The sequence below is a fragment of the Diabrotica virgifera genome, chromosome 3 (genome assembly GCF_917563875.1).
Source record: "Diabrotica virgifera virgifera chromosome 3, PGI_DIABVI_V3a".
Taxonomy (NCBI): Eukaryota; Metazoa; Arthropoda; class Insecta; order Coleoptera; family Chrysomelidae; genus Diabrotica; species Diabrotica virgifera.
This window is the reverse complement of record NC_065445.1, coordinates 49,451,921-49,596,099: the sequence shown is the minus strand read 5'-3', so window position 1 is coordinate 49,596,099 and position 144,179 is coordinate 49,451,921. Positions and strand designations below refer to the sequence as shown.

The 144,179-nt window shown below is 33.6% G+C and overlaps 1 protein-coding gene across 2 annotated transcripts; it reads right to left on the bottom strand.

The window, feature by feature from the left end:
• Window positions 1-54,456: 54,456 nt before the first annotated feature.
• On the bottom strand, window positions 54,457-141,182 carry LOC114342431 (uncharacterized). Of its 2 annotated transcripts, none has more exons than XM_028293245.2 (9): window positions 140,892-141,182; window positions 89,950-90,143; window positions 87,620-87,861; window positions 84,813-85,063; window positions 72,844-73,186; window positions 64,007-64,261; window positions 61,808-62,019; window positions 61,008-61,206; window positions 54,457-55,261 (listed from the first exon to the last, which is right to left on the bottom strand). In XM_028293245.2, the coding sequence occupies exons 1-9, from the start codon at window positions 141,019-141,021 to the stop codon at window positions 54,958-54,960; spliced, it is 2,130 nt and encodes a 709-aa protein (XP_028149046.1). In that variant the 5' UTR covers window positions 141,022-141,182; the 3' UTR covers window positions 54,457-54,957. The 2 variants fall into 2 exon arrangements, with proteins under 2 accessions (XP_028149046.1, XP_028149053.1); XM_028293252.2 differs by having other exon boundaries at window positions 55,125-55,261; window positions 61,004-61,206.
• Between the last annotated feature and the right edge of the window lie 2,997 nt (window positions 141,183-144,179).

Sequence of the window (144,179 nt, the reverse complement as noted above, 5' to 3'; positions counted from 1 at the left end):
AACGTCGAAAGACGTTCTAAAACCGATACATACATATAGGTACATACATACTTAAAATTCCAAACTTCTTCTTCTTCTTAAAGTTCCCTCTCCTATCGGAGGTTGGATATCATAATGGCTATGGTCACTTTGTTGGCTGCTGCTCTGAATAGTTGTAATGAACTACAGTTAAACCATTCTCTAAGGTTCCTCAGCCAGGAGATGCGTCTTCTTCCTATGCCTCTTCTTCCTTGGATCCTTCCTTGCATAATAATTCTCAGCAACTCATATTTTTCTCCTCTGGTAATGTGACCCAAATATTCCAGTTTTCTAGTTTTTATACTTTTCATAATTTCTAACTCCTTATTTAAACGTCGTAGCACTTCAACATTGGTAATCCTTTGAACCCACTGAATTTTCAATATTCTTCTGTAACACCACATTTCGAACGCTTCTATTCTTCTTATGTGTTGTCTCTTCAATGTCCAAGCTTCCATTCCGTATAGCAATATAGAAAATATGTAGCATCTTAGAGCCCTCAATCTGAGAGGCAACTGAAGGTCTTTGTTTGTAAGCAGTGTCTTCATTTTTATAAATGCTTGCCTTGCAGTTTCAATTCGGACTTTAATTTCTTTGCTTTGGTCATTTTTGTCATCAACCCAGCTTCCCAGATATTTGTATGTCTTAACTTTTTCTATTTGGGTTTGCTCTATCATTAACCTTTCATTTCCATGTTCTGTTTTTGAGACAATCATAAATTTAGTTTTTTTCTTGTTTATTTTTAGTCCGTATCGAATGCAATAATCGTTAATTCTATTTAGCAATTCTTGTAGTGATTCCAGGGTATCTGCCATTATAACGGTGTCATCAGCGAATCTTATGTTATTTACTATTGTTCCGTTTATAGAGATTCCATCACTTAGCTCCGCTATCGCTTCCTGAAATATGGCTTCACTGTACAGGTTAAACAGTAGCGGCGACAGAACACAACCCTGTCTTACTCCTCTCTTTATATCAATATTCTCGGACTCCTGTTCTTCTATCTTTATATTGGCCTTTTGATTCCAATACAGATTGATGATAATTCGTAAATCTCGTCTGTCTATATCTCTGTTTTTCAATAATTCTATTAGTTTTTCATGTCGGACCCTGTCGAACGCTTTTTCGAAGTCGATGAAACAGGAGTAAATATCCAGGTTCATATCTAAGCATCTTTGAGAGAGGACATTAAACGCAAACAATGCCTCTCTTGTTCCAACTCCTTTGCGGAACCCAAATTGGGTATCATCCATATCATATTCTAGCTTTCTGTATAATCTTCCATGAATCGATGAAAATTCCAAACGATGGATAAAATTTATAAAAATAAGACCCTTAAGCACTGCATTAACCCCCCCCCCCATCACGTGGGTTTCTATTTGTCCCTCTGCTAAACAGGTGGATTTGTTGGTATAGAGGAAACAACAGGAAAATTCTTTCCTTATGGATTTTGAAAAAGAAAAAAAGATTGGAGAGAAATGATAGAGTGATGTAAACGAAAGCAAATGAAGACAAACAAGTTAAATGAATGCATTTTTACAATATGTACTTATTTGACTCTACCTTGTATGGTTTGCATATAACCGCTCCGCTTGCTTTGCAACTTTCCTCCTTTGCATTTTTATTTTATCTCCCTCATTACAATTTGTTAATGTTTACGAAAATATACAAACTTTATAGTGCATAAGTGTCCGAAACAATCTAAACCAGTATTTTTTAACAAGGATAACTTAACTTCGGTATGTTAAGTAGACAATTTAAAATATGATTCAATCCCCAATATATGGCCTCTTCATAAACAAACCGTTCGCCTTAATACTAAAAGATAATATCTCCTATCTTATTCTATAATCGCGTAATCTCACTTGGAGTGCCAAAAAGGCCGAGAAGACTGTCAACAATCGCATCAGCTCCCTAGCTCAGTCAAAAGGGACGCTTTAACACTTGTATGTTAAATTTATTTGAACTGTGTCATTTTACCGACAATTCATCGGGAAAATATCCACGTTCCTCAGGACAATAAAAATAGTGTAGAGGCAATAAATTAGGGTTTGATATTAGCTTAAGGATCAAGTGCTGGAAGTCTAAATAAGATGCTGAGATCAAAGAAAATATCCAGAGGAACAAAAATAAGAACATATACTACGGTTCTCCGAACAGCGGTGCTATATGGAGGCGAGACCTGGATCTTAAGCTAAACCATAGAACTGAAAGTAGATAGATGGGAGCAGAAGATACTCAGAAGAATATATGGAGGTATAAAATATGGGCATACCTATCTGGAGAAAAAGAACAAATAATGAAATAATGCAAATGTAAGAATTAATAAATACTGAAGCTGGCACAAAAAAGAAAAGAGAACGACCACGGATAAAATGGATGGAATCGGTAAAAGAAGACTTGGGATTGTTAGAAGTACAAAACTGGAAATCCTAGCACAAGATAGAAAGAAATGGAAGAAAACAATTGAAGCCTTGGGCTGGGCCTATTTAAGCTGTGTATTAGCTTAACGATCATAAATAACAAATTTTGAAAGAAATTTCGCTATTTTACTTTGCGTTGAATCCGGTCGTCAATTCTGATCTTTTTTCTGTTACACTTTTCTATTTCACTCGTCCTGCCGTGTCAACTTTCCGTGTGATTTCTTTTTTACATCGCTAAGCTTGCATTGCAACGTTCCTCCTTTGCATTTTTATTTTATATGCTCCATTACAATTTGCTAATGTTACCGAAAATATACAAACTTTATAGTGTGTAAGTGTCCGAAACAATCTAAACCAAGATTTTTTAACACGGATAACTTAACATCGGTATGTTAAGTAGACATTTTACAACATGATTCAATCCCAATCCCGAATATATGGCCTCTTCCCAAACAAACCGTTCGCCTTTAATACTAACCGATAATATCTCCTATCTCATTCTATAATCGCGTAATCTCACTTGGAGTGCCACAAAGGCCGAGAAGACTGTCAACAAATTCGAGATTCGGTCGTAGGTTTCGCATTTTTGACTAAAATATTTCCCTGTTTTTGCATGAATTAAGAAATAAAATTCTTGTTTATATAAAGAGTTGGCATCTTTTATAAAAACTAGTACATATTATGAACATAACATAACACTTCCTACGCGGACACCAGTGATATGTTCGATAAAATATTTTTTTCTGCAGCTGTCCCGAAAATTAAACTTTTGGTATAATTTTTTAAATAGAGTCGAAAGCTCCACTTTTCACAAATCTTATCGAAAGCAAGTATTTTCGGGACGATTTTTTTCACTTTTGGAACGTTTTTTTTTTGTTTTGGAGCAATTTTCAGTATCTACGTAAGCGGCCTTAACAATAATAAATATCAACTTGTATTTTTTATTATGATAGAGCTTGTATAAGATTCGACAGTGTTTTCGCTTTTCCATTTCAAAAAATAGAAATCAGTAGTGACGCCGAATTGATTCCACATGAGATTAGTGAAGCTGCTAAAACGGCTTCTTATTAATTATTGCCGTTAAAGTCAAGAGAGAGGTATACCATTTTTGTATGTATATCAAAAACAAGAATAAAAAACCGCTAAACGCCGTAAAAATGACTAGCGCGTACAATATTCCAGCTACAAAAGAGCGGATATGAATATTATGTGGCGCGATCATGTATTTTCATTTTAATGGAAAATAAAATTCTAGTTTTATTTTCAAATAATTTTGTATACTATGTGCTAAATTTGAAGTAAAACGCGCCACAAAAAAGTAACTGATACAGTTTGCATTTTGAAGCTCTTTTGTGGGGCGTTCTACTTACAATTTAGCAAATATTATGGAAAAATCTTTTAAAATAAAACTAGAATTTTATTTTCCATCAAAATGAAAATACATTTTCGCGCCACGTAATATTCATATCAGCTCTTTTGTAGCTGAAATATTGTATGCGCCACTTATTTTTACGGTGTTTAGCGGTTTTTTATTCTTGTGTCAGAAGTTTTTTTATAAACTAAATGTATGAAGTTGAATGTAATGTTTAAACTTTCAGCGTTATAAATGGTCGCATTTGTCGCATTTTCTCCCAAATGATCTAGTGGTTATGACACTAAACTTTTGATAGGAAAATCAGAGTTCATATCGCAGCCGTCCTAATACTTTTTTTTTAAATAATTCTTTGTGTCCATCGAATGTACACTAGATTTTTTTCTATGCGAAATAGATTGAAAAAAATATTGGGATGGCCGGCAAATGACCTCGGATTGCTTAATCAAATTTAGCGCCATAACAACTACAACTACATAAACCATTTCGGCGATAATGGTTAAAGGGATTATAATTTAGGAGCTCGATTATTTCTAAACGGCTTAACCGATTTTGATTACTAAAGATGAGTTTGAAACGTATTAACAAGTAGTATCTGATGCTTTCAAGGTCAAGTATGATAACTGAAGGTATTACAGGAATTATTGAGCTTGAAAAGCCATTTTTTCCATAGAAAATAGATTTGATCATACTTATAAAGCCATAACTTGAAAATTCTAATTTTTCCAGATATGAGATATAACGCTCAGTTATTGGCGCAATTCGTACGTTGAAATTTTAAGTAATTGTCGAAAAACCAAAATTTTCTAAGTTTAGTTGTTCAGTTTTTCGGCTGTACTGAGCAGTGTTTACGTCTGATCCTGACCGCTTAGGCACCATTTGAAAGCTTAACTTAACGCTATTGATTTGGTGTATTTGCCGTTCTCCTGTCTCTTCTTAAACTTAAGATATATACCCCCAAAATATATGCCGTTTTGTACCTTTTGGTAATATCTCCCTTAAAATTGCTGAATTTCTTAAATTTTCCGCATCTCAAAGAATACACTAGGCACTGTTTGCGTGGGAGCTTAGCCACTTTATTAGCTGATGGTGGTAGTAATATAACTTGTTTGAGCTCGAAGCACTATACCCAGACGCCAACATCATAAAAGAAATAAAGTCCAGAAGACTTCAATGGGTAGGACACCTCAAAAGACATTCTGACCAAAGAACAGTAAGCTTGGTATGGGAGGAAGTCCCACAGAGTAAGATAAGTAAGTAAGTACTTGCAGCAAAGGGACAAGTAAAAAATTTTTTAAAATCAAAATTCACGTAGCTTCACAAATTGAAAGGGATCGTAACGAAATTGATATTCTCAAAACTGCTTAAAATACTCATACATCTAATAATACTAATTTCATACTGCCACTTCTGTTAATATACCTAATAATATTAATATAAGTAATTATTATAATTTTGTGTAATTAATATTCATAAGTAAAATTTATTCATAAGAGCAATTTGTTTTGTTACATTATGTAATTTATAATAAAAAGTTCATAAGTAATGTATTCTTTTAGTCAGATTATTTTAGATAATTTGTCATTCTTTTAAAACTCCTGCATTATTTTTTTATGTACTTGTAACACAAGAATTATTTTTTAGGACTCGCCTTCGACTCGTCCTGGAAACGTCCTACTCATACCGAAAATTCCTTACCCCAAAAAGAAACGCTTATTTCTCAAGATACTGACCACGGAGAGGTGAATGGCCAATTTTAGTCATACTGTATGTTTTTGATGGTGATGACAACGAAAATGAGGTTTAATTTGAATTTCATGTGGGGGAACATTGTCAAAATCGCAATTTTACCCCAACAATAAAAAAAATCACGTTTTTTTGCGTTTACCTCGCTACAATTCTGTTCCATTTTAATATTTTTTTCTGAAATTTTTACAGTATATAGCTCTAACATTTCTGAAGACAACGATACCTGTTTCAAGCTATTATTCTTATCCTGATAAAGGTTATGCATTTTTCAAAGGAAAAGGTGCGGATTTGTGCATTGTTTAATCGCAAAAATTGTGTGACCAAGTTTAAAATTTAGCTTCTTAATCACGTTTATGTTAAAATAGAGAGCACAAAGAAGATTTCTGGTAAGTTTTAGATCAAAATGTTTTATAGAAAAAAAAAAAAGAATGTGTGTGTAGTTTGTACGCACGTAAAAAGATATTCTTCCATTATATAGGTAATTTAAACGAAGTAAATATACTTAACAGGTTATTTGTATTTTATTTAAAAATTAAACTATCTTTATTATCTACCACTTTCAAAATTTTTTTATTAAAACAACCAAAAATAAAAAAAATATGAATCGCACAGGATTCGAACCCGCGTCCTTCCAATCTCGGAGCTAACGCCCTACCAACTACTCCAGCGAGGTCCTTGTAATTGACGTGTAAGTTTCGGATCAAATGGTAACACAACACGGCGACAAATAATGTAAAAATGTTATGCCTACATAATATTTTATTATTTTACTACAGAGGAACACAAATCCAAAAACACAAGAATTATAATAAATAATACATTTACTAAAAACACTAATATATTCTTTTAATGATTTATTTGCACGGTTACAGATACATACATACCTATCTTGAAAGATTAGCAATGAACTACATGCTGTCTGTATGCGCAGGCGCGCAGATTTATGTACAATTTTACCCTCAATCGAATCGCCGCTAAAGAAGAATATCTTCAAAAATAGTGCAACTTTTAATGTCGACCTTAGAAATCCCCAATATAACGCTTTTTTTTCGAGATACTGACCATGGGTGGTGAATGGCTAATTTTGGTCTTAGATTATGTTTTTGACCGTGATGAAAACAAATTCTAAATTTTAGGTGGGGGAATATTGTCAAAATTGCAATTGTACCCTAAAAATAGAAAAAAAAATTTCGTTTAGCGCGCTACAACTCTGGTCCGTTTTAATATTTTTAAGTTTTTGCTCTATATATCGCTCACTTTTTTGAAGAAAATGGTTTCTGCTTTAAGCTTTTAGTCTTATTCTAGTAAAAGTTATGAATCTTTTAAAACACAAGGTGCAGATTCGTGATTTGCAAAATTAATCGCAAAATTTGAGTGACAAAATTTGAAATATAGATTTTAAATCAAATTCAAAAATAAAACATGAGTACAAAGAAGCTTTCTGGAAAGTTTTGAATCAAAATGTTTTATAGAAAACAAATGGTGCAACTTTTAACATCTACGTTATAAATCTCCAAAATAACGCTAATTTTTCGAGATACTGATCATTGGTAGTGAATGGCTAATTTTGGTCTTACTTTATGTTTTTGATGGTGCTGAAAACGAAAATCAAGTTTATTTTGAATTTTAGGTGGGAAAACATTGTCAAAATCGCAATTTTCCCCTTAAAAGAAAAAAAAATTAAACCACGTTTTTCTTAAAATTAAAAGTTGCACCATATTTTTTTATAACACATCTAGACCTAAAACTCCCCACAAACCTTCTTTGAACTCTATCTACGGTTTAACATAAACGTAATCAAATAGGTAAATTTTAAATTTTGTCACTTAATTTTTGCGATTTAACTTTGCCATTCACGAATCTGCACCTTTGATTTTTTAAATTCATAACTTTTATGAAGAAAAGACTGAAAGTCTACAGTTGCTTTTATAGTCTTCACAAAGGTGAGAAATATGCGCTGTAGAAATTTTAGAAAAAAATATTAAAATGGAACAAAGTTGTAGCGAGTTAAACGTAAAAATTCGGGACTTCACTTTTTTTCATTTTTAGGTTAAAATTGCGATTTTGACAATGTTCCCTCACATAAAATTCAAAATAAACCTCTTTTTCATTGTCAGCACCATCGAAAACATAAAATAAGACCAAAATTACTTTACTTTAAAAACTTAAAAGGAACACCCAAATTTTTATTGCAGGTTTGGATTTTTTACGTAAAAATAAGCAACTTTCATTCGGGACATTTTTTCGAATTGTGAATAGATGGCGCTATAATCGGAAAATAATCGGAAAAAACGATTCTTGGACATGGAAAATTAAATTAAAAAATGGAACGTCCCCACTAATATGGAAAATTTTACTTAACTTTTTTTGGTTTTAGGACCTACTCTTCACAACCCAATAGGTCCCCATAACGCTCGAGTGACTGCAAATTTAGCATACTTTGCTCCCCTACCACCACAGCAGATCAAACACGGAAGCTGAACAGTGTTACGATCAAATAATGAATGTCCTGCAATCCATAAGATCTCAAGAAATCATACTAATGGGCGATTGGACACAATTGGCAATAACTGCCTAAAAATATCGTGGGTTTCACACACTTCCAATGAAGATGTTTTTCAAATTAATAATGATGAATTCATGACGTCTGCTCATAGACATCATAGAGAGGAGAAAAACAGAATAATTCGGCCATATAATTCGAGGACCTAAATACCATCTGCTTCGCTTTATAATACAAGGAAAAGTGGAGAGAAAGAAATGGATTGGGCGAAAGAAACTTTCATGGCTGCGTAATATTAAACAATGGTGTTGCTCCACAGAAGAAGAATTATTTCACGGAGCAGCCAATAGAGAAAGGTTTCGGGAAATTTTAAACGTGATGAAGGCCAACGTCTGAATACAGATACGGCACCTAAAGAAGAACAAGAAGGCAATAACTGAAGACAATAACGGATAACAAGAAATAAACAATGGGATACACGCCGGCAATAGATGTCTTTATGCCCTTTAAAACCTTATAAAATTGAAACATCTAACAAGACGTACAAAAATGTAACTACATAGGTATATAAAACAATCATACGACCCATAGTGATGTATGGAAGCGAAACGTGGACGATAACAAAGGCAAACGAAGAGAGACTACTTGTTTGGGAAAGGAGAATCCTAAAGAAAATCTTAGGGCATATGCTTGAGCTATGGTTGTACAGAAGGATCCTGAAGATACCATGGACAGACAAAGTCACCAATGAAGAAGTACTACGGAGGATGAACACAACCGCAGATTTAGTCAACATCGTGAAGGGCCGTAAGCTGCAGTACTTAGGCCATTAAATGAGAAATCAAGGCAGATACGAGCTACTCCAGTGCATTTTACAAGGAAAAATTGAAGGAAAAAGGGCCCCAGGACGAAGAAGAATATCCTGGCCTGCTAACCTGAGAGCATGGTATAGAAACACCTCAACACAACTATTCCGTATAGCAGCTAACAAAGTCATCATAGCCAGAATGATCGCCAACGTTCGGAACGGACAGGCACCCTGAGAAGAAGATATGCTTGATGAAGCAGCAGGACTAGGATAAAAACTAAAAAGAGCTCAAAGAACTATATACCCAGACACCAACATCATAAAAGAAATAAAGTCCAGATGACAGATAAAACAGTGTAAATATAAAAGAAACAATAAAGTGAGACAAATTCAGTAAACATATTATTTTATGTGAAATCAGACAAACAAAAGGAAAAGCAATAAAATAAGTAGCAAAATAAGTAGTGATATATAACTAATGGAAAAAATGGACATAAGAAATAAACAGACCATAAATATGTCTATTTAACTATTTTTAAAGTTAACAATTTTATATACCTAGCATGTTGGATAAGCGAGAAACTAAATCCTCCTGAAGAAATTAAAACTCGTATAGAAATAAAGAGGAGCATTTACGAAACTTAGATCTAGAAATCTGTGCAATTCTCAGCTGAACTTACAACTAAGAAACAAGTTCCCAAAATGTTTTGTGCATCCTGTATTACTATATGGATGTGAAACCTGGATCATGAAGAAAAATCCACCCACCTTCCTGTGACATCTTGTCATAGATTTCTGGCACCAATCTGTCTAGCAATTAGTTAGTCGTTAACCTCTCACTTGAACACAAGTACCTTGTGCAATTCTCGAGCAAGAATTAAGTACATCCACATCTTGTGAAGACATCGACTTAATGCCGACTACTTTTTAATATAATAATGTAACAATAATGTAGTTTAGAGGTTTTTACACTTACTGAAGTGGCTAGTTACAACTACTGTTACACTGGACGTAAGTAACCACATTTTCTATTTTTTCAACTGTCAAAATTTCACCCTTTTGCCTTTTACTTTAAGTGGTTCACTTATTTCCAGGTTTACACTGATGATGGTCAGTTTGACCGAAAACATTTTGTACTTCCACTCCCTGGTGGATAAATTTTAAGAATTTTAATAAATTCATATACCTCTATACAACAAGTGTTTACTTCACTCCACGTTGTTTTATCAAAGGTATACAGCCAACTACGGGGTTCACCCTTTTTAAAGTTTTAATAATAAATATGATACGCAAATTAGAAGCCTTCGAGATGTTAGTCCTGTCGCCAAAGGGGTACAACGGCCTCCTTAATTCAGATGGACTTACCCAAGTTTTTTTATATATTTTGACCCGCAGAATACGAATTTTTTGGGTAACAGTTGATCCGGATGTCGATAAGATTGTTATAGACAAAGAACTTGAGGAATTACATAACAGTGATTTATCGCAAAACAAAACATATTTTTGTATTTTTTGGGTAATTCTAGGCAAAAAATGCTCTGACAAGTTTTTTCGTAGGATGCATAGTTTTCGAGATAACCGCGGTTGAACTTTCAAAAAATCGAAAAATTGCAATTTTTGAACCCGAATAACTTTTGATTAAAAAATAAAGTAGCAATTTTGCTTACAGCATTTGAAAGTTTAAGTCAAATTATATCGGTTTTGATTATTTGCATTGCTAAAAATTTATTAATTTATTGTTAAACAAAGCTATAAACACCTAATGCGTGAGTGATGTTTTCAATGATTTCTCATTTAAAATCGAACGAGTAGGTAGAGTAGCTATAAGTGCAAGCGAGGCAATTTCTACGTAGCATGCGTTAAAACGCATGTATTAGGCACGGGAAACACTATGTGTTTATAGCTTTGTTTAATAATAAAAAAATTAATTTTTAGCAATGCAAATAATCAAAACCGATATAATTTGACTTAAACTTTCAAATGCGGTAAGCAGAATTGCTACTTTATTTTTTAATCAAAAGTTTTTCGTGTTCAAAAATTGTAATTTTTCGTTTTTTCAAAAGTTCAACTGCGGTTAAACCGCATATTTTTTGCTTAAAATGACCCAAAAAATACAAAAAGATGTTTTGTTTTGCGAGAAATCGCTGTTATGTAATTCCTCAAGTTCTTTGTCTATAACAATCTTATCGACATCCGGATCAACTGTTACCCAAAAAATTCGTATTCCGCTGGTCAAAATATATAAAAAAAACTTGGGTAAGTCCATCTGAATTAAGGAGGCCGTTGTACCCCCCTTGGCGACAGGACTATGTGATCATATCATTGGTTCAACGTATTTCACACATAGAAGTCTTAAACAGAATAGGTCAAGGTGAAGGTGGCTTAAAGAAGATGATAAAAAGAGAAAACTTAAATATCTGAGGCATATAATGAGAAGTAGCAGATGCTGGATACCGCAATTAAGACTCAACGGAAAGATCGAGGGAATAAGAGTAATTGATAGGAAGTAATATTTATGGCTCCAAAACCTTCGTCAATGGACTAGATTATCAGCAGATGAATTGTTACTTGCCTCGCAAAATCGAGAACAATATCGGCAAATTGCCATGCAAGCTGCTCACGTCTAAAGGCGGCTACACACATGCCTGTAAATTAGGAAAGTAGCTAGCATGCCAGCAGCTTGCATAACCCAGTGACTAGCATGCACAAAAGACATTTGCGAGTAATTAGCATGCCAGTAGCTCGCATGCTTTTACTGGCAAGGCGAAAAAGCAGGATAGATTTTTACACATGCCAGTGCTAGTAAACAATCGAGTGGTTTTCATGTGAAACTAAAGAAATTGTTTTGTAATTAAAAGTTTTTGAGTTTCCAACAAAAAAAGGCGATCCATGGAAGGTATTTGGAATGAATTAAACAAGCAAATTTTGCTTATGGCCCCGGATAGTTATTATTAGAAATTTAACAATGAATCCGACCCATTTCCTCTTGAATTTCGGTGTAATGTCACCGGCTATTTTATTTTTATACTAATTCAAAAGCCACTCTAATTTTCTATAAATAAAAATTAATTTGATAGTTTTTTCATCACCCCAACGAAATACTTTTTAAATTAACAAGTTTAAACATATCTGCTAGCTACTGGCGTGGTCGTAGCGATAGCCCGCGTTCACACATGCCAGTGACACTCCCGACGCATGCGTCATGCATCTCACAGCACGGTACACTCCGACAAGCGAGAACTGGCGACAGACCTTCTCGTATTGTGTATTTATCGCTGTGTATTTTCGTTCAAGATTACGCGCCAGCTCTGGCTTGTCGGATTGTACTAGCAAGAAAAATCAAATTCTTTGCGATTAGCTAGCATGCCAGTTAACGTAGACACATGTCAGTTTGAAGACATTAGCTGGTACTTCCTAGTTACTGGTATGCCGGTGTGCTAGTAACAGGCATGTGTATCTCCGGCTTATTATTTGGGCAGCGTAGTCAAAGAAGAAGATAATATGCACTGAGGGCACAATGATTTTGGAACAAAAGGGATTAAGTTTTGAATTATTATTTGAATTACCTACCTAGCTAAAATCTTTTGCAGGTCCAATCCTGTAAAAGTACCACTACGATATTATGTAAAAAGGCACATATTCAACAAAGGCCTGTTAAAAAAGGTGCATTTTCATTTTTAATATATGCAGACATGCAAGGAAGGACCCTTGTCGGCTTCCCAACGTTCTTCAACTTTTTATTCTTCACTTCGACCAACCCACGCACTTTTTCGTTCTTCGGTCCACCGCTCTTCACAGCTTTCCAACGCAAATTTAGCTTCTGCAATTCTCGCATTTACTTGTGCAAACTGAATTTGTAATAAGGACGTCGCATCGTAAAGTGCTTTACCGTTTTGATTGTTTTTACGTGCTGTTCACAGTATGATGTATTAGCATAGTAAGCAATTGTTAACATTTCTAGTATTAACATTTTCTTGTTTTTAAAATTAAATTTATACTTTTTCATTAGATTAAATGATACAACAGAGATTAATGCGATTGACACCACATTAAAGAATAACCTTATACAAGCAGGAATAAAGGTTGCTAAGAAAACAAAACAAAGAGACAACAAAATAAGCAGAGAAACGAGAAAACTTGTGGAAAAAAGACAACAACTTCTAGCAACAAACAGTAGATACAGCACAGAATATAAAGAATTAAACAAAACCATTAAAAAGAAGGTAACGGAAGACATCAGAAAATATAATGAAACAGAAGTAGAGAAAGTAATAGAAAGGTATCTCGGAGTAAAATGTCTAAACACATCACTAGGAAAAAACGTCATAATATCACTTAAAAACAAAAATGGACAGGAGCAAAGCGACTCAAGGAAAATAACAAATATAGTAGAATCCTTCTATAGCGAATTATATAACACAAAACAGGAGCCTGATAATAACTCAAAAGAGAATCTAAAAAGAAGAATTAAAAATGTCAACTCTGAAATTCTACCCGATATAGACGTCCATGAAATCGAAACCGCCCTATCTCAAACGAAAAATAACAAAGCTGCCGGTCCAGATGGTATCCTTGCCGAAATGCTTAAGGAAGGTAACCAAGCTATTATATAGGAGCTACACCTCCTATTTAATCTATATCTACACAAGGCAGAAATCACGACTGGAATGAGAGTATTACAATACTGCTATCCAAAAAAGGAGACAAAAGAGACTTAAAAAACTACAGAACTATCTCACTACTCTCACAAATGTACAAACTCTTTATTAGAAATATACCCAATAGACTAACACAAAATGGACAGATATCAGCCAGCTGAACAAGCAGGTTTCAGAAAAGGGTTTAGTGCCATAGATCATCTCCTCACTATGAAAATATTGATAGAGAAGGCAAACGAATACAACCTAGATTTATGTTTAGCCTTTGTAGACTATGAAAAAGCGTTCGATAGTGTCGAGATATGGGCGATAGAAAAAGCTATAAATAACAGCAGAATAGACTCCAGGTACAGGCAAATCTTACATAACATCTATAAAACAGCAGCTATGACAGTCGAACGGGAAAATAAGAGAAACAAAACTAATCCCATAGAAATATGTAGAATGTAGAGGCGTAAGACAAGGAGATGTAATATGTATCCCCAAAACTCTTCAACTTAGCTCTGGAAGACGTCTTTAAAGAACTGGAATGGGAAGACATGGGTATCAACATAAACGGGAAGAATCTCAATCACCTCAGATATTGCGATGATGTTGTCTTTATTACAACCAACCAAGAAGAACTAGTCACAATGCTGACTCAACTAGCACACGCATCGGAGAAGATAGGATTAAAAATGAACATAAGTAAAACCAAAATCATGACAAATACAAACGACAGAATAAATGTTAATATAAATAATGTCAATATTGAGGTTGTTGACGAATATACCTGGGTCATATAATATATGTATATACCTGGGTATATATAGTCATATATCATATGTATATACCTGGGTATATGTAGTCATATATCATATGTATATACCTGGGTCAAATAATCAAAGCTAATAAAAAGAACCAAACAATTGAAGTACAGAGAAGAATCCGATTGGCGTGAGCAGCATTTGGAAAGTTAAGATGGATTCTAAAAAAAACAAAGATACAACAGTACCTAAAAACCCGTATATTTGACCAGCGCATCCTTCCTGTTCTGACGTATGGCTCAGAAACATGGACATTAACAAAGGCCAACATAATCAAAATTGAAATAACTAATGGAAAGATCCATGTTGAGAATAAACCTACAAGACAAAAAATCAAACAAACTGATAAGAGAGAAAACAAAAGTAAAAAATGTAACTGAACATGCAACAGGTTTAAAATGGAGATTTGAGGGCCACAATACGAGACAGGAAGATAAAAGATGGAATGCTGAAATACAAAACTGGAGACCGTGGACAGGAAGAAGAGGAAGAGGAAGACCTCAGATGCGACGGATGGACGATACCACAGCCTCCTAAAGCTTACAAGCCGTGAAATGAGAAAATTGGCAACGTTGAAGCTAGTCCGATGGTAGTCCATATTTACTTTGTTTACATTGGGAGTTTATGCTAATTTTGTTAATTTTTAGTGTATTATTGGTGAATTATTTAATTAAAAAAGAAAAAGTATGTACCTCTTATGTATATTGTAATATTTGTGTGATTACTAATAATAAGATATAGTACAAACTGTTAAATTCACAACCACAACATCCCTTTAGTAACTACAAACCCCATCTCCATAAGTGTTAATTAATTCATTGGTACAGGTACAATTAATTCATTTTTCTTTTATATCCTTTATTATAACACATTAAATTAGAGATGTCCAGACACTGCAGTGTACCAAATGGCAAATCAAATTATGCAACTTTAAAATATGAACAGGCCCAAAGTACATTCTCTTTTCCCAAAAACGATCACCTTCGTAATCAGTGGATTAGATCTATTAACCGTGAAAATTTTACAGTAACTGCTAGTTCAGTGGTATGTAAAAAACATTTTGATTCGACCGACATATTGAAACTGACTTCTTTACCGAAATTTGACATACCCGAAGTTGAAAGAGAACGCAATCCCAAGCATTTTTGAAAATCAACCTTCATATTTATTTAACCCAAAACCACCAACAAGAAAAAATCCTGAAACTAGACGTGCTGAAATAAGTCTCTGGGAAGAAAATATTGTAAAGGAATTTGAAAACGAAGACCTTATCGTAGCTTTCAATCAACTTGTACAACATGTTAGTGAGAAGATTGAGTTAAAAAACTGACAGATAAAAGTTGTAGAAGAAAGGATTTGTAATACATTATTAAATATTGACAGTCACTGCAGTGATGAGTGCATATAAGTTATTTCAAACATTAATATTACGAATTCAAACGAAGGAATTACTTGTATCTGTATATATGAAGGACAGCCCACTGTAACCTCAGGATTTAAAATGGATTTTACCATTTGACTGTATATTATTGTGCTGGTCACAACTAGAAAATCTGCTATCCAGGTATTCTTTTTGTTTGAAAGCTTCAATGACAATAATTTTAAAATTACTAAAATATGTAGTGAAATTGACAGAGTGATAGAAAATACTGATATAGATAAAATAAAGGGAACTTTGGCTTTTGTGAAAAATCCGTTACTGTTACTAACAGAAAGTAGACAAATATTCTCTACCAACAGTTCTTTTTGCTCTTACCATATATAATCAGGCAAAGTCATGTTATATCATTCGTCAGTACTTTAATTTGCCCACTAAAAGATATTTACAAATGATTACATCATCTTTTCATATATCTCCTGATGATCAATTAGAAAATAATTATCTGTCATATGTAGCATCAAATTTAGCAACATCATAGTCAATTTACTTGTAGATGAAATATATCTAAATCCCGGAGTTCTTTATCATCATCATCCAGCCTCAAAAGTCCACTGCTGAACATAGGCCTCCTCCCCTCGTTTCCAACCCCATCTATCCTGCGCCGCCCTCATCCAGTTTTTATTTACCTTTCTTAAGTCGTCAGTCCATCTTGTAGGCGGTCGACCGACGCTTCTCTTGTCTTCTCTTGGCCTCCATTCCAATAACCTCTTCGTCCATCGCCCATCTGTCATTCTGGCTACGTGTCCTGCCCATCTCCACTTCAACCTGGCTATCCTCTCGATGACGTCAGTCACCTTTGTTCTTCTCCTGATTTCTTCGTTTCTGATTTTGTCTCGCAGAGTTATTCCTAACATTGACCGCTCCATTCTTCTCTGCGTGACTCTTAGTTTGGTAGCCGAGGCTTTAGTTAAGGTAAGTGTTTCTGATCCGTACGTCAAGACTGGGAGGACGCACTGATCGAATACCTTTCTCTTTAGACATGTGGATAACTCACTTTTAAGTTCTTTATCACTCACAGCAAATTACTGGAGTTGCTGCCAACAATGATAAACAATTAGCCAAAACTATTGTGACGTTAATGTCATGCTTCTGTCATAAATTATGTCGTATAACCCATATAAATATACGACACATGACGGAAGATCGAAACAAATGAGAATCGTTGAAAAGCTCTATTATCCTATTATTATTTTTGTCATTTAAAATGCCAATACAATGTACGTGTTTATAAATTTATTAACACACTGAGTCCAGTGTGCTAACACAGTCCATTAAAAAAAATTATCAACATTAACCTTATGGTGAACTATATTTTAAAACAAACACGCACACACACAGAATTTTGTTGTACTAGATTTGCTCCTGGTTGAAAATGTACTGTCACAGTTTGTTCTATATCAATAGCAATAGCATCTTCATTTGCTAGTATTTCAAGGTTTTCTCTATTAACTACTGCAACAGAAGAAGAGGTCCAGATGACCAAGACATGAAGACTCAGGGATCCACAACAGAAGCAGTTCAAAGGAGAGCGTGCAACAGTGGAACATCGGTGAAGAAATGAAATATATTAAGTGAATGTATTATAAATATTATTAGGGCAATAAATGTATTTATTTTTATAAAAATGTGTACCATTTTTATTCGGTTGCAATGCGAAGGCAAACCAATCTTACTTTTTAATTAGAATACGGAGTGCAGTCCAGTTCCTTTAACCGCGATTTTCTGCTCTTATTGGAGCTTCATCAGAAGAAACGTAGGCACTGTTCTCCATACTCCAACTAAACTGCATCGAGAGGTTCTCCCACACATCGCAACCAAAGTGATGATAATAGGTGGCAAGCGCCATCTGGCAATTGAAAGACGAAGCAAGTTTTCAATCCTAATAGTAAATTAATAATATTGAAAAATATTAAAAATCACTAAAAGATTTTTAAATTGAAAACTTATTGGTACATTTTCATGGTAACACCTCCAAGACTTCTATAATTTGCAAGTCATATGGATGCTGCAGTGAAGACGAAAGGGAAGGAATTCTACATCTTGCAATTCACATCCCCCGTCTGCAGCCGGCAAAGTTCCAACTGAAAGTAACCAGGTGCATTTTTCAGTTGGAACTTTGCCGGCTGCAGACGGGGGATGTGAATTGCAAGATGTAGAATTCCTTCCCTTTCGTCTTCACTGCAGCATCCATATGACTTGCAAATTATAGAAGTCTTGGAGGTGTTACCATGAAAATGTACCAATAAGTTTTCAATTTAAAAATCTTTTAGTGATTTTTAATATTTTTCAATATTATTAATTTACTATTAGGATTGAAAACTTGCTTCGTCTTCGTATTTATTTTTATTTTATTTTTTTATATTAACTACCTAGACTTTTATATATGAGCCATTCCACGAACATACTTCGACAACGAATGTTTTACTGTGCAACATAAGAAGTACAAAAGTAAATGGCGCTAATAATTGGCTCCAATAAACAACAATGTAATTTTCAATTTACTTTCGTTCTTCTTATTTTCCACAGTAAAATATTCGTTGTCGAAATAATCCAAAAGAGGCATATGTTCGTGGAATAGGCTATATTAACTTTCTGTCTAGTAAATCTGAACTAGCCTTTATTATTTTTTGAACAAAAGGTAACCTGCATCTGATTCCACATGTCAAAATAATAGAAAATATTCTTTCACTAACAATTCTTAAAGCAATTATTAATTATACAGCACTTCAACTGCTGGCTGAGGATTGTGTCATTGGGTAGTTGATGACTGGATATTCACTCCCCTAATAATACATTGTCCATAAATTCCTCATTTTATATACCCATACTATGCAAAAGTATTTAACAACTTCTAAAATAGCTATTTCTAATTGTACTGCAATCAAATACTATGGACTCTGCCATGTAATAAGATGATTATTAGGTTGTAAGATGATTGTCGTATTCTTCAAATCACAAAATAATTAAATTTAACGTGTTACTGCTTTCACTGATCTTATTTTAATTTTAACTTTAACTAGGATCTTATTTATCGGTCACAACTGGTCACTTGGTCAGAATCTTCTAGGTTATTTTTATATTATACATACTGTTGTGATCTTGATTATTGATATGAGATAATATTCTTATATGTCATTTAATTTAATCAATGCATTAATAATAATCTAATTACTTAACCAGATCACATATCAATATGTTCTCAATCTCAGGGCGAATTATAAAATTAATTACTTACTTAGGTGGCTTCTAAATATTTCTCAATGGTTCCTAATCGGGATAGGAAAGAAAAGAGTAAAATAATACACACATATGGGTTACAATTATATCAAAATATTGTTTATTTTATTTAAATGGCAATCACTGCTTAATATTTGCTAGATCTTATTATTCTTAAACATAACATTTACAAATGGGAATCTTATTTCCTTTTGGTTTCCAATTGAAAGTTTTTATTAACATTTAACTATTAGGATTTATTAGCAACAATTCTATTTAAGTTTGATGAAGCTTTTCTGATATTATTGATTATGTTCTTCAATTTTTAATGTGGTATTTAATACGAAAAACCCATACATTCATGTCCAAACAAATGAGACTGACCTTTTTCTGGTGAACTGAGAATGTCTTCACACAAGACCCGTTTCCTGCTATCCTTGGCTGCGATCAAAACCTCGTCCTGGCTTTCAGTAATGTTCTCCTTTGAAAACTAGCTCGTATATAGCTCTCGTTCCTGCTTCTGTCGTGATGCTGTATTCTACCTTTTTCGAAACTGCAATCAGCTACCGGGACACTCTTGGCTCAAGGAGGTTCTTTTACCCTCGACCTGGCCTACCTCTCGTTCCACGATAGATACTCCACACTCATGGAACTACACCGGCTTTTTTCACTCTCCGTACACTACCGTCCACTACTGGACCTCTCTTCTCGACAGCTCAAAACATTCTGATCTATCTTTTCATTCATTCCCCTACTTTCTAAAACTCCCTTCCAGATTCACAAATCAACCTTTCACCACCACCTCTCATTCGCAGTATTCCTCAAAACCAATTTTTAATCTTTGTAAATATGCTTAATGGATTTCAAAAAAAGATAGTTAATTCCCATTCTAAAATTACTTTCTACTATTTACAAAATTTAATGACCTATTATCTACTTCAACTGAGTCTTATTTAGCATAGGCTAATGATCGAACCTTCCGCGAACAACGATAATGATCTATTATCGATTTCACTTTTGAGTTTTATTTAGCATAGGCTAATGATCGAACCTTCCGCGAACAACGATAATGGTACGCGCCATTCACTTTGTTTATTCTAAGCGCATTGTCCCGAGTTTCGTTTAATCACTTCTTAAAATTAAATATAACAATTTGTTGTATACAGGTTGTTCTAAATTTATATGCCCGTGGTTGAGAAAATTGAAAATATTTTATATTAAATTTAATCCTTTTTATAATTATCAAAATTTAATTTTCATATCAAATAGAAATATAACAATACATATTCTTAATGTCCTTTGTCAAAATAAAAGTTAAAATACGTTTTCGATAATTCTCTTTTATTAGTCATGTTGTTTATTTTTATTTAAAGGATCTTTTAACTTTGTTTTCGCGATAAATAACTCTCATTCTCTCATTATTCTGCTGTGCTGAAATTGTAAACAATGGGACTATCGGACTACCTTAAACAGCTGTTGCGGTGTTGCCTTTCTTAGTTCACGGCTTGTAAGCTTTAGGAGGCTGTGACGATACTGTAAAAGCTGCAGGAACTAACTGGAAAAGCGCAGCCAAGGACAGACGGAAATGGAAAGATTTGGGGAAGGCCTATGTCCAAAGTTGGATAGAAATGGGCTAAAAGAAGAAAGAAGAAGAATGACAACCTGAATTTGCATCCAAATGGATTTAATACTGAAAATAGCTATATGAATAGGCGGTACCTATAAAAGAAAGATTTAATATGAATTAATTGATGGATTCGACCGTTACTTGATGGAAGTTCATTTTATCTAACAATAAAACACTGAAAACGTTTGTTTTCTATACTTGCACAAAATTTATTATAACTATGTGACTACAGCTGTTTCGGCAGAGTGTCGTTCTCAAGTGATTTAGTTTACTATGTGTTTGCCTTTTTAAAGTATTTAACTGAAGAGGTTGAGGAGTGGGGAGCTGCTTGTCTCGAGTTGGTCATTCAGAATTATATCTGTATGTAACAAAGATAGCTTAAGGCATTTATTTTGAATATGCAGAATTTGAAACTCTTCATTAAAAGAATGATTATGATCTAGAAGGTGAAGTGCGTATGTAGAAGTGTCTGTTTTTCTATTTTTGAAAGCCCTTTTGTGTTCTGCTATCCGTTTGTCAAAGGTTCTGCCAGTTTGGCCGATGTAAGTTTTCGGACAGTCACCACAAGTTAGTTTGTAAACACCACTCTGTAGTTGCTTTCTCTTTCGGCTCTTATTGTTCTTAATATTATATTCGTTTAAGTTGTTGTTAGTTCTGAAAGCTGGTGTTATTCTTTCTTTTTTAGGTATCTGGCTATTTTTGTTGTTACCTTGCCAGTATATGTGATAGAGCAGAAGGTACTGGGTTTTTTCTGTGGTGGTGAATAGACTAATTTCAGGGCTTTCTTATGGAGTTTTTGGTTTCAAATTTTTTTAATTGTTTGTTCGTGATAGCCATTGTTTACTTCTAGTTGCTTAATGATGTTCAGTTCTATCTTGAAGTACTTTTTTGACATGAGACCTCAACCTCAACCCCTTCAGTTAAAGACTTTAAAAAGACAAACACATATTAAACGAACATAGACAAGATAGGTAAAGATAGGTAAATAAAAAAAATAAAAGAAAAAATGGGGACCAACCAACACCAGGCAGAAAATCAAGTAAAAGCTGAAATATTTTATTACTAAAACCAATTTTTTAACTAAAATGTTTTATCCTGTTTAAATGAAAAGCAGAGAACCAAAAAAACAAATCAGAAACAAAAAAAAAGCAGGAATAATACTGTAACTAAACGATTGCACTTGGTGACATCCATTGTTTTCTTCGTTAAAAAGTGGACATTAGGCCACTAATTTTTTATTTTTATTAAAACAATTTGACTTTTGTTCTTTGTTTACATTAGTTCATATTATCAATAAATTTTTCTATCATTATGTCCATCTTTAATACCTCTCAACTCATTTTTTTTTGTCGTAAATAGTCATAACTTTAAAATTCGTTTTTCTTAAAATCATTTGTTGATGACATCCATGATTTTCTTCCGACACCCTTCAATTGAGGGAGATAGGAGAAAACAAACGAACGAAAAAATGTACCAACTGTATGCTAACCAGCTTATATCAAAAATAGTGAAAAAACGCAGACTAGAACAATTATTGCTCAGCCATCTAGAAAGAATGGAGGAAGGCAGACACGTCAATAATAATGGTTGGAGAGCACCTAAGGGCAAAAAGGAGAGTAAGATCAAGAGGGCAAAATGGAGAGATGCAGTAATGCAACATGTCAGTGAGTTGGGAATCAGAGATTTAAAGCTGACAGCTAAGAACAAAAAACGATGGAAATTCTCCATCCAGCAATGGGCCTAAGAGGCATGTAAACGCTATCCATACATACATACATGCATACATGACACATAACTTCTTCTTCAAGTGCCTTCTTCGTTCCGAAGATTGGGGATCATCAGGACTATACGTATTTTCGAAACTGCTGACCGAAACAATTCGTTGTTGCTACAGCTATACCATTCCCGTAGATTCTTTAACCAGGAGTTTCGTCTTCTTCCTATGGACCTTTTCCCTGCTATCTTCCCCTGCATAATTATTCGAAGCAGTTCATATCTTTCGCCTCTTGTAATGTGTCCCAAATATTGCAGTTTACGTTTTTTGATCGTAAATATGACTTCCTTTTCTTTATTCATTCTTCTCAAGACCTCGACGTTCTCTCTCCGTCCATGATATTCTCAAGATTCTGCGATACATCCACAGTTCAAATGCCTCTAATTTTTGGTATCAATCTTTTTCAGCGTCCATGACTCCATTCCGTAGAACAGCACAGAAAGTACGTAACACCTCATCAGGCGAAGTTTCATTTCAAGGCTCAAATCTCTTCCGCAGAACACTCTCTTCATTTTAGTGAATATGGATCTGGCTTTTTCTATTCTTATTTTTATTTCTGCTGAGCTATCGTTGTCTTCATTTATTAAAGTGCCTAAATATTTGTATTTGCTAACTCGATCGATAATTTCATTGTGTAAATATAAATTTTGGACATTTCGTGTTGATTTCGATATTACCATAAATTTAGTTTTTTTTTATGTTCAAAGATAGTCCATATTCTTCGCTGCAGTCTGCTATCTATTTCACCAATGTCTGTAGCTCTTCAAGTGTTTCTGCGATCAGAACGGTGTCGTCGGCAAATCTCAGATTGTTTAATCTAACACCATTTATTTTAATACCTATGGATTGCTCAGAGAGTGTTCTATTCATTACGTCTTCGGAATAGAGATTAAACAGGGTTGGTGACAATATACATCCTTGTCTCACACCTCGCTTTATTTCAATTTCTTCAGTGGTATTATTCTCTACCCTCACTACTGCTTTCTGATTGTAGTCAATATTTGCTATTAGTCGGATGTCTCGTTTATCTAAATTCTTTTCTGCCAGGAGTCTGATTAGATGATCATGCCGCACTTTATCAAAGGCCTTGTTATAATCTATGAAACACATGAATACATTTTGATTTATGTCAAGACATCTTTGAGACATAACGTTCAGTGCAAACAAAGCCTCTCTTGTTCGAGTCCATTTCAGAATCCAAACTGGGTATCATTGATGTCCATTTCCAGTTTTCTGTGTACTCTAGTGTGTATAATTTTCAGGAATCTTTTCAGTACATGGCTCATCAAACTGATTGTACGGTAATCACTACATTGTTTGGCATTCATCTTTTTTGGTATAATAACAAAGGTGGATAAAAGCCATTCTTGTGGTATTTTTCCTGATGTATAAATGATATTGAAAAGTTCAACTAAAATGTTGATCGTGTCTTCTTTTATCAGTTTAATAATTTCCGTTAGTATTTCATCTGGGCCTGGGGCTTTACCGTTTTTCATTCTTTTTAGTGCGTACATTACTTCCTCTTCCGTTATTTTTGGACCTTCGTCTCCTTGTATGTTACTTAGTTCAGATTGTTGTCTATCATCTGAAAAGAGTTCCTCAACATAGTTTTTCCATGTATTCAACTGTTCTTCTAGTTCTGTTATTATGTTTCCGTTGACATTATACAGGATATTTGGCTGCTTACGTTTTTGTGTACCTGCAATTTCTTTCACTTTTTTATGTACATTAAAAATATCATGTTTTGCCTGCAATTGCTATATTTCTTCACATTTTCTTTTATAAAAATCTTCCTTTGCTATTCTGATTTCTTTTTTGATTGCTTTCTGTATTTGTTTATACCTTTGTTCGTTTTTTCCTTTCATTATTCTCCGATTGTCCATGAGAAGAAGAATTTTATCAGTCATCCATCTTTGCTTTATTTTTGGTTTTTCTTTAGTCAGAATTGTCTTCGCAAGACTTGTTATCGCCATTTTTACGTTTTGCCATTTTTTATCTATGTTGTTCGTTGGCTGAGATGTTTCTTTTTCATGAAGTATTTTCCAATTATTATTAATACATCTTTGCAGTTCCTCCTTTACCTCCAGGTTACATAAATGACTGACGACACATAACTAGGGTTACCATAAATTATTAAGGCCAAATCCAAACAGGGGTAGTCCAAGTAGTTGTAGAAAATGTAAAATGTGAATTTGACTGTGTTGCTTCCTCTACATTGTACATATACAGTGCTAGTCAAAAGTCCGTACCCCCCCTCGTATCTTTTGAACGGTTATACTTATAATAGTGAAATTTGGAGGGAGGAAATAAACGGATTTAGGCGTCTTAACTAGTTATGACAGGTGACGTAATAATGACAGATGACGTTGCAGCGCCACCATGACAAATAATTTTAAATGGGACCTTATGGCAAGTGATACCTCGTTTGAAAGGTATTGAAAATACCTATTCAGTCATACTAATTTTGGTTGAGTTTAAGCTAATTTTGATGAATAAATGAAATAATAGAAAATTGTAGTTTCGCATTTAATTAATAAAAATTCAAACCTCCGCCTATGATTACTTGTCAAAAGGATTGACGTTGACGTAAAAATTATTAGAGAACTGAAAAACGTGAACTTTTTTGACAAAAAAAAACATAGGCGGACATTTGAATTTTTATTAATTAAATGCGAAACTACAATTTTATATTTATTTCATTTATTCACCAAAATCAAAATCAATTTATATCCAAAAAAATTAGTATGACTGAATAGGTATTTTCAATACCTTTCAAACGAGTTATCACTTGCCATAAGGTCTCATTTAAAATTATCTGTCATGGTGGCGCTGCAACGTCATCTGTCACTATTACGTCACCTGTCATGACTAGTTAAGACGCCTACATCCGTTTATTTCCTCCCTCCAAATTTCACTATTATAAGTATAACCGTTCAAAAGATACGAGGGGGGGTACGGACTTTTGACTAGCACTGTATGCGAAATACATATGGCACAGTTAAAAGTACAGCTGTTTCGCTACAATATGCAACTAACATCAAAAATCTCTGCCAGTTTAAAATACATATACAATATACACCTATGTTTGAACATACTTTATACCTAGAAAATAATATATATTACAGAACGATTTAAAAAAATATTTTTAAAATACAAAAGGTAGTTAAAATAAGAAATTGCAAATATATAATGACGCTATCATTAATACACTTTTACGTAATTAAAAACAAACAACTTAAAAACATTCATGAAAAAGAAAAGGATAAACATTCAATTTTCCTATAACCGTTAGAGACCAAGTGTTTTTAATTTTTTTTTAGTAAAGAAAAAAAAATCGGATATTTCTCATATTCGGACGCCAATCCGGACATGTCTTTCAAATCCGGACGCCAATCCGGACATGTCTTTCAAATCCGGACTGTCCGGTCCGGACGAAATCCGGACGTATGGTAACCTTACACATAAAAAAAATTGAGTTATACACTTTTTATTCAGAACTTACCGAACAATCCTGGTACAATTAAATCAAATATAACTTGAGCGTAATCACTAATTGATTTTTTCCTTTTCCATTAATTCCCATGAGATATATTTAAGCACGCATTACTAATAAACATTCCTACAATTAAAAATATTAAATACGACATGGTGTGCGTACCTCGTTTATTTTTATTTCCACTTCAAAAACGAGTTCGCGCAGGTTCGGCATCAAATTAGAGAAAAAAATATTGATATCAGCTTATTAGTACATGCCTTAAAACAAGGGGCATTCATTTATTTCACTTACTTTATTTCAATGGCCGCGGTCAGATAATATATTTGGTGCTTCGGGACTTCTCTTAATGCGTTTGTCTCTGACTGAGCAGTGTCGTTCTTTATCTGAATATGTACAGGATGTTTCAACACAATATGAAGCTTGTTTTTAGTTTGTTTTATACAGAGTCATCGAAAGGAATCGTAATTTGGATAGGCTAAGTATTAAATTATCTTATCTTATTTTACTAAACTATAATTTACGGCAGGGGTCACCAATTAGCGGGCCGCGGTCAACATCCGGACCGTGAGCTACTTTTGTGCGGACCGTCATTAAATTCAGAATATAGCGTTTTAGTATGATAGAATTGATCCAAAAGATGGCATAACCCTGACATACAAAGTGAAAGTTCTCCTCCTACACCAAATTGTTCTATATGGTCCACATAATGTTCAGAAAAAAGTCACATCATTTTGAGCGTCGGGTTTGGGGGGGGGGGGGGAGAGGGGGAGAAATCGGTAAATTCGTATTTTTTTAGGTTTTTCGTCAATATTTCTAAAACTGTGCGGTGTTCTATACAAAAATGTTCTACAATAAATTTGAAATAAAAAAGGTCCTATGCATAATCCTTTTAAAATGAACGGTTCCAAAGTTACGGAGGTAGTATACTATAATTGGTCCAAAAAAAGGCCTAACCAGACATCCAAAATAAAAGTTTTCCTCCTACACCAAATTGTTCTATATGCTCCACATATAGTTCAGTAAAAAGTTACACCATTTTGAGCGTCCGGTTTGGGGGGGAGATGGGTGAGAAGTCGGTAAATTAGTAGTTATTTAGGTAAATTTAGAAGAAAGTAAGACTTCATTTTATCGTCAATATTTCTAAAACTATACTTTAGCGTAAACAATATTCTATACAAAAATGATCTACATAAAATTTAAAACAAAAAAGGTCCTATACATAATTGTTATAAAATCAACGGTTCCAGAGTTACGGAGGGTGAAAAGTGGAGGTTTTCGATACTTTTTATATTTTTTGGGCAATTGATGATAATTTTGGGTGGTAAGGTTGACGTTTCTTCAAGGGCTTATCACTAACATACCATCGGCCACTGAAATAGCAAATTTGATTTATAAAACACAATCCTGTTAAAAAAATCAGTAGAGAATTGTCCAAAAAATATAAAAAGTATCGAAAACCTCCACTTTTCACCCTCCGTAACTCTGGAACTGTTGATTTTATAACAATTATGTGCATGACCTTTTTTGTTTTAAATTTTATGTAGAACATTTTTGTATAGAACATTGTTTACGCTAAAGCATAGTTTTAGAAATATTGACGAAAAACGTAACTAATTTACCGATTTCTCCCCCAATTCGCCCAAAATCGTGTAACTTTTTACTGCACAATATGTGGACCATATAGAACAATTTGGTGTTGGAGGAAAACTTTTACTTTGGATTTTTAGATTAGAACTTTTTTTGGACCAATTATACTATATTACCTCGGTAACTTTGAAACTGTTCATTTTAGAAAGATTATGCATAGGGTCTTTTTTATTTCAAATTTAATGTAGAACATTTTTGTATAGAAGGTTGTTTATGCTAAATCGTATAGTTTTAAAAATATTTACGAAAAACGTAAAAAACTACGAATTTACCGATTTCTCCCCCCTCTCCACCCCAAACCCGACGCTCAAAATGGTGTGACTTTTTTCTGAACATTATGTGGACCAGATAGAATAATTTGGTGTTGGAGGATAACTTTCACTTTGGATGTCTGGGTTTGGGTCTAGTTATACCATACTATTTGGCAATTTTGAAAATGTTTGGCCATGAAATTGTATATTATGTTTGACTCAACTTATGTGTGCGAAGCCGCTTTATAAAGAATGGACTTTATTAAAAATCGGTACAGATCTCAGCTAACAGATGAATATCTCAACTCCCCAACGAGAATCAGTTGCACCAAACTCACTCCAAACTTCAGACAGGTTGTACATAATAAAAAATGTCATTTTTCTCACTGATAATTTAATTTTGTAAAGAGTTTTCCCTTTGCTGTTATATTTATTATAATCATTAATTTTGAATTTAAGTAAACTGTAGTAGTCCAGAAAGCCACTGCGCATCCGCTAGGAAAAATATTCTAATTCGGATTTTTTGCACAATCTTACTCAAAAAGGACTCCTTTTAACAAATTTGCATGTTGCCAGGACCAAAAGGTGGTCAAAAATTTTTTAAACGTTTTTTTTTGTTTTTTTCCTAAAATTATTTTTTTTGCATGGATAAAAGTTTTTTTAGGTTTTTTGGATCATTCCAAACAGAAAAGGTCTTTAGTGACTTTTCTCTAAAAATGATAGTTTTTGACATATAAGCGATTAAAAATTGAAAAATTGCGAAATCGGACATTTTTAACCCTGGAAAACTATGTCAAAAACTGAAAATTTTAATGTTGCCAAGGTAGGTAAATATTCTTTAAACATCGATTGATGAAATCCTGAAGAGTTTTTTGCAATGCAATATTGAAAACACCTTTGTTTTTTAATTGCTAATCAAGCGTGCGCGACACTATTTTCCACCGACAGTATGGTGCAAATGAAAGGAATAAATTCGTTATTGCGTAAACCGGCGACTTTAAGTAAAAATCCCGAAACAGGTCGATTTTTATTTTTAAGTTATGATATTGTGGCATATATGGTATACTAGTGACGTCATCCGTCTGGGCGTGATGACGTAATCGATGATTTTTTTAAATAAGAATAGGGGTCGTGTGGTAGCTCATTTGAAAGATTCTTCAATTCTCTATTCAGTAATGTAAACATTTACATAATTATTTATACAGGGTGTCCTTCTACTTCTTTTTCTGTCAAATAATTTAATTTAATAAAAATTTTTTGGACACCCTGTATAAATAATTATGTAAATGTTTATATTACTGAATAGAGAATTGAAGAACCTTTCAAATGAGCTAGCACACGGCCCCTATTCTCGTTTAAAAAAATCATCAATTACGTCATCACGTCCAGATGGATGACGTCACTAGTATACCATATATGCCACAATATCATAAATTAAAAATAAAAATCGACCTGTTTCGGGATTTTTCCTTAAAGTCGCCGGTTTACGAAATAACGAATTTATTCCTTTCATTTGCACCATACTGTCGGTGGAAAATAGTGTCGCGCACGCTTGATTAGCAATTAAAAAATAAAGGAGTTTTGAATATTGTATTGCAAAAAACTCTTCGGGATTTCATCAATCGATGTTTAAAGAATATCTACCTACCTTGGCAACATTAAAATTTTCAGTTTTTCACATAGTTTTCGAGGGTTAAAAATGGCCGATTTCGCAATTTTTCAATTTTTAATCGCTTATATGTCAAGAACTATCATTTTTAGAGCAAAGTTACTAAAGACCTTTTCTATTTGGAATGATCCAAAAAACCTAAAAAAACTTTTTTCCATGCAAAAAAAATAATTTTAGGAAAAAACAAAAAAAAAACGTTTAAAAAATTGTTGACCACCTTTTGGTCCTGGCAACATGCAAATTTGTTAAAAGGAGTCCTTTTTGAGTAAGATTGTGCAAAAAATCCGAATTAAAATATTTTTGCTAGCGGATGCGCAGTGGCTTTCTGGACTATAGGTAATATAAATTTGTCATGTGCGTTTTTTACATTCATTTCCTCTCTACTTATGTTAAGTGGGGGTACTTTTCAGGTGTGCATGTATGTACATAATTAAAATAGTTTTCAGATTTAATAAGTTTGTAACAAACAGCTTGCATTGAAACTGATGTAGAAAAAATATCAAATTATTTACCATTTCGTACTAAGTATGATTATTTATTTTAAATTTCTGTTTTAATAACTGCATTTCAAGAAAGTTAATAACTATGTACAAAACTGAAGATGTCTAAAAGCTTGAGAAAGACGTTATTAACATCCAAACTATAAATCCCTAACTTTTAAAATATTCTCAATAACAATTTACAATACTTCTGTGTTACTGATAAATTAGTGATAATAACATCAAAGCAATACACAATGAATTTATATTTTATTTATTGTACCAGGAAAGTATTCAACTCTACAGTGGCCAAAAAATAATCGGATATTATTAGGTTTCCTTTCCATATTACTCCATGTTGTGAGGCCGCTTCCGAATGACAAATTTTCTATTCGGTTTTTTTTTGTGGATTCCTGTTCAAAAATGTCCCCTTAAACAAATCAGAAGGGGCCCAGGATACCAGGCAAAACAATATTTTTATACAAATTCAAAATTACCTTTTAGCCCCGAAAATTGTATTTAAAAAAAAGGTCTCTTGTCATTTTTTTTTCAAAAGTTCATAGATGTCGAGTTATAAGCGATTTAAAATCTGAAAAATGTGAAAATACTTATACATTTTCGTGGTTTGAAAACTCATATGTAAATTATTAGTTTTCAGGTTGCCAAATGCCTAAATTGAAGTTTATACATTCAATTTAAAGATTCTAACGAGTAATCGGGGCTTACTTCAATATAGACCGTTGTTTTTTAATTGCTAATTATGCGAGTCTACTCGACTTTTAAGCCTCCGCACATCGCAATTTATGGTGCGTCTCTGTCGCACTTATTATACATATTATCATACGTACTTATGCGAAAAATGCCCAACAAATACTTCACATTTATTAAAATTTTATACTTTATTATTAACATATATTTTTTTCTTAATGACTCAGAGGCGTGCGGTCCATGGAAGCGGGGGAAGCGCCGCTTCCCTATACCTACTTCGATATAAGAAAATATATCTATTATTAATTAATACCTATTTAATAACAAAATTTTTTTCCTAATCCAAGTAATCTACATATTATTACCTAGGCACACGCATTGAAAAATATTAAAAATAATCGCGTACGAACGAAATCAATATGCACACAATTCAACTACATATTCGATCCACTCCTGACAGAAGCGCATCTCAAAATCGCCGCTTGTCATGCAATTGTCCGGTTTAAAAATTGGTCAGGGTTCAATGACCGCAACCCACTAGTCGCGCGAATTTTGGTACTCTGGAAGCGATCGTCCTAGCGCATCCTAGCGCCTTCCGACTGTTACTGCTGCAGCGGTGGTTAGGTACGTACATGTACATTCGCTTAAAGAATATGTATTTCGATTTAAATTTTTGCAGATATTTTTCCTTTTACTGATCTTTTATTTGACATTTTACAGATAAAGTCAAATGACATTGCATTTTGTATAAGACAAATTGATGACTTTAATAATACGATAATTAAAAAACGAGAGCAGTTTAAAAATATTTGGGATAAAACTGAAAATATGAGGTTTGAACATGAAAGAAAAATAATGAAGATTGATAATGTCGGCAACAGAGAGACCTTTTGATAATATTCTATAACAAATGAATTCTAACGATCAAAATTTTAGCGATTTAAAATTTGTAGAATTATATATAATCTTAATATTTCTAATTATAATTCATCAAAATTTCCCAAAGAGGAATTTATTTCACTACGATTAAATAATGAAAATCTTTTGATATCTCAGCTTTGCATTCTCAGTTAAGTGTCGTTTATGAAACAACTGACATTAGTGATAAAGAAATACCCAGAAATCTGGGTATTTTTTTTATAACTACTGGTTTAAACAAGTCACTGTGTGAAGTGGTCAAGTTGTGTGAAGTAGTAGGTACTAACTATCCCAGCCACAACTGCATCAGTTGAACGAAGTTTTTCATTATTAAAATGCATTAAAATTTCAAATTAAGGGTTAAAAAGAAATTCAACAAGCGAAATTTAGCCCTATTATCCATTGAAAAAGACTGCATTCAACAATTATCAGAAGCTGATAGGAGAATAGACCTCAAGTATAAATAAGTGTTATTGTTGAAAGTTGTGTGTTGTGGAAAATGCCTCAAAATATAATTTTTAATATAACTCTTCTTTAGGAAACAAAGCCCGGCGCGAGGACTCAAGGCCCGAGCTAGCAATATAGATCAATGATAGGTCACTATATAGTCACTAGAAATAGCGGGAATAGAGTGCCTCACGCATTGATCGGGGTAGGATTTAGTGTGTAAGTCCTTGTACCTAGGACGTCTCACATAAGCACTTTGCTGATAGAGAGCCCTTATAGCGCATCAGAGTGTTATCAGGTGGGAAGTGGCTCGACCCTCGACCCTTAAGAAAATATTTTTATATCCTTATTGAATCGCTTCCCCTTCCGAAAAAGTCACCGCACGCCACTATGACTTATTTATTTATTCAATTAATTATTGCCAATGTGCTAATTAAATAACCAAATAAAAACAAACGGTCGAAATTAAAATAAACCCCGATAACTCATCAAAATCTTGAAATTGAATGTTTAAATTTCAATTTAGGCACTTGACCACCGCAAAAATAATAATGTACACATGAATTTTCAAGCTTCGAAAATGCTTATTTTCGCCTTTTTCAGACTATTAATCGCTTAAAACTTGAAATCTATCAAGTTTTGAGAAAGATGACAGAAATTTTTCTTTTGTGTAAGATGACCCAAAAATGCTAAAAACATATTTTCGGAAGCGAAAAAGGTGATGTTTTGGATTTACATATTAAAAAACTGTTAAAAATAATTTCTGCCTAAAAATTTCGCACTGCACCCTTCTGATTTGTTTACCGAATTGGAACAACTAGACAGGTAGTGGTAACTCCGGACCCCAGAAGTATCATAGGTTTTCGAAACGGAACCTCAGGAGATATAATTGGTGACCCCTGATCTACGGGATAATCAAACTCATGAACTGAAGAGAAGAATCGGTCTTAAGTCATTATCATCATTATCAGTAGCTCGACAACCCTTTTTGGGTCCTTGCTTGTTCTAGGATTTTCCGCCATTCTGTTCTGTTCCTTGCTTTGTTCTTCCAGTGGGTAATCTCAAGTGTTTTCAGATCTTGTTCCACTTGTTCCATGTATCTAAGTTTGGGTCTTCCCGGTGACCTTCTCCCTACTGGTGCTTGCTTCATTATATGTTTTAGTGTTTCGGTCTCCAACATTCGTTCAAGATGGCCCATCCAGCGCAGACGTCCGATCTTTATGGATGTTATGACGTCGGGTTCGTTGTATGCTGCGTATAGTTCAAAATTATATCTTCTGCGCCATACGTCATTTTCTTTCACCCCCTTATATTTGTGTCTGAGGATTTTTCGTTCAAACGTACCTAATAAGTTCTCATCGCTTTTCGACAGTGTCCATGTCTCTGATCCATATATAAGGACCGGTTTTATCAGGGTTTTGTATATTTTGCATTTGGTTTTTCTCGTGATCTTGTTAGATCTTAGATGTTGAATTAGTCCATTATATGTTTTATTAGCAATATGTATTCTTCTCTTAACTTCTTCGCTGACATTGTTATCTGCGGTAACTAGTGAAGCTAGATATGTAAAAAAAATTTACACTTTCGATGTTATAGTCTCCGATTGTCAGATTCTGTAGGTTTCTTTGGCCTGTCGATTTGCTGGCCTTCATGTATTTGGTTTTTATTTCATTAATATTTAGGCCACTGTTTTGTGCCGCTCTTTCTATCGCATTAAATGCTTCTATCGGTCTTAAGTGCTCAGCATATAAAAAACTGAGAGAAACTTTTAAAAGTGAGTTGCCCACATGCCTAAAGAAAGGTATTTACAAGATAAAAGTGAACGCAGTTTATGTTTCCTTTCGATCCAGTGGATATTCACCATCCCTAGACAGCTGTTTCTGACTCTTAGACGTCTTCAGTAGGGCTACGTGAACACCTCTGAACCAAGACGAAACTACGTATTTGAGTGGAATTTCAAAAATAATTAAAAATCCACTTTTAAGACGCTGTAGCGACATCTATTAGAGAAAAGAAGAAAGGTCCCAGATACAAAATTTGCATTATTAAAATAAACGCAGTTTATTTTCGTCTTGTTTCGGAGGTGTTCACGTAGCCCTACTGAAGACGTCTAAGAGACAGAAACAGTTGTCTAGGAATGGTGAATATTCTCCAGATCGAAAGGAAAGATAAACTGCGTTCACTTTTATCCTTTTTTGTCTTTACTCAGATTTTGAGTATTGGAACTATCTTTCGGACCTTTTTCTAGACGAGTAAGACAAAATGTGGTTGCATATTGTAAAATCCTTTTCGGTTTTCCTTATTCGTCGTCTCATTACTTATAACTTGTAAAAGTCAGAGATAAAGAATGTTACCAGAAAGTGGTTGCAAGAAAGGTTTCAGATTTAAATCATTATTTGTTGTTTTAATTTTATTTTAATAATGAATTTTGTATCTGGGACCTTTCTTCTTTTCTATAGAATGGTATTTGATCAGTGCGTCCTCCCAGTGTTGACATACGGAGCAGAAACAGTTACCTTAACTAAAGCCTCGGCTACCAAACAGAGTCACACAGAGAAGAATGGCGTGGTCCATGTTAGTAATAGCTCTGCGGAACAGAATAAAAAATGAAGAGATCAGGAGAAGAACAAGGTCTGGCTTTTAGTCTGGCTAACATCGAAAGAATACCCAAGTAGCACAATAAAAACATTTTAGATTTATTTAAGGTTTATAAAGGTTTTATAGCGGTAAACAAGCAGATAATGGTTTTAAAGTTACCTTGTAGATGTACTGCCAGAACTTCAAAACTGTTAAGAATTTGTCACTAGTTTTAAAGTATCTAATAAGAGTATTAAATAAGAGTAATTAATCTTAATAGATAATTTCTCTTATTGTAGTTTTAAAATGGTTTATTCTCAGTTCACTTTAAAACCAATCAGTTTTATGAAGAACTTCCGGACTGTTTGGTTTTATTAGATTCTAGTTTGTGACTTTTAGTTTTATTGCAGTTTTAAAGATTCTCCTAATATGACTAATAAAACTTATTATTAAAACTACTTGACCTCAAGACTATTATGTCAGAAAAACATATGCCTTAAAACTATTTTTTAAGTTTTCTTTAAAGTTGCTATATTAAAAGCAATTAGTAGGCTACATTAAAACCAAACGCTCTTAAGTGAATCAATTTGGTTATCGGAGCGCCTACCTTTGGATCGAAAAATCCGAATGGCTGCAAGTTCGAATCTCACCAGGGTCAGAAATTTTTCGTTTATTATAAATTAATAAATGAAGATAGTTTCTGTCCTTGTGGGATCGGTACTCACCGGAGGGACCGCAGACGTTCGGATACAATTAGCGTCTCTTTGCAAAGACAATGACGTCGACTTTGCAAAGTAACCAGACACTTACTCAACATACACACTACACATTACTCCCCTGAGTTAGTGATAAGTTATAGTACCTATAAAAAATCATTATGAAATTGACTGGCCAGTTGGTTGTGAAAACCAGTGCCAATAAAACACAAAACACACACAATTTGGTTATCGTAAAGACTAAACTATGCTTCTTGTTAGAAACAATAAAACTAAACTCATCTCCTCTTCTTTTATGTCCAAAATGGTCGGCCATTTGTTTTAGAGCAAAACAGTGGTGTTGTGTGTTGTAAAAAGTGGAAGTACAGTTATTATGGAGGAAATAAGTCCCAAGTACATACTTAAAATATAAACGAACTGGTCATTTTAAAAGAAAAATGCAACACACACAGCATTTGGCATTAAGACGCGCGACGCCTCGATTTTAAGTTAGATTCACATTAAAACCGAGTGGCATCATTGACAACGGCATTAAAACTAAACGGTTTTAATTCCAAGGCAACCTTGCTTTTATGTAGGATATACATATGCTCTTGGAAAGGTATAAAATAAAACCATTTGATCTTAACAATCCTTTGGCGATAGACTAATACTTTTATTTGGATTTCAGCGATATTGCTTTCTGGAGATGCTGAAAGCCATGATAGATTACAATATAAGGCTTACATAAAAATTAAATAAGCGACTTAAAGACATAAATTCGATTTATTTTACCACTAAAACATTAAAATTGTAGATAAAATTATTTTTCTTTCAAATTACAGTGGAACCTCGATAAGTCGGATTAATCGGGACTGCGGCCGATCCGGGTTATCGAAAATCCGGGTTAGCCGGAGAATATGGTAAAAATTAATAAAATACGGTATACTTAGAGATAAATTGAATTATAAATGCCAAAACATGAAATCCATATGCACAGTACATCTAAATTACGTACAGTTGTATAGAGTATTGTTTATTTCTTGGTAAAAAACTCAGTCGAAGTGAAAAAATTTTTGCTTTGTCTGATGAAAATCGGTCCAAGTTAGCCGGACTTCCGGGTTATCGGGGGCCGACTTATCGGGGTTCCACTGTAATATTTTTCGGATTTAAATTTTTTTAATATTTTTAATTTTTAATCTACAAAAGTCAGAATTTTTAGGGCGCGTGAGTTATTTAGACCTATTTACGACCTAACATATGACCGAAATAGTTCAAAATGTAAAGGATAGACACTTAAAGGCAGATAAATTAACCAAGAAGAAATCATGGATGACAGATGAGATCCTGAAACTAATGGACGAAAGAAGAAATGCCAAAAATGACCCCGACACATACAAGACAATCAATAATATATCAATAAGAAGGAAAATTAGAGAAGCGAAAGAAAAAGGAGCAATGGAGAGATGCCAAGAAATTGAGATTCTACAATCAAAATACGATAGTCACAATGTACATAGGAAAGTTAAAGAACTCACAGGTGGACTAAGACGGAGACAGGGAGGAAATCTAACTGATTCTGACGGAAACATCATCTTAGATAAACAGAGTAAAATTAGAACGTGGAAAGAATATCTAGAAAAACTGTTTGAAGACCAAAGAGATAACACCTTTGAGCTAGAAGAAGAGGTAAATGATGGATCAAAAATATTACAGCAGGAAGTTTATTCTGCCATAACACAGCTAAAGGATGGCAAAGCAGCAGGTCTCGATAATATACAAGCAGAACTACTCAAACTGATGGACAACGAATCAATAGCAATAATCACAAAGATATTCAACAACATATACAACTCTGGACAAATACCAACAGAATGGCTGAAGTCTGAGTTTATTGCACTTCCAAAAAAACCAGGAGCCAAAAAGTGCGAAGAATACCGTACGATAAGCCTGATAAGTCATCTCCTAAAATGGTTCCTAAAGGTAATCCATACGAGAATTTACAAGCTATGTGAACGTCAAATTTCGCCCAACCAGTTCGGGTTCATAAATGCTGTTGGTACGAGAGAGGCTTTGTTTTCAATACAAGTCTTATTCCAGAGATGCAGAGACGTAAACTGCGACGTATACGCATGTTTGGTTGATTACGAGAAGGCGTTTGATCGAGTACAACACGCCAAGATGATGCAAATACTAAAAGAAGCTGGAATTAACAACTAAGATCTGAAAATAATTAGAAACCTTTACTGGAATCAGGCAAACCTCAGAGTTGACGGTGAACACACCGAATATGTGAAAATCATGCGTAAAGTGAGGCAAGGCTGCATTTTGTCCCCCCTAATTTTCAATCTTTACTCTGAAAGAATATTTATCGAAGCTTTGCACGAAACTGAAAAAGGTATTCTGCTAAACGGGTACCGGCTAAATAATATCAGGTATGCAGATGACACCATAGTATTTGCGGACAACCTAGAAGACCTACAAGTCCTCATGGACAAAATCACGTATTACAGTCAGCAATATGGACTCAATATAAACGTAAAGAAAACCAAGCTTATGATCGTCAGCAAGAAAAAGATAACAGAAGGTCAACTCTATATCAACCAAACTCCTGTAGAAAGAGTGAGGCACTACAACTACCTCGGCACCATAATAAATGAAGAGTGGACCAATAACCAAGAAATAAGAGCACGCATCGGAAAAGCTAGATCAATCTTCAACCGTATGGGGGCATTTTTCAAGAGCCACAACCTTTCTCTTGGTATAAAAGTAAAAATGCTGAGATGTTACGTCTTCTCTGTCCTTTTATATGGTGTTCAATCATGGACCTTGAACGAGGATATGTGCCGAAAATTGGAAGCATTTGAGATGTGGCTATATCGGAGAATTCTTAAAATCCCATGGACTGATCGGGTCACAAATGAGGAGGTTCTTAGAAGAATGGGGAAGAACCGACCCAGATAGCACAAGTACGTTTTATGGACATCCAATGGACGTACATCTGTGTACATTGGAACGTCCAATGGACGTCCCGCTAAGGTACAATGGACATCCGATGGACGTCCAACGAATGTCCAGAGTTCACAAAATTGGACGTCCATAGAACGTCCGCTACAAACGTACATTGTACGTTGTATTGAAGCTTTCAGTGTACACCTTATGTACATTCAATGTACGTCTTATGGACATTTGTAGGGCACTTTTCAGAAAGAAATCTAGTATCCATAATTTTGTGAATACATAGCAAAAAGCCTTTATAGGAAATAGTTCCTTATAATACTAAACTTATACTTAAAAATATTACACAAAAGACCTTTTTATTTCTCTTTACTATAACTTCATTATAATATATACTTTATTATAGGAACTAGGAACTTCATTAATGCACGACTGCACTTGCACGATAAACAGAAAACACAAATATATCACAGGATGTATTTTCATAAAGACGAGATTCAGATAATGACGCCCTAGGAAGCATGCACATTAAAAGAGGTTTAATCTCTGTTCTGTTTCTGTTCCAAACTATTTTTAGAGTCAGTACCGTTGTTGTATATTACAAGCGCTTTTGCCATTCTGTGAATTATCATAAATAAACCAACCTTCAGTATTCCACAACAATTAACAGCGATAATCCCCTAAAAGTACCTGCCTAATTCTACCTTTCACGACCGATAGCGCGAAGAGCGACAACGTTGTCAAGAAGATTCTTTTTTAGTTTGTATTGGGACTTAATAATAGTCGCGTTTTGTGTAAAATATCCATGGACCACAAATGGATGTCCAATGTACGTTGAAATCAAACGTCCAATGGACGTCCCGTAATGTACGTACATAGTACGTCCAGTTTTGGTCCATGGACGTTTGGACTTTAAATGTACGTTATATGGACGTACATCGGACGTTGTGTGCTATATGGGGAGAAGTACTAACCACCATCAAATCTCGAAAGTTGGAATACTTCGGACACATTATGCGAAATGAATCCAGATATGCCTTCCTACAAGCCATCCTGCAAGGAAAAATATTTGGAAAGCGAGGTCCAGGAAGAAGAAGAACATCCGGGTTAAAGAACCTCAGAACCTGGGTTAACACAACATCTGTGCAGCTTTTCCGCGTTGCTGCAGATAAGGTGAAGATTGCCATGATGATCGCCAACATTCGTCACGGATAGGCACATCAAGAAGAAGAGACCTATTTTTGTTAACATTATCAATAACGTTGGGTGCGCAAGTGTTTTTCTACCTTGATAGCCGGTAAGGAGACAATTTTGCAAGTATGTATTTGGTAAGTTTTTCTAAATGTATGTTAGTGAATGAATTTTAAACTGCAGTCAAGTCATATTTGGTATTTTATGCAAAAAGCAAGTTTTGCATTTATACGCCTCCTATAAACTCAATATTAGTCCTTTTTTAAACTTATTTGAAATTTTTTGAAAATTATATTTTTATTTTAATGCTAAGATTAGGCAACCAACATAACACTTTAAACCAGGGGATCCCAACCGGTGGTACGCGTACCACGCGTACCACTGGTGGTACGCGCGAAGATTTCAGGTGGTACGCGTCACGTGGGTGGAACAAGCGATTACGCTGGGACTCTGTCTGCGAAAGTGCCAGCGCAGTTGTTATGCTTCCATATGAAGCTATGAAGAAGTTTTTGGTGAATCCTGGGACTTCAAAGGATGGTGTTAAAAAACCGAAACTGCAGGCCAATCGGAAATGCCACTAAAGCTACTTACAGTGTGGTTTTATAGTGAAGTCTGGCACAGAAAATAGTGGCAATCGAAACGCTTTCGAAGCAATGCATGAAGCCTTCTATGCTGATGCGTTACCAACACACAAAGCACTCTGATGTAGTTGGTAAGCTAATCGATTTTTTTTTTAAGATAATCTACTTTTTTTAAGAAAGAAAATAAATTCATTACTAGCTTTGTAAATATGATACTAACTTAATAAAGGCATCCTACCTTGCTAGATGAGAATTGCAAAGGATGGAAAGCCTCACACAATAGATGAGCCCCTTTTACTACCGGCCGCTCTCAAAATTGCCCAAACCGTGTTAGGAGAAAAGGCAATCAAAGAAATTTAAAAAATACCATTGTAAAACAATATAGTGAAAAGGCGAATTAGTGATATGACTTCCAATATTGAAGAACAACCTTGTTTAAAACTTCAAGAATGCAAATATTTTGCACTTCAAGTAGACGAACGCACCGATATAACAAACATAGCACAGCTACTCGAATTTGTACAATTTGATTTTTATGAAGAAGTTATAGAAGAGGTTTTGTTCTGAAAACTACTTGAATCAAACACTACAGAGGAATTGATATGTCAGGTAAATTTACAGAGCTGGCTAGCAGCAAAAATAAAGAAAATTGCTCCTGAATGCCGAAGTACACATTGTGTCATAGACCGAGAAGAATTAGAATTAGAAATAATTAGTAGAAATATTTCTAAAAAATTATGATTGGGGGTAGCTTCCTTCCATTTCATACCCCCTCCCCGTCCCCTACGGTGTTTGGTGGTACGCCGAAATCTTCAAAATATTTCAGGTGGTACGCAGTTGCTAGAAAGTTGGGAACCCCTGCTTTAAACCATTCTTTGATATAAATTGACTCACATAATATTTATTATTTAGCATAATCTTATTTATTAGCTTGAAGTCTATTCTACCTGTTTTATTGTTGTTCTCTGACACAGAACCAATCTGTATCCATAAAGGATAGCCTGTCCAGGGACAGGCTATTAAAAAAAGTAAACCGTACACTTAAATTACTTCGGCTACTAGCCAAAACGTACCTCAACCTTGCACAACAAATGGGCACATTTTAGAACAGGTCAATATATTTAAGTACTTGGGATATTGGATCGATAGCAGCCTAAATCCTGCTCTAGAAATAATATCGAGAATAGAACAGGCCAGAAAATCTTTCGAAAAAATCAAAAAACTGCCTTGTGATTCTCGAATAAAACTCAAAAATTCGACTACGTTTATCCAAATGCTACGTCTGGTCGACTCTTCTCTATGCACTTGAAACATGGACCCTTAAAACATCAACCGTAAATAAATTGGAGGCCTTTGAAATGTGGATCTACCGGAGAATCCTCAAAAATTTCATGGACATCGCATACCTCAAACTAAGAAGTGCTGTATAGAATAGACAAAGAACGAGAACTTTTCAACAAGTTAGAAAAACATCATATTATCTAGGCCACATACTGAGAAATAATAGATACCAACTTACAGTGAAAGGAAAGATCGAGGGAAAGCGTGGACTAGAAAGGAAAAGACTATCGTGGCTAAGAAACATCCGACAATGGACAGGGCTAAATTTTGAACAGCTAATAAGAACAGCTGAAGACAGAGAAGAGTTTGCAATTGTAGTAGCCAACCTTCGAGGAGACGGCACTTTAAGAAGACTAGCCAGAAGAACGGGACATGCAACTATCGGTATTAGAAGGAAATGTAGAAGGCCGAAGACCAAAAGGAAGACCTCTAACAGCAAGAATGCCACCTTTAATGGTCTCTTCGTGATATTTCAATATTCATTTTTTGTTAAAGTTGGTACATCTAAATACAAGCGGTACAATATTAGTAATTTATTAATTTTCTTTTGTCACCTTGGTAACACTGTTTGACACATAATCCAATATGTCTGACTTGACCTCCCATATCACTGGACTTAGCTGATGTTTTAATGTAATAATGGTTGTCAATGTTTAATTTAATGTATAATAAATATCTTTCATAGATACTAATAAAGTTGTGCGTTAAAATATACTATATATAAGAAGAATATTTGAAATCCTCTGATTTAACATTTTTTTCACGCATAAAGCGTGAAACGTATGTCATGATTTCTTTTCTGGTAGTTTTTTCTTACAAAGCTTATTGCGATCTCGCGGTTTTCTACTAAAGTAATAAAGAGGGAGGTATAGGGTAGAACTTTTTTACATTCCCGGTAGAAGATAGATCTTCTTCAAGGATAAAATCCTTAGTTTCTCTTTCCGTTCTACCCTGATCTCGGGCAGAAGCAACATTAGCACCAATTTATAAATAATGAAATATTTATAAATATAAATATAGAAAAAATGCAAGGAATAATAATATGAGCGGCCTTTTGAAATTTTCAATTTCTTTGCTCTAGCATTGTCAGAACGATCTACTTCATAGCATGTAGTGGGAAAAGCAGTAAAACGATTGATATAACGGGTTATTAGCTATATTGGCTATATTCAACTTCAATATTGTGAAATGGTGGATCAATGATAAAATACTGAATACAGTGTTACGTATACCTAATGGAAATTGATTGCTATTAGACATCCCAATAATAAATAATGGATGAGTGGCTAATGTGAAGAAATTGAAAAATTGAAGCAAAGATATGACTCATTTAACGGTTTAATCTTGATAAAAAAATCAAAGAAGCAACGTCCTATAAACTCAATATTAGTCCTTTTTTAAACTTATTTGAAATTTTTTGAAAATTATATTTATATTTTAATGCTAAGATTAGGCAACCAACATAACACTTTAAACCATTCTTTAATATAAATTGACTCACATGATATTGTTTAGCTTAATTAGCATAATATTATTTATTAGCTTGAAGTCTATTCTACCTATTGTTTTATTATAGTTATTTTGCCAATCCATACATATTTATTCCTTTTAGTTTAGTTATATCAAAACGTTTAGTTTTGATATTTTTTACAAAATATATTATTTACATTTTAACACAGATTAGATGACCAACATCACTTTAGGAATTATTCGTTTGTTAGTTTGAATTTTATTTTACCTAAATCTTTCCAACTAACCACTTCATGTTATATTATATACTATGTAAGTATTATATATTATTTGGTATATTAGGTATATCTATGAAAAAAAGTTTATATTCTTAGAAACGTTCTTGTGGTATTATACAGCAGTCAAATAATAAGAATGAAATAAGTAGAAAAGTAGAGAATCTTACACGGACCTTATGCAACTTCTGAGACAGAGCTTCGCTATAATTGTTGCCTACCTTAAAGCGTTAAAGAAAATCACAGGATTATTTTGATAGAACCCTGCAACTTGTTTTATATGGAAATTAAGATATTTTGCATTCATGGCAATGTATTAAATGTTATTATAACTGTAGCATTGTTTTTTCTTATTTACTAATTCTTTTTCCCCAGTGGCGAATCTACGAGGAGGGAAAAAGGGGAAATTTCCCCCTAACAAGATCCAAAATTAAAGAAAACACTTGTTGAAACATAAAAATATAGGTAAATTATTTAAAAATGACTTGTTATTTGAGAGAGGTGGAAAATTCATATGTACCTATAACATGGGAGTAAAGTATCTTTTCCCGCCCTCGAATGATTATTGCAGTAAACTTCATTCTCGGGAAAAAAAAGTAGCACTTTGTTCCCTTGTTATACAAATAAAATAGCTATTATACGAAATCAAAACTCACCTGGCGAAATAATCATTCCTGAATAGAACTACCACACAAATTGCATATGAAAATTGTCATTTCCGCACTTTTACAAATTGTTTTTCACGATTTTGCACATAATGTAACCGAATCTTAAATGAACATTACCGATAAATTATTGTCTTTGTATCAATGCTGTCAAAAAGTCACAACACTCTTGACGAAACTTAAACAAAAAACGTTTTACTCGATACTCGCTATCCACGTAAAAGTCAACAAACAATTTTTTGTACCATTATTCCAGAGTAGGCGCTGCTGTGCGTTTGAATCTTTATGGGGCAAATAATTTTTTTAAGAGAACCGTTTATTTTTACAGACATTTATTTTTATTTATATTAAAATGGTTTAAGAAATAGATTATTATACAGGGTGAGGCAGATAAAAGTCCTATTAGAAATATCTCGCGAACTAAAGGAAACAGAATCATGAAAATTGGAATGAAGGGGTTTTGAGGAGTGATCTCTTTAATGAAAATATTTTCATCGATTTGCTACTTCCGGTTATACCGGAAGTGGCTTATAACTTCGTTTTTTTTAATGGGACACTCTGTATATTTTTATATTTTTGGATTCTCCTTGATGTCTTCTTTCTTAAAATATGAGGTTGTGTAATGTTATACAGGGTAGTGTAAAAGATAATTACGTTTTTTTTTCTTAATTTCCTAGCAACATTCACACCCTGTAGAATTGTAGTAGTTTGACATCAAAAACTTTATTTATGTTCAAATGTTTTTTAATATAGTCTACTATTGTTAAAAATTGTTAGTATAGCTAAATGTTGAATTGTACTATACAGGGTTGGTCGAAACTCGGAAAGAGTATTTTCTGAGTTTTCTTAAATGGAACACCCTATATTTTATTATTGTAATGAAATGATATTTTATGCTACTTTTTTATTTCTTAAGCATTCCCTATACCTAACTACTTTAATTTGTGAGTTATTGGCGATTCAAGCCAAACATTAATTTCAACAAAAAATAAGTGAAATTTTATTAGGTTGGCCGTGAAAATATTCAATCACAAATAATTTTTCGCAAATAAATACATATTAATCTAGACTGATCTTTAAAATTGCCAATAATGGTTGAGTTATCAAAATACCTACGTAGTTAACATTCTTGGCGCGATTAACAATTAAGCACAGATTAAAGCATTTAGGTATAGGGAATGCTTAAGAAATAAAAAAGTACCATAAAATGTCTTTTCACGACGTCTGTATTTCAAAAATACAGGATGTTCCATTTAAGAAAATTCAGAAAATCCTCATTCCGAGTTTCGACCAACCCTGTATACTAAAATAACATTTTGCTATATTAATAATTTTTAATAATAGTAGACTATATTAAAAATCATTTTAACATAAATAGAGTTTTTGATATCCAACTACTACAATTCTACAGGGTGTGAAAGTTGCTACGAAATTAATAAAAAAACCTAATTAGCTTTTAAACTACCCTGTATAAAATTACAAAACCGCATATTTTAAGAAAAACGACATCGAGGAGAATCCAAAAATGTCAAAATATACAGGGTGTCCCATTTTAAAAAACGAAGTTTTAAGCAACTTCCGGTATAACCGGAAGTGGCAAATTGATGAAAATATTTTCATTAAATAGATCACCCTTCAAAACCCCTTCATTCCAATTTTCATGATTCTGTTGCCTTTAGTTCTCTAAATATTTCTAATAGGCCAGTTACACCCTGCCTCACCCTATACAAGGGTATAGGGTATAAGGGATTGCTTGAATTTTATTTCATTTCATAATAAACTGTTAAGCATCTATTTGAATTTTAAATTCGATATTTTTATAGATATAATTAATAGAATATTATTAATTTGGGCATATTACTGGTTTTCTTCGTCTTCATGTTACTTATTATCCTCTTTAGCATCGGACTATTTATTTTAATATTATTTGCTTGTTCATTTCTTCAAGTACCTACCTATATTCGGTTTTCTCTCATTTATTTAATTCATAGTGTGACTAATACATGTGTGTACCTATATGTATATGTGAAGACTATATGTACTGGGCCTGCAGATGAAGCATAAAATGTAAGCTTCGAAACCGGTTGCCCCATGATTGTAACAACTAATAAATAACATACAAACTATAAGACTGCGCGCGAGTATTGACTCATTTCCTTATCCAGTGATATAATATTCATATAATTTGATAACGGTATAAACAAATTTGGAACGTCATTTTCATCAAAAAATTAATAGTGAGTGTCTCCTCCTTGATTTTCTATACACTCTGTTACTCCGTGGTGCATTGATCGAATTAAGTGGTCTACATCATATTGCGAAATACACATCCAGATTCTTCTTACGGCATACAACACATCTTCTAAGTTTGCTGGAGGACGTGGCAATCGATTAAGATTTCGACCTACCATATCCCACACGTGTTCGATGGGTGACAAATCAGCTAATTTTGATAGCTACTCCAAATTATCTATACCATATTCTTGTAGGAACTTCATGGTTTCACTGGCAATCTGAGATCTTGTGTTATCCTGTTGAAAGGTCGCATTTGGAATGATTTGTAGATGGGGATGTAAAACCGGTTTCAGTACTTCACCAATATATCGTCGAGCTGCCAAAGTACCGTTAATAAGAACTAGAGGTGATCTACCTCCCAAACATATAGTACCCCTTACCATAATGCTTGGTTGTCTTCAACAGCCAAGTCTATATTTCGTCTCTTACCTCGAAAACGTCCTAGGTACTCGTATTGGTCCAGGGTAATAAGGATTTTCTCGGGACATTTAAAGATCCAGGTAGCTGACCACTTTTTTAGTTATTGTAGACCTATAGGAAGAAAACCTACCTGTTTCCTGCCTAGAGTTCGCGTCCGTTTTTAATTATTAACAAATTAGTGCAAAAATCGCGATTTTTTAGATTTTTTGTACTCCATTCAAAAACTAAATAGTTGACATAAATTTACAAAATTTAATTTTTTAGAACATTAAAAAACCTTCAATATGCCGATTTTTGAAAGTTAAAAAGTTAATTTGTTGCTACGCAAACTGCAAAATAAGTGAAAATCGTTATTTGTTAATAACTTTTACTAAAACTACCTTAGAACTTTAGTGTTTCACCCAAAGTTGGGTATTGGGGTACTTAACAAACCCTCAAAATTTGAGACCGGTCCATTAATTAGTGAGTTATTCTATTTGTTTATCCCAGAGACCTTTATTTTGCAATAAGATGAGACAGAAAATAATGAAGATAGAGCAATTCTGAGTATTCCAAATGAAAGTAGAAGAAGGATAGTATCAAAATGTATTAAAAAAAGATAAAAAATAATTAACATAGTCAAAAATCCTAATGCAAAATTTTTAAAATTTTGTAGTTTATAAACATTTAGAATAACTTTAAAAATGTCGTCCGTAGAAAAAATCTTTTTATATATTCGAAAAAATAGTATTTCAACACGAATTTTCAAATAAAAAAAAAATTAGCCTGGGCTCATTTGGGACAAAGCCATATGTTTTTTTAATTCACAGCTAATTTGTTTATAATAATTAAGGAATTTCATTAATGCCATTTTAAAGAATGAGACTTTTATTTTTTCTTAAACAATTTGCACAAACATTATACCTTCACAGCACCCTCTACGATTTTTCAAAAATGTAGTGCAAACGATTGCTAGGGGGAACCTACAAATCCAGCGAGTTAAAATACCGAAAAAGCAATTTCAAACGATTATAATTTGCTGTATCTCCGGATCAGCTCAATGGATTTTGATCTTTCTTTTTTAATTGGTATGTAATTTTTACGTACATTACAAATATGCAATTTGTTTATAAATTTATTAATTAATAAACAGTCTAATTTGTTTAAACAATTCTTGAAAAATATTTTTTTTACAAAAATCTATTTTTTTAATCATAGTATCATTAACGATCACAGAAAAAGTTAAAGTACACTTTAATAAATAAATGATTTTTATTAGATAATTATTTATTGAAGATTATTTATTTATTAAAGTATACCTTAACTTTTTCTATAATTAATAGGGATAGTATGATTAAAATCATGGATTTATGGGAAAAAATTATTTTTTAAAAAATTGTTTAAACAAATTAGACTGTTTATTAATTAATAACTGTCTAGACTTAGACAAATTGCATATTTGTAATGTACAGAAAAATTACACATGAATTAAAAAAAGAACGATCAAAATATATTCAGTAGATCCCGAGATATAGAAAATGATAGTAGTTTTAAGTTGCTTTTTTAAGTTTTTGAACTCGTGCATTTGTCGGCTCCCAGCTCCCCCTTCACTTACCACGACTAGTCAAAAATCGAACTACATCTTGAAAAATTCGTGTAAAATACCAGCTTTTCTAATATGTAAAATGACTTTTCTACGGACAATATTTTTAAAGTTATTCTAAATGTTTTTAAACTACAAAATTTCACAAACTTGGCATTAGGATTTTTGACTATATTAGATAATTTTTTTATCGTTTTTTAGTCCATTTTGATACTATCACTCTTCTACTTTCATTTGGCATAAGCAGAATTGCCCTATCTTCATTATTTTCTGTCTTATGTTATTGCAAAATAAAGGTATCTGGGATAAACAATTAGAATAACTCTTAAACTAATTAATGGATCGGTTTCAAATTTTGAGGGTTTGTTAAGTACCCCAATACCCAACTTTTGGTAAAACACTACCCAAGTTCTAAGGCAGTTTTAGTAAAAGTTATTAACAAATAACGATTTTCACTTATTTTGCAGTTTGCGTAGCAACAAATTAACTTTTTGACTTTCAAATATCGGTACATATTTTGAAGATTTTTTAATGTTCTAAAAAATTAAATGTAATTTTATGTCAACTATTTAGCTTTTGAATGGGATGCAAAAAATCGAAAAAATCACGATTTTTGCACTAAATTGTTAATAGTTAAAAACGGACGCGAACTCTAGGCAGGAAACAGGTAGGTTTTCATCCTATAAGTATACAATAACTAAAAAAGTAGTCAGCTACCTGGATATCTTTGAGTGTCCCGAACATGGTATATTTCTAGCTTATTACCCTGGAGTATATAGATAACATTGTATGCTTGTGTGATGAATCTAGGGGAAGAATTCGTGATGAAATACAGTCATTGCTTGTTTTACTTCTAATTTAATAGTCCATTCTTTCACGGTTTTTGCTCTAAATTTTAAAGAACCGCTTGGATTGACATGAAATTTGGAATGCGTATAGCTTACATATCAAAGAAAAAAAGTGATATTGTGCCGATGTGTGCTTTTGCCCTGGGAGTGACTTTCACCCTTTCTTGGGGGTGAAAAAATATATGTCCAAAATAAGTCCGGAAATGGGTAAACTGACTAATTTTAAGTAACTTTTGTTCTATAGAGCTTTTTCGCCAAGTCAACACTTTTCGAGTTATTTGCGAGTGAATATGTTCATTTTTCAACAAAATAACCACATTTTAGACGGTTTTTCGCAAATAACTCAAAAAGTAAGTATTTTGTCGAAAAAAACGTTCTTAGCAAAAATATAGCTTATAAAAAAGTAAAAAAAATAGTGTACGCGTTAGGTCGCTAGATCTCGTAGAACCAGAGTTATAGTCAGTGAAAAATAGATTCATATTCACCAAATTTCAAATAGAATACTTCGACGTGGAATATCCAAAAAATTAAGCACTTTTTGGGGAAAACCCATTATAACTTTTTTAAAGTATTTTAAAAAATCTTTATTTCTGTTTTTACAAAAAGTTTCTAGCATTAAATTTAAGCAAGTTACGCTCAAAATAAAGTTGGTCCCTTTTGTTTTTGCAAAAAAAAATCGGGAAGACCAACCTCTAATTAGCAACTTAAACGAAATTAATCGTTACCGCTCCACAAATTATTTTACTTATGTTGTGTTTATATGATCTGTAAGTCTCATCGATTCAAAGTGCTTATTTTTAAAAAAATTTGGTTTCAAAATAAAATTTTTAAAAATTAAAATTTTGAAAAATATGCTTTTTTTCAAAATAACTTAAAAATTGTTAGAGATACCAAAAATCTCGAAAAACAAAAAAAGTCAGATTTGCTTTTCTGAATGTCATGTATTTTTTGTTTTTCTGTTAGACAAAAATTGATTAAGATTTGGTGTTTCTAAATTTGCATACATTCGTGATCAGTGACTCGTTCAACCGCTTTTAACTACAGCCCTTTCAATAATAAGTACTTTGAACCGGTGAAACTTACAGATCATATAAACAATGTATACACGAGTCAAGAAACTTGTGAAGTCGTAACGATTAAGTTCATGTAAGATACTAATTAGGGGGTGCTTTTCTCGATTTTTTTACCAAAACCAAAAGGGACTAACTTTATTTTGAGCGTAATTTGTTTAATTTCGATGCTAGAAATTTTTTTTATAAAACAAAAATGAAGCTTTTTTTAAACACTTTAAATAAGTTGAAATGAGCTTTCCCCGAGATGTGCTTCATTTGTGGTTATTTCACGTTAAAGTACTCCATTTGGAATTTGACGAATATGAACCTATTTTTCATTAGCTATAACTCTGCTTCTACTAGGTGTAGAGACGTCATGTATACACCATTTTTTTTTAAATTTTTTACAGGCTATATTTTTTCTAAGAATGTTTTTTCGACAAAATACTTACTATTTGAGTTATTTGCGAAAAACCGTCTAAAAGCGTGGTTATTTTGTTGAAAAAATGAACATATTCGCTGCCAAATAACTCGAAAAGTATTGACTTAGTGAAAAAACTCTATAGAACAAAAGTTACTTAAAATTATCCAGTTTATCCATTTCCTGACTTTCTTTGGACGAATGTTTTTTCACCCCCAAGAGGGGCTGAAAACCACCCCCAGGGCAAAAGCACATATCGGCACAATATCACTTTTTTTCTTTGACTTGTTAGCTATGTGTATGCCAAATTTCATGTCAATCCAAGCGGTTCTTTAAAATTTAGAGGTTTTGCAATATTTTACCGTTAAAGAACGGACTGTAAGTAGCAGAATAAAAAATGCTATAAAAATTTCGTTATTCATTTATATACTATTTTCATAAAAAATTAACAAAGTTAAGAGAGAACACATAAACCATCAGATGTTTTTTAACTTTTTAAATGCACTTTTATTATACATAAACTAATTAACCATATCAAATGATTTTTTTTTAATTACATGAACAACGCATAGATGGACATTTGCAATATAATACAATAAATCAACCAAAGTAACACCAAGAAATCAACAGACGTAAATAGCGTAAATCGCTTTTATTTTTAATATCATTTAAAATTATCCTCACAGGCCCCACCTCATCTCTTAGTACCCTTTCAGACCATGACACCGGTGTGTCTTTCTAACTAACAGGTAACACCTTTTGATTATAGAGCTCATATTCACTCTTAGCCAGGTATTTCAATTTCACTCATTTTGGTGACTACGTTCATAACACAGTTTAGCTCTATGCTCCATGCAGAATGCTTTATGGCTAGCCCAGCATACATATTTTGTTTTTTTATCTCTTTCTTTGAATATATAACATCTAGCTGCTTTACTAATCTTAAGGGATGTTGTGTTGGTAGGTCTTTAACTTGAAGGCACACTTGGTCGCAAACCTTACACATGGGTGCTACATGCCCTAGCCTGTATTTAGTAAATTTTCGTGATTAGAAATATTGCTCAAATGAGACCGCAACTACACACACGTCCTTGGTAGACTACAGACTGAATTTGCATGAAGCGGCATTACCATTGAAATGCGATTGAGCATGCTACATTCAGTTAAGTGTCTCGATGGGTATCTCACACCCAAGTAGTCTAAGAGCTGGGAGCGGATTTTGTGCATGATAAATAATATGGAAAAACTATAGGGGATATGTTGAATTAGTTGTGTACATGACTTTCCCCAACGGCCGGAAACCAGTATGGGAGACGAGGGTACTTATAAGGGGTCAAAGTTGCGGTTTTTATTATTTTTTTTGTGACGCTCATGATCGAGATAGTGCACCAAAATTTGGGAATAAGTAGGTCATGACGTAACTAAGAAAAATCTCTAGGGACGGAACGCTGCGTGGCCAACAAAGGGGTGGGGGTAGGGGTGAATATAAAAAATATCAGGGGTTTTTTGCGACGTTCGTGATTGTGATAGTGCACCAGAATTTGGAAATAAGTAGACCATGACATAACTAAGTAAAATCCCCAGAGTCGGAAACCAGGGTGGGGGACGAGGGTAGTTATAAGGGGTCAAAGTCGCGGTTTTTATTATTTTTTTTTTGTGACGCTCATGATCGATATAGTGCACCAAAATTTGGGAATAAGTAGGTGATGACGTAACTAAGTAAAATCTCCAGGGGTGGAACGCTGCGTGGCCGACAAAGGGGTGGGGCAGGTGTGAGTATAAAAAATATAAGGGGTTTTTTGCGACGTTCGTGATTGATATAGTGCACCAAAATTTGGGAATAAGTAGACCATGACATAACTAAGTAAAATCCCCAGAGCCGGAAACCAGAGTGGGGGACGAGGGTAGTTATAAGGGGTCAAAGTCGCGGTTTTACTATTTTTTTTGTGACGTTCATGATCTATTTAGTGCACTAAAATTTGGGAATAAGTAGGTGATGACGTAACTAAGTAAAATCTCCAGGGGTGGAACGCTGCGTGGCCGACAAAGGGGTAAGCCAGGGGTGAATATAAAAAATATAAGGGTTTTTTTGCGACGTTCGTGATTGATACAGTGCACCAAAATTTGGGAATAAGTAGACCATGACATAACTAAGTAAAATCCCTAGAGCCGGAAACCAGAGTCTTAGACGAGGGTAGTTATAAGGGGTCAAAATCGCGGTTTTTATTATTTTTTTATGAGACGCTAATGATCGAGATAGTGCACCAAAATTTGGGAATAAGTGGGCCATGACGTAACCAAGCAAAATCTCCAGGGGTGAACGCTGCCTGGCCGGCAAAGGGGTGGGGCAGGGTTGAATATAAAAAAAATATGGGGTTTTTTGCGACGTTCTTTATTGAGATAGTGCACCAAAATTTGGAAATAAGTAGACCATGACATAACTAAGTAAAATCCCCAGAGTCGGAAACCAGAGTGGGGGACGAGGGTAGTTATAAGGGGTCAAATTCGCGGTTTTTGTTATTTCTTTTGTGACGCTCATGATCGATATAGTGCACCAAAATTTGGGAATAAGTAGACCATGACACAACTAAGTAAAATCCCCAGAGCCGGAAACCAGAGAGTGTGACGAGGGTAGTTATAAGGGGTTAAAGTCGCGGTTTTTATTATTTTTTTTGTGACGCTCATGATCGAGATAGTGCCCCAAAATTTGGGAGTAAGTAAGTCATGACGTAACTAAGTTAAATCTCCAAGGGCGGAACGCTGCTTGGGGTACAAAGTGGTGATAGGCAGGGGTGAGTATAAAAATATAAGGTTTTTTTGCCGTTCGTGATCGAACTAGTGCACCAAAATTTGAGAATAAGTAGATCATGAAATTACTAAGTAAACTCTACAGGAGCGGAACGCTGCGTGGGGAACAAATGTTGTGCTGCGTCACGAAAAATAGTCTAAACTGCGACTTTGACCCCTTAAAACTACTCTCATCCCCAACTCTGGTTTCCGCCCCTGGAGATTTTGCTTAGTTACGTCATGATCTACTTGCTCCCAAAAATCCCTTATATTTTTTATATTCACCCCTACCCCCACCCCTTTGTTGGCCACGCAGCGTTCCGCCCCTACAGATTTTACTTAGTTACGTCATGACCTACTTATTCCCAAATTTTGGTGCACTATCTCGATCATGAGCGTCACAAAAAAATAATAAAAACCGCGACTTTGACCCCTTATAACTACCCTCGTCCCCCACTCTATTTTCCGGCCATTGGGGAAAGTCATGTACACAACTAATTCAACATATCCCCGTGTAGTTTTTCCATATTACTTATTACGCACAAAATCCGCTTCTATCTCTCCGACTAAAGTATGAGCTTCCAGGGTTAAAACAATGATTTGCTGCACGGTGGCGGACACCAGTGTCCCAGTCTGAAAGGGTACTTACGTTCCTAAAATATGACGTCACTAGTTAATACGTAAAATTCTGGTATTTTTGGATATACACATTATTGCAAATGTCCTAACAACACAACCAACAAAATTTGAACAGAAACAAAATAACTTTTATAAATAGGAAGTAAAATCATTACCTATATACAAAATAGCAAAATATTTATAAAGAATTACTATCATTAACATAAACTTCGCAAATAGAGAATGGTTAATACAAAAAATATGCTAAACTGGTTAATTCTAGAATATTTTTTATAATACTGGTACTGAATGAAGTTAGATATGAGCGTTGTTGGCATTTTTTACGTCTAATTAATAAAAATCAAATAGCCCACAATGATTTTCCATCCATTACAAAATTACATAAATATTCTACAATCTACTGCTCAACGCAATACTCTTGTTACTATATGAAAGAAATAAGGTAACATTCATCTTCTTTCTAACTCTGAAACCCACTGTGGATTTTGGCCTATTCAATAGTTTTCCTTACCATGGGTTTTAGTGTTTTATGACGTCATTATGACTTTTCCTCCGTATTTTATTAATTCCACTGCTATTTCATCTTTTCCTGCTGCTTTTCCGTTTCGGAGGTTTTTAATTTCTTTTTGTACTTCTTCTTCTGTGGGAATTTCTACTTTGTCGTTATCTTGTAATATTACTCTTACTTCTTCATCGCAATGTGTTTACTCCGCAGAGAATAGCATTGTTTCATAATATTATTTCCATATTCTGCTGATCTGTTTTATTTAAGATCGTTATAGTAGTTATCATAGTGGTTTAGGCCCCCAAACGATGATGCTGTGATAGGAAATAAAGGAGAATTTTACTATAATCTGAACGTATTAGAAGGAATTAAGAAAAATAATGAACTATTCAGTACAGGAAATGCCCGAATGGAAAGAAGACACAACAGTCAGATTATTGGAATGTATGGAGAGGCTACTTTAAATGAAAACGACAACACCTTCTCATATCTTTACAAAAGCACAATGCCAATTTTTATACATAAATACATAAATTTTAAGAAAAGTTATAACACTATTTCAACATGTGTCGATATATCTTATTTTTAGAAACACTTCTAACACAATGTGAATTATAACATTAAAATTTTATAACAATATTAATATCAATGATTCAAATCCGTAGTGCTACCAGGAAGGGAAATTCTTTCAATTTCAGACTTAATAGTCGCTATTAGATTAACGGCAGGATCGCTAGGATTAATAAATCTTCCTTCTGCCAAAATATGATCGACATTTACTTTTGGGTAAGGGTTGATTATTCCTGCGCTTAAGGGTCTTACCAATGGAGACGGTGCTGTACTTGACCACGCTCCTTTGGGAGCACCACTGGGAGGTTGGTCAACTTTTCTAAGATCTGTTGTCCTTGGTCGAGGCTTTGGTGTGGGAGCTTTTAAATCATCTGTCGACCTAGAACATAATATAATATGGAGATTGTTACTTCAGCTATTATTATTAATAAGAAATGTTTAACTTTTTAATTAAGAACATGATATATGCTAATGATATTTTCGTCGAAATATCATGTTTTGTCTTTTTTGAAGTAGAATGTTTCAGAGTACGTCTCAATCAACCCACCGAACCACACCTCGGCCATTGTCATGACCGTCGAATTGGACTACAAATTGCTACCTAATCCACCTCATTCTCCAGATTTGGTCTTGTGTGACTTATTTTTGTTTCTTGAATAGAAACGCTAATTTAAATGAGTTAAAATTGCGTTGTTACGTTGCGAATTCCCCTTACTTTATTTATCCGGTCCATAAGTGGAAATTTGACTTTCCACCGTCTACTCATGTGCCACTGAATATTGAGGCATGGTGCTTATACGTTTTTACAGTAAATTTCTGCAAATTGCTAAGTTTTTTTGGCTTGGACACTTGTCACTCAGCCATTCTAAGCTTCCTGAAGTAATTACTATCCCCCGCATCACTGGGAGTTATGCACAAAGGTTCTTTTTAAACCGGTATGATAAATAGACTATGTTACAATACCCAGTCTACATATTATATGTGCATAGGTCATCATCAATCAGCCAATCGTGTTCACTGCCAGACATAGGCCTCCCACAGTTCTTTCCAGTGTTCTCTACACTGGGCCGCCTGTAGCCAGTTTCGCGTTACTCCCCTTATCTCATCGGCACATCTAGTCGGTAGTGGACCTCTGCTTCTTTTATAGTTTCTGGACCTTTATTCCATGATTCGTTTTGTCTACCGGACATCTTATGACTCTTATGTTCTAGCTAAGTGCCCTGCCCAGATCCATTCAGGCGTCGTGATTCTTTCGATTACGTCATGACCTTCAGATCTTTGCCTGATTTGTTGGTTTGGTATGTGGTCTCGAGGGCCCACGTTTAGCATTGTACGTTCAATGGCTCATTTTATAAATCTGAGTTTGTTTTTGAATTTTTTTGTCAGTGTTATTCTCTGCTCCACAAGTTTGTACGTTGGTTATAAACCTTTTGTGTGAGACATATTATTATGGAAAATGCATTTTTTAGAATATTATCATCTGCTTATTTTGATCTCGTGTCCCTTATATTTGTATAACTGTCTGTTTGTTGTATGGTATTATTGTTAGTAGTTATATTTTCGTTCATTACGAGATTTGTCATAAGTTTTGATTTCTCAAAGTTCATTTTTAATCCTACTTGTTCAGACAGAGTTTTAAGCGAATACATCATAACAAATGTATCTTATAATTAGTCTGAGAATAGCGACTTTAGAGCTGCTGTGAATAATTTCGGCAAAATATTGTCTCCTTGTCTTACTCCTCGGCCTAAGTTGAATGTATCTGTGTCTTCGTGTAGTCGTATACTTGATGTAGCGTTCTCATAGATTTTTTGATTAGCGGCGTATACCCATAATCTATTGGGTTTGCTCTAGTGCCTCCAGTCCTGTTTCAAACTATACATAATTAACCCATTAACTCCCACTGTACTCATTTAAGTACAGCTGCTATTTTGACATACTAGTGCCATTATACAATAAAATAGTTGCAATTCTTCGTAATTCCAGGCAACTAAATACCTCTAAGACGACAACCTTAACAGATTTCGTTAAATGATTCAGCTGGTTTGTTATTTTTGATTTATTGTTTATGAAGTCAACACGTGCGTTTTTTATTTTCTCGATATTAACTTCGTAAATTTACAATAAATATGTTTCTCTTGTTTACTTCTTTTTGTCATCAAATGGTTTACGTTAGTTTATAATAAGTTTAGTAAAGGGCTTAAGTGATTAATTTTTCTGAATTTTAGTATAGCGTGATTTATTTGTTGTTAAATTTAGGTGTACGCATATGAGTACAATGGACGAATGGGAGTATTTTTGATATTTTACAATTCTGCCACAGATATGGCATCTGTAGATGATTTTGAGATTAATGGTGTTCGAAATTTCTATGAAAAGAAATACGAAGGTTTACCTTCATCGTTAAAAAAAATTCGTGCTTCTAATTCGCGGTCTGAGGTGGATGATGGTATTATACTTCCAGACCCAAATATGCTAATTGGTGAGGAAGACATTGAGGATGATATGATATGATAGACTTTATGAAGGCAGTTTGACACTACCTAAAGACGTACAAGAAATTGAGGTTCATTGCTCTTCGTATGCAGACTTGGAAGATCTAACTTTGGCACTGCGGTTAAACAGATTACGAGAACAAAAGTGTTTAGGCCCGCAATGGACAAAAACTTATACAAATTGGTGGAACATCATGGTGGAATGAGCAGTTTGAAATCGTTAAACATGAATTACGAGACTTAAATGAAGTTTATTTAGGTTATAATGCCCAATCAATGTTTGTGAAATGTAGACCTTCCGGAGATATTCTGCCTACTGCTAAGAAACATGAAGGATAACACTTAAAAAAAAACTTATGAAACAATTAAGGTGTGCTCAGTGTCATCAAAGCACCACATGAAGTTTGGTGAAAAGTGTAATATAACTTAAAATAAAAATGTATACCATTTTTATTCAGTTGCAATGCGAAGGCAAAACAATCTTACTTTTCAATTAGAATACGGAGTGCAATCCAGCTCTCTGAATCGCGATTTTCGATTCTTATTGGAATCTCATCGGAGAGAGCGCAGGCTTGTTCTCCATGTCCTAACTGACCAGCACCGAGAGCTTTTCCCACACATTGCACATTGGCTTGCAAATTGTAGAAGCCTTGGAGGTATCACAAGGAAAGTGTACCAATAAGTTTTTCAATTTAAAAATCTTTTAGTAATATTTTTAATATTTTGAATATTATTAATGTTGCTATTAGGATTGAACTGCCAGATCTTTCAACTGCCAGATGACGCTAGTCACCTACCCTATTTGTTTCAGTTGCAATGTGTGGGAAAAGCTCTCGGTGCTGGTCAGTTAGGATATGGAGAACAAGCCTGCGCTCTCTCCGATGAGATTCCAATAAGAATCGAAAATCGCGATTCAGAGAGCTGGATTGCACTCCGTATTCTAATTGAAAAGTAAGATTGTTTTGTCTTCGCATTGCAACTGAATAAAAATGGTATACATTTTTACATTTATTTTATAGTCGTATTACTCCGTAGAGTAACTAGGTGCATTTTCCTTTGTAACTTTAACAAGCATCAGACGGGGGATGTGAATTGCATAGTGTGGAATTCCTTCCCTTTGTCTTCACTGCAGCATCCATTTGGCTTGCAAATTGTAGAAGCCTTAGAGGTGTCACCAGGAAAGTGTACCAATAAGTTTTTCAATTTAAAAATCTTTTAGTAATATTTTTAATATTTTCAATATTATTAATGTTGCTATTAGGATTGAAAAACTTTATCTTTCTTGTAATATAATAGGTCTGGATCGCGCGTATGAAAAAAAAGTTGATTAATAGCAAGCTGAAAATTTGTTAATAGCTTAAGGGTGTCTAGTCGGATAAACTTTGATATACGGGAACACTGTAACAGGAGCAGTTTTAATTGTGGAATAGGTTAAAAATTTGGAACGGTCAGACCACAGAACAGACAGAACAGACTTAAACTCTCCGAACAGAGATTAAACTCTCATGCAAAAATCAGACTGCTATTTATCACCTGTCATAATTCCTGTCATTTGACATATTCTACATGTTCCACTCTATAAAACGCCCATTTGGTGATAAATAGCAGTCTGATTTTTGCATGAGAGTTTAATCTGTGTTCGGAGAGTTTAAGTCTGTTCTGTCGGACAAAATACATGTGCTGTTTTCGTGGTCTGACCGTTCCAAATTTTTAACCTGTTCCACAATTAAAACTTCCCCTGTTCCAGTGTTCCCATATATCAAAGTTTGTCCGACTAGACATCCTTAAGCTATTAACAAATTTTCAGCTTGCTATTAATCAACTTTTTTTATACGCGGGATCCAGACCTATAACTCTTTGTATTGATAGTGACTGTTTTAATAAACTTTTCATTTAAATTAATTTTTTCTGCTACATTATTTAAGGCGCTGTAGTGCCCAGTGTACTTATTTGGGTAAATATCTATATCTAAGTAATTCTATTTCTTTCAAATATAGTTACATTTGAAGTATTGTTACCAATAATATTTCTAATAAATACCTAATGAAAATATATTAATTCTTCAAATTAGATCTCGTGGGCGCTAACGAGTTAGAGCCTTCTCTTAATCGACAAATGCAAGGGCCAGTGGTATGTTGTATATCTTGTATGTAATATACACTCACCGGCAGAGAAAACGGGCACCCCAAAAAATGGGTCATTTTTAATGTCTTGTATTTCCTAAACCTGATGTCCGATTTAAGTAATTTTTTATAATATGTTATAGCCTTATTCTTTATCAATATCGCTGTAATAATATTGTTGCTAGACAGGTACATTGTCATTGTATACAGGGTGTACGAATCAAACTGTGTTTTTTTCTCAAACTTTGGAACACCCTGTGGAATGTTCTAGCTTTTATAAAATACTAAAATTAAAACCCAACTATAGCCACAGATTTTCTTAACATTCTGTTTTTTTATTCATTCGCTTATGTTGGATAATAAAAAAGTTAGGCACTTTAACAACTACCCCTGTTTTTCGTCAATACAGGGTGTTTTTCAATAAGTACGGCAAGCTTTAAGGGGTAATTCTGCATGATAAAATAATGACAGTTTGCTTTATAAACTTATGCCCGCAAATACTTCGTCTCTGAGATAGGGGGTGTTGAAATTGTTCTTACAAACTGACGATTTATTTATTGCTCTAAAACGGTTGTGGATATGCAAATGAAATTTGGTAAATTTTAAGAGCTAGTTATTGCGCATTTTTTGGCATACAATTGAGAATTTTATAGTCACCATTGGCGTGCATACGGGATATATCTAAAATATTTATACCCGTATGTACGCCAATGGTGAATATAAAATTCTTAATTGTATGCCAAAAAATGCGCAATAACTACCTCTTAAAATCTACCAAATTTCATTTGCATATCACAAACCGTTTTAGAGAAATAAATAAATCGTTAGTTTGTAAGAACAATTTCAACACCCCCTATCTCGGAAACGAAGCATTTGCGGGCATACGTTTATAAAGCAAACTGTCATTATTTTATCATGCAGAATTACCCCTTAAAGTTTGCCGTACTTATTTAAAAACACCCTGTATTAACGAAAAACAGAGGTAGTTGTTAAAGTGCTTAACTTTTTTATTATCCAACATAAGTGAATGAATCGAAAAACAGAATGTTAAGAAAACCTGTGGCTATAGTTTGGTTATAATTTCAGTATTTTATAAAAGCTAGAACATTCCACAGGGTGTTCCAAAGTTTGAGAAGAAAACACAGTTTGATTCGTACACCCTGTATACAATGACAATGTACCTGTCTAGCAACAATATTATTACAGCGATATTGATAAAGAATAAGGCTATAACATATTAAAAGAATTACTTAAATCGGACATCAGGTTTAGGAAATACAAGACATTAAAAATGACCCATTTTTTGGGGTGCCCGTTTTCTCTGCCGGTGAGTGTATTTATGTTATACAAATGGTTATATCATCAAGGTCATACCAAGTAAATAAGACTTCTTACATATGAAGGTAGGAAAGGTACAATGCTCGTATAAGATATTTTTCAGACAAAAAGTACAAATAAAATCAATAAATCAATGAAACGATATATAAATTAAAATATACCTACAAACCTGTTAACAGCAGAATGACTCTTAATTTCGCTGGGGGCAACTCTAGAATGGGGATCATGTCTTTTCTTTTCCACTGGACTGGTTTTTCTGCTACCAAAAAGACTAAAAGTGTCATCTAAAAGATCGTGAAATCTTTTTCTCATTTTGGTAAGGTTTGTAGAAACGTTCAAATCATTTATGCCTTCGTCCACGCTTACACCTGAAAATTACACCAGAAATAAGCATTTTTACTTAATAAATATCCAGATCTAAGCCATAGGGCTCTCACTTCCTCTGGGGAATATATCGCATCGCAGATATCTACGGTATCAGGAGAAATAACCGCTGGGGGAATCTTCGCATGTTATCGGTCTCTAGCTGATCTAGTATGTTGGAGTATATTCCTTTGCATAATATTTTATAGTAATCTATATTTGGGACCTCTCATTATATGTCCGAAGTACTCCAGCATTCTCTTCTTGATAATTTTTATAATCTCATTAGTGTTGCTAATACGTAAAAAACTGATGATTCTATAATCAGTACAGGTCTTTGTTGTTTTCTTCATAGGTAGAGCTATGAACAATGAATTGAACCAACCATTATGTAGGTCTTCCTTAGGTAAATCGCCCTTTACCTGTAGCAATAGCTTCGATTTTTTTAATGAGACACGTGACGCCTTAAAAACTTTCGAGATACTTGTCTCAAAAATGATATAATGCTTTAGTTTCTGATATGTTCTGATAGTTTATGAAGAAAAATTTTAAAATAAAAAAATGTGAACTATTCTTTTTATAATATTAAATACAATCATATCTCACCGTGGCTGATTCTTTCTTTGTGCATATTCCACACAATTGGTCCTATTACGCCTGGATCTTCTACTGCTCCTAAACTAGCATGCCGGGCCAAGCCCAATCTTTTATACATTTCCATATTATCATCTTGTTCCCTAAACTCATCGTCTGGAATGTCTAAATGATGAACACTGACCGGCTCCAGGACTTTATTGAGTGGTTCTGGAATGCTGACCCTACAAGAAGAAACTTTCACATGCGTGCCTTAAAATTGTATTTTTAACACTTAAATCATAATAGTTATTTTTCTACAACCGTGTTAAAAATGCAATTTTAGCACTCCATACGTGCGTTAAAAATGCTACTTTAAGGCACTAGTACTTTAAAAAATTTATGGCATTGCAATTCGTATTGACCGTATAGGCAATTTTGATGTAATGTCAAAAAAATATAAAAATGGAATGTCAGTCAAGTTCAAGTAAAAGTTTTTGTAGATATTGTCCTGTAATTACTTTTTTAGAAAAAATATTGTATGATATGCGTGTTAAAAAAGTACATTTTTAAGGCATTCATGTGAATTGCAGAACTCGCTATCGGTCATTCTGCAAACTTTCACATGCGTGCCTTAAACGTGTACTTGTAACACTTATATCATAATAGTTATTTATAATATAATAGTTATTATGATATAAGTGTTAGAAGTACACGTTTAAGGTACGCATGTGGAAGTTTGCAGAATGAGCGATAGCAAGTTCTGCAATTCACATGAGTGCCTTAAATATGTACTTTTTAACACGCATATCATACAATATTTTTTCTGCAAACGTAATTACAGGACAATATCTACAAAAACTTTTACTTGAACTTGACTGACATTCCATTTTTATATTTTTTTGACATTACATCATAATTGCCTATACGGTCAATACGAATTGCAGTGCTATAAAATTTTTAAAGCACTAGTGCCTTAAAGTAGAATTTTTAACGCTCGTATGGAGTGCTAAAAATTGCATTTTTAACACGGTTGTAGAAAAATAACTATTATGATATAAGTGTTAAAAGTACACGTTTATGGCATGCATGTTAAAGTTTGCACAGTGAGCGAAGAGAATTCTGCAATTGACATGAGTGCCTTAAAAATGTACTTTTTAACACGTACATCATACAACATTTTTTTTACAAACGTCTTAATATCAACAATTATAATTTATTCATTTTCAATTACAGGAAAATATCTACAAAAACTTTTACTTGAAGTTGACTGACATTCCATTTTTATATTTTTCTTGACATTGCATCAAAACTGCCTATACTGTCAATACTTACGTAAATCATAACAACTATAGAATAACATCTTACTTTTATTGTTGTATATTCTAACAAATTTTAATAGTTTTTTTCTACAAACGTGTGAAAAATGCAATAATACAGTTTAAATTAAATTTTAAAAAACCTTTTAAACCACCTTTTTCAAATTGCGCAAGTTGTACTATTAATATTAATGTTAAATGAAATATAAATATTTTGACGTTTCACAATTTGACAATTCACTTTTAACTGCAGTGCCTTAAAATTTTTAAAGCACTAGTGCTTTAAAGTAGCATTTTTAACGCTCCTATGGAGTGCTAAAAATTGCATTTTTATCACGGTTGTAGAAAAATAACTATTAAATGTTCTGTATTAAAAGTTATAATTAATTTCTTCCGTCTTTTTGTTTTAAAGTTTATGTATTTCCAGCCTTTCTCTCAAGAATTTTCTCGATATTTCTCATATTTTATAAATTGTGACTTTTGATAAAGATTTTGTTTAAACACATAATAGTTTTAACTTATTTAAGTTAAATAATAATAACTGGGGTGATAAAAGTACATAATAATTAAATTTTCCGAAAAGCGGTCAGGAATTTAGACATATTTGACAATATTTTTGAAAAAACGTTTGATATTTCCTTATACTTAGCCGTTGCTTGGAAACGAAAAATAACTGTACGGAATAGTATATTTTACAACAAGTGAGAAAAAAGACATATTTCTCACGAGCGCAGAAGTTTGTTGGCACGAGGCGAGGGCCGCAAATCAAGCGAGGGAGAAATATGTCATTTTCTCATGTGTTGTACACTGTACTTTTTCTATGGATGCGGTTTTGTCAAGAGTTCAAACTTCTTAAATAATTTAGGTCTATTCTTATTCCGGTCGGAGTGTAAATAACCATTGTATATCTTACCTTGGAAACGATTTTACTGACGGCATCGACAAATACGACTTAGGGCTAACTACCCCTGGATCCATGTTCCCTCCATATATCGTATCAGGCGATTCCTTCCTGCTACTATCAGAATCGAATAATTCTGACGGAAATCTTCGAACTTCGATGGGAACCGTTCTATTTAGGGCCGCTCTTGGTCTTGGAGGTTTCTTCGGTGGAGTTCTGCGGTGCTTCTTAACCGCCATCAAGGGTGATATGTCCAAACTGCCCGAACTAAAATTAATATTTTTTATTTAAGTTTACTAATAACACAATTAAACAAAAAAGGAGTGAGAGATAATATACCAGGCAATTTTATATTACCAGTTTGCTATTTAATTTTAAAAATGTAAAGACTGAACTAGTTTTGTACACACTTGTTACAAATAAACAGTGAGAAGTGTACTTTTGAAGTGTGTAAAATATATAATTCCTAGCTGAGCGCTTTCGACTTATAAAGCCATCTTCAGAGCTATGGTCAAAAAGTTCAAAATACCACTATGAAAAGAGATGGATCCCATGTACGATATAAAAAGACTTCTATTTCTTATGCAGTTTTTAATGATAGAAAAAAACTTTGTCTGTTGAAAAAAGTTGTTCAATGTTGCTGTTGGTTTGTAGCCGGATAAGTTAAAAACATCAAATACGAGCACAAGGGACTTTCACACAAAAAATTACATTACAGATAACGAATATTTGATCATGGTAAGGTCTAAAAAACCCTACCATCTGAAGTGTACGGTGTCAGCATGCAGAATGCTGACATATGCTGACATATTTCATTTTAGAATTTAGACTTAGTATTAAGACTCAAAATAATAAATTATCGTCAGAACAAGCAGCTCAAATTATGGTCCTAATTGAAGATGAACAACCCCAGACATACGTTACTGAAGTTTTGGAAATCAACTAATTTAGCGTTGCTGGATTTGAAGAAGGTTAATAAAAACTGTAACTTATAAAAGAAAACCTCTAGCTAGTTGTTCTAGGTGTACCAACACCTTTGATGACCTATAAAAACTAGTAGCTTTGGGGCAAGCGTCCATATGCTGTCTAGACTGATGTATCTTTAGACGGCGCACGTCCCCGTTGTCGGCCCGTTCCGGTGTACTATAAACTACGCAATGTCTTTCATATCACACGATTTTTCAACGTATCCTGTAAGACAGCCGTGGCGTACACGTCCCGTCCTAAGATAAATCAGCCTTGAGATGAAATATAACGCGTGAATTAATATGTTCACTTTTTTTTGGAATTTTGTTAGAATATATTTAACTACGCAAATAATCCTATTAAAAGTATTTAAAGTTACATTTTTACAAGATGTCACATAAAAAGGAACGGATACCTAGTATTATTAACAGTTTGGGAAACCTCGAAAAAAGACAATTCGCAGTAAAGTAAAGAAAATTTTGCAATATAGCTATCTTGCAATATATACCGATCAGTCTGATGTAAAGTACCTTCAACATCAAGGGACCAAAACGTTGAGTCAGATAAATCCATATTACAACGATATTACATTACATTCATTACATTGGGAAAGATGTAACAAAATAGGTAAAGTGGAACCCCCATAAGTCGACCTCCGATAACTCGAAAGTCCGGCTAACCCGGACCAATTTTAATCAGACAAAACAAACATTTTTTCACTTTGACTATGTTTTTTACCAAGAAATAAACAGTACTGTATACAACCGCACGTAATTTAGATGTACTGTGCATATATATTTCATGTTTCTGCAATTATAATGTGTATTTGTTTATTATTTATACGTATTTTATTAATTTTTATCATATTTTCCGGCTAACCAGGATTTTCGATTACCCGGATCGACCGCGGTTCCGGTTAATCCGACTTATCGAGGTTCCACTGTATATGTTTTTTAATTAATTCATATTAACAAAAAATACCACGCTGTATTTAAAATTCATATAAAATAGACCATAATTTATATCTATGTTAATAATCTAACACCTGAATGACGAAATAGTTGACGTTGACGTGATAAAATCGCATAAAATTCTAAAATAGAAAATCACTTTCCGGACGTGCTAGGTTTACCAATACCGCACATGACCGATATTGACGTCTGCAGATATGGTGAATGTGTCATTTTCCAGCCAGGAAACAGCAAGATATTTTCTCTAGTGTTTGTAAAGGTTGAATACAATTTGGTTAGATACTGTTTAAGTGGGCTTAAAAACATGGATAAAGACCTTAGCCCTTAGCATAGAACTGAGAGGAAGAGCTCTGAGATATACGTTTTTGATATTAAAACTTAAAAGCTGGACACTGAATCATCATCATTAGTGACGTTACAGCTCTTTATGAGCCAAAGCCTTCTTCAGAACAATCCTCCATTCACCCCTGTCTCTGGCAACTCTTCTCCATGCTCTAATTCCAATACATTTTAAATCACTTTCTAGGTTGTCTTGGTACCTAAGTCTCGGTATTCCTCTTGTTCGTTGTCCTATCGGCCCTCTTCGGTCAAAAACTTTTCTGACTATGGCATCTTCCTCTCGCCCGATTACATGACCTATCCATCTAAGGCGTGCTACCTTAATGAATTTTATAAACGTCAGGTTCTCCAAAACTTCTGTACAACTCAAAGTTGTAACGCCTGCGCCACAAACCTTGTTATTTTATGCCTCCATATATTCGTCTTAGAATTTTTCGCTCAAAACCTTTGAGCAGTTCTTGGTCATTCAGTGTAAGTGACCAACTTTCTGAACCATATGTTAGCACTGGCCTTATTAGTGTTTTGTAGACGGTCAATTTAATTTTCTAGGTATTTTTGAGGCCATCTGTCTTTTTAGGCCATAGTAACATTTATTGGCGAGCACTATTCTTCTTTTAATTTCTTCACTCACATTGTTATCTTTATTTAGCAGCGAGCCTAAGTATATGAAGGTAACGACACCTTCCAATTCTAGGTCGTCAATTATTATTCTTGTAGATGTCGGGTTGCTTGACCTAGTGCAACACATACATTTGGTCTTTTGAACATTTCTATTTAGTCCCATTCTCTGTGTAGATGCTCTTAACGACCGAAATGCTTCAGTCAGAGATTCTGTGGATCTACCTATGATGTATATCTGATTATGATGACAGTGAATCAAGAACACATAAGTAAGCTACAATAATTTCAAATGTGGTGTTGCAGAAGGATGCTTAGAATAGTGTGAACATAGATGGAAACGAACACGGAAGTAATGCGAGAAATGGGCAAAAAATACGAAATAATAAACAAAATAAAAATGAGAAAGTTACAATATCTGGGACAGTATAAGGTTATAAGTTATACAGTTATAAGGAGTATAGGAAGAAGGAGAGTATCATGGTTGAAAAAGTTAAGGGACTGGTTTAGACCCAGTTCAATGGAGCTCATGAGAGAAGCGGTAGATAAATTAAAGATAGTGATGATGATATCCAACCTCTGATTGGGATACGGCACTTAAAAATAATAAAATCAGGACAAGAATACCTGTTAATGGTTCATTGTTAATCAAGGCATAACCTGACACTTAAAGTTCTAAAGAGAACGTATCAATTGGGATGAATGACCAGTCTAATATTCTTTTAACAAATGAAAGTAGAATTTGACTTATTCGATTTGATACACCTATTCCAGTTTATAGTATATCAGCCTCATAAAAATTACATTGCAGAGTTCAAAAGCCGCAATTAGAGTAGATGGAGAACTGACTCCCCTGTTTGACATCAACATGGGAGTGAGACAGGCAGACGCACTATCAACCATGCTCTTCTACCTTGTTTTTGTGTCAGTCATCAGAAAAACCAATATAACCGGCCATATAAATACCAAAACAGTACAAATTTCTGCATATGCAGATGATGTAGCTACCATTAGTAGGAGCAAGTCTCGACTAACGGAAGCGTTCAAGTAAATTGATCCCGAAGAATGAAAAAGACGGCTTAAAATAAACGAAACAAAAACGAAGTACATGACCGTCAAAGGAACACCTGACCATCAAATAGACAACTATTAGGCAACTCCGGCATATTGCCGGATTTATACTCAGCGATTGCCACTGCTGCTGCCGCTGCCGGAAATATTGCCCGAAATACGATATCGACGCGAGTGAGGTGTTCACATCAGTTCCTCGCTAATGTCCTCAGAACTCATTTACCGAACAACTCTCAAGAATGGAATGTGATGACAGCATCGTCTTGCTCCCTTACTCACTTGCCGATTTGCCGGCGGCAAGTGAGAGAGAGAGAGTAGTTGAAAGTGAATACTTACTCGCGCTCGTGCTGCCAGTCCTTTGACTTCCATTTGGAAAACCGAATTTTGAGGGAGCGCCAGTAGCATGAGCAGCAGCAGTGCGAGTGAGCTATTCACACATTCACTGAGTGTAAATACGGTATTACTATTGACGTGTAGATGCCTTCAGATATCTTTACACATAAATCAATCAGAATAATTCCGTAAGTAGCGAAATTAATGCACGTATTTCCAGTGGGTATCGTACATAACGTGTGATTTGATCCAAAATTACCACCATAGGTGGCTCTGAACGACAGAGATAGCTATACAGTGCATATCTATTATTAATTCAGATATACTATCCAGTTTACGTCAACTTTGGCAGATACTTGTTAGTGTACGTACGTTACCTTAAAAAACACTATAGTTGAACATAAAAAGTAGCAGAGGAAGCAAAATTTTAACTTTATACGAATTAAAATGTCTTGAGATTGGGTATCTTTTTAACGTGTTTTCAATCTTGATTCTTTATTTGGAAAAGTGATCATAACAACACTGATATAGCTGCAGTTGGCCGTGACGACACACTCCGGCGGTCTTTCAGATTAAAACAAGACAATGTCTTATTTTTGCATCTTCTTGTTTTTGGACATGTCCCAGCCATGACAGTCCAATACCAAAAATAAAAAAAAATGAATATGAATCGTCCAGGATTTGAACCCGCGATCTCTCGATCTCTGGTCCAATGCCATACCAACCGAGCTATCAAGCCCCGTGTTACTGACGTGTCGGATATAAGATATAATTACACATCACGGTGATTACACATCAAAGTGAAGTATAAAAATAGATATTTTATTATCTTACGCCGGAGGAAGACAAATCCAAAGACACAAAAATTATAATAAATAATACATTTACTAAGAACACTAATATATTCTTTTAATGACTTATTTGCGCTGATACATACATAATTTGAAAGATTAGCAACGAACTACATACTGTCTGTCTACGCATGCGCCAGGCAATTATAAAATTCTACCCTCGATCGTAAAGAAGTATAACTTCAAAAAACTGTAACTCTTCGTCACAAACCACAAAACTGTCAAAGTTTTTGTTGTAATTTATTGCTCATTATGTCATCACCATGACAACGCGAAAGTTAAGGATATTTGATTATATGAAAGTGTGTCAAAAACAGTGCGAAAAGTAAATCCCATTTAAAATACATTGTTACTTCACGCACACTTTAAACAACACAGTTTTCACAAACTAAAAACTTATACACAATATGACATAGAGTAAATAAAATAGTTTATCTACTCTATGTCATATTATGTGTAAGTTTGTAGTTTGTGAAAACTGTCATTATAGATAGCAGTGCGTGAAGTGTTTAAAGTGTGCGTGAAGTAACAATGTATTTTAAATGGAACTTACTTTTTCGCACTGTTTTTAACACACTTTCATATTGACAACTTTGGCGTTGTCATGGTGATGACATAATGAGCAATAAATTACGATAAAAGTTTTGACAGTTTTGTGGTTTGAAAGAAGTTAGAATTTTTAAATGTCAAAGTTCTAAAAATTGTAGAATAGAAATGAATTCCAGTGACGAAGAGTAACAGTTTATTTATTTGTATATCGTAGATAAAATATTGTATGAAACTGTGCGTTAAGTACTTTTTGCGAACTTATGCGATGTATAGCACTCGCTCCGTTGTCGCTCGTGCTCTAAAAATCGCGTGCGTTCGCAAAAAGCATACTTCACGAACTGTTTCATAAATAACTATTATTTTGTTACACTTTACATATGACTAAATTATTAAAATTATACATACTGTTTTAATATAATATTCTGCAATTATTATCACATAGATATTCAAAAACGTAATGCGGTATTTTTGTGTAAAGTTCAATGCCCTACAGGTCAGTGTGAGAAGTTTAATGACAACACCAGAGATACTTACCTATATGTGCCATGAGTTATTGTTCGCTTATAATCGATTTTAACATTAGGGTTAACCATAATTATTTTGATTTTTTACCTTCGAGTAATTTTAGGAAGTGAACTACATAAACAACTGAATTACTTCCTCCTTTGTATTTTGTTTTACAATTTCTATATAACGTCGTAATTTTTTGTCTTATTGTCATTTGTTATAGTTGTGAAGAGAAGCAAAAATATCAGAAATGCTTATGTGAAACGAAATTACATTGCTTTTCTTTATCAGTTTGTTTAAATTAACCATGAATAACATTATTTTATTTTCTAATCTTGCTATGATGTTTTCCACATTTTTTCTTCTTTCCGCATATTTATCTTCAACAAGTAAACTTAAGTATAAAAAGGCATCAAGATTCAGAATATGATAATAAGAGCATAAATGCTCAAAGCCATAGGAATAAAATTGCTTTACTGGTTTTTTAGCAAAATATGGCATTTCAATAACAGCAATGGCCTGGCGACTGGACAAAATCTATAATAATGCCAATACATAAAAAGGCAGCTTCCATATATCGACAATTATTATAGACCTATTTCCCTTTTCTTACATGGCTTGCCTTGTTATCCAGAGAAATTAAAAGTTATAATAGGTGAAGGTGGCTATACCAACCAAATCATATGTAGATGAGACTGGCATTTTCTGGAAGAATTTCCCTAAAATTACTTCGCACATGAAGGGAAAACCTTTCCAGGTTTTCATAAAAAGATCCGTCAAAAGTTTTTCCGCCAAAGATCGACTGACAGATGTTTGGTGCGAATATAGCTGGTAATGGTACGTTAATCCTTTCTTAGTTTATTTCTCATAAAATCCAAGAGCATTAAAAAATAAATCTAAATCTGTGTTGCCTGCGATTTGAAAATCTGGGTAACACCTTCCCTTTTTAAGGACTGGTTTTTTAATCAAGTCATACCTGGGTCGAATGTTAGGGTCAATCTAAACAAGTTCCATTTAAAGTGATGGTAATCATCGACAAAGCAACAGGTCATCCTCCTGCAACTTTAACTAGTTTTGACCCAGTGAAAGTTGACTTTTTGCCGCCTAATACAACCAGATTATTTTAACCAAAGCCTCATGAATTCATTGAAATTTTCCAAACTTATTACACCGGACAATTTGCATATCTCCATAAAGATATGAGTAAAAACGACGAGCTCTCTGTTTTAATAATTTTTGGAAACAATTCAATGTTTTAGAGAGAATTATTGGATAATCTTGGAATAAAATTTCACAAAAAATAGTAAATGATGTCTGGAAAAAACTGAGTTCTTTTTTTTATCATCGACACAGGTGAGATCGACGCCAGAGCCTGATGAAATTAGTAATGCGATTAAAGAAGTTCGATCTTGTCAGCCGAATAAATTCAAAAATGGATGGTGATAACGTTCAGGAACTGTGCATTCCCATAATCAGGAGCCAAGAATTTATGAGCTCATAGAAATGCATGTGCAAGAGCAAGATTTATTACGCTTCATTGTTTACATTCAGTTTAATCAGAAGATATAAGACAGTGGGAAATCTGACTAAAGGACTTAGTTAAATTGAACAGGGGTTAAAAAAAGAGCGCATTTTCTCTGCAAAACAAAGAATCAAAAATGATTAGCATGTTATGAGGAAATTTAGCCAAAGAAATAAAACTTTGAGACGTCAAACCATTTTGTTAGATTTTATGATTCGTTGGCAAATTCGACTCATCACCCAAGTGAAAACAAACTGGATCATGAATGTTAATGTGATGAACAAATTAGGAGCCTTCGAGATGTGGTTATATCGTAGAATGCTTAAAATATCATGGGTTCAAAGCATTTCAAACATAGAAGTCTCAAACAGAATAGTTCAGGTGGAAAGTGGCTTGACGAAGATGATAAAAAAGTGAGAACTTGAATATCTGAGACTTATAATGAGAGGTAGCACAATCTGGATACCGCAGTTAATACTCAACAGAAAGGTCGAGGGAAAAAGAGGAATTGGCAGGAAGAAATATTCATGGCTACCAAACCGTCGTCAGTGGACTGGCTTGTCAGCAAATGAATTGCTACATGTCGCCGCGCCAGATCGAGAACAATATCGACAAATTCGTGGATGCTACCCACGCCTAAAATTATTTGTGCATGGTACTCAAAGAGAGGATATCGCTCAGTTCTACGTTCTACGTACCACCTCTCGCGTAAGCTCTGGGTATCAATAGGTTTGTTCCAACTCGATACAAAACCGTTCTTGAATCGTTACGCGCATGCGCAATAAGGATTAATTATGCGCAATAGCATATTTTTCGTTACTGCGCATACTCGTAACCGTTCAAGAACGGTTTTGTATCGAGTTGGAACAAACCTACTGTGTTCTCGTTTACCTACTGCTACTTCTTCATTTTTTTTGTGTTTTTTTGTAAATGATCGGTAATTCAGTTTTATGTTCGGAACAAATATGAACTAAAATATATTTTTTGTATTTCTTCCACGTGTATTTAAATATCATTTCTTAGTTTCTATACTGTATTGTATATAAATGCTTATTAAATGTATATAATTCCAACGTTAATAGTGAAAAATGTTATAAATAATAATTAGTATAAAACGCTTACCTGGTAGATACAGAACTGATTGAACTCTCTGGTCTCGCCACAGTACTCACGTTCCTCAGCAACGTTGAATTATCAGTATTATATTTAACGTAAGTGGGCGAATCTCTTCTTTGGCTCTCTATGGTAAACCCTTTATTATCTTGTCCTACTCCTCTTTCAAAAATATGCTGCCGATTTTCTATGCCTACGTTGATAGGACTACCTACCTTCCTTTTCTTTGCGCAACCTAGTATGAACGCTAGGATGAGCAGGAAGACCAAAAAGGCTACAATGGACACTCCGATGAACAACCAAGTGTTTTTGGCGCCGGAGAGACCTTGAGGTTCGCTTGGTTTCAGGTATGCTAGAAAATAATGATTGAATATACAAATAAGTTGCCTTGGCTATGTTCAGAATGGCTATATTCAGCCACAAGCTATGTGAAAGTCAAATTTCTCCCAACCAGTTCGATATCATAAATGATATTGGTACTAGAGAGGCTTTGTTCTCAATACAAGTCTTATTCCAGAGATGCAGAAACGTCAATTGCGACGGATATGCTTGTCTGGTCAGATACTATAATAGACAGGCGAAAACGGCGGGTTCGTTAGAAAAAATATTCCCATGAGATTTTTTTTTGCATAATCACATTCCTGAGACATCCCAGAATAAGGTTCAAGAAGTCGCCCAAGTAAAAAGTGGTCCAAATTTTAACAACTTTTTTTAATAAAATTGCAAATATCAATATTTTTGGCCCGTACTAATTTTTGTAAGATTTTTTGGACTATTCTAGACAAAAAAGGTCTCTTGTAATTTTTCTCTAAAGTTGATGGTTTTCAAGTTATAAACAATTTAAAATTGAAAAAATAAACGAAAAATGGCGATTTTCAAGGCTTAATAAATTGGTTAAAAGTTATTATTATCAGAGTCAGAAAGTAACTAAATCAAAGTTTAAAGCTCCCCTAAAAGATCCTGGAGAAATTTTTGTCATTATTTTATTACTAAGCTGTTATTTTTAAGTAATAATAATAAGCGCTTACACGTATTAGGCGGCCGTCCATGGTGAGTGCGAGAGAGATGCCATTCCGGCAGTCCAATGGGGCATCGCACTCACATTTACAGTTGCGTCAATACGATCTTACGGCTTATTGTTAATAATTAAAAATAACAGCTTAGTAATACATTATTGACACAAATTTCTTCAGGATCGTGTAGGGGGGCTTTAAACTTTGATTTAGTCACTTTCTGACTTTCATAATAATAATTTTTAACCGAGTAATTAAGTCTTAAAAATGGCCATTTTCTCGTTTTTCAAATTTTAAATTGTTTATAACTCGAAAACCATAAACTTTGGAGAAAAGTTACAAGAAACGTTTTTTGTCCAGAATGGTCTAAAAAACTTGTACGGGAGAAAATAATAATTTTTGTAATTTGATTAAAAAAAATTGTTAAAAAAATTTGGACCACTTTTCGCGTGGGTGACTTCTTGAACCTTATTACAAAGTGTATTACAATGTAATTAGGTATGCAAAAAAATCTCATGGGAATATTTTTTTCAACGCCGTTTTCGCATTGTCTATAAGAATCAGGAATTAATAACCAAGATCTAAAATAATTACTGGAATCAGACCGCAAAGCTCAGCGTTGAAGGTGAACACACCGAATGTGTAAAAATCATGCGTGGAATGAGGTAACGCTGTATTTTGTCGTCTCTAATTTTCAATCTTTACTCTGAAAAAATATTTATCGAAGTTTTGTACGAAACTGAAAAAGATATATTACCAAACGAGTACCGCCTAAATAACATCAAGTATGCAGATAGAAATACAGGCAATATCCCAAAAGATTTTCTAGTTTCACCTAGCCAATTTATTACCATATCAAAGTAACAGGGAGCAAAAAAGTGCGGAGAATATAGGCTAATAAGTCTAATGAGCCATACATTAAAACTTTTTCTTAAAATTATACATCGTAGAATGGTAAGACCCCATTTTAACAGTCCCCGTTTCAGCGGTTCTCGATTCCACCGACCCGTTTCAGCGGCGTTTGGTTCTGCAGCATGCCGTTTGAGAGGCATCGTTCAGGAAAATGAGTAATAACAGGACCCTCTTGGGGACAGTAGTTTTAACAATAAAAAATGAACATATAAAATTATTTTTTCTTTTTTTATATGCATTTTTTCATCAGCTTTTCATTGAGCCTACATACAAGCACGGAACATAAAAAATATCTAAGTTATTCTAATTGTTTATAAGCTAAAAAGTCAGGTCTTTTTCAAACAGTTTTTTTAATAACAATTTCAATAAAATGTTAAAAATTTTTTAATACGTCTTAAAATTCAAGTCTCAAATAATTGACTGCGATCTGCTAAATATCTCACAGAGTCACTGTAGGGCAAGAACAGTTGTATAAACAATTGCTCTCTGGGATAAACAAATTGAATAACTTATAAACTATTTGGTCGATCTGGTTGAAATTTAGCACACTTAAATAACTCATTAATTGACATAATTTAAAGTCATTAAATTTTACGTCATTGTGCAAAAAATAAAGTTATTAATATTTATAATTTACTGCAAAAATGAGGGTTTTTTGAAATTATCTCGGTCAATTGTTTATATATTACAATATGCTTACCACCAAATTAAAGAACTTTTTAAGATCTACATTTATTTGAAACATTTTTCTCTAAAATGTGCAGGAAACGTTTTATAGTCAAAAAACTGCTTTTTTCATTCTTTGCAATTGTTTAAAAAAAAAGCAAAAACAGCTGTACGTCTTCACGGAATTATCATCAGTTATCCCTCATCTAACGTTTAAAACTTTGAAAACCCTGTAGAACATTTTTACCTGAAATGGATGATTTTTTTCCCTATTAACTGGGGTATATACCAGATACTTAGATATTACCAAACAAGAATAGGTTAAACTAATATCCTACAATAAAACTAATTACTTATCATTGTCATTATTATTTTCTTATTGAGACCGCTCTATTGGGGACCGCGTTTATGGGGACCGCTGAATCGGGCACCGCTGAATCGGGGTACCGCTGAAACGGGGACCGCTGTATTGAGACCGCTCAATCGGGGACCGCGCTTATGGGGACCGCTGAATAGGGGTGAAACCACGACAACCCGTAGAATATACAAGCTATGCGAAGAGGGAATACAAGACACACAGTTTGGATTCATGAAAGGCGTAGGTACAAGAGATGCACTGTTTAGTCTACAGGTATTATTTCAAAGATGCAGAGATATGACTTGCGATATTTACACCTGCTTTGTGGACTACCAAAAAGCGTTTGATACAGTTCAACACCGAAAAATGATGGATGTTCTAACAAAAGCCCAAACGGATGATAAAGACCGGCTTATAATACAAAATTTATACTGGAACTAATCAGCCACAATAAGAACGAATCTTGGAGGTGAACCAACGAAAGAGATCCAGATTCTACGAGGTGACAGACAAGGTTGTATACTTTCACCTATATTATTTAACCTATATTCAGAGGAAATATTTAGTGAAGCCTTGGAAAATTGCGAACATGAAATACTTCTAAATGGAGAACGCCTAAACAACATCCGCTATGCAGACGACACCGTTATTTTTGCAGACAGTATGAACAGTTCACAGCAACTAATAAACAAAGTAAATGAAGTAAGTGAAAGATTTGGACTCCAAGTAAATATATCAAAAACTAAATTTATGATCATCAGCAAAAAAAAATTAGAGACGCCCAACTATTTATCAATAATACACCAGTGGATCGAGTTAAACAGTATACCTATCTTGGAACAATAGTAAACGAACAATGGGATCACTCACAAGAAATAAAATGTAGAATAGAGAAGGCTAGGAGTGCATTTAATAACATGGCCAAACTATTTAAAAGCCACAACCTTAATCTGGAGATAAAAGTAAGGCTCGCACGATGTTATATCTTCTCAATATTATATTACGGAGTTGAATCCTGGACACTCACTGAAGCAATGGAGAAAAAACTTGAAGCCTTCGAGATGTGGCTATGCAGGCGAATCCTAAGGATATCATGGACGGACAAGATAACCAACGAGACCGTATTACGAAAAGTGGGTAAAGAAAGAGAGGTGATGTATACCATTAAAAGGAAAAAGTTAGAATATATCGGACACATAATGAGAAACGGCACTAAATACAGATTACTGAAGGTAATCCTTCAAGGTAAAGTATTCGGAAAGCGTGGAGTTGGGAGAAGAAGAATATCATGGTTAAAGAACTTGAGGAAATGGTTATCCACAACAACGACTAATATATTTAAAGCATCAGTTAATAAAATAATTATAGCCAGAATGATCGTCAATATTCGAAACGAATAGGCACTAAAAGAAGAAGAATGCAGATAGCACCACAGTAATTGCCGACAACCTAGAAGACCTACAAGTACATTATAAACAAAATTCCATATTACACTTAACAGTATGGACTAAATATAAACGTAAATAAGACAAACGTACATAAGACAATGATCACAGCAAGAAAAAGATAACAGAAGGTTAACTCCTGTAGAAAGAGTGAGGCACTACAACTATATTAGCACTATAATAAATGAAGAATCGACCAACAACCAAGAGATAAGAGCGTGCTTCGGAAATGCTAGATCCACCTTCAACTGGATGGGGGCCTTATTCAAGAGCCATAATCTTTCTCTTGGCATAAAAGCTGGAATGCGACGATGTTACGTCTTCTCTGCCCTTTTTTATGATGTTGAATCATGAACTTTGAATGAAGATATGGTGCAGAAACTTGAAAGCATTTGAGATGTGGCTTTAAGTATTAAAATGCCGTGGACTGACCGGTTCACAAATGAAGAAGTCCTCACAAGAATGAAGAAGAACCGAGAGAGATTGACCACCATCAAATCTCGAAAGTTGCAATTCCTTAGACACATTAACCGAAATTAATGCAGAATATGAACTCTTAGAATACTCTGGGCTAATTAGCAAAATTCATGGAAAAGGCATTTACCAGCAATTTTATTGCTGGAATATATATTATATATTACTATATATTATCCCATATAGGGAGTGAGAACTGAAAGTCCGTGGTGTACAGACGTGTTTACAATTGCTCTCTAAAATATATAGTTTCGTGCCATTGATTGTTTTTAATTAATCAAACAGTAAGTCTTTTTTGGATCTACTACATACATTAGTTTAATTAACATCTTCAAAAAAACATAAACCTGCACCTCATTAGAAGAATGTCTTCAAAATCTCTGTGCTTATATTGCAATAATTTGTTAATGGAGATCGATAGCCAGGTCTCTTGTCTAAGTTGCAACAAATTATGCCATAAAAGATGTGCTCGATCAGAATTAAATGGTTGCAATGAAACATCCGTATCATTTGAGAACTGGCATTGTAATACCTGTAGAGCCTCTCCGAATAACATTACTCTTCAGAATGAGCCATCTATGTCTTCAGCCTCGCTACTCAGCAACCATCAGTTTGATTTACTTATGGACAAATTATCCATTCTCACAAATTCTGTGACAGAATTAAATAACAAGTTTTCTACACAATCACAAATGCTTGAAAACTGCATGAAGGATGTATCCGCTCTTCGTGATGAAAATAATCTTCTTCGTGAAAAAGTTAGTTCCTTGGAAAAACTAGTGAACTCTACAACTCCGTCACAAGATGATATATATTACGAAACTACTCAGCGTTTGAAGCGGGAAAAGAACGTCCTACTCCTAGGAATTCCTGAAAGATCACCCGAAGATGACGCTCGCATAATTAAAGAAGTAATTACGCACTTATCTCCGAATTCTGCGAATTGTATCCAGTCCGGCTATCGTCTTGGAAAAAATACTAATAATAACAAACCTCGTCTTTATCGTGTTATTTTTGGGACTCCTAAGGCTGCATTGGACGTTTTGAGAAACAAGAAGAATATTTCTCGTAATTTATATCCTTCAGTTAAGATAATCTCTGATATGACACCTAAACAGCGTCAACATCTAAATGATTTACGTGCAGAACTAGAGTTACGATTAAAAACTGAAACAAATCTCACTATTAAATATGTTTATGGAGTTCCGCAAATCGTTCAAATACTATCCAACAAAAGAGTTCGCGAGGAAGAGTCTTCACCTAATCGAGAGTCTGGCCTAAAAGTTGTAAAACCTGCCTCCTCGAAATCTGAATAGCAATCAGTACACATTGTTTTTTGGAACTCACAAGGAATTAATAGTGTTAATGACTTTTTAAGTGATTTCAATGATATACCCATTCTTTGTTTATCGGAAACATGGGTTATTACCGAAAATATAAAATTTTCAAATTATTTATCTACTTACTCATGTGCCAGTTCAGTTGCCATAAAAGAAAAATCCTTGGGTAGGGCTAGCGGTGGTCTATCAATTTTTTGTAATCCCAACCTTTCTTCTGTTTGTATTGATAAATCACCTTGGTGGATCTTTTGTTTAATATCTAGCAATAATTATAAATTTGTAGTCTGTAACGTTTATTTTAAACCTAGTCTAAGTATTGAATATTTATTGTCACTATTTCAGGAGGTGTTATCTAATATTTTAGAGAAATTTAATGATACACCTATAATTATTGGAGGAGACTTTAACTCCCGTGTTTCAGACAATGACGTATCCCCTCCTGAAATATTTGAAAACACAAATTTTTTTGACGAGAGACAAAGTTTAGATACTGTAATTAATGCAAAAGGTAGATGCCTTCTTGATTTCATGAATTTTAACGGGTTCTGTCTGTTAAATGGTAGGTGTATTTCTGATCGGCCTGCAAAATTTACTTTCGTCGGCCCTATGGGCAAGAGTACAATATATTTAGTCTGGGTAAATAACTCACATTTGCACTTTGTTAATGATGTTTACGTAAATACAACGTGTACTTTATCAGACCACTTTCCTGTTTCATGCTTTATAACTCAAACGTATCTTTCACCTATGAAAGAAACTATAATAAAAAATAAAACTATTTTTAAGTTAAATGAATCTTTAGTTTTGTCTTATAAACTAAACATGCAAAATTCGGCGGGGGTGCACATAATTCATGATGTCGAAATGGCAAACAAAAACCTGTTGGATAATATTTATAAAACAGCTGATAATCTTGGGCTGTCAAAAAGTATAATCGCTCCTAACAGACCTAATAAACACAAACCGTGGTATGATTGTCAATGTAGAGATCTAAAGAAATCAGTTAAAAGTAAACTCAAAATTTGTCAACAAAACAATTTCTCAAATCAAACTAAAAACGAATACTTAATTATTAAAGCAGAGTATAAAAAATTATTAAAAGTAAAAAAAACTGAATTTCAACAAAATATTATTGGTAATATTTCCAACTCTACTGATTCAAAAACTTTTTGGTTTCATATTAAAAGAGCTCGAAATATTTCAAATAGTTACATATCTTTACCTGCTGCAACATGGGAAACATTCTACTCTGAAATTATGGGAGCCGGGATAGTGGACACAACCCTCTATTTCGATGCGAGGAATCCGTATTTTGATAATCCTATTACCACCAATGAAATTTACTTAGCTTTAAATTCCTGTCAAAACAACAAAGCTCCAGGATCTGATAATATTCCCTATGAGTTTTACAAATACTTACCAAATAACTGGATCTTATACCTTAACTCATTTTTCAATACTATCTTCAACACTTCCACTTTTCCTAATAGTTGGTCGAAAATTACTCTAAAAATGCTCCACAAAAAAGGTCCCTCTAACGATCCTTCCAATTACAGGGGAATTGCTTTAGTAAACTGCATTACTAAAGTATTCATGCAAATTATTTTGAACCGTTTAGTCAATTGGGTAGAATCGTTTAATATACTTCCCGAATCCCAATCTGGTTTTCGTAAAGAACGTGGTTGTTACGATAATGTCTATACTCTTACATCCATCATTCAATTTCGTCTCCGATTTAAAAAGCGCAAGCTATTTGTATTGTTTGTTGACTTTAAGCGGGCTTTTGATTGCATTAACCACGCGTTGCTCTGGTCTAAACTTTTTGCTTTAGGTATTAGCTCTAAAATTGTACTTCTACTTAAATCTTTCTATTCTAATGCTACCTTTAGGGTTAATGCTGACGAGCAATATACTAAATCGTTTAACATTTGTGAGGGCGTGTTACAGGGAGAAGTCCTCAGTCCCTTGTTATTTGCGTTATTTCTTGCAGACATCGAAGATTTTTTTAAAAGCCGCGGAGCAGAAGGCATCAATGTTAATAACGTAAATGAAATTCTTATGCTTTTATACGCTGACGATTTGGTAATATTAGGTCACTCGGAGATCGATATATCAAAAAAATTAAAAATGTTGGAGGATTACTGCAAACAAAACAAACTTACTGTCAATACTGCTAAAACTAAAATTATGTGTTTCTCTAGGGGTCCTTATAACTTAAAAAATAATATTAAATTCACTTTCAATCAATATCCCATTCTATTAACTAACACCTATAATTACCTTGGAGTGACTTTTGCCTCTTCGTCTCTATTCCGTGAAATGGCAGATGTGAGTAATGCGAAAGCTAAACAAGCAACTGGAGCACTTATACCTGTTCTAGCTAAACTTAAAATTGACTGCATGCAAACGAGGCTACAACTTTTTGATGCATTAGTAACAAGTACAATCTCCAATTGTATTTCTGTATGGGCACTCCGTTATGTAGATGTTCTCGAACAAGTTCAAGTACAATTCCTAAAACGAATTCTTATGCTTCCCATATCCACACCCGGTTACATAGTCAGAGTGGAATGCGGCAGAGTCAAACTCTTGTATAATATATTCAAGTGGACACTAAACTGGTTAAAGAAAATTTATATGATGGACGATTCCCGTTACCCCAAAATGTGCTTTTTTCGTCAACTACAACTGATGGAGACCGATAGCAGGTATAACTGGGCAGCGCAGGTAAAATCACTTTTTACTTTTATTGATGCTGAACCTATTTGGAATAATCTCTCCCTTCATTCCCTACAACTGAATAGAAAAGCCTTGTTAATCAAATTTAAAAATAAGCTCTCAGAATTAGATATTTCTCTTTGTCAGCAATCCAATTTTCTCCCCTTATATAAACACCTAGCTCTTTCCGAATTAAGTCAAAAATACTTATGCCTAAAAATGCCCATCCAGATTACAAGAACTATTGCACAGCTTCGATTATGTAATTCATTCTGCTTAACGTTCACTTATAAGGATTCTACATATAAAATTAATCCTAATGAAATCTGTACTATTTGTAACAATAAGGAGTTAGAAACAATTGAACATATACTTTTTGATTGTCCAATATATTCTTGTATGAAACAATCATCCATTAATTATATAGCCGATATTGATACTGTAACTCATACCTTAAATAACATTACGGTATATTCAGCTAAAATAATAGCTAGCTATATCTGGAATGTTCTAAAACTTAGGTCTTTCATCATAAATGAATAGTTAAATACGTAAATTATACTTTGTATCTTTAATTAATTCTTATATAACTCGTTGTTTTTTTCTTTTTTTTTTTTTTTTATTTATTTCTTTCTTTTGTTTATCCCTAAAATAAACATATTGTGTGTTTCTTGGGATGAAAAAAAGGAACGAAATATTTGTTCTCACCCTTTCCATAAAATTGTAAAATTTTAAAAGGAAATAAATGTATCTATCTATCTATCTATCTATATTATTAATATAGGTATACAAAGTCCGCAGATAGTGTGCTACTTTTTTTATAAACAAAATGGCGCCGACAAATCGTATTTTTTTTAATTATTGCTCTATAACTCAGAAGATTTTAACTTTACACCAAAAACACTCAAATAAAAATTTACCCCAATTTTATTCTGCATAGAGGGATGTTTTTCCCGATTTGCTCCGACGAAAATTTTCCTCGAAAAATGTGGGTTTTCCCAACAAAATCTCGAATTTTCAAATAATTTTTTTGGGCCAGTAATTATTTATTAATAATTATATAGCTTAGTGAAATAAAAGCTTTCTTGGTATAGATTATAAATTCAGAAGCCGGTGAAAATGAAACGAATATTTTAGAAACAATTCAATTGTTAATTAACAATTTACAGTCGCAATAACAACCAAAATAATCATGAGAGATTGATCAAACTTAGAAATATTATAAAGGTGTGATGCCTATTTAATATTTTGTCGACAAAATATAAATTTTTCATTTTTTTGCATAATCTTTAAATGTTTAAAAAAATTGTTATAAACAAATTAACATTTCTCAGAAATTGTTTATTATATTCTAATTTTAAAAAATACTTAAAATGCGCATTTCATAGGTCTTGAAAATGAATGCTTTAAAAAAATTTTCCAACCATTTGCAAAAAAGTTATGAAACAGCAAAGTAAATACACGGTATCTCCGTTGTTTATAATTTGTTTTAATTGTTTCAAAGCTTAAAAGTGAGTCTATGGTACAATCTAATTACTCACAAAGAATGTAAAAAATTAGTGTAATGGTTATATTTTAATCAAAGATTAAAAATACTTTTTTATGTAATTTTTAGCGCAAAAGTAGGCCTGATACAGAGTTGGAGCTAAAATGTTCACTCGAAGCGACTGACACGCAGCATACATTATTTATTAAAAGTGTACGTCGCGCGGCCGCCGGTCGTCGCTCCGAGTGAAAATTTTAGCTACAGTACTGTATTATTCTACTTTCGCGCTTGTAAATTACAAAAAAATATATTTATAATCTTTAATTAAAATATAACCATTAAACTTATAATCGATATTTTTTTGTAAATAATTAGCTTGTACTTTAAACTCACTTCTACGCTTTGAAAGAATTAAAAAAATATATAGACACCGTAGTAATCGTATGTTTACTTTGCTGTTTCATAACTTTTTTGCGAATGGTTGCAAAAAAGTTTTAAAGCATTCAGTTTCAAGATATTTGAAATGCGAATTTTAGCTATTTTTTAAAATTATAATATAATAAAAACTTTCTGAGAAACGTTAATTTGTTTATAACTATTTTTTTAAAACATTTAAAGATTATGCAAAAAAATTAAAAATTTATATTTTGTCGAGAAAATGTTAAATAGGCATCTCATCTTTATACGATTTCAAAGTTTAATCAGTGTATCATAATTATTTTGGTTATTATTGCGACCGTAAATTATTAATTAACAATTGAATTGTTGCTAAAATATTCGTTCAATTTTCACCAGCTTCTGGAACTATAAGCTAAACCAAGAAGGCTTTTAAGTCACTAAATTATTTAATTATTGGTAGATAATTACTTATCTAAAACTTTATTTGAAAATTAAAAATTTTGTTGGGAAAACCCGCATTTTCCAAAGAAAATTTTCGTCGGAGCAGATCGGGAAAAACACGTCTCTATGCAGAATTTAATCACGGTGAATTTTTATTTAAGTGGTTTTGTTGTAAAGGTAAAATCTTCGGAGTTATAGAGCAATAATTGAAAAAACCACGATTTTCGTGCGCCATTTTGTTTATAAAAAAGTATCACACTATCTGAGGACTTTGCATACCTATATTATTAATATATAGGATCTTATAATTCGATTCCAGCAATACAATTGCTGGTAAATAACTTTTCCCAAAAATGGCCTATTCTCCGATATAATCAGCCCAGACTAGAAGTGATTCTACAAAGAAACATATTTGGAAAGCGAGGTCCAGGAAGAAGAACATCTTGGTTAAACAACCTCAGAAACTGGTTCAGCAAAACATCTGTGCAGATTTTCCGCGCAGCTGCAGATAAGATAAATATTGTCATGATGATCGCCAACATTCCTCACGGATATGCGCATCCAGAAGAAGATGTTCAGAATAGAGTCTTTCAGGTAAGTTATTTGTGAATTATCTTTGTCTGGATATTCGATATCGAGCATGCCTAACATTTCAATAATGCAAGAAATCATACTGCAGGACTAAATGTATTTAAAAAATAAAATTTAAGGCTTCCTCATACTCACGCTCTGCTTTTATCAAAAATGGATACCCCAGCTCTTTTCTAACCTCTTCATCCGACACTAAATTCATATCATTGGCAGCTACAATAGCTGACACTGGTTTACCATCTAGCGATACATGATATAGGACCTCCGTTTTTGGATGTCCATTTGAAACCGTTGTGTTTATCCTATGTATATACACTTTAACTGGTTTTTCTTTTATTTCACGTTTGCTTCTGGCATTCTCTATTCCTAAGTGCTTTTCTTGTTGTCTAAAAATAGAAATATTTGGAAAAATATCACCGCGAATCTTACATTAAAAATAAATTAGTAAACTACAAATACATTACTTTAGTTTTTTAAATACAACACCCTGTATATTGTACCTTTATTGAAATCTGCACTTCAATACTACATAGTTCAACAGTATACAATACTTTCGATTTTATGTAGTCAGGAACATCTTAAACAAGAGATATACCCAATAAAAATAAGTATTAGGATTCAAATCGGGTGAACGAGGAGGTCATTCAATACTGCCTAATCTACCAATTCATTGTCCGGGAAATCTCTGATCTAAATAAAGCCGAACATTTACACTAAAATGGCTCAATTAACTGAGTGCCCACTATATCCGACCATGTATTTAGTTTTTGTGCTCTTTGAATGCTTTACATGGAACTATTTACTACAAATGAACGGAGACGGATACGTGAAGAGACCGAAATATCCGAGAATCAATTTGGCTTTATGCAGGGTAGATCAACAACAGATGCAATTTTCATTATAAGGCAATTGATTGAAAAATACAGGAGTAAAGAAACAAACGCTCATATGGTATTCATTGATCTTGAGAAAGCATATGATAGAGTTCCTCGAGAGATTCTGTGGTGGGCACTCAATAAGAAAGGAGTCCCTGGTGAATATGTAAAGATTGTGAGGGATATGTATGAGAGAGTAACGACTAGTATTAGGACAGGTGTGGGAGAGACTGATAAATTTCATGTGAAAGTAGGATTGCACCAGGGCTCTGTGCTTAGTCCGTATTTATTCTCATTAGTTTTGGACCAGATAACAGCAAAACTACAGGGTAACATTCCATGGTGCTTAATGTATGCTGATGATGTCGAGTTAGTAGGAAATAGTGAAAGAGACTTGGAACAAAAACTGGAACAGTGGAGACAAGCTCTGGAGGAAAAAGTTTTAAAACTTAGTAGGACAAAAACAGAGTATTTGGAATGTTCATTTAAAAATGGAGCTACTACAAATAAAATGGTATCTTTGGATGGTGAAATGATTGTGAAAAGCAATAGTTTTAAGTACCTAGGATCGGTATTACAGAGTAATGGAGAAATAGATGGAGATGCATGCAGCAGAATTAGGGCTGGATGGATGAAGTGGAAAGAAGCGAGTGGTGTGTTGTGTGACAGAAAAATTCCAATGAAGCTGAAGGGAAAATTCTGTAAAACAGCCATAAGACCGGCTATGATGTACGGAACTGAATGTTGGGCAGTGAAAAAGAAAGAGGAACAACGAATGCATGTGGCGGAAATGAGAATGCTTAGATGGATGAGTGGAGTGACAAAGAATGATAAAATTAGAAATGAGTATATTAGGGGAAGTCTAGGTGTGGCACCAATTGATGCCAAAATGAGAGAGAATAGGTTAATCACCCAATACGAAGAATAGCTGAAGTGCAGATTCCCGGAAGGAGTAGGAGAGGAAGACCAAAAAAGACCTGGGGGGAGACGATAGGGCAGGACATGTTGGTAAAGGGGATTAACATTGATATGACCTCAGGTAGAATTGTGTGGAGAAATGCAATTAGGGAAGCCGACCCCGCATAGCGATAAGGCAAAGAGAATGATGATATGTACTACAAATGAACGTTAAGAAAACCAAGTTAAGCAACATACAGTAGGAAAGCTATATAGATATCGAGGGAAAATAAATAGAAAGAGTGAATAGCTACAAATATCTGGGAACCTGGGTAAATACAATGACCAAGATAGAGAAATGAGGACACACATTGAAATTTTAAGACAAGCATTTATAAAAATTTAAAAAATGTTTGTTAATCGAAACATTCCTCTGGAGCTAAGGTTATGGTTATGAGCCTTAGTTAAGATACTACGTTCTCGACTTTATTGTATGGAATGGAAAGCTGGACACTAAAACTAGATAATATAAAGAAGTTGGAAGCATTTGAGATGTGATCGTATAAAAGGATTTTGAAAATATATACCATGAATCCAACCATCCACTAAAAGGATGGGAGGTCATAAAGAACATCAAAACAGGAAAGCTGGAAAATTTAGACCACATTACCAAAGGTGCAAAATATGAGATATTAAGGCTCATTATGCAAGGCACAATGAAGGGTAAAAGATCCATAGGAAAACGAAGAATTTCCTGGCTGAGAAACCTAAAAGAGTGGTATAGTTGCAGCTTAGTAGATCTTCTAGTAGAAGAAGAAGAAGAAGAAGAAGAAGAAGAAGAATAAGAAGAAGAAGAATATGATTTTCACGTATCCAGTATGGATTTACCTCGCCCCAATATCTTAAATTTTACTGATTTAGCCATCCGAGGTACTTTATTGTTCTTGTTCTTGTTCTATTGAAATCGATAATAATATTACAGGACGTTATAGTTATTATATGGAAGTTTTAGTCAACTTCCAATATATCCTGAAATGGTAGGAAGCTCTGAATATTTTAGAATAATTGGGCATACCATCTAAAAACCCAGCATAATAAATATTCAGATATTAATTATGTCAAGTTTCTCTAAAACGTCTAATTGTTGAATTAATAATATCTGTTATTTACCTTTGGAAAGCAGTTTTGTACAAATTGGCTAAACTGTTTTTGAGATCGACAATCATAGGATCCTTGCCGTCACCTTTCAGAACTGTCACCAGCCAGAACTGTCTGTCAGCATCAAAGTCTTCTTCACTATCATCTAGATCAGTATCATTATAATACGTTGGACTAGGTCTAATGTCACCGTCAGGTACGTTCGGAGATGTTACGCAGTCTATGGAACATTTTGTGGCATTTGGTTTTGAAGTCTGTAAAAATTGGGAAATTGTGTCTGTCAAACAAATACTTACACGGTTCAAAATATGTAAATTTTATTTTGTAGTAAATTTTATCATGTCTCTAGACAACACAGAATAAAATACAACTGAAATATATAGGCGTGAATCTCGCGTACCAAAAAAAGTTTATTAATGGCAAGCTGAAAATTTGTTAATAGCTTAACGGGGTCTAGTCAGACAAACTTTAATGTACGGGAATACTGGAACATGGGAAATTTTAATTGTGGAACAGGCTACAGGTTTCGAACGTCAGACTACGAAAACGTCCCATGTATTTTGTCGGACAGAATTTTCAACTGATTTGTTACCCTTTAATTAAATTCTCATGCACAAATCAGACTGCTATTTACCACCAATATAATTCCTGTCATTTGAAATGTCTTACGTGTAGGACTTATTAAAATGCCCAATATATTTGCCGGACCAACATTTTTTCATATATTATAAATATAATAAAGTTTGCTATTGAATAAACTTAAAAACAACCCGCTAGTTTTCACAATCATAAACTTGTCAGGATGACCTCCTCCTCAGTCGTTTCCTCATTGCAGAGTGTCTTGATTCCCTATAATACGAGCAACTATCTCTTTCCATCGGCTTCTGTCCTGAACTTCCCTCATGGATTCAGAGAATGTTTTTCCACTGGCTTTCTGTACTTGATCCGTCCATCAAGTAAGTGAGCGACCTCTACTTCTGCGCCCTTCAACGTTTCCCGAAATTATAAGTCTCTCAAGATTATCATCACTTCTTCTTGCAATATGGCCGAAACATTTTAAGAAGGTGGAAAGCAAATAGAGGAAAGTCGAGTCTGAATACTAAGCTCTTGGAGGATTGAGTGATTTGTTCTGTGTTCCGTCCATGAGATCCGAAGCATTCTTCTCCAGCACCACATTTCAAAGGCGTCAATCCTTTTTCTGTCGTCCGATTTCATTGTCCATGTTTCGGATCCGTAATTAAATATGGGAAAAATTAAGGCACGTACTAATCTTATTTTGGTGTTTTTTGACAAAATCTTTCCAGATTTTCGATAATCGACTCATAGCGTTTTTGGCCATGCCTATTCTCCTACGTATTTCCGTTTCATAAGCTCCTGTATTACTGATGTAGGATCCTAGATAATTGAAGTCGTTAACCACTTTAAACTGGTCTAAGGCTCCTGTTATCTGAAGTAAATTTGAATGATCTACTATCATAATTTTTGTTTTTTGTTTATTGATCTTGAGACCACATCTATTACTTTCGGCTTCCACTAGCTGCAGCAGGCTGGACATTTCTTCTGCGGATGCAGTTATTAATGTTGTATTATCTACATATCTGAGATTTGAGATCTTCTTTCCTGCGATAGAAATACCGCCATTCCACTGATCAACTTTTTTTGGTACGCGGGATCCAGGCCTAATATATGTACATTATACTTTATACATTTTGGTACTGAGGCTGCAAACGATCTTTGGTAATTTAGTAACGTATTGAGAAATACGTTATAAAAAACGCAAAAGAAAGTGACATATATTATGCTGTTTAAGTAAATGAGTCCTAGAGGATGCTTTCAAGCAAATAAATTGGCAGAAGCATGAAGCATGGAATACGAATAAATGGAATTACTGGACCATTTTCCTGGTAACACCTCCACGGCTTCTAAAAATTGCAAGCCAGATGGATGCTGAAGCAAAGAAAACACGAGGGAGTTCTACAATTTGCAATTCAAAACCCCGTCTGTTCAGCGTGGTAAATTCCAACGGAAAATGGCTTCGCATTGCAACTGAATTTTGAATAAGTTTCCAATTTGATATTATTTTAAATATTTTTAAACATTTTATTTCATTAAGTTGAAAGCTTTGACTTGTATCTTTCAGATGCCACTAGGCACCTACTACCATCACGTTAGTTGCAATGCGGGACTAATAGACTGGGTGATTTAAGCTTAGTTCAGAGATAGCAACGAAGTGAAAATTAAGACAGTTTTGGCTTCATATTGCAACTGAATCAAAATGGTATACATTTTTATTTTTTATTTATCCATATTTATATTTTTTTAATGTTTATTGTAATACTGACCTCATTGTATGCAGAATGGGGTGATTCGATGAACACAGTAGTAACAACAGTTTTTGTCTTATAAATAGTCGATGGATTTTCTTCGGAGCCCCAGTTCTGATCGTCGTCAGGTCCATCTCCTGATCCAGTCCAGAAAAAGTCTTCGAATTTGTATGGTCCTTGGTCCCTGTAGTTGCTTTCCAGTAAAAGGAGTTCTGAAAAAAAAATTAATTTAAAAACTGCAAAATTATTTAAACAATTTTTAAAACATTAATTTTTGTATATTTATTACTCCAGTAAACGAAGAGTTTTAAAATCGAAAAATTACTACCCGCTTGTTTATCAACCCGTCTGTTTATCAAACAGACCTCGAAAACTATAGGCCAATTAGTCTTCTAAACCACCTGTATAAAGTGTTTGCTCGAATAATCCCTGCCAGAATTGAGAACAAACTGGAGGCATGCCAACCGAGAGAGCAGGCAGGTTTCCGCCAGGGGTATGGTACAAATGATCATCTGATTTGTCTGAAGGTCCTGATCTAAAAAACTGTGGAGTACAACCGGCCGCTGGTTCTGGTATTTGTTGACTATAAAAAAGCGTTTGACACTATCGAAATGGTAGCCATCTTAAGAGCTTTGAGAGATTGTAGAATCGACTACAGATATTCCAACATTATTCAACATATATATGCAAATGCCACAACAGCAATAAACCTCCATACCCAAACTTAAAAAATAAAACTAATAAGGGGAGTTAGATAAGGAGACAACATGTCACCAAAACTATTCAATGCCGTAATGCAGCATGCATTCCAGATGTTAGAATGGGAAAACAGATGTTTAAATGTCGATGGCGAAAGGCTGAACCACCTACGATTTGCAGATGATATAGTTCTAATAACCGACGACAAAGGAAGCCCACGAAATGCTGCAAGAACTATGAGTTTCTCAAAAAGTAGGGTTGGAAATAAACCTTGGGAAAACGAGAATGATGACCAATTTAGTACCTAGCGGACCATTGAAACTGTAGGGCTGCCATATCGAAACAGTTGACAAATACATCTATCTGGGCCACGAAATACAGATAAGTAGAGACAACCAAACATGCGAATTATCTAGAAGAATAGCTTTGGGATGGGCAGCGTATGGCAAACTAAGAGACGTGTTCAAGGAAAACATCCCAATAAAGCTAAAAAGAAAAGCATTTAACCAGTGCATACTTCCGGTGCTTACTTATGGAGCTGAAACACTGACATTGACTAAAACATCAATAAGAAAATTACAAGTAGCACAACGAAAAATGGAAAGATCCATACTTACTTGGCCTAACTTTGAGAGACAAAAACTAGGAGAAGTCAATAGAAATCGGTCTATTTTTTCTGAATCTGGCTTGGTATTCCCCTAAGACATTTTCTACAAAAGACGTTAACCTACTTAATAGGATGTCCGATAAAATTTGGTGCGCCGTGTTGAGGAGGGAGATGTCTCTATAATTAGAGCACTTGGTTTTGTCTCTCTTTTTATGGATGGGGATTATTATACTTTCGTGTCTGTTTGTTGGTATTTTCTCTTCGTACCAATGAAGTGTTATTAGTTTTGTAATTGTCTATGTAAAGTTTCTTCTCCGTACTTAAGAAACCGTACCAATATGTTTAGATCTCCTACCGGTAGGTCCACCCTAAAAGGGATATGTCCTCTCCACGCACTTCCTGTTGATGTATACAGGGTATTTCATTAATAATTGTCCATATAGTAACTGGAGAAACCTTAGCACAAAATACGAAGATTTAACCTAAAACACTTAATAAATAAAAATGTTACTTTACTGTAAACTTTATAAATAAAATGTGGTTCCTTACTGAGTTACAGGGTGTTTTATCTAAAAATTTAAAAAATATATTTGCTCACCATTTTAAAACTATTCCACGTATCCTTTTCATACTTGGCAGAAAGTATAGGTGCTATACAAACTACTAAATTATGTTAAACTAACGTTTCTGGCTATTACCAGAGACGTAGGAAGGGGAAAGTGAATGGTTGACCCTTTCCAAATTCTACGCCATTGGCGGAATTGCTATTTTAGTTCAATTTTTGGATTCTCCAATACTTTCTATGAAAATAATATACTCTTCATTCGTAGCTATAAAGTCATTAGTTTTCGAGATCTTTAAAGTTAAAAATGAAACGACACGGATATTTTGATTAATGTATTGTGTCTAGTATAAGAGCTGTGAGACATTTTTGAGTAGGTATTTTAGGCAACCTGAAAATTTTTCAGGTGACTCTTCCATGATAGCCTAATACAAAAATGCCGGTCTGGCTGGAGGGTAGCGGTTATTTTCCCCAAAAATCCCCCCCAAAATTAAAAAAAGGGTAAAAATTGTTATTACAAAAAATATCATTGACGTGACTTTAAAGTAAATTTAAATATTTAAATATAAAGAAAATAAGCAGGCCAGGCGATTTGAGGGCGATTTTAACTCTGCAAGATACTTGCATGGGCGCCCCAGGATTATTTTCAGGGGATGCATCTGAACTTCAGAAGATTTCATCTGAATCTGTACATACTATTAACGAGTATAAAATATACAACTATACATGCAAAGCTATGTACATTCCTTCAGGACAGGGAAGTACAATTATTATTTTGACAGGGTATTTTTTAATATTAAAAATAAATATTCTAAAAAGACAGCTTTTTTTTGGTGAAATTTTCCAACTGCCATGTGATCGAACAAATTACGCGTGCATATAAATGAAAAGCGCTATAGGTAAACAAGAGTGTGAGAAAGAGCGTATACCGATAGCTGTTTGCGTCCTCTGTTGTACCTGAGCGAGTCCGTTCGCTCGAGAAAAATCACGTTACCTGGCGATCCCATGTTGTTGTGCCTCGAAACGTCAGAGTAATTATTATATATTATAGTTTTTTAACTAACTTTTTCTTAATTAAAGGAAAATAATACGTACTATACAATAGATTTTGCAAATATGATAGAAAAAGACAGATTTATTATTATAAAGATATAGGTAGAAAAGTATAAAAGTATAAACTAAATTGATTCTGTGTCCGAATCTTGTACTTCTTCTTCAAACTCCTCATCTGAGCTTAAATATTCACTGTCTTCTTCTTCATCAGACTCCCCTTGTGACTCAGATTCCTCTTCTACATGATCTGTAAATAGTTGTAACATGTATTTAGAATTAATTAAAAATTAATTAGTGATTAATTAATTGAGTTGCTACGTATTCTCTGTCCTTTTATACGGAGTCGAAGCCTGGAGAATCACGGGCGCATCTGAAGATAGACTTGCCATTGTTGAGATGTGGTGTTATCGAATAATGTAAAAAATATCATGGACACAACACGTAACAAACACGGAAATATTAATAAAGATAAAAAGTTAAAAAAATACTCAACACTATGAAGGAAAGAAAAATGAGCTACTTTGGTCATATACTAAGAAATAAAAACGTGATGTAATTTATAATATAAGGAAAAGTATTAAGTATTAGTTATACATTAATTTTTAATTAATTCTAAATACATATTTACAACTATTTACAGATCAGGTAGAAGAGGAATCTGAGTCTCGAGGGGAGTCTGACGAAGAAGAAGAGAATGAATATTTATTTTGGCTCATTTTTCTTTCCTTTATAGTGTTGAGTATTTCTTTTGCCTTTTTCATCTTTCTTAATGTTTCCGTGTTTGTTACGTGTTGTGTTCATGATATTTTTTACATTATTCAATAACAGCACATCTCAACAATGGCAAGTCTTTCTTCAGATGCGCCCGTGATTGTCCAGGCTTCGACTCCGTATAAAAGGACAGAGAATACGTAGTAATTCAATTAAATTATCGCTAATTAATTTTTAATTAATTCTAAATACATATTACAACTATTTACAGATCATGTAGAAGAGGAATCTGAGTCTCGAGGGGAGTCTGACGAAGAAGAACACAGTGAGTATTTAAGCTCAGATGAGGAGTTTGAAGAAGAAGTACAAGATTCGGACACAGAATTAATTTAGTTTATACTTTTATAATTTTCTACCTATATATTTATAATAATAAATCTGTTTTTTCTATCATATTTGCAAAATCTATTGTATAGTACGTATTATTTTCCTTTAATTAAGAAAAAGTTACTTAAAAAACTATGATATATAATAATTACTCGTAACGTTTCGAGGCACAACAACATGGGATCGCCAGGTCACGTGATTTTTCTAGAGCGAACGGACTCGCTCAGGTACAACAGAGAACGCAAACAGCTATCGGTATACGCTCTTTCTCACACTGCTGCTTACCTATAGCGCTTTTCATTTATATGTACGCGTAATTTGTTTGATCACATGGCAGTTGGAAAATTTCACCAAAAAAAATTCTGTCTTTTCTAGAATATTTATTTTTAATATTAAAAAATACCCTGTCAAAATAATAATTGTACTTCCCTGTCCGGAAGGAATGTGCATAGCTTTGCATGTATAGTTGTATATTTTATACTTGTTAATAGTATGTACAGATTCAGATGAAATCTTCTGAAGTTCAGATGCATCCCCTGAAAATAATCCTTAGGCGCCCATGCAAGTATCTTGCAAAGTTAAAATCGCCCTCAAATCGCCTGGCCTGTTTATTTTCTTTATATCTATTTGAATATTTAAATGTACTTTAAAGTCACGTCAATGATATTTTTTGTAATAACAATTTTTACCCTTTTTTTTTTTAATTTGGGGGGGATTTTTGGGGAAAATAACCGCTACCCTCCAGCCAGACCGGCATTTTTGTATTAGGCTATCATGGAAGAGTCACCTGAAAAATTTTCAGGTTGCTTAAAATACCTACTCAAAAATGTCTCACAGCTCTTGGACCATTAATTTCAAATATCTCGAAAACTAATCATTTTATTGTTACGAGTGAAGAGTATATTATTTACATAAAAAGTATTGTAAAATCAAAACATTACACTAAAATAGCAATTTAGTCAGTGGCGTACAATTTGGGAAGGGTCAACCAGCCACTATCCCCTGTCGTACGCCTCTGGTAGTAGCTAGAAACGCTTATTTATCTTAATTTAGTAGGATGTAGGATTCTGCCAAGTATGATAAGGATACGCCACATAGTTTTAAAGTTCTGGGTAGAAATAATTTTTAAATTTTATAGATTAGGAACCACATTTTATTTAAGTGTTTTAGGTTAAATCTTCGTATTTTGTGCTAAGGTTTCTCCAGTTAGGTACTATATGGACAATTATTAATGAAACACCCTGTATTTAGTAAATTTCTGAAATATTTTTGCCATGGGTGGAGCAGCGTTGATTATTAATTCAGAATTATTTTTTCTGAGTTCAGACATGCAGTGAGGTATAAAGCCCCTGTTGTCGTTTGACAGCGATTTATAAAATTCTCGACTATTTGACTGTTGCCCATTCTTTTATAGTCCAGAAAGCCACTGCGCATCCGCTAGGAAAAATATTCTACTTCGGATTTGTTGCACAATCTTACTCAAAAAGGACCCCTTTTAACAAATTTGCATGTTGCCAGGACCAAAAGTGTGTCAAAAATTTTTTAAACGTTTTTTTTTTGTTTTTTCCTAAAATTATTTTTTTTTATGGAACAAATTTTTTTTAGGTTTTTTGGATCATTCCAAACAGAAAAGGTCTTTAGTGACTTTTCTCTAAAGTTGATAGTTTTTGACATATAAGCGATTAAAAATTGAAAAATTGCGAAATCGGCCTTTTTAACCCTCAAAAACTATGTGAAAGACTGAAAATTTGAATGTTGCCACGGTAAGTAGATATTCTTTAAACATCGATTGATGAAATCCCGAAGAGTTTTTTGTAATACAATATCAAAAACCGCTTTGCTTTTTAAGCGTGCGCGACACTATTTTCCACCGTTGCATGTGTATACAGTATGGTGCAAATGAAAGGAATAAATTCGTTATTTCGTAAACCGGTGACTTTAAGGAAAAATCCCAAAACAGGTCGGTTTTTATTTTTAAGTTATGATATTGTGGCATATATAGTATATTAGTGACGTCATCCATCTGGGCGTGATGACGTAATCGATGATTTTTTTAAATGAGAATACGGGTCGTGTGCTGGCTCATTTGAAAGGTTCTTTAATTCTCTATTCAGTAATATAAACATATACATAATTATTTATACAGGGTGTCCAAAATTTTTTTATTAAATTAAATCATTTGGCAAATTGACAAAAAAATTAAATTAGTGGACACCCTGTATAAATAATTATGTAAATGTTTATATTAATGAATAGAGAATTGAAGAACCTTTCAAATGAGCTAGCACACGACCCCTATTCTCATTTAAAAAAATCATCGATTACGTCATCACGCCCAGATGGATGACGTCACTAGTATACCATATATGTCACAATATGATAACTTGAAAATAAAAATCGACCTGTTTCGGGATTTTTCCTTAAAGTCGCCAGTTTACGAAATAACGAATTTATTCCTTTCATTTGCACCATACTGCATACACATGCAACAGTGGAAAATAGTGTCGCGCACTTGGCAATTAAAAAACAAACGGGTTTTTGATATTGTATTGCAAAAAACTCTTCGGGATTTCATCAATCGATGTTTAAAGAATATTTACCTACCTTGGCAACATTCAAATTTGCAGTTTTTCACATAGTTTTTGAGGGTTAAAAATGGCCGATTTCGCAATTTTTCAATTTTTAATCGCTTATATGTCAAAAACTATCAACTTTAGAGAAAAGTCACTAAAGACCTTTTCTGTTTGGAATGATCCAAAAAACCTAAAAAAATTTTGTTCCATGCAAAAAAAGTAATTTAAAAAAAAACAAAAAAAAACGTTTAAAAAATGTTTGACCAACTTTTGGTCTTGGCAACATGCAAATTTGTTAAAATTATTGAGTAAGACTTTTACTTTTACTTTTTGAGTAAGATTGTGCAAAAAATCCGAATTAGAATATTTTTCCTAGCGGATGCGCAGTGGCTTTCTGGACTATTACATTTCTTCATATTGCCACATTGCGATTTGGTCGATTACTTTTCCATGTGACTTTATGTATATCTTTACGTTGAAAGTAAGTGCTCTTAACAATCAGATTATTATCTTTGGCGAAGTCTATTAACAAGACTTTTTATCATATCTTAAAAATTTGTGCTAACCTTATTACACCTTAACATTTTTTAGCAAATTAAATTCTGGTCTACGAAACATTACATGAAATGCATAGACGTCTGTTATAGAATAATCTTTATTCTATAAATATCTTCTCAACTAGTGTTCATCGATTTTTTTACTAATAAAATAATATATAAAATGACTAATTAAAAAAAATGTAAACTAAATGTAACAATGTAAATATAATGAAGTCAAACATGTACGTCACTGTGGGAAATTTTTTTTGGAGGAAAATCCTACTTGTTTTCTTAATATGGTAACCTTATGTAATAGTCTATTTTTATTGCGGTTGGTTTGAACACATTTTTTAGTGGAATTGTTTTAAACGTAAACAATTTGTGAAGCAAGTGTTTTACAGAATTTTTAATATAAATAAATTGATAGTCATAATAAATTAATCATATATGTATCAAAGTATTTGTTTTTGTAATATTTGCTGCTTAGTCGAATATGATGCATCTTCTAAAAGGACCAGGACAAGAAACAACAACTCAATAGAACTTCTTCAATGGTGTAAGTAAGAGATGCAATAAGATGCCTCATGAAAACGACCAGGGATCGAAGAATGGAAAAAGTTTACAGAACTTTTTAAAGTCCTTATACATAAAATCTGAACAGTAATTGTCTTAAACGAAGAACAAATTCCAGGAGAATGATGCACTGGAAATTATCCACAATCCCATTATACAAAAAAGGAGATATACTGTAGTGAAAACTACACAAAAAAAGAGTTACATATGTTATGAAGAGAGCTTGCAGATTGAAATGGAAACGGGCTGGCCACGTGGTAATGATGAAGGATGGAAGGTGGATACGCAAGTTAACCGAATGGAGACCAAGAACAGATAATCGAAGCAGAAGAAGACCACCTACACGATGGCAAGATGAACTGTGACAGATGACGAAAAAGTGGATCTATAATGCACAATACCGTGCACTCTGGATATAAATAGGGATGCCTAATAAACTGCAGGACTTAAAACAGGGTAATGATGATGATGATCGATAAGTCAATATATGGCTAAAAGGAGACCAATTCGTCGACCTCTCGTGTTTGAATTGATAATCAACAGAGTTTTATGACGTCATTCCAGTGTTTGTTTACTAATAGCAGGTATTGAACGAAACAAGTAATAAAATCAAAACAAGCAATAAAAATACTAATTACAACCCCTGCTATTGCCTTCAAATAGCTAATATGGAAAGAAAGTGGACTTTTCTCAGTAGGCGCAATAATACACACATTTAAATTGGTTTGTTGCCAAATAATTCAAAACGATAACAAAGGAAATATACAGGGTGATTGATTAGTGTGAGGAAGTTCAGTAGATCTGTTATAGTAAAAACTACAAAAAAAAGTTATTAACAAAAATTGTAGGCATCTTTAAACTCCACATTTTAAAATTAGTTACAATCTTACAGGGTGTTCCATAAGATGGCGGCAGACCAAACTTATGTTTTTTTAAATGGAAAACCCTGTATTTTATTTTAAATTTGAAATCTACTTCACTTCCACATCACACAACGGGTATTTAAAAAGTTATAACCAATATTACCTGAAAATCGTATCAAGTTTAACTCCCTGTATAATTAAAAAGGAGTATAGGAACATTGATCTATTCCAACCATAGTTTTTTAATAATTATTAAAAATTATAAAACATATTCGTTTTCATAATATTCGTTAAATCAAATACAGGGTAAGTCAAAACGGAAGTACATTATTTTCTTGGTAATTTTAAATAGAACACCCTGTATTTTATATCTGTATCGAAAAGTACTACTATCGTACTTCAAATTTTATGAAGTACTTCCTATACCTAAAGTTATCAGTTTTCTAGATATTTTTATTTTTCTATCAAAGTATTAATTTGGTAGATATTTTAACGTTTACCAATAATTATTGTGAGTTGGCCATGATTGATTTGTCAGAAACTGACAGTTTGACATTATTGTTTATTAATTCTGTAACGAAATAACGACACAGAAAAGAAAACAATTTATTTCAAATAAAATTTATAAAAAATAACCGACGGAAAATTAAAAAAAATAACAACACATAGAAAAATAAAAAACAACAGTAATTTTAACTTATCTTACTTAAGTAAGGTGTTCATAATGACCTCCCAAAACATTTATGCATACTTGAAAGCGGTCATTGAAAGAGTAGCTTACATTACTAAGCATTTGTAAAGAAATATTTTAAAATGCAATTCGGATTCTATTTTTCATATCATCCCTTGTTGTTGGAGGTATTTTACATACTTCGTTCTTAACGTAACCCAAAAAAACTGATCATTCAGTTCAGCACGTACTAATTCGTTGTGGTGCGCAGAAGCACTGTCATGTAGAAACCACATTTGTTCGCGTATATTAACTGGAACTTCTTCTAATAATATCGGTAACTGATTTACGATAAAATCTAAATAAATTTCACCATTTAAGTTATCTTCAAAAAAATATTGTCCTACTACATGGTTACCGACGATACCTTTAGAGACCATCTTGTTTGACTATGTGTTACTATGTGGTATGGATTACTTGTTGAATAGTAGTGAAAGTTATGCCTATTAACAGAACCGTTTCGATGGCATGTAGCTTCATCACCAAATAGGACATAATCAAAAAAATCTCTCTGCTCATTAATTTTTTAAGGCCCATTCACAACATACTAGTCGTTTCTGAAAATCATCATTATTTATTTATGGGTGCTTTTGAATATGATAAGGGTGCATCTTGTTTTTAGATAGAATGTTTTAAACAGAGTAGTAAATAAGTTCTTGTTCATCGGAAATACTCCTTATACTTGTGTGTGGGTTTTCTGTAATTGCCATCAGCACACTCATTTCCTTTTCCTCTGTCACACTAGTTTTTGTTCGTTCATGTTTTTCATAATTCACTGAACCAGTGCAGTTAAATCGATCTTTCAATTTTTCAAATGTATCTTGTCTAGTTTGCCGCCTATCTGGACACCGTTCTTGATAAATTGTAGCTGATAGTAATGAATTTTTATTGCATTCTCCCAAAATCATTAGATCATATCTACCATTTCATCAGTAGTAAAATTCATTATTGCTAATTTAAATTGAATTAATTACGGAATTACTAATTAATAATTGTTGCGTATTTACGGTGTACCCCAATACTGAATTAATAAACAATAATTTCAAACTGTCAGTTTCTGACAAATCAATCATGGCTAACTCACAATAATTATTGGTAAACGTTAAAATATCTACCAAATTAATACTTTGATGGAAAAATAAAAATATCTAGAAAACTGATAACTTTAGGTATAGGGAGTACTTCATAAAATTTGAAGTACGATAGTAGTACTTTTCGATAGAGATATAAAATGCAGGGTGTTCTATTTAAAATTACCAAGAAAATAATGTACTTGCGTTTTGACTTACCCTGTATTTGATTTAACGAATATTATGAAAAAGAATATGTTTTATAATTTTTAATAATTATTAAAAACTATGGTTGCAATAGATCAATGTTCCTATACTCCTTTTTGATTATACTAAACTTGATACGATTTTCAGGTAATATTGGTTATAACTTTTTAAATCCCCGGTATAACATAATAAAACTTTATTGTTGTTATGTGGAAGTGAAGCATATTTCAAATTTAAAATAAAATACAGGGTGTTTTATTTAAAAAAACATAAGTTTGGTCTGCCACCATCTTATGGAACACCCTGTAAGATTGTAACTAATTTTAAAATGTGAAGTTTAAAGATGTCTACAATTTTTGTTAATAACTTTTTTTTGTAACTTTTACTATAACAGATCTACTGAGCTTCCTCACACTAATCAATCACCCTGTATAGGTAACAACAAAAATACAAGGTACTTACAATCGGGACATCATCGACGATGTCGACAATATTTCGCGTCTGCACACTTGAGTGGTCGGGATGCATCTCTCTGTTTTTCTTATGCCATGGGGGAAGAAACTCGGGTTCAAGTGGGGTACCCACTAGACCAGCGGTTCTCAATCTGTGGTACATGTACCACTGGTGGTACATATCATTATTTGAGGTGGTACACAAAACGCAAAAACAGCCAAAATCAGCACCACTATTATAGTTAATTAGATCACTTAGCTTCAGTTAGGTGGTACCAAAAATAATAAAAAGTATTTGGTGGTACATGACCCAAAAAGATTGAGAACCGCTTCACTAGACCTTTCTCACATTTCTCAACCGCGATAGCGATATCGATAAAAGGAACACAGGGGTAGCGGAAAAGGGATATGATTTCGAACTATTTAAACAACCAAATCAATTTTAATGGAATTCCAACATCCAGGCTCTCATATATTCATCAGACATTCGGGCTGAATACAAATTTATACTTGACAAGCCAACGAATATCTCCTGAATATCTTCCACTCTCAAGCGGTTAGCGTACAAAGGTGCCATCTATTTTGATGGCCATGAACTAAAACGACGGATCTTGATCTCGAAGTTAGGAAAAAGGCTATCGAAGGTGTTTTAATTCACAATTTAAGCTACAGAAAAAGCACACGGCATATGGTGTGCAGAAAAATAAAAAGGCTAACGTATTAGTTTAAAATTCTAAATGCATCTGCTGCTTAGACTATAATAAGCTGATATCTGATGGTGGATTCATGGTGGATCAACGACAAGAGATAACACTTTTTTATGTCTTCATTCAAATGTCAAAGGTTCAAATGTTAGCAGAAATACACTAATGGCTCCTAGGTTTCCCATTTCATTTTTTTCATTGCTCCTAGAGTCTAGCATGCTCTTTCCTGCATAAACAGCGTAATCTGTTAACTATTTTCACCGTTTATTACATTTATTTCCATGGCATTATTAATTGGGAGCTTATTCTGAATAATTATTTCTTTTACCACCACTATTGGCGATAATAGTATATTCTTCTGAGCAAGAATTTTACCTTTAATTTTATTTTGTGAACTCTTTAGCGACAAAAAATATTCATTTTTCTCTCTCTGTCATTTTTGGTTTTCACGGTAATCGATTCTATTTCTTTTTAATATATTCGATTTCTTTAGCTTTTTTCATATTGGTCTAACTTTTAGTTCAGTTCCTCGTATTATACTATTAAAGCTCCACATTTACGCTTGATATATAGTATGGTATAGTTAGACCCAAACCCAGACATTCAAAGTGAAAGTTATCCTCCAACACCAAATTGTTCTATATGGTCCACATAATGTTCAGAAAAAAGTCACACCATTTTGAGCGTCGGGTTTGGGGGGGGGAGAGGGGGGAGAAATCTGCAAATTCGTAGCTTTTAGGTTTTTCGTCAATATTTCTAAAACAAAGCGGTTTAGCATGAACAACCCTCTACACAAAATTGTTCTACATTAAATTTGAAATAAAAAAGGCCCTATGCATAACCCTTCTAAAATGAACGGTTCCAAAGTTACGGAGGTAGTATAGTATAATTGGTCCAAAAAAGGCCTAACCCAGACATCCAAAGTAAAAGTTTTCCTTCAACACCAAATTGTTCTATATGGTCCACATATTGTTCAGTAAAAAGTTACACCATTTTGAGCGTCCGGTTTGGGGGGGAGATGGGGGAGAAATCGGTAAATTAGTAGTTTTTTTAAGTTTTTCGTCAATATTTCTAAAACTATGCTTTAGCGTATGGAATGTTCTATAGAAAAATGTTCTACATAAAATTTAAAACAAAAAAGTTTCTATACATAATTGTTATAAAATCAACGGTTCCAGAGTTACGGAGGGTGAAAAGTGGAGGTTTTCGATACTTTTTATATTCACCGATTTCTCCCCCCTCTCCCCCCAAACCCGACGCTCAAAATGGTGTGACTTTTTTCTGAACATTACGTGGACCATATAGAACAATTTGGTGTTGGAGGATAACTTTCACTTTGGATGTCTGGGTTTTTGGTATAGTTATATAATAAATATCGCCCAAAAAATATAAAAAGTATCGAAAACCTCGATTTTTCACCCTCCATAACTCTGGAACCGTTAATTTTATAACAATTATGTATAGAACATTCTTTGTTTTGAATTTCAGGTAGAACATTTTTGTATATAACATTGTTTATGCTAAAGCATAGTTTTAGAAATATTGACGAAAAACTTAAAAAAACTACTAATATACCGGCTTCTCTCCCATCTCCCTCCCAAACCGGACGCTCAAAATGGTGTAACTTTTTACTGAACAATATGTGGACCATATAGAACATTTTGGTGTTAAAGGAAAACTTTTACTTTGGATGTTTGGGTTAGGCCTTTTTTTGGACCAGTTATACTATACTACCTCCGTAACTTTGGAACCATTCATTTTAGAAAGATTATGCATAGGGCCTTTTTTATTTAAAATTTAATGTAGAACAATTTTGTATAGAAGGTTGTTCATGCTAAACCGCATAGTTTTAGAAATATTGGCGAAAAACTTAAAAAACTACGAATTTACCGATTTCTCCCCCCTCTCCCCCCAAACCCGACGCTCAAAATGGTGTGACTTTTTTCTGGACATTGTGTGGACCATATAGAACAATTTGGTGTTGAAGAATAACTTTCACTTTGGATGTCTGGGTTATGCCATCTTTTGGATCAACTATACTATACTAATAATGATTTTAATTATTAATTGTTGTTCTTAATTTTTTTTTGCTATGCCACTGCGTATAAAATAAGTTTAAAGTTTGAATTCCGTAAAGCTAAAATTGGCTGTAATTGTTTATATATTTACTAACATGCAATTTTACAGAATTTTTATTCATATACAAGTTTATATAAGTTGACAGAACCGTATTACATACCCCGAGGTATTTTTGAATTTACTTAATTTATCCCTTGTTTGTTGATGTGTGATTGCCTTTGCTTACTAGGTATATTTATATTTTCTGTTTCTACACTTTTGGATTCTAAAAAAGAGAAGCACGTCAATATTGCGTAATTTCTCCACTATATTCAAAGTATACTTTGAAGAGAATTCTCTCGAAAACATTGAAGAAGGAATCAAAATTATTGAAAAATGTCTAAATAGCCTAATATACGCAGCGACAGTAACTATTCAGTTTCAACCATTTTTGTTTCAATGTTCAGTTCACTAACGTTTTCTTCTTGCAGATTTAAATTTTTTTTTATTAGTGGTACCTTTTGGCTTCAAATATCAAATTGCTGTAATTTGTTTTATTTATTTGGCCGTTGGTATTTAATATTTTCATTCCTATAACTTCTGTTCGTCTTATGGACCAAGAGCTAGCAACTTCGAAAAAACAAGTATTTTGAGACAACTGGTTCTTTAATATATTATTCCCTATGCTTCCCCGAACACCATACCGGCCATCTGGCTACTGATACAGGTTGCGTTCATTACTGCGCAGCACACTTGTACAGGTAAATATGTCGAATTTAAAATTATTTTAAGACGAAAAATTTTTTGTCGTTACTTTTTAAACATTATTAGAAATATGAAATGTAATTGTAAAATTATGTAATGTAGAATCCATCAAACTCTTTATATTAAAGTTGATTCTAGACGAAATACGATTAATTTTAATTTTGGTGGAAATGGCACTTAACAAATCCATTGATTTAAAAAAAAAACATTAGATGTTCCTTTTTTTTTTCTTCATTACAGCTCACTCATTTTACGTACAAAAGACTTTTAACAGTGCTCATTTTAAAGCTTATTTTAAGCACTATAAAATCCTTTCTCATTAGCATGCATAAAATTTATTCGCCTTCCGCTAGATGGCATTGAATACATCGATTAAATTTCACACAAAATAAAAAACGGCTTTGATCTTCAATATCTCGCTTAATATTGCACATAGGACACTCTCTTAACAACCAATTTGTTGATTTTTTTTTACCTGCTACAATTTTGTTCATTATAATATTATCGTTAAAATGCATATTTTTGGAGATATTTGCAAAAAACTGTTGAAAATCGTGAGAAAATTCCGGATGTTCAATTGCCAATATCTTGAAAAGTATTGGGTTTTTGAAAAAACTTTATACAACATTTTTTGCTTAAAATTAGGTCTTCTATCGATATCTGAGGTTATTTTGAAAAAAAAAATTCCACCATCGAAAAGGGGTGGCAACCACCCCCAGGGTGAAAACGGAGTTCGGTTCAATATCACTTTTAAAGTTAAGGGTAGGATAAGCTTAATTACAAAATTTCATGTAAATCGGTTCATATTAAAAAATTTCTGAGCTAAAAAGCTTCAATGACTGCACTATTGCCAGACATTTCTGTGGTTTAAAAAGTAATGACAAAAAAATTTTTCTTCTTAAAATAATTTTAAATTCAAAATACAGGGTGATTGGTTAGTGTAATAAAACTTAGTAGATCCCCTATAATAATAGCTAGCAATAAACTTTAATAATAAAAATTGCAGCCAATTTTGAGCTTCTCATTACAAAATTAGTTAGAATGTTACATGGTGTTCGATAACAGAGTGGCAGATCAAACTTATGCAGTGGGGTAGCGTAGTGGGGGCGGCAGGGGCGGCCCGCCCCAGGCGGCACTTTTTAGGGGCGGCAAAATTTAACAATAAATAATAAAAATATTTTGTAAATATTTGCACCATTTTATATTTTTATCGCAACTACAAATTCGGACCGATTGAAAGGAGCACGGAATTTTTCATTATTACTTATTTTGTGACGAATTCGATGAATTCTTTTTCTTTGAATGATATTTTGTAGCGACTGGCAAGAACGTCTATACTGACTTGTCGAAATTCCCCGTTTATGACTAACAATCACCACAACTTTTTTCGGCACTTTAGAACTTTGCTATTCGTTTTTTCCTCATCGACACATCGTTGGGAAGTTCTGATAGCAGCTACAGGCAAAAGAAGGATTCAAGACACGCGGTGGAGTGTAAAAGGCGATGCCGTAAATGTGACATGGCATTAATACAAAGACATTCTCGTCATTTTGGAAAAACTGACAGACGCAGGTGAAAGCTTAAACACTAGGAGAGATGCAGGTGCTTTACTAGTTTCGATGCAGTCATTTTCCTTTTTTTGTTTTTTGGGCCTGTGGCAACCGATGCTACATAAAGTGAATGATGCACAAAAATATATACAAACAAGGGGACTTGACATAAGATTGTGCGCTCAGAAAGTAAATGCATTGCAGATGATATTGACAGAGAAAAGAGAGAAATGAGCAAATGGCGCTGTAGGTAGGTTATGCAAAAATATGTGTGAAGAACTTGGAGTTTCCATAAAACCTCGGAGGCGCATAACAAGAAAGCATATTTTTGATGACGGAACTAGAGGTACGAAAGCTGTTTTCTTCGTTAGATAGGGATAGAGTTATTGTAGAAATTCGTGAGTCTTTTCAACAGCAACAGAATTTAACGGATAAGTTTGTTTATCTAACGCTGGCCGGCTATATTATTAGATCCAGACAAAACTGAATGTAATCTAGACTACGCATCTGACGAAATTGACAAGCAGGGTTTCAAGCTTGAAAAACTTCGACTGCGGACTTTCGTTGCTGCTATAGGCAACGAAATTGATTAATGCAGACTCGCTTGAATTATTTAAATTTATTGCTAAATCCAAGCTGGAAGATACTCTGCCCAATATTTTAATAATGTTAATGTTCCGAATATTTTTCACAGTTGCTATAAGCAATGCCAGCTGTGAGAGGAGTTTTTCAAAGTTGAAATTGATTAAAAATTATTTAAGATCGACAATGAGTACTCTAAGGGTTTGCTTACTACGGAGAGCAATGGATTGTATCCGTATCCTCGCTCCGACCCTTGCTCCCTGGTATTTATATTCGTGAATTCTCGCATTTAAAATAATGTATTTATTTTACATAGCGATCGAAACTATATTATCGATCGCTATGTAAAATAAATACATTATTTTAAATGCGAGAATTCACAAATATAAATACCGGGGAGCGAGGGTCGGAGCGAGGATACAGTCCTTTGGTCTCCCTAGTGAGCACACGCTCAGACTAACTAATTTGGCTATTTTGTCTATTGAGCAAGAGGTGTGTGATGCGATAGACATTGACGGTGCAATAAAAGACTTTGCTCTTAAAAAAGTAGACGTATAAATTGTTAATTGAAGACGCAAGTTTTGTTTTTAATTCTAACAAATGATATTACTTTTCAATAAAAATAAAAATATAACATTATAGTATCATTCCAGTTCTAATTAAAAATTGATTTTATTTAATTTTGTCGATCGTCAAGGTGTACCTAATCTTAAGTGACAGGTACCGGTAATACCTAAGTTATATCAATGTATCTAATTAGTTAAAGTAAAAGAATTTTTGTATTAATATACGTGATTGTAAAACTTAGATAAACTTTTATTTAAAATCCAACCTGTATAATGCAAAATAATGATAACTGTTCTCGCCGAAAAGTTCTCTATAATTATTAAAGTATGTAATGTATAGTATACAATAAATTAAAATACCTAAATAAGAGGGCGGCAAAATTGTCTTCCGCCCCGGGCGGCCGACACTCACGCTACGCCACTGAACTTATGTTTTTTTAAATGGAACACCCTATATTTTATTTTATATTCGAAATCTTTTTAACTTCCCCATCACAAAAATATAAAGGTTTGTTATGTTATACATACAAGGTGTCTGCGTAACTTGGAACAATATGAGAAACGTTTTTATCAATTTTACGAAAAAAAGTCATTCTTTAAAAAGTGCTCTGCATAGTCTAAAATCTAAGATGCAATCATCAGATATCAAATTTTCTCAACAGTATACGAGGTATGTCAAAAAATATGAATTTCGCTCAAGAGCAAACTACCTTTATATTTTAAAATATCAAAAAATTTTATTACGAAAAGTTATTTGTAATTAAAAACCATATTCAAATATGCCATAACAGCCTTCTACTTGAAAAAAAAATTTCTGAAATTTTCCTAAATTACCGATTCCGAACATCATTTTTATTTATTAGCCATGTAATAACTCTTTTATTAATAATTTTAGGAAAAAAGTTATTCCTCATAAAAATCTGTGCATGGTCTAAACCTCAAGTTGCAACCATCAGTTATGAAAGTTTGTTAATTTTATATGAGGTGAAAAAATTCTTTCTAAATTCATATTATTTGACACACCTCGTATAAAATTAACAAACTTGGATAACTGATGGTTGCATCTTTAGGTTTAGACCATGCACATATTTTTATGAAGAATAACTTTTTTTCCTAAAACTATTATAAAAGAGTTATTACATGTCTAATAAATAAAAATGATGTTCGGAATCGGTTATTTAGGAAAATTTCAGAAACTTTTTTTTTCAAGTAGAAGGCTGTTATTGCATATTCGAATATGGTTTTTAATTACAAATAACTTTTCATAATAAAATTTTTTGATATTTTGAAATATAAAGGTAGTTGCTCTTGAGCGAAATTCATATTTTTTGACATACCTCGTATACTGTTGACAAAATTTGATATATGATGATTGCATCTTAGGTTTTAGACTATGCAGAGCACTTTATAAAGAATAACTTTTTTTCGTAAAATTGATATTTAAAAAGTTTCCCATATGGTTCCAAGTTACGCAGACACCCTGTAGAGATTTTACAAAGTTATAAACAATTTTCTATAAAAATCGTAACGAATAAATCGAATATAAAATAAAATATAGGGTGTTCCATTTAAAAAAACAAAAGTTTGGTCTGCCACTATGTTATCGAACACCCTGTAACATTCTAACTAATTTTGTAATGTGAAGCTGAAAGTTGGCTACAATTTTTGTTATTAACTTTTATTGCTATCTATTACTATAGCGGATCTACTAAGCTTTATCACACTAATAGCCCAATAAATGACCGTTTTGGAGTGTAATTTTCAGGGGCAACTCCGAATTGCATGCAAATTTGGATTTAGGTTCTACTTACTCTCCGCTTCAAAGTTGAATTTGTGCCGTTGGTTGCATTTACTTGGGGGGTGGCAGTCATCCCTTCTCGGGGGGTGAAAAACGCGTGTTTAAAATAAGCCCAGAAATGGATAAATTGACAGCTTATAAGCAACTTTCGTTCTATAAAGTTTTTTACGTAAGTCAACACTTTTCGAGTTATTCGCGATTGAAAATGTTGATTTTTCGATAAAAAAAACTACTTTTTTTAGACCGTTTTCGCAAATAACTCAAAAAGTAAATATTTTATCGAAAAAAATATTCTTAGCAAAAGTGTAGCTTATAACAAAACGAAAAAAGTGGTGTATCAGTAAAGTCTATACATTGAGCAAAAGCAAAGTTGTAGCTCATGAAAACTACGTTCTTATTCGTCTAATTCCAAATCGAATAATTCAACGCGAAATCACCGAAAAATTAAGAACTTTTCGGGAAAAGCTTATTAAAATTTTTAAAGTATCTAAAAAAAGGTTTATACTTGTTTTTTACAAAAGTTTCTAGCATAAAAAATAAACGAGTTACACTGAAAAAAAAAGTTGGGCCCTTTTTTTGGTAAAAAAATCGTGAAAACCTCCCTCAATTTAGCACCTTAAATAAAATTAATCGTTACCACTTTATCATTTATTTTAACTGAATGTGTATTGTTTATATGATCTGTAAGTTTAATTGGTTTGAAGTGCTTATTTTTAAAAAAAATTGGTTTTATAGTAAAAAAAACTTTCTAAAAATTTTTGAAAAATTTCCTTTTTCCAAAATAACTTAAAAAATATTAGTGATAAGAAAAATCTTAATGAGTAAAAAAATGTATTTTTTGCTATTATAAATATGCTAGTTTCATTTTGTTTTTCCGTAAGAAAAAAATTGGTTAAGATATGGCTGTTCAAAATTTGCATACACTCGTGATTAGTGACTCGATCAAGCTTTGTCAACTATACACTTTCAACAATAAGCACTTTAAACCGGTGAGACTAACAGATCAAATAAAAAAAAATAAGTAAATAAATTATTAGTAAGGCGGTAGCGATTAATTTCATTTGGGGAGCTAAACACGGGGAGATTTTCATGATTTTTTTACCAAAACAAAGAGGGCCAACTTTATTTTGAGCGTAACTCGCTTATTTTTTATGCTAGAAACTTTTATAGACAATTAAAATAAAGCTTTTTATAAACACTTTAAAAAAGTTTGAATGGCTTTTTCCAGAAAAGTGCTTAATTTTTCGGTAATTTCACCTTGAAATATTCGATTTGGAATTAGACGAATAAGAACGTATTTTTCATGAGCTACAACTTTGTTTTTGCTTGATTGATAGACTTTACTGATACACCATTTTTTTTTTCGGTTTTTTATAAGCTACACTTTTGGTAGGGATATTTTTTTCGATCAAATCTTTACTTTTTGAGTTATTTGCGAAAAACCGTCTGAAAAAGTAGTTTTTTTGTCGAAAAATAAACATTTTCAATCGCAAATAACTCGAATAGTATTAACTTACTTAAAAAACTCTATAGAACAGAAGTTGCTTAAAATCAGTCAATTTATCCATTTCTGGTCTTATTTGAACGTATGTTTTTCCACCCCCGAGAAGGGGTGACTGTCACCCCCCAAGTAAAAGCAACCAACGACACAATTTCAACTTTGAAGTGGAGGATAAGTAGAACCTAAATCCAAATTTTCATGCAATTCGGAGTTGCCCCTGAAAATTACACGGTATCACCGTATTTCCCGTTCATTTACTGGACTATAATCAATGACCATAATTTTGTATTTACCTGTACAGGTGTGCTGCGCAGTAATGAACGCAACCTGTATCAGCAGCCAGATGGCCAGTATGGTGTTCGATGAACCATAGGGAACAATATATTAAAGAATCAGCTGTCTTAAAATACTTTCTCGAAAACTTTCTCTTAGACTATTAGAGCCCATTGGATAATGGCGATCATCACGGCCCATTTTACTCTCTCTGGCTTCTGTGCTTCTGGCCATCTCAGTGCGTCGTTATAATGCAAGGCGGCTGTCCCCACGGTTATTAGACTTTATTACGGTTGTCTTGTCCGACGGTGGTGGGGAGACTTATATTTTTGACTTTACGTCACAAGAGTTTACATTCCCATATTTTTAAATTATTTTCGATCATTGAATGTGTGTTATTGTGTATACAGAGAGAGTCTGTAAAGTGGAATAAATTCAATATCTCAAATACTAATTGTTTTTTTGGAAAATGCTCAGACCCGTCGATTAGTATTTCAAATTGTCCTTTTTGACATTCAATAATAATGTATACAGGGTGTCCCAATTTAGAGATATGACGTCATCGTCGACTTTCTTAAATGGCAACACTGTCATTTTGATAGCTAATTTGATAGGGTTTGTAAAGTTATACATAACTGCAAAATATCAAATTTTTATTCTCTACCATTTACAAGATAATAGAAAATAACAAAGTTATATCTGTAATTTGGAATATATTCAATAATTAAAATACTAACTGTTTTTTTGAAAAATGCTCAGACCCGTCGATTAGTATATCAAATTGTCCTTTTTGACATATAATAATAATGTATACAGGGTGTCCCAATTTAGAGATATGACGTCATCGTTGATTTTCTTAAATGGCAACACTGTCATTTTGATAGCTATTTTGATAGGGTGTGTAAAGTTATACACAACTGCAAAATTTCAAATTTGTATTCTCTACCATTTAGATGATAATAAAAAATAACAAAGTTATGAAAAAGAAGTAATCAACTAATAATTGAATTTAATTATTTCAATAAATTAAGCAAAAACTCATAATGTTGCCCTCAATTATTGTCAAATTGTCAATGGGCAACGTTATGAGCATTTGCTTAATTGAAATAAATAAATTCAATTATTATTTGATTACTTCTTGTTCTTCATAACGTTGTTATTTTTTATTATCTTGTAAATGGTAGGGAATAAAATTTTGAAATTTTTCAGATGTGTATAACTTTACACACGCTATCAAAATAGCTATCAAAATGATAGTGTTGCCATTTAAGAAAATCAACGATGACGTCATATCTCTAAATTGGGACACCCTGTATACATTATTATTATATGTCAAAAATGACAATTTGATATACTAATCGACGGGTCTGAGCATTTTTCAAAAAAACAGTTAGTATTTTAATTATTGAATATATTCCAAATTACAGATATAACTTTGTTATTTTCTATTATCTTGTAAATGGTAGAGAATAAAAATTTGATATTTTGCAGTTATGTATAACTTTACAAACCCTATCAAATTAGCTATCAAAATGACAGTGTTGCCATTTAAGAAAATCGACGATGACGTCATATCTCTAAATTGGGACACCCTGTATACATTTTTATTGAATGTCAAAAAGGACAATTTGAAATACTAATCGACGGGTCTGAGCATTTTCCAAAAAAACAATTAGTATTTGAGATATTGAATTTATTCCACTTTACAGACTCTCTCTGTATATGTGTATTATTTGTGTTATTATGAAATAATAAGACAAATAGTACACATTTTATCTTATACCGGGTGGCGAATCGTAAAAAGGGCCATAGGAAACTCAATGTAAAGTTCTGAATTGTTGAATTCCTGCTTCCCTAATTATTCTACATCAAAACTCATGAGAGAATACTTGTAGAGAATTAAAATCTGTATTAAAATCAAAAGTTAAAATTGTTCTACGATTTAAATGCATTCCAAAATTTTGAAAAATATGATACATTTGCCACAATAGGTATGCGTGTAAAAGTAAGGCCACACGTTACTATTTAACTGACAGTGCTCACACCATTGACTGAATAAAAAAATCGATATTATTAATCCTTTCTCCGCAACTGAGGGTATCTTATCAACTGTATTGTTTTTAAACAATAGATGATAAAATAAAAATATTGACAGTTCAAAAATGTGAACATTATTGCATTGTGTGTGGCCTAAGTTTGGGCTGAAAACTAAAATGTATTACATTTTTACAAAATTTTGGAATATGTTTAATTACGTAGACCAATTTTAACAGTTATTTCCAATACAGATTTCAATCCTCCAGGGGCGGCTCGTGATAGTACAAGATGGTGAGGCACACTACACTTGAGGATTATTATTATTATGGTTAGATTTTCTTTAATAGCCGGAAGGTCGATTTTGTGTCGTCATAACGTCACAGAACGGCACCGTATTTATTTTAAGGCTTGCAAACGATATTAAATAACAATTTTATTCGCAAAAGAATAGCTACGAAAGTTCTAAGTCTCTAATAGGTTCATACTCATAGTAGCTGTTTTTTAGCTAAAAATAATAATTAATATGATACCACATATCAAAACAGCATGAATCAGATGTTTCGTCGTTGGCTCATCAGCGTTGAACACTTGAACAGCCATATTAAGCAAAATTTACATTATATACTACATGAAAACAACGGACAACTGATTCCAGTGGCGTAACTGGGGGGGTTGGGGGTTATAAGCCTTAAATGCCTTAGATCCTTAAAGCCTTAAATCCATACCCCCAGAGACCCACCAGTTGTAGCCCCCCTTAGGATCATTCTGATTTGGCCGTTGACTGATTCTGTTATTATTAATCACTTGCCAAAATGAAATTATGGTACGCTAACAATATACCTGCAAACACGTGATAATTTCATTTTAGAACCAATTTTATTATATTGTAAATGTATTGCATATATGCAAATAGAAACAAGCAAGTAAGCAAATTACGGTTATATTATAAGATTGTTTTTTTATGTTAAATAAACTAAGGGTTAAATTTTATTTTTTTGGTTTTTTATTTATTTTATAAACAGCGTACTTAAAAGTAAATGAATTATTATGAAAGAAATCATAATTTCTAATTTTTTTATTAATTTATTTATTTAATTGACATTGGCAAATGACTTTCAGCCAGTCAGAGCATAATAACATATTCTAAACATCTATTGTATCTCTTATACTAATAGTAAGTACACGTAACTAGAACAAACTGCTCTAACAAACTACCTAAAACTGCAAAACCACGCTAGAGGCATATTTTTGCCTGCCTCTGAAAGGATACTTAATCCCGCTTCCAAAAATTATTCTCAGTCATGCTGCCGGCCGATCTCCGTCGGCTTCGTAATATTCTAGACGAGGTACCATCAGAGGCAGTGCCTCTAATGGTACCTTGTAGAGTAGGTATATCGGTGTGTTATGAAGAACGGGTCAGGGCCGTACTAATTTTTTTTATCATAAAAATAAAGTTAATAAAAAAAGTTTTATAATAAAAATTAAATTATTTAGCAATTTTCAAAAAGTTAAATTGTATTTAAAGAATTATTGATGATGATATAACGAAAATAAAGTTATTTAGCAAATTTCAAACAGTTAAATTGTATTTAAAGAATTGATGATGAAATAACGAAATAACATAAATAGTCGATTGGTATACTGGTGAGGCACTGCCTCACCTGCCTCATAGGACCAGCCGCCACTGCAATCCTCTTCAAATAGTTTCTAATGTCTTTTGATGAAAATAATTATTAGGGAAGCTGGAATTCAACAGTTCAGAATTTTACATTGAGTTAATGCAAAATTTTGACGCATGTCAAAATTCTCAATGTGTTTTAATTGTATTCATTTTTTTCGAATCCTGAGAAAACTAATAAATATTTTTGAAAAATTTAAACTCAGAATGAAAGACTACATTATTACCGAGGGCTGAAAGTCCCTGAAAACTTCTATAATGTTTATTTTAATAAGTTACAGGGCTGAAAATAAAAGAGAAGTGTGATATTTAATTTCAAATATCTCATTCAATAGAATCTGCTTGCTTATTCTAAGGGGCTTTCCGCCCTCGGTAATAATGTAATCTTGCATCCTGCGCTTAAATTTTTCTAAAATACTTGGTTTTCTCAGGATTCGAAAAAAAATCATATTACGATTCAAATGACAGTAAACTCTCGTGACGTAATCTCACCCTTAATGTTCATTGGTTAGTCGATTTAGGCAACATTAGTAATATCTAAGAACCGTGGGCTGTCCCATTGTTCATTTAGCTCACATTCCAAGTAATTGTACTTTATCTAAAGCTTTCCCTTTAACGGAGATTGTTTCGTATTCAATCTTGTTCTTACCCATCATAATTTTTGTTTTTCTTGTGTTCAGAGCTATTCCATATCTCTCGCAATGCTGCGTAAAGCAATCAATCAAAATCTGCAGCTCTTTTCTGCTGTTCGCTAGGAGTATTGTGTCGTTTGTATATCTGAGATAATTCACTAGTGTTCAGTTAATTAATATGCCTTCATACATGTCTTCTAGTGTCTCTTTAAACATCTCTTCTGGCTACATAATAAAAAGTAAAGGGGATAGTACAAATCTTTGTCGTACTTTGTCGTGTGCAATGTGTGCGGCGCACACTGGAGCCAGCGATTAAGGGGCGCCACTAGAGCTTTCACAAAAATTTTAGGCGGATCAAAATAACACCTACCCATTTTTTTTTCAGCTTCTACCAAACGTCGGGATATCATAAAACAACACTTTGTAAGTCTGGCTTTAAAGCATTTATCTAATACACGCTGGTCCAGCAGAATTGATGCTTTAAAGCCATTATACAAAAATTTGTCAGAAATTTATCATGCTTTATGTGATATAACGCATTAGGATCAATATCGTGGTTGAAATTATGAAGCTAGATGTTTAGGAGATAGTTGTTAGATAGTTGATAGATACATGTTTAGCTCAGTTACGCAGTCTACATGCATATGGTATAAAGTTCTGATGAAAGTTAACTTTGTTAGCAAAATTTTTCAATCAAAAACAATGAATATGCAGAGGGCCTTAAATGCTTTACAAAATATAAAACAAATGTTGCTGGAGTTTTGGACATAATATATCAAATTTAATGATGTCATTACTGCAGCAAATGAAACTACACAGAAACTGGATGTGGAGCCCAGTTATCAACCAGTCACACAGTTACGGGTTCGGAAAAAAGCTGACAGTTTGATTACGAACATAAAAACGAACCGATTTGGGATTCTAAAATGTCATACAAAGTTAATTTCTTTCTTTATTTAGCAGATGCCGCTAGGCACCTACTACCATCTCGTCATTGCGGTGGGAGCTGGATATGTCGAAAATTTTTACCTGGGCCAGAGAAAAGCAGCCTATGCAGTCTCTGATGAACCTCTAACAAGAGGTGAAATCGTCGATAAGAGTGCTGGCTGCACTCTCTGATCTGAGTAAAAGTTAAGACAGTTTTGGTTTCGCACCGCAACTGAATGAATAAAAATGGTATACATTTTTATTTTTATATTAGTATTACTCCTATAGAGTAACTAGGTCCATTTTCCGTTGGAGCTTTACCACGCTGCAGACGGGGGTTGTGAATTGCATAGTGTAGAATTCCTTCCCTTTAGTCTTCACTGCAGCATCCATTTGGCTTGCATATTGTAGAAGCCTTGGAGGTTGTCACCAGGAAATGGGCCAATAAAGTTTTTCAATTAAAAATCTTTTAAAAATATTTAATTTACAAATATTTTTATTAGGTTGAAAAACTTAGTCTTTTATTTAGTAGATGCCGCTAGGCACCTACTACCATTTCGTCAGTTGCGGTGGGAGCTGGATATGTCGAAAATTTTTACCTGGGCCAGAGAAAAGCAGCCTATGCAGTCTCTGATGAACCTCTAACAAGAGGTGAAATCGTCGATAAGAGTGCTGGCTGCACTCTCCGATCTGAGTAAAAGTTAAGACAGTTTTGGTTTCGCACCGCAACTGAATGAATAAAAATGGTATACATTTTTATTTTTAATTTCTTTCATTGTGTTCTCGAGTAAGCATTAATGTCAGTAAACGAAAGATTTTCATATTGGAAAATCATGTTAATTCTTTGAAATTTTTATATAGGTAATTTTAACGACAGTACAGTTTGTGAAGAGATTTGGAAGAAAACTGAGATTTAATGATCATCTATATTATAGACTATTATAGCGGGAGACGATTTGTTTAAAGAATTAGGTACAGTGGAACCTCAACAGAAATATGCAAAATACAAAGAGGCGTCAGACAGGGTTGTATACTGTCCCCACTGTTGTTCAATTTGTATTCAGATATAATATTTAAGGAATCGCTGCATAATTTGGAATGGGGTGTGAAGGTTAATGGAATTCTGATAAATACAATCAGCTATGCAGACGATACAGTTATTTTAAGTGATGATATGAATGGATTACAACACCTTTTAAATGCCATTGACAGAGTGGGAAGAGAGTTTGGCCTAAATATAAACTGTTCAAAAACAAAATACATGGTATTTAGCCATTTGGCCCATCAAGATTCACGGTTATATGTTGATGGTCATATAATTCAAAGAGTACCCAGTTTTAAATATCTTGGTTGCCATATTACTGAACAACTAGATCCAGATAAAGAGATAAAATGTAGAATCGAGATAGCCCGCACGACATTTTTAAAAATGAGGTCATTCTTCTGTAATGATACCTTGCAACTTCAACTTCGAAAGCGCATGATTAAATGCTACATTTGGTCAGTCCTCTTGTATGGTGTCGAAGCATGGACATTAAAAATATCCACCATTAACCGTTTGGAGGCCTTTGAAATGTGGCTGCACAGACGTATTCTAAAAATACCATGGACGGCTATGCTGACAAATGTGGCAGTCCTTAAGAGAGCAAATGCTACCCGCGAGCTGCTTGATAACATCAAATATAGAAAGATGGCCTATTTTGGACACGTAGTAAGGGGAGACCGGTATAATATTCTTTAACTTATTATGATGGGTAAAATCGAAGGACGCAGAGGAATTGGTAGAAAGCAGGCCTCTTGGTTGAAGAATATCCGGGAGTGGACAGGAATAAAGAAAGCAGAACACCTATTTAGAATAGCTCGAGACAGAGACAGTTTCGCTATGTTAATCGCCAACGTCAAGGAGACTTGATAGGGCACGTTAAGAAGAAGGAACCTCGATTATCCGTCAGGGCACCAGACCAAGGGTATGACGGATAATCGAAAAGGCGGTTAACAGAACATTAAAAAAAATTAATAGTATTATGGTGACACACACATATTGACTAATAATTATTGTGCTGTGGGTTTTTATTTTCGGCTTGCGATTAAAAAAATAGAACTCTAAAAGCACGGTATCATTTATCATTACTTTTTTAAATTGAAATTTAATCCAGAGCCCTGGATAAGAACAAAAATTATTTACATAACAAAATGCGGTGGTGACATAACTGCACATGTACATTTCAACGGCTTATCGCAATGCTCAAACAAAATGAATTGATGACTAAATTTTTACTATGTATACAATATAACTTATGTATGAGCCCTGACTGTTAACAGAGGTGACGGTTAATAGAGAGACAGATAATCGAGGTTCCACTGTATATAAATTATACAGCTTCAGCCTTTGTTAAAAGAATTAAATAAGGATGTTTGTAAAATTTTAAAATTAAAAGGGATTAAAAAGGGATTAACTGTTTCTTCTTCTTGATTCGTGACGAATGTTGGCGATTATCATTGCAATATTTATCTTAGCTATATCCGCGATATGCAGAGCGGAAAAGTTGCACATATGTTGTGTTGAACCAGGTTCTGAGGTATTTTAACCAGGGTGTTTTTTCTTGCTGGACCTCGCTTTCCAAATATTTTTCCTTGCACGATGGCTTGTATTGGAGCATATCTGGATTCATTTCGCATACTGTATACAAAGTACTCTAACTTCAAGATTTAATGGTGGTCAGTTCTTCTTGGTTCTTCTTCATTTCTCTGAGGACCTTCTCATTTGTGACCCGGTCAGTTCACGAGATTTTAAGAATTCTACGGTATAGCCACATCTCAAAGCTTCCAATTTTCTGCACATATCTTCGTTCAAGTTCCACGATTCAACATCATAAAAAATGACAGAGAAGACGTAGCATCGCAGCATTCTTACTTTTATAAGTACCAGGAGAGAGGTTGTGACTCTTGGAGAAAGCCCAATACGGTTAAAGGTGGATTTAGCTTTTCCAATGCGCGCTACTATTTCTTGGTTGTTTTAGTCCATTCTTCATTTATTATGGTACCGAGGTAGTTGTGTGCGTCACTCTTTCTATGGGGGTTTGGTTGATTTAGAGTTGCCCTTTTGTTATCTTTTTCTTGCTAATGATCATAAGCTTTGTCTTTTATACGTTTATATTGAGTCGACTGTAATATGTGCTTTTGTTTATAAGGACTTGTAGATCTTCTAGGTTGTCCGCAAATATTATGGTGTCATCTGCACACCTGATGTTATTTAGCAGGTACCCGTCTAGTAGAATTCCTTTCTCAGTTTCGTTCAAAGCTTCGATAAATATTCTTTCAGAGTTGAGGCTCGAAAAGTGAATTTTTTTCTAAAGTAGATATTTATTTTCAAGTTTACCTGTATCTTTAGTCATTTATGTTGTTACACCAAAGATTTATTTTTACTTAATTATTTTAACTTAGTTTATTTTCCCGTTGCATATATGAGAATTTTTAGTTATTTTTGTTTGGTTACAATAAATAATTTTTCATTTTCGCATTATTTAATTTAACGAGACGATTTAAAAAAAAATGCGTATTTTTGGGCGCCATTAAATGTTTTGCACACAGGCGCTAACACGTGCTGGCGCGAAACTGCGTACTCCTCTTCTTATAGGTATCTCTTTAGATTATTGTTGGTCTACTAGTATTACAGCTTTTTGATATAGGTATAAATTTGTAATAATTCTCACATCCTGGTCATCTATTACTGTATAACTGTTACACTTTGTATTATATTTCGTCTGTGTCGTTCTAATACCTCGTAACCCACAAAAATTGGAAAATGCTTTTTTTGCAGATGTAAATCTAAACTCGCATGTTCAAAAAACCTTGTCAGCCATACTTCATTACTTATACCATAGAACCATTACGTATCCGCATTGCCGAGAGTATGAATAGCAATAGTTTTTCTTGCCTCCTGAACAATCGTGATTTTGGGGTTACGAGGTATTAGAAAGACACAGACTATTTTTTTATTTTAATTTTATCCCAGGCAAATTCTGCATCATTGAATTACTATAAAAAAAAATTTGGGGAGGTTTTGCGCAACGTATGTTTTTTGTTTTTAATTTAAAAATTTGGATTACTGCTGATTTCGATAATTTGGTTTATATAACACGCTCTGTTTGTATAATTTGCAAATTAGAACAAAAATCTGGAATTTGTATTCAAATTCAGATCAGTTTTGTCAACTAACCATCAAATTTGAATAGGTAATGACACTTATTACATCTACCACTAATTTATTTAGTAACAATGATTCAAATGTCAAGGTTACAACAAATGTAACAATTGGATTAACAGCTGCGAAGTTCACTCTCAAAATAACAACCTAATTTACTGCTTCGCAGGTGGTCAATTAGAACGGACCCGGTCCTGAATATTTGATGGATTTGTTTCCAGTTACTAATGCAATAGGTACACAAAAGAATGCATGATGTGTATGTGTACTGATCCAAGAAAATGGGTCAACGAGCGATCGTTTCTCACAGTATTTAGGTACAGATGCCAAATATTTACGAGGTCAATGTAATGAGTATTTTTATTGATTGATTCATGGACTACATACAGTTTTTTTACGTTTATTTTTATTCTAAAAGTTGCGCTAAACGAACTTAAAAATTATTCAAATTTAACTTAGAATTTTAGGGTTTCACACTAGATTAGGTATTTTGGTTCTTAATAAACCCTCAAAATTTGAGACCGATCTATTGATTAGTTTAAAAGTTATTCTATTTGTTTATCCCAGAGACCTTTATTTTGCAATAACATAAGACAGGAAATAATGAATATACAGCAATTCTGCGTATGTCAAATAAAAGTAGAAGAGTGAAAGTATCAAAATGTATTTAAAAAAGATAAAAAAAAATAATTAACATAGTCAAAAATCGTAATGCCAAATTTTTTTAGATTTTATAGTTTATAAACATTTAGAATTACTTTAGAAAAAATCTTTTTATACATTCGAAAAGCTAGTATTTTTAAACGAATTTTCAAATAAAAAAAAATTAAAAGTTAGCCATGTGTTTTTTTTTATTCACAGCTAATTTGTTTATAATAATTAAGGAACTTTATTAATGTCATTTTAAAGAATGGGATTGGTGTTTTTTGTTTAAAAATTTGCACAAACATTGTGCTTTCACAGCACCCCCTACGAATTTTCAAAAATGTAGTTCAAACGGTTACTAGGGGGAACCTACGAATCCACTGAGTTAAATACCGAAAAAGCAATTTCAAACTAATACAATTTTTTGTATCTCCGGATAAATTCAATGGATTTTGATCTTTCTTTTTTTTAATTTGTATGTAATTTCCACGTACATTACAAATATGCAATTTGTTTATAAATTTATGAATTAATAAACAGTCGAATTTGTTTAAACAATTCTTTAAAAAATAATTTTTTTCCAAGAATCTATCTTTTAAATCATGGTATCATTAATGATCATAGAAAAAGTTAAAAAACATTTTAATAAATAAATTATTTTTATTAGATAATTATTTATTGAAGATAATTTATTTATTAAAAAATGCCTTAATTTTTCTATAATAAGTAATGACAGTATGATTAAAAACTGGATTTTTGGAAAAAAATTATTTTTTCAAAAAGTGTTTAAACAAATTAGGACTGTTTATTAATTAATAAATGTCTAGAAAAATTGCACATTTGCAATGGACACAAAAATTATATACAAATTAAAAAAAGAAAGATCTAAATCCGTTGAGTAGATCCCGAGATATAGAAAATAATAATAGTTTTAAGTTGCTTTATTTAATTTATTTATTAAAGTTATTTAGTTTTTAAACTCGTGCAATTGTCAGCTCCCAGCTCCTCCTTCACTTGCCACGACCAGTCACCTACATTTTTAAAAATTCGTGTAAAATACCAGCTTTTCGAATATGTAAAATTATTTTTTCTACGGACAATATTTTTAAAGTTATTCTAAATGTTTATAAACTACAAAATTTCAAAAATTTGGCATTTGGATTTTTGACTATATTAGATAATTTTTTTATCTTTTTTTAATACATTTTGATAGTATCCCTATATTCATTAATAATTGCCCTATCTTCATTATTTTCTGTCTTATGTTATGCAAAATAAAGGTCTCTGGGATAAACAAATAGAATAACTTTTAAACCAATTAATGGATCAGTCTCAAATTTTGAGGGTTTGTTAAGTACCCCAATACCCCACTTTGGGTGAAACACTAAAGTTCTAAGTTAGTTTTAGTAAAAGTTATTAACAAATAACGATTTTTACTTATTTTGCAGTTTGCGAAGCAACAAATTAACTTTTTAATTTTCAAAAATCGGCATTTTGAAGGTTTTTCAATGTCCTAAAAAATTACATTTTGTAATTTTATGTCAACTATTTAACTTTTAAATGGGGTGCAAAAAATCGAAGAAATTCGCGTTTTTTGCACTAAATTGTTAATAATTAAAAACGGACACGAACTCTAGGCAGGAAACAGGTAGGTTTTCTTCCTATAGGTTTACGATAACTAAAAAAGTAGTCAGCTACCTGGATCTGAGTGTCCCGAACATGGTCTATTTCAAGCTTATTTCCCTGGAGTATACCTGCAATTATGTCGATTACAAGTACCGTTCAATTGAAATGTTGCTTCATCAGAGAATACAATGTTGTAAAGAAAGTTGGGATTTCGATGTATTCTAAGCATTATATCCTAACAAAATTCTAAACTCCAGTTGAGATTATCTTCATTTATCTCATCAACAAATATCATTTCGTAAGGACGAAATTTATTACTTTTCAAAATACTGTGGACTGAAAATGTATTAATTTCTTAAGCTTGGTCAGTCCTACGAAGACTACTACAATGATTTTCCGTAAATGATAATAAAAATGCAAGCTTCTTCTTCGTTTGTTGCTGAACTTGGTCCTCTTAATTTAGATCGATTTTTTATAGAGCCTGTAGCTTCAAATCTTTTGGCCGTTCTCTCCACAGTCGATTTGAAGATAGGATTTATTCCAATTCGAAAAGAATCATTGAAAATATTTCTTGCTTCTGAGTATAACCTTTTCCAATCACCCCGGCCTACCCTCATTAGAAATGAGATTCTGTCTTGTTCATTAAGATGTCATTTTAGTCATTTTGAAAAAAAAAAAAGACATGGATAAGTCAAATCAAATTTTTCTTTATATATGAAGAGTTATCTGCTCGAATATATTCAAACAGTTGAACTAATATGTATTTTAAAAAATACCTACCTACCAAATGGATCAAGCACAAAAAATTACAACAAAAATAGTCCACTTTTTGTTAACGTATTTTAGACAAGGCGAAAACGCGGGTTCTTTGGAGAAAATATTCCCATGAGATTTTTTTGCATAATCACATTCGTGAGTCATTCCACACTAAGATTCAAGAAGTCGCCCACACCAAAAATGGTCCAAATTTTTTTTAACAATTTTCAACGAAAACATTTCGTTTATAAATTCGCAAAAGTGTGTTTGTTATTGCGTAGCCGCTCCTGCAATACACAGATCAGATTTATCGATGGATTCTTATGTAGTTTTTTCTTCTGAATCCAAATCTGAAAACGACATTTCGATATTTCTAACCGTTTTCGAGATAATCGACCTCAAAGTCTAAAATGTGACGTCACAATCGTTTTATTTTCTGCCGACACACTACACGTCCAGCTGAAATCGTTGCTATTAAGTAGGCTAGTTTTTTAATTTCGATTTGTTAAGCAAAGCATAGGTTATTTACATTTGAGTTTGACACTTCGTGAATGTCAAACTAAATTTTAAATTAAGTATTAATAAAACATCAATGACATTTGATAGTGAATTTAATTATTATATAAAATAAATAAGATGTTCAAAAATATAACTTGAGTATATTTTAAAAGCAATAATTTATTAAGAGGATCGGTACGTATTTTCGGCTGCAATGCTATTCAAATGGGGATTAATTTTTTTCGAATCCTGAGAAAACTAATAAGTATTATTGAAAAATTTAAACGCAGAATGAAAGATCACGTTATTAGCGAGGGCCAAAAGTCCCTGAGAACTTCTATAATGTTTATTTTAATAAGTTACAGGGGTGAAAAACTTTGAGAAAATTTAGTGTGATTTTTAATTTCAAATATATTATTCAAAATAAACTTTTTATTTATTCTAAGGGACTTTCGGCCCTCGGTAATAATTTAGTCTTTCATTCTGCGTTTAAATTTTTCAAAAATATTTATTGGTTTTTTCAGGATTCGAAAAAAATAAACAAAATGCCGTGGTAATATTTTCCAAATCTATCTTTGTCTTACAACGCACTCAGCCGAATATAATATTGTCAGCATATATTGTCAGTCAGACACTGACAATCAGTGACAATTTTAAATATTTGACATTGCATCGGGAATATGTTGAGTTATTGATTAAATATTATTGAAATATAGTGTATTTGATAAATAATAATTGATTTAAGACGTGAACTTAATAAAAAGTTATTTATTGTGTATTATTTGTGAAAGATCCAAGCAGAGAATACATCAGGATAATATATTCTGTGATCCAAGTATTTTGTTGTTAAAGATGTTCAAAATTGTAAGCGTTCCATAACAATATATTATTAAAAAATCACTTTAACACTTTTCTTCTTTTCTCGATTGAGTATTAGTCTTTGTTGTATAAATAAATTATTACAATCACTGAATACATAGTTAGTGAAAAAATTATCACATTTATTAACTGAATTAATAATTTCCAATTATAAAAATACCAATTATCCAAGAACATTCAAAACCCATCTCTTTAAATTAATGATGACATTTTCAAGTCGAATGACATTCTAGTAATGTTTACATATCAATACCAGTGTGAATTTTACTACACGTAATTTGCCGTGTAAAGACAGAAAAAGTAGGGATACACGTAAAATATTTGCGAATTATGTACCCATAGCCTTAACAGCTTTAAAAAGGTTTTTACGAGTATACGGCCTCCCCTTTATGATAAATGGACTGTTCCATTTGCTATGAAATTAAAACATAGTCGGTTCGCTAAACTCGACACAACTGGCTAGTGATTTTAGTAGGTATTTTTTTTTGTTTTTTTGCGAATTTTGCTAAAATTGGCAAAATTACTAATTACTTAGTAATTATTAACTAATTAGTAATCTTTTATTTTGCCAAATTGGCAAAGTTATTGACTAAAATCACCAGCCAGTTGTGTCTGAGTTTAGCGAACCGACAGTATATGAAATAATATTGTTTGGTATAAAAAATTATGGTCTGATATGTGCAATTATATCCTTCTAACGGAAAAAAAAAATTGAAGATTTTAAATTATGGATATCAACAACATTTTCATTTATAAGTCTTTTATTTTTAATTTGACTACGAAAAGTTATTCTTCATAAAAACTCATCATGTTCTAAGATTTATGATGCAACCATCATATATAAAATTGTATTAATTTTATACGAGGTATATAAAAAATATAAATTTCGATCAAGAGTAAACTACCTTTATAGTTCATAACATTTAAATTAGAATGATATAATTGCACATTAAAACATAATTATTAATTCTAAACTACTTTTCATAATAGCAATTTTCCATATTATGAATTAAAATACGCAAATAAACAAAGTTTTCGTTATGATAATACTCGCATTTTCAGCTTGTTTTTTAATCAAATTGCAAAAATCAATATTTTTGGCCGGAACAATTTTTTTTTAGGTTTTTTTGGCAATTCGGGATAAAAAAGGTGTCTTATAATGTTTCTCTAAAGTTAAACGTTTTCGAGGTAAAAGCATTTTAAAATTGAAAAAAAACGAAAAATTACGATTTTCAAGGCTTAATAACTCGGTTAAAAGTTATTACTATGAAAGTCAGAAAGTAACTAAATCAAAGTTTAAAGCCTCCCCTACAAGATCCTGAAGAAATTTTTGTCATTATTTGATTACTAATCTGTTATTTTTAAGTAAAAATAATGAGCGCCATGCACGTATTAGGCGGCCGTCCATGATGAGTGAGAAAGAGATGCCATTGAGGCAGTCCAATAGCGCATCTCACTCGCATTCACATTTAGAGCCGCGTCAATACGATCTTACCACTCATTATTAATAATTAAAAATAACAGCTTAGTAATAATCATGAAGGGGGGGCTTTACATTTGATTTAGTCACTTTCTGACTTTCATAATAATCATTTTTAACCGAGCTATTAAGTCTTAAAAATTTTCGCGTTTTTTAAATTTTAAATTGCTTATAACTCGAACACGATCAACTTTAGAGAAAAATTATAAGAGACCTTTTCTGTCCAGAATGATCCGAAAAATCTAAAAAAAAATTTCTCCGGGCCGAAAATATTGATTTTTGCAATTTGATTAAAAAAAAATGTTAAAGCAAAATTGGACCACTTTTCGCGTGGGTGACTTGAACCTTATTCTGGGGTGTCTCACGAATGTGATTATGCCAAAAAATGTCATGGGAATATTTTTTCCAACGAACCGGCCGTTTTCGCCTTGTCTATTTATGTATTAATAAAGAAAATAACACTATTTAACAAAAAAACAAATAAAAATTGCGACTGCTGTTAAAATGGCTGTACCGGGGAGTTTAAAGCGTCCTGAATGCGAATTCAAACACTAAAATTTTCCACCACGTATAGATTTTGAATTATCTTCTTAAGGTGCCGTGCATTTCTGCGTAGTGGTCCACGCATACATTGTCTTGTCAGGTGAAATGTTAGATGTTGAGTTATAGAATGCATTAAATATTTCTGTTTATTATAAAAATTATTTTATAATATATACACATAAGTTCAAAACTAGAAACAAAAACCATAGTAAGTCTGTTGTACACAATTTTCTGCCTATCCCAATTTTCCCATAACACTATGTGGATTAATACTTGTACAAACACACATTTTATCCTGCATAGTAAAAAACTAGGATAGCTCCTGATTAATATTCCTAAATATTGTAAGTTTTACTGGCTAATAAATTCCATTTAAAAAAATCCATTATTTTAATGTAGAACCTAGAGTTAAGCATGTCCTTTGGACAAGTGAAGGTCTCGAACTAAATCATGTAATTTCCGCTTGCGGAAAAACAAGAGTCATTATTTTCTGATACATGATCGGGTTTACTTTTATCGCCATACATTTCCAAATCTTCTTCCCAATTTGCCGGGGGTCCTGGAACTGGTAAATCTTCTCCATGGGAAACCGGATTTTTTGCTGAGATAATATCTGGATATTCAATTTTATGCTTGCCTTTCCTTGGAAACCCAGACACTTTTGTCATGCAGAAGTAACAGTGCTAAAACGGTTTAGAACAAATAAGTTTAAATGGGTAGGTTTACTGATTAAGGATTACCTTTGGTTTATTCTTTATTTAAATGTTAATGTGTTATTCGTAGACATTAGATATTCCAGTGTTGTCAAATTGTGCACAATTTTTAGGAAAAACGTTAATTTGATAACATCACTCACCGATATAATATTACAAATGACTGTTTTAAAAAAGTTTTGGTAAAATACTCATAACTCAAAAATCGTAACTCATTTTTTTTAAATCATAACTCAAAAGTCTTACGTGTTGGAACTTTTTATCATCATATTCATATTTAGAGAGCAAAAATTAACAAAAAACAGCATTTTGCATTCCAGTCGCAAATTGGTTGTAAACTAGTGTAATTTGCTTACAAACGGAAAGAATTAGAAGTAATTTGAAGGATTGTATTATTTTAATTTAAACGATGATAATATTTTCATTTATATACAGAATCCAAATCTGCAATAAAAATGGCGGTTTCCATCTAAGATTTCAAAGTTGCACCTTGGCCCGTCACAGAAGGTGGGGTAGGGGGTCGTGTTTTGTGTCATTCGATAGGTTTTTGAAAAGTATTAAATAGATGTTTTTCTTTGGAACTGTACTTATTTCTCGAGATATTGGACCGTTTCCAAAATTTTCTTAGGGTATCAGAATAAATCGTATTTTTCCGATTATAGAGCCATCGATCAATAATTCGAAAAAATGTTTCAAAAAATGTTATTTATTTTTTCATAAGCAATCCAAATGTGTAATAAAAAATGGGGTAACTATTTAAAATTTTAAACATATTACCTCCCGACGACAAGGTGGTGGAAGTGAAGAGTCTTATTTGGTGGCATTCGATAGATTTTTAAAAAATATTGAACACATGTTTTTCAATTTTTCGATCCGATGTAAATTTCGGAAAATATTTGACCGTCCAGCTTTTTTTAGCACACCCTGTATATACAACGGGTGTCAGAGCCTATTTTTCTTCAAATCAGGCTCGAGGCACTACACAATTTTCGGACCCCTAAATATGATTTAATAACAATAATAACTTTTTTAAATGAATTAATTATTTAATAGAAATATAGTTGCACTATAAATTTAAATTTTTATTAACAATAAATAAAATTTGTATTTAAACAATTAAACATTGTTTAAATACAGTGTGTCGTATTTAAGATGAAGACAACTCTATATTTCGGCTATCAAAATAAATACAGGATTTGAAGTTTTGCACAGTCAGACAGGTTGAGTGTTCACATTTTTTTTAATACTCAGCTGAAATTTAAATTTTAAAGGCAGCCTACTGCTACTCCTCAAACAGGGCAAATTTTTGGATATGTTACAAATATTATTCTAACCCCACATACCAAATTGTATGACAAAATTCGCACTTTTAGTTTTTTCAGTATTTGTAGTCAGGACCCTAAAATTCTTCCCAGCTGTCCCGAGATGAATCTCGCCTGCGTTTAAAATTTAAATTTCAGCTGAGTATCTTAAAGAATGTGAACATTCAACCTGTCTAACTATGCAAAACTTCAAATCCTGTATTTATTTTAATAACCAAAATATAGGGCCAGGGCCGGCGATAACGGGCCTGCAAGGGATGCACTGCAGGCGGGCGCCCCTGTTTGTGGGGCGCCAAAATGAGCATCTTTTCTGCTGGTGTTACACAAAATCATAGAAAAATTAAGTTTTTTAAAATTTTGCATGCAATAGAATTTTATTCACGGCTCCAGTATGCGTAGTGTATGGCGAACACTCATTTTCAAAATGCTATGGATTTTAAAATGAAAAATCCAAATTTAAAATTAAAAATTTAAATAAGGAAAATAATTGTTTTAGATAATAAGAATTAAATAAGATATTTACATCCTAATTACATTTTGTACCATTGCCAGAAGATAAAATATCTAAATATAGGTACCTAATTAAACCGACGGGCGCCTTAGCTAGTATTGCAGGCGGGCGCCTTATACCCGAGCGGCGGTACTGTATAGGGCTGTCTTCATCTTAAATGCGTCACACTGTAGGTATTAAGTCATTTCCTTTTGTAAATAATTTGGTTGTCGAACCATAAAAGAATAGAACGTTCTTGGACAAAAATTTAATGATATGTAGATATTATTTGTTGAAGAACGTTTCTCCAATGTTCCTTTTCTTCTAAATAACTTTTTTCCAATAATGTTACAATTTGTCCTGCTGTAGGTACTACTTCTCTTGACTAACGTACCAATTGATGAAATATGTTCAGGAGATCGCTCATGTTGAATAACCGTCCTATTGATATTTTCCAGTCATTATACCCATCGAAAGTTAGAAGAACAATAATTCTCGTGGAAATCAGTTTACAAACGTAACAATAAACACGGCTACATTTAGGATACACTAACCACTCGCGAAGAATTTTCCCCATTAGGTTTTCATTTTATGAAAAATCGCATTTTGTAAATGTCTAGTTTTATTATTACCCAGTTATGAACACATTCACTAATTTTATCAATAGATTGATTCGGCCGAATATTTATAAAATATTGGTGAATAGAAATTCCAGATTTAAATGTTTTGGCCAATTCCCTATATCGCTAGGAAAAGAGTTGACATTGTCGTTTTCTATAGGAGATGACGGAGATGTAGGTACTTGTGACAGGTGAAGTCGCTTGAAAAACAGTGGAGTCATCATTTATGATTTTCTGTTCGTAAAATGAAAGAATTTTGAAAATTTATTTTGTTATTGCAATAAAAAAATTTTTTAGTGATCTTTCCGAGCCCTATTAAAATGCGGGCCTGAGGCATGTCCCTCACGGGCCTAGTGGTAAAATAGGCCCTGACGGGTGTGTGTTCTCTAAAATTTCAACAGCTTCAACAATCTAAGAAAATAATGCATAATATTGGAAAAATGTCATCAAAAACATCATAGCATGTCATCAAAACAACCAAAGTTCATTGATCTAATATTCGTGATTTGTACACTTCTTGAAAGAAATTACTTGTATTTAAAAATAAACACAAATGACGTTCAGTAAAAAGCTATATAACGCGATAGGTTTAACTTCCCTTTGTTGATTTTCATCCATTCTTCTATGGTCATTGTTGTTTACAAATTCTCCCCCAAACAATTAAAACCGTTTAGAATATTAAATAATCAATCAGTGGGTATAAAAAGCCACACAACATGATGGCATGTTTTGAATAAATTTATACAAAGAAATGCGTGAATTTCCGCAATCCGATCATACCGGTGCATGGCACTACGAACTCCATCAAAGGGAAAAGACCTGAAGGCGAAGACCCCTAGGATTGATTTAACTTAATTTTGTCTTCCTAGCAACCCTTTAAGTGAAATATTTACTCTTAGAACTTCGTGATTTTGTGAAAGAATGTCAATGATTCTAAAGTGCCGTAGTGAAATCGGTTATAAATTTGCGGATGTCATGCATTTCCTGTTGTACTTATATTATAGTGAATATGAGTTATTAAAGATTTACCGTATAATGTTCATACACTAAAATTTTTTACACTGCCCAAAAACAATAGGAAACATTGAAAAACATTTTATTATTTTTTTTTAATGAAAGTATTATACAAGTCAAATATCTAATCTTTGAAGGCTTTTTTATTCTCCTAGTAGATTAATAAAAATATTATCTTTGAACACGGTATAACACAGATGCTTAATAAACTAGCCTAGACAGCACAGGACCACCTCTGTTACCCATATTCTGGTGAGCTTATGCAAGCAAGCAAGCAATTTGATTCAACCCGACCTGTGGGAGATGTTCACCCTTTCGAAAAAGAGACATTCGGGTGTAACAATTCATTGGGGCGAGGTGTTTTGGCCCGAGTATAAATACAGGGATCACCCCACCTCGCTCCAATGGCCCAGGCCATCCCTTTCCCCCCTATAGCACGCTTATGCGCGATAGGGGCACAACTATCAGCCAAATGCTCTTCACAATGGAACCCTGGGTAATAGGATTCCAATGGGGTACCCTAATCGAATGCAAAACTAGGCCAGCGTTAAGCGCTCTAAGCCTTTTATCCTCTTATTTACTTATCCGCGGGAACTAAAATTGCTTGCTTGGGCTCCAAGCCATTGTACCGAGTCCTAATGGGCTCCGTCCAATGGCTTGACGCTCTAATTTTATGTTGGTTTTTTTATTTTGTGTGATTTTTTTGGTGGCTTACGCCTTTTTTATGATTTTTTTTTGAATTGTATATTGGTTTTACCTGATCGTCTGTCTGGTATCTTGGATGGCTTCCTGGACTACCTTGGTCACTATGTTGGTGACTAGTCTGACCAGGTATTCGTCGTCTGGGAGGATCGCTGTGGTGGCTTGTTGGTTTTTGCCCTGTGTGACATTGGCATAGGAGACTCCGTTTGCCTGTTGTCGTCTGTTGGTCTGTTGTTGTGGCCTCTGTTGTGGTGGTCTGTTCCAGGTTGGACTTCTCGGGCATCCTCTGTAGCTTGCGGGGTGACTTCCTTTGCAGTTAGCTCAGGTTGCCTTTGTTTCTCTGGGTCTTTTACACGTCTTCGTGTGGTGGTCTTCTCCGCATTTCACGCATTTGGGGTGTTTGTGGCACGCGTTCTGCGCATGGTGGAAGCCTTGGCAGTTGAAGCACTGCGTTGGCTCTGTCGCTTTTCTTAGGTCTTCTACCTCTATCTTCATGTAACACAGATTGGTGATCAGCTTAGCCTTTTCTACGTCCTCACGATTCAGAGTCAGTACGAACATCGGTAACTGCCTTTTGGGGCCGACTCTTGTGGTCATATTTTTGGCTGCTTGGCAGACTATTTGGTGTCTTGCTTCCATCTCTTCTTGGATTTCCTCCTCGGTGGTATTTGAGGGCAATCCTCCTAAAACCACTTTGGGTTTTTTATCCTCGTCTACTGGAAACGCTACCCATTGTAGCCTTTTGTCCTTGCGTGCCTTTGCATATTCTTCTATTACCCTCACCATTTTCTTGTAATCTTCCAGGTTTTTCGCCTGGATGAGTGTTTCTTTACCGCTCCTGGAGATTTTGTTAGTCGTATAGACTTTTAGTCTTTGGGCTATGGTGAGGATAGCCCCTGTCTCATTCACGCTCTGTAATTTAATTACAGGCGGCTGTCTGTGAGGAGTTGCCTGTTGTTCGGGCAGCACGGTGGTTTCTTCATTTGTTACCATGTCTTCTGTCTCTGAATCGTCAGATCGCCTCAAGGCAGGCGTCTCACCATCTGTGTTTGGTCTTCGTGACAGTGGTGGGAAGTCTTCTTTTGCCCTCGGTTTTTTAATCGGTGGTGGCTTATCGGTCGCTGGGTTGTTTTCTAGCTTCGGTATGGGCTTTGCCTGTTGGTGGCGTTCTAGCATCAGGTTTTTCTGGGCTTCTCGCAGCTCTTTGGTCAGTTCGTTCATCTGGCTTTTCATCTTCATCATCGATTCTTGTAGTTCCGCTCTTTTGGTCTTTTGTCGGGCTATTTCTTCGTCCTTGTCCTTCAATTGCTTCGCAAGCTGGTCTTTCGTCCTTCTCATCGATTCTTGTAGTTCCGCTCTTTCGGTCTTTTGTCGGGCTATTTCTTCGTCCTTTTCCTTCAGTTGCTTCGTGTGCAGGTCTTTCATCCTTCTCAGGTCTTCTGTTAATATCTCTGTTAATCGCTCTGCACTTTCTTTTTCGATTCTAGTCATTTCTAGTTTCAACTCGGTTGTCTCTAGGATGAGTTTGTCTGCCGCGCTTTTTCTCTTCGCAATTTTTGTTTCCCAATCATCTTCTGAGTCTTCCTCGGATTTCATCTCGGTATCTTCTTCGGTTTCCTCTTCGCTGTCATCGGTTTGTTGTTACTGTAAAAGGCTAAGATCCACTTTGCGTGGATCTTCATGTGTTGGCGGAGTGGCCATAGGGAGGGGTGATCGAGACTTAGCTCAATCGTCTGGGGGGGGAGAATCCCTAATCTTGGCGAACCTTTTTTTCCGCGGACTGGCCCGACGCCAGCTCAGCTTCAGGGTTGGTTTCCCTACCCCTATCGCGGTTGTTCACGTACCCAGACAGAACTGGGTACGGGATCCTCTTGATGTTCTCGTTTTTACTGACCTAGGGGCCGGGGCTGGCCGATGTAGGTTCCATAGAACTACACCTTGCAGTGTCTACCCTTACGGAGGCACAGTAAAAATCCCGTAGCGGGCTCCCGTCGAGCCCGCTTTGCTTCTTCTGCTAACCGATCTCTAGCTGTGGCGTCTCAGAGAATCCAATAAAATCAAATTCCCTAAGTTTCACCACATCCAGTCGATCGGCCTTTGCCTCTCCTTCTCGCCTCAGAGAGAGTGAAAACGCTCAACTGCTATCTTGCTTACATTCAAGATTGGACTAAAAAGTCCACAGCCAAGCTATCCCCACTTCTCGTTGGCTTCTCTTCTCTGCTGCTGCTCCGCTCCGCTCGCACGCGTGTTACTAGTCCGGTGGTCGGCACCGAACGCTACTCTGGTGCGCTTATCACTTCGGTGATAGGTATATATAGTCTAGGAGCCAAATAGAGGTCACCGTGTCCTTTTCAATTCTGATGGACAAACTCAACGGTTTCTTATGGATTTTTTTCTGCTGATTACGAATTTCGAGGGTGGAATTCGATCGGAGTGGTCAAAATATTGTTATAAACAATTTAATTGTTTATAATTTTTTTATAAGGCTCTAGCGCATAAACTAAAAAAGATAAAAAGAATGTTTCAAATAAAATTTGTTTGTTAATAAAAAAACGTTTACTAAACTTAAATCGACCAATTAGAACTCAAGATATTGTAAAATTAGTGCACAATGCAAATTGCAAATTGCAAAATAAGTATTTTTCGAAGCTTTATCGATCGTAACTCGGCTTCTGCGCATGCAAATGAGCCCTAGAAGGTCTCATTTTAAAGTTTAATGAATATGCTTCCAAATAAAGTTTGTTAAATTACTTTGTCTTCATTTGTTTTAAAGTTATTTCCGTTTAAAGTTAAAATTTTCTTAAAAAAATTGTAAATTAATTTGTTTATAAGGGTTTCAAGCAAATTTGGGCTATAAACATTTATACTTTAATTAACAATAATGATAGAAGAACTCAAAAGGAACATTTTGAGCTTAAGAAAATGTTCGTATGTTTATTTTTGGCCAAGATATCGATATTTTAATGGCGCGCTATGAGACGCAAGATTGACTCACCGCGTAAAGGTTCACAAGCAAAGGGCTTGTTTATATGTGCAACGTCGACTGCGCGGTTTACCTGTTTTACTTGATCTCACCCTAATGCCGCCTTTGAAGTTTCACCCTAATACCAAGAAAAACAGGGGGAAAACAGGTAAACCGCGCAGTCGACGTTAGCAAACCGCCCACATATGGACAAGCCTTAACTTCTCGATGCAAATTATAATTTCTATGTATATTATATACGTTATCTTCATTTTTGAAGATCCTAATAAAATTGTATCATATAATTTTTATAATTAATTCATCATACTGTACCTCGTATCACCTTTCATTCTATTTTCTTTGTCTTCTATTTTTTGTACTAAATGAGAAAAAAAACATTAAAAACTAATATTTCAGAAATATAACTAAAAAGTAAGTTGATATCATTTATTAATACTATTTTTACAAACATTATCTTTCATGCATCTGCATCGAGATATACAGAGAATCTCAGCTTTTTTACAACTGCATAAGTACTTAGAGCAATTTTTACAGTTACATGGTGGTACTAAGTATGTTCTTGTGGGGAGTAAAACTAAAACTTTCTGGGGCTTCAGAGTCTAATTATCTAGATGATATCCATATATAGTGGATCTAGTTCTTTTGCAACATCATCAAGGCACACCAATTGTGTGTATGCCGCCACAACATAAATGCTCGTCTTATATGCAATGATGATGCTGTAAAAGAACTCGATTCATTTTTATATGGATATCACATATTGGCTCATTTGCATGCGTAGAAGCCGAGTTACGATCGATAAAGCGTCGAAAAATACTTACATACTTGATTGTGAGCCGCTTTTGCGCCTCATAGCGGGGCATTAAAATATCGATATCTTGACCAAAAATAAACTTACGAACATTTTAAAAAGCTCAAAATGTTCCTTTTGAGTTTTTCTATCATTATTGTTAATTAAAGTATAAATGTTTACAGCTCAAATTTACTTGAAACCATTATAAACAAATTGATGTACACTTTTTTTTTAAGAAAATTATAACTTCAAACGGGTATAACTTTAAAACAAATGAAGATAAAGTATAAAAATAAGATAAATATTTTAAGATAAAGTAAGATAAAGTAATTTAACAACCTTTGTTTCGAAGCCGATTAATGAAGCTTTAAAATGAGACCCTCTAGGGCTCATTTTCATGCGTAGAAGCTGAGTTACGATCGATAAAGCTTCAAAAAATACTTATTTTGCAATTTGCAATTTGCATTGTGCACTAATTTTACAATATCTTGAGTTCTAACTGTTGGATTTAAGTTTAGTAAACGTTTTTTTCTTCGTTTTTTATTATCGAACAAATTTTATTTGAAATATTCTTTTTTATCTCTATTAGTTTATGAGCCAGAGCCTTATGAACAATTTATAAACAATTAAATTGTTTATAACAATTTTTTGACCACTCGGATCGAAATTCACCCTCGAAATTCGTAATCAGCAGCCAAAAATCCATAAGAAACCGTTGAGTTTGTCCATCAGAATTGAAAAGGACACGGTGACCCCTCTGGCGCCTAGAATATGCCAGAATGATAATAGCTCTGAACGAATCGAAATTCAGAAGATTGTGACCCAATTTCATGAACTATACAGGGACATCTGCCTACGAATACTGATGAAGACGACAACAGAGTCAAAGATCTTCAATTCGGTGCCAATCCCAGAAGTGGCTACTTATTGTAGAAAAGTACATCACAAAAAGCAGCAGCTATAGCAATCAAGGTTACAACAAAATACTTCCCTAATAGGATAAATTCTAGATACTTACAGGCAGTAATCTTACTTGATATTGCTCTCTATTTCTGTGTGGAATTGATGTAATTTAGTATTCTAATTGGGAAATAATTTACAAATTAACTGGAAAAATGACTTTATTAACGTTTCGACTTCCACTTCGGAGGTCGTTATCTAAATATCTAGTATTAAGATAACGACCTCCAAAGTGGAAGTCGAAACGTCAATAAAATCATTTTTCAAGGTAAATTGTGGCTTATTTCCCAATAATTGGAATACCAAATTAATCTTACTTTATTACACCTGGACCCTGCGAGCTTGCATACCAAGCCCATGAAAAGTAATCAATCATGATTTCTAACAGGGCAAACACTTGAGTGATCTCGACTACTACAAGCCCATTTTTTCTATACGTTATTAATAAAACTTTCAAGAGAATTCTCAAGAAGAGACTTTCAGATCTTACTACTAAAAACAACATCATTCTCTCTTTCCTATTTTGAATTTCCAGAAGGTCACTCCACTAATATTCCGTTGACTGAAATCGTCAGCCAAAATCTAAATGAGAAAAATTTCTCACTTGGCATTTTTCCTCGATGTACAGAAAGCCTTTGATTAAGTCTGATATACCGGACTGATTTGAAAACTGCTGAATGGATATGCCTGCCTATCCCTATGACCAAACTTATACCCTTTAGATAGGAGCATCACCTCCAGTAAGGCGTGCTAAAACTCACCTAAACCATTTTGATAGGTGGTGTAGAAGATGTAGAGTAACTAAAGGAAAACGCAACTCATATTCTTCAGACCTCCAAACCTGAGCAGCCACCACACTCATCAAGCTAAAGAATATAATTGACTTGTTGCTAAGGAAGAATCGACCCTAATTCAGCGATCAGATAGAGTACCCATGAATGGTGTTCATTAGATCATTACAAAAGAAACAAGATCTGAGAGCAACCAGTAACAAGGTCAGAAAAAGAGTCGGTCTGCTCAGTGCTTTATGTCGGAAATTTGGACAAATGCAAGAAAAAACACTCATACATAAACACAAAATGTAGGTATGGCCTGTGATTAAGTATAGAGCAAATATCACTCAGTCTACTCAGTTGAGAACAGAGACAAAAGTTGCCAGCTTTGAAGAGGAATATTCTGCGCAAAGTAAATTACAAACCTACAGATTCCTCTGTGGTGCCCGAATTCATCAACTAATGATCATCCCAACCATAACTGAGAGGCTTCCAAATATCCTCCAAATTATCCTTCAGAAATACGTCAGACATCCTAAAAAGAAACTACCTTTTTCACCTACAAAACTGCTGATATCTGCCAGCAAAAAACTCCCTGACAAATACATCCACACCCTGGCAGCAGCCCCTCTTTACTATCGTACCTAGTTAAATAGGTGCGGTAGTGTATACTAAAGATTCTCCAAAGCCAGAAAGAGATAAGTTTCAAGATCGAGAAAGAAATAGTTACGATATCTATCCTTGAAATGAGAGATTCTGGAGAGATAAAACAGTTTACAAAAAAAATAAGATTCACGTAAGCGCATTAACGAAAAATGACAAGAAGAGAGAATGGATAACTCACGAAATCATGGACCTATTTAGTGAAATGCTAAAGCACAAAACAGAACTAAGAGAACACGCGAAATTTAATAAAATCGTAGAGAGAAGCTCAAAAAACTGAATGTCGATAATTCGAACAATTTTAGGAAAGAAACGTTCACAATCAAGTAAAAAAATAACAGACAGATACAGAAAAAAGACAGGACACAATCTTGAAAGACAAACGAAGACAAAGGAAATAAACAAAAACGCAATATCTGGAAATGAGAGTAGACATAATAAATTACAGCAAATGTATCAAAATGAAAAGAGCAGAGGCTGTCCAGGCGCGGATCTAGAAATTCATAATAGGGGGGGGGGGGCAGACTTACTTCAAATACTCAAATATTTTATTTTCTAGATTTACCATACGACTCACACTTACTCAAAGGATAAAATACACTATATAATCCCAGATACCTATGGTATCAAAAGGATTGACAATTCACGACTATTAATCTTACTGGTTGTTCTTTACCATACAGATTAACCTTTCTACCATCAATGGGTAGGTACGCATGGATTATCTAGTAAATTACAAATTTTTATATCTTTATTGTATCGCAAATTTGAAACGTGACTTTTCATGAAATAAGGTTTATACCCAGTGTAATGTATTTGCATTTTAAAATATCATTTTTGTAATTATTTGAATTGAGAAAATTTTTTCGTTGTTTATGGTTCCACCTGTACCCAAACAAATGCGCCTGCAGATTATTTTTCAGAGAAGGGTGTTTTATTAGATTTTATGGCTTCTCTCAATTCTTTGGAAGCGGTTGTCGTGTAATTTAGTGTTGTACTGATGGCTTAAAGTTTAGAGTTAACAGAAAAAATAATAAATATTAAAAAAATACTTATAGAGTAAGTACAATAGGGGGTCCATGGACCCGTTGACCCCCCCCCCCGTATCCGCGCTTGAGGCTCTCTATAGTAATAATTTTTTAAGAAACGCTTTTCTTTAGTTACGAGTGTCTAAAAAATATTATAAAAAAGTCAACTAAAAAGCAAAAAATAAAAAAAATTAAACTCGAAGGATTATTCCTTAAAAAAATTGAAAAAATCTAACACATTCGTTAAAGAAAAGCGTGGGGTACAAAAATAAAAAAGTATCTATCCTCAAACCGTTTATTCGATGAAAACGCGCCCCACGCTTTTCTTTAATGAGAAATTTTTTCATATTTTTTTATTTTTTACGTTTTAGTCTTACACTTTTCAAACATTAAAATATATCGTCATGTTTAAAAAAGGATGTATATGATAGACACATTTTTTTCATTTATTTAAACATGTGATACATACATTATACATTTTCTGTAATTTCTTCATACATTTCTTAAATCAAAATTATTATTTAGATCTATTACAGTTTTCGCAGTCTTTTAATCTCTTTGCTTTACTATTGCACGGTGTAGACCCTGCTAATTTCCACTCCATCCATTAAGGGTTCGTAACAAACTTTGAATTAATAACCAAAACGAATTTTAATGTTAATTGTAGCACGAAACGTCTCTACCGGTGGTTTATCTAAGACTACGTTAAAAACACAAATTTTTTGAATTCGAGTTTTGATTGAAGTTTTGTTTCGTATCATATTGAAATTTGACACGAATGAGCACGGATGTTTATATAAACAAAGATATGAGCGTTCAAAATCGTCGCCGCTTAGGATTTTTATAAACATGATATACAAACATAAAAATTAGTCGGAATCGGCAAAAAATTTGAAACTTTATTGTTTATTTATGAAGCATAACGTACAAAGGGAAATTATGTATAGTTCATATTATTAGCTACAATCCGTAAAAGTTTTAAGTTTCTACATTGTAAAAAACAATAGAATTTAAATATTTTCCATTAAAATCGTATTTTTTTATTTAAACAATTAATAAACATAAAAAATTGTTTTTTATTGAATATTCGTGTATTGTTCTCGCGATTGGATATGTCTGCAAATTTTCATCCATTTGAATTGAAGAAAAGGCAGTCAAATTAACGTCTAAAGATTTGACGCAAACTATTGTACTAAAGAAAAGGGTTTAAAAAATTGACAGAAATTGAATACTTAGGAGCAACCATAGCTAAACACGAGAAAATAAAGAAAAGGGACAAAAATATTAATGAAAGAAAGCCTAGGATAGTGTCATTAAATTCAATACTGAAAGCACAAAATGTGTCAAGAATATCTAAACTGCAAGTCTGAGTAACCTACAAAACGTGGATTATGCACTAGCAGCCACGGGCGCGGGCTGAGGGCGCCGTGGCCCCCCTTGCTTATCGGGTGCTGTAAACTATATATGGTTATCCAAAGTATACAAGATATAATGTGCAACACCTTCACATCTGCACCCCCCCCCTGAAAATTTTTATATGTGCGCCCGTGCTAGCAGCAAAAAACGAATGTAGACATCTGGAAAAGAAACGTGCTCACAAATATCTTCGAAAGAATACAAATAGAAAGAATATTTAGAGAAGACGAATAAATAAGAAATAATGAGGATATGATACGGCAAAAATAAGAGCCTAAAGAGCTAGATAGTTTGGGAACATCATTTGACTGCTGGAGGACCAAAATGCTAAAACAATACTGAAGGATGCAGAAATGTGGAAAAAATACATAAAGAAAAAATGACTGGAAGCAGTATCTATGTATGGAAGATGTCAGAAATAGGTGTGAGGGATTGTGGAGAAAAAGCAAGGGACCTGAAAAATGAAGAGAAATATCCAAGTACATATTTTGAAAACCAGGAGCCTACAATTTCTTGATACTATGATTCCTATATTACCGTAATAGTAAACTTTTCTAAACAGTTTGCAACAATCATACAATGAATTCTAATTTATAATAGAAGTAAGTTTTCTTATAGTGAGGGTGTAAAAATTTCTGTAATAGTGCTTGTTCTTTGATTTTTTTATGTTAGAGTGCCATTTAATCAAGTACAGTGACAAAGTTGATAGTAGTGTGCAATCTAATATAGGACCTATTACAAAATCTAACAACCACCTGTTCCGTAGGTCTTCGTGGCCAATTTTCTGATATCCACCGTAGAAAAGTCCACTTCCTCATTAGAATTCACCCTCCCTCCACTACCCCACACAACAACTAGTCCGATCACTAGCCATCTCCATAACATTCCGACCTGGTGCACGTGCGAACCCTTCGAAGAGGGCCCCAAAAACTAATCTCGAGGACGTTTCCGCATACTCTGATGGAACTCCTCATGGTCCGGATGATAATTTTTTTAACTGTTTCGGTGATTGATCAAACGCGATCGAGTTGCGCTTGCGCCTGTTTGGGTTTGTCTGGTTGCTATTGTGATGTGGACAATAACAACAATGATCATATGTGGGTATAATGGACTTTCGTGTATGTATCGGGTGAGCCAAGTTATGAAGAAATAACGGGAATAATGCCAATGTATGATTTTGTTACGGAATGCAAATGAGCTTTTATTTATCATCACATAAAATAAATTAATGAGTTTTTTTTGTTAAATGGCTTTGGCTTAGCCAATTAACCAGACTATTTTTGTTTTGTATGACATATTTACATTCTTTGATTTAATTGCCTAAGCCTACTTAAAATTTAAATTTACAGGGTGTTATACAGGGTGTCCAGAAACTCTACCGACAAACGAAGACAGGAGATTCCTCAGATAATTTTAAGATATTTTAACCCAATTCACCTAGTCCGAAAAAGCTTCCTAAGGGAGCTAGAGCTCTTTGAAGATGGCCTCTTGTAATTAGTTTTTCTTAAATAACTCCAGAACGTTTCTATTGAGAAAAACAAAAAGTGGTACACGTATTTATCTTACAGAGATAAATCGATTCCATGCATTGCGAATTTATAGTACCGGTCATAGGCGTCCGTTTTGGGTAGGGCAACAGTTATTTTATCGCATAATTTTTTTATCTTTAATTTTTAAGCATTTTTGACTCTGGATTATTAAATTGTAAGATATTCTACAACTAAAAGGTACTCTTGTTTTAAGTCGATAGTATACACTATTTCCTAGAAAAATCGATTTGCAAATTTTTCTTTTCTTGAATTTCCAAAAAAAATTAAAAAAAAACTATTTAGAAATCCGAAAACTGGTACGTTTTTTTTTTTAGATTTCAGAGATGAATTGATTTCATTAATTGCGAATTTCTAGTACGGGTCATATGCGTCCGTTTTGGGTAGGGCAACGGTTATTTGATCGCATAACATTGTTGTCTTTAATTTTTAAGCATTTTTGACTCGAAATTATTAAGTTATGAGGTATTCTAGTACAGTAAAACCTCGATATAAGGGACCTCTATATAACGGACCTCTATATAACGGACGAAAAATCCGGTCAAATGTAAAAAAATTAAAAACGTCCTGTTGATATGATACATGCTTAACCTGTCACATACCAAGATACATTGAATACCAACGGGGTCCCCGTGGACCCTAATGCTACACCTACCTAGAAACTTTAGTTGTACGTTTTTGCCAAAAATACAACATCGCATATTGAACCCATGGATCAGGGAATAATTTTGGAAACCAAACGAATATCTAGTAAAAAAAAATGTCTGTCGCTCAAGATGCAGACATAATATTAGAAGGGTTGGAAAGGACAATGCATATCTAATAATGCCGGAGAAGAAGTAGGTAGCTAAGATGTTTTATTTTACAATAGCTAAAAGTAGATGAAGTTGTGAACCTAAAACATGAGGATAAAAGTGAAGATAGCAAAGAAGGCAAAACAACACTGCAAAAATTAAGTTCTCAGAGGTAAGATCGCATCTTAACGATCTAATAATATTTTATTGATTATTTAGACAACGAAGTTCAACTGTATTATACGCAATTTCGTCATTTTAGAGAGTTGATTATAAAAAAACAGCAAACTTCAAAAGTGCAAACAAAACTTGACTCCTTTTTCAAAGCAGGATTACCGAAAGCACGCGTGTCGATATCAAACAACGTCACTTCACGACGAATTTCTGAAGATAATTAAATAGAATTTTGTTTGTGTTTTTTTTTATTTATATCTAAATACAATGTACACATTTTCAAAAAAGAAGTTTATTTATTTATTTTAAACCTATTTTTATATAACGGACTTTCGGCTTTAACGGACACCCCGTCGCCCCAATTAGTCCGTTATATCGAGGTTTTACTGTACTAAAAATTACTCTTGCTTTAAGTTGGTAAAATACACCGTTTTTTTAATTTATCAATATTATTTTCAAATTTAAAAAACCAAAAATTTTCAAATCGATTTTTCTAGAAAACCGTGTGTCCTACCGACTAAAAGTGAGAGTACCTTTTAGTACTAGAATACCTCACAATTTAATAATCCAGTGTCAAAAATGCTTAAAAGTTAAAGACAAAAAAGTTATTTGATAAAATAACGGTTGTTCTACCCAAAATGGACGCCTATGATCGATACTAGAAATTCGCAATGAATGGAATCAATTTATCTCTGGAAGATAAATATACGCACCGATTTTCGTTTTTCTAAATTAAAGCGTTCTGGAGGTATTTAAGAAAATCTAATTACAAGACGCCATTTTCAAAGAGCCTTAGCTCCCTTAGGAAACATTTTCGGGCTAGGTGAATTAAGCTAAATTGTCTTAAAATTATCTGAAGAATCTCCTGTCTTCGTTTGTCGGTAGAGTTTCTGGACACCCTGTATATTCGTAGATACATTTTTTCAGATTTGTTTGGCATATTTACAATTTTTAATTTCATTCTTCTTCTTTCAGTGCCATCTCCGCGTCGGAGATCGGCAATCATCATAGCTATTCGGATTTCAGAGACAGCTGCTCTGAAAAGTTCATTTGATGTACGTACCATTCCCTCAGGTTTCGCAGCCATGATATTCTGCGTCTCCCTGTGCTTCTCTTTCCTTGAATCTTTCCCTTCATAATCAATTGGAGCAAGCTGTATCTCTCTCCACGTGTAACATGTCCGAGATATTCAAATTTTCTTGTTGTGACAATATTTAAGATTTCCATTTCTTTATTCATCCTTCTCAGAACCTCTTTGTCTGTGACGTGTTATGTCCACGATATTTTCAGAATTTTTCTGTACACTCACAGCTCGAATGATTCTAGTTTTTTCATTGATGCAGCATTCAAGCTCCAAGCTTCCATTCCATAAAACAAAGTCCAGAAAACGTAGCAATAGTTATTTCATTACCTAAGCCTATTTATAATCAAAATTTACAGGACGTTATATATTCGTAGAGTTATTTTCACGTCGGATTATTTTTTGGAAAAATAATTGTATTAAATTGACAGGTAAAGGACAATTGAG

Coding starts and splice junctions, on each gene's coding strand:
- LOC114342431 (XM_028293245.2), bottom strand. CDS start 141,021: ATGTTATGGAGATGGCTAGTGATCGGACTAGTTGTTGTGTGGGGTAGT. Junction 85,064..87,619: donor TACAAAACTGCTTTCCAAAG/GTAAATAACAGA, acceptor TTCTATTTTTAG/ACAACAAGAAAAGCACTTAG. Junction 61,207..61,807: donor CAAAGAAAGAATCAGCCACG/GTGAGATATGAT, acceptor TGTAATTTTCAG/GTGTAAGCGTGGACGAAGGC.